This window comes from Neolamprologus brichardi, chromosome 18 (genome assembly GCF_056152115.1).
Source record: "Neolamprologus brichardi isolate AB-2024 chromosome 18, ASM5615211v1, whole genome shotgun sequence".
NCBI classification, from domain to species: Eukaryota; Metazoa; Chordata; class Actinopteri; order Cichliformes; family Cichlidae; genus Neolamprologus; species Neolamprologus brichardi.
Genome location: NC_142121.1, coordinates 10471926 through 10616104, shown reverse-complemented (window position 1 = coordinate 10616104; position 144179 = coordinate 10471926). Strand labels below are relative to the sequence as shown.

General features: G+C 40.5%; 4 protein-coding genes across 11 annotated transcripts; 1 reads left to right on the top strand and 3 right to left on the bottom strand.

Moving 5' to 3' along the window:
- Positions 1 to 11675: 11675 nt before the first annotated feature.
- Positions 11676 to 36456, bottom strand: LOC148097670 (uncharacterized). The gene is made up of 14 exons (XM_087831780.1): positions 36258 to 36456; positions 34454 to 34512; positions 30166 to 30305; positions 28453 to 28631; positions 26151 to 26375; positions 24466 to 24588; positions 24154 to 24244; positions 20190 to 20260; positions 17849 to 18653; positions 17523 to 17685; positions 16930 to 17291; positions 15060 to 15133; positions 14748 to 14794; positions 11676 to 14380 (listed from the first exon to the last, which is right to left on the bottom strand). Exons 1-13 carry the CDS (start codon positions 36360 to 36362, stop codon positions 14759 to 14761), a joined length of 2433 nt encoding a protein of 810 aa, XP_087687906.1. The 5' UTR covers positions 36363 to 36456; the 3' UTR covers positions 11676 to 14380; positions 14748 to 14758.
- A 4783-nt stretch (positions 36457 to 41239) lies between these two features.
- On the top strand, positions 41240 to 59809 carry LOC102798311 (arylsulfatase I-like). 3 transcript variants are annotated; one of them, XM_035915120.2, is made up of 11 exons: positions 41240 to 41444; positions 44256 to 44448; positions 46909 to 47048; positions 48900 to 49049; positions 51488 to 51562; positions 51660 to 51834; positions 52179 to 52415; positions 53624 to 53770; positions 54558 to 54696; positions 56709 to 57334; positions 57422 to 59809. In XM_035915120.2, exons 2-11 carry the CDS (start codon positions 44272 to 44274, stop codon positions 57839 to 57841), a joined length of 2286 nt encoding a protein of 761 aa, XP_035771013.2. In that variant the 5' UTR covers positions 41240 to 41444; positions 44256 to 44271; the 3' UTR covers positions 57842 to 59809. The 3 variants fall into 3 exon arrangements, with proteins under 3 accessions (XP_035771013.2, XP_006807419.2, XP_087688157.1); XM_006807356.3 differs by having other exon boundaries at positions 41240 to 41483; XM_087832031.1 differs by lacking the exon at positions 41240 to 41444 and having other exon boundaries at positions 44224 to 44448.
- Positions 59810 to 75458: 15649 nt separating this feature from the next.
- LOC102799491 (enhancer of polycomb homolog 1-like) lies at positions 75459 to 110140 on the bottom strand. Of its 4 annotated transcripts, XM_087831278.1 has the most exons (15): positions 109821 to 110140; positions 102845 to 102940; positions 89909 to 90068; positions 87227 to 87372; positions 86822 to 87028; positions 86544 to 86692; positions 86244 to 86391; positions 85764 to 85928; positions 84149 to 84238; positions 83731 to 83879; positions 83138 to 83580; positions 80120 to 80238; positions 79859 to 79994; positions 78550 to 78925; positions 75459 to 77708 (listed from the first exon to the last, which is right to left on the bottom strand). In XM_087831278.1, the coding sequence occupies exons 3-15, from the start codon at positions 90006 to 90008 to the stop codon at positions 77636 to 77638; spliced, it is 2301 nt and encodes a 766-aa protein (XP_087687404.1). In that variant the 5' UTR covers positions 90009 to 90068; positions 102845 to 102940; positions 109821 to 110140; the 3' UTR covers positions 75459 to 77635. The 4 variants fall into 4 exon arrangements, with proteins under 4 accessions (XP_087687404.1, XP_087687402.1, XP_087687403.1 ...); XM_087831276.1 differs by lacking the exons at positions 102845 to 102940; positions 109821 to 110140 and adding an exon at positions 100938 to 101379; XM_087831277.1 differs by lacking the exons at positions 102845 to 102940; positions 109821 to 110140 and adding an exon at positions 100938 to 101379 and having other exon boundaries at positions 79859 to 79991.
- Positions 110141 to 111211: 1071 nt separating this feature from the next.
- On the bottom strand, positions 111212 to 138599 carry LOC102799768 (integrin beta-1-like). Of its 3 annotated transcripts, none has more exons than XM_087832658.1 (17): positions 138259 to 138599; positions 127111 to 127177; positions 125382 to 125467; positions 121990 to 122206; positions 120823 to 120993; positions 120464 to 120702; positions 120181 to 120336; positions 119925 to 120020; positions 119394 to 119483; positions 118839 to 118979; positions 118413 to 118615; positions 117594 to 117832; positions 117287 to 117509; positions 115031 to 115266; positions 114463 to 114629; positions 113262 to 113345; positions 111212 to 112381 (listed from the first exon to the last, which is right to left on the bottom strand). In XM_087832658.1, the coding sequence occupies exons 2-16, from the start codon at positions 127175 to 127177 to the stop codon at positions 113268 to 113270; spliced, it is 2409 nt and encodes an 802-aa protein (XP_087688784.1). In that variant the 5' UTR covers positions 138259 to 138599; the 3' UTR covers positions 111212 to 112381; positions 113262 to 113267. The 3 variants fall into 3 exon arrangements, with proteins under 3 accessions (XP_087688784.1, XP_087688786.1, XP_087688787.1); XM_087832660.1 differs by having other exon boundaries at positions 113268 to 113345; XM_087832661.1 differs by lacking the exon at positions 113262 to 113345 and having other exon boundaries at positions 138259 to 138598.
- Between the last annotated feature and the right edge of the window lie 5580 nt (positions 138600 to 144179).

Sequence of the window (144179 nt, the reverse complement as noted above, 5' to 3'; positions counted from 1 at the left end):
ACATGTTTCTCCTGAGACGTGTGGTAACGTCTCATCTACACCTACTGCATCTCAGTTTATCCTGACAGTAAAATCAATCTTATACCTCGATGAATATTAGTAGGTACCTCCACCAGAACATACACTCACCAGCTACTTTATTAGGTATACATTTCTATTCAATTCAACTTTATTTATATAGCACCAAATCACAAGAGCAGTCCCTCCGTCTAAGGCACTTTATATTGTAAGGTAGAGCCTACAATAATACATACGGAGGAAAACCCAACAATCATATGACCCCCTATGAGCAAGTACTTTGGCGACATGGGGAAGGAAAAACTTTCTTTTAACAGGAAGAACCCTCAGGTAGAACCAGGCTCAGGGAGGGGCAGCCATCTGCCACGACCGGTTGGGGTAAAAGGAGGCACCAGGTTGGACCACTTTTTGTCTACAGAAGTGTTTTAATTCTTTAAGATGCTGAAATATTATTATAATATTTTGGTTGATGTCACGGGGTGGAAAGGGACAAGTTTCTAGGGTTTTTTACTATGCATGTTTTGCCGTGTTTTACCTTTTTTAATATTTTAATATTGTACATTGGTTTATTTTTATGAGTTTTACTGCATGTTTTTATGGTATTTATTTGGTGACTTGTCCTGGAAAGACTCCGCCCCTACCTGATTACAAACCTGATCACACCTGGGAGGTCCCACAGGCCAATAAGAGGGCCTGGCTTTCCACAGAGAAGCAGGCTTGGAAAGGAGGCTTGAGAGACGGGCAGGAGCGAGTGGTGTCAGGCGGCGGCGCCTGCAAGCCCGGAGGGCTGGTGAAGGTTGGCGTCAGCAGAGAGAGGAGGATACAGCGCCGGCAACCAGAGACGCGGAGTGAGCGGTCCGACTGCTGCAACAACAGGAGGCCAGAGTACGCGTCTGCAGGGAATTGGAGGCGACGAGACGGGCCGGTGCCGATTGGCAGTTACAAAGAAGCGGCGGGCAGCGTTAAGAGCTCTGCCCACCCGGGGTAAGTCTCTTGACTTTCCCCTTTTAATGAATGAAAGCTGCCTAAAAGAGTAGTAACTGCCGCTGCCTCCCTTCCTTTAGCGCACCGGGGCGCAGAACGTGGAGAGGAAGGCGAGGACGCCGCCGGGTTCCCCTCCTGCACCGCTCCGCTGGATTTTTAATTCTTAGTGACTCTTATACTGTGGCGGACGCCACTGGACTTTTAACGTTGTGTTTTATTGATTTTTATTGTGTTGTCCCCTGGCCAGGGTTGTTTTAATTCATTTTACATTTTTAACTATTTAAATATAATAAATTATACTTTAATTATACAGTTTAATTCGTGTGCTTTCCCTTGGCGGCTCCACTGCTCTGTCCGTTTTGGAGGAAGGTTTCCCTCCTTTAAACAAACACTGAAAAACATCACCTTCGCTCCATTACATTGATAACATCACAAAGTTGCTGCAAATTTCCTGTTCTAGCACTTCCCAGACCACAAGCTGCTCTACTAGACTGAGACTGTTGTGACTGTGGAGGAGTTTGAGTACAGTTACTTATTGTCGTGCTACAAAAAAGGACAGTTTGAGATTATTTGACATGGTGTGATTAAAAGATGAATACACTGTGGTTATAAAAGGATCAGTCATGGTCAGTGATGATACTTTGGTAGGCTGTGGTGTTTAAAAGACGCTATAGATGATTGTAGAGGAAAATTCCAGTAGATCAGCTGGTTTGTAAAATACTGCCTGTATGGCACCAACAATCATATCACTTTCAGAACTCTTTTAGAGGTCTTTCTTCTTCCTGATTGTAACCAGTGTTTTGCACCTTGTTGTAAACCCTTTGATCTTGACAATGATACACCTTCATTCTTACAATCTCAACTAGACTGGATGTTGTGAGGCTGTTTTTCCCAATCATGGAAAGAATTCTGTGATCATACACTTTAAATGTGTTCTGTGGTCTTTCAGGCTCTTTGGTGTTGCTGGTAAATTCATTCATTGTGTGGATGCCCTCAAAGGCATTTCAGTTTTCAGCCAATTTTCATCGTTCAAACTTTTAAAAATTCTGCTTTTTCTGCTAATGGGTGCTATGACTTTTGGTGCTCATAACTTCTATACTTTTTGAGATATTGAATTTTTTTTGCAATATTTATTTGCCCATTTCTTCCACATTATCAGTGGGGTCACTGATTTTCCTCGCTGGGTTGACCTGTGTTTTAGCTCAGTGAGATGAGCTGCCGTTCTCAGACTGGGAGGCCCGGGTTCAAATCCCGCTTATGGCAACATTTCTTTCAGTTAACAGTTAAACTTTTTTTTTTTTTTTTTTTTTTTAAACTCTTTTCAACACAAATTTCAGCTTTTTCACCCTTTTTCAGCGAAATTTTCAGGTGTTTTTTTTCTTCTGTTTTCAGAAAAAAACTCTTTTGAGCAGAAATTCTGCTGATTCATCTCTTTTCAGCGCAACTTTCTGCTTCTTTACCTCTTTTCAGTAGAAATTCTGCTGATTCACCTCTTTTCTGCAAAGTTTTCCGTCTTTTCACCTCTTTTTCAGCTTTTTCAGCAGGCAACTTCAGCGTTAAGGCATCCACACAGCATTTTTGCAGGAAATGCAAATTTTTCTAGTTCTTTTTATGATTGTAACAGGTTGCAGATTTAGCCACTAAACTTTTTACCAACTCTCTGATTGGTTTGGGTTTTTTGTTGTTTTTTTTCCACCCTAGTAATCGCCTCCCTCACTTGCATCTTATTGAGCCTCATATTGAGAATTACAGTGAATTGGCTCCCAAGTACAAATCCAACTCTTTAAATCAAATCCAGATCGTTTATCTGATAGTTTGTCATGGATTAATGAGGGAGCGGGCCTTACATGGCCAAGAAACTACTTGCCAATTAATTCTAAGCCTCTGAAAACGAAGGACTGTGCATGAAAATAGCAGTAATACCAAAACAATTAATAGACACTTTTGTTAAACCCCTTGAATTAAAGCTGAAAATCTGCATTTCAATCACATCTTGATTGGTGGATTTAAAATCCACTGTGGTGATGTGGAGTTTTAATGTCTTAATCAAAGCAAAACTCAAATGTCTTTAATGAAATGTTGTGGTTATAACCTCTTATTGGGATTCACTGCCGGAGCTTCACTCTTGTTTGGCTATGATCAGCCCATTGTGCTGTCAGATGCTGTTATACTCGTCTCTATTTAGGTCTTAAAGCACTGAATCCATTCAGCATTCAAACTTATGTGTTTTCTTCCAACAAAGCTCATCAGCAGAGTGGTGCATTTTATATATCTACAATAACTGCAGAAAACTGCTGTAAGACTAATTTGCACAAAAACCACCCACACTACATATTTCTAATTTCATTGTGTTGTAGTTTGCTTCGGGTAAAAGGTTCAGAGAGCACATTTTCATTACCTGGACATTACAGTAGGAATCTCCTGCTCTCTAAAAAGCAACTTCACCTCAGGCTGTAGTACTTAAACAAATGAAAAAATAACTTTCTTAATGTATTTGTCCTTTAGCACTGTTTTTAGCTGAGTGTGTTCTCCACGGTAAAGCTCTCCTGACTGTCATACAGCAGGTTATTTTTCTCTGCTTCTCCCTCTCCCATTTCCCAATCTCATCATAGATTTGTTCTGTAATTACACATAATTGGTTTCCCGCACCAAAAATCATTCACGCAGATAATTTCTCATTTGTCTCAGTGAGAAAAATGAATGTTAGACTACAAAGAGTTGCATTTTAAATGCTATGTAGAGGCGGCTGTATGCACTTCTGCAAAATGTTTTAATGTTTTCAAATGACTGAAAACTAATCGCATATCCAATCAATCACAATGAGAGTGACAACATAAGAGGAGTATTTTTTCATTCTTTTAGGAATGTCAGAGGGATCCAAGAACTCAATTGTGTGGAAAATATTATATTCAGTCACTTCAAAACTACAAAGAGAGGCTATTACAATTCACATAGAAAGATGCAGCAAAACTGAGGAGCAAATTTAATTTGAGGCTTTTTAATTCGTTAAACAAAGTTTGTTTTTGTGGGTTATTTTTTTCAAACATGATCAGATTGACAGTACATGTGTCAAATTAAATTACAGGAGAATATGGTATAAAAGTCACATGCCTGCAAAAGAAAAATGACACTTTATTTGATTTTGTTTGTCAGGATTGCTTAAAAGGTTCTGGATGGATTTTCTTTAGTTTTAGAGACTAAACAGTATATTTTACCTGTGTTTACCACCCCTGTGGATTTTAAATCAAATGATCAATATGCAAGTAAAATGCACATTTTCAGGGTTTTGACAAAAACAAATAGATCAATGGGAAGTGAATCACAAAATTGACTGGAGAAACTACCATAATAAATGTAAGGACTGTAGTTGAGAACCCATGGATAACACCAAATGCTTTCTTTGCTCCCTTGAGATGCTCAGTTTGGCCTTTACTGCAGCACCTTCAGTTGCTGCTCGTTTGTGGGTCTTTCTGCAATCGGTTTTGTCTTCGGACACTGAAAAGCATACTCTACTGGAGTCAGGTCAGGTCAGGTCAGGTGGCTGCGACTGTGCCATTTCTTTGCTTTAAGAAACTATTAGGTTGCTTTTGCAGTATGCTTTGGGTCCATTTGCGCTTTGAAGTACCGAAGTGCAGTTTTGCAGCTTTTGTATACAGTACAGCCCTGCACACCATCATCAATAAACAATAATTATCTGTACGTCTACCAGAATGTTGCCATCATCATGTCTCTCCTCCTCCATATTTTTGTCTTCAGAACTCTGTAGATCGGTTTTCTGCCAAGGTCTAATCTGACTTTCTTGTTTTTGACTAGTTTGCACCTTATTGTAAAGTAAGTAAAGCTCTTTTCGCAGACTTAGTGCCAGATTTACTAACGCACCAAGTCTGCGAAAAGAGGGTTTTGGCTTAGAAAAAAAAAAGTACTGTTGATTGAATGTCAACGCGCAAAGTATAAGCAGGAGAACATTAAGCACACAAATTTGTGACATGCATTTTAGCCTACTGCTAATTGCATCTAAATAAGTATCTGTTTGTAAAATTAATAAATTAATCCTTTTAGGAGGTTTGTCTGTGATGGTGGGTGCCTGAGGAATTCATGACGCTGTGACGACAATCACAATGACATAAAGGTTGGCGCTTGTAGTAAAATAAATACTGATACAATATTTAATTTTTAAGGTCTCAAATTTTTTGTAGTTTCAGAGTAACTAAATCCTTTAAGATTTAGTTAAATCTAAATAAATAAAATACATTACTGATACAATACGGAATACTTGTATAGAAAATTTAATTAAAACTCCCTCCACTCGTGGATGTGCTTAATCTTACCCCCCACACACAGAGTTAGAGGCGGGTACACCCCAAACAGGTCACTACTCCATCACCGGGGTAACAGAAAGAGGCACCCAACCACACACTCTCACTGATTAAACTTAAAAAACCTCTAAATCACAGGTGTCGAACTCCAGGCCTCGAGGGCTGGTGTCTTGTATGTTTTTGATTGTGTCCTTGGTTTACCAGACAAAGCTGAAAAATTATCCTACCGGTAGGATGGTTTACCAGACATCGCTGCCGCTAGGATAATTTTTCAGCGATATCTGACAAAACGTTCTGTTAAACCGTCCTTTGTTTATGCACTTTTCTGCTGTCACACAATAATTCCAGCATAAATTTAAATAGGGTAAATGCCTCTAGCTCCTCTTCATAAAGGTAGAATGGTTTGCCACTGTCTGTAGAAGCAGTCTGCATGCCAAGGTGCTTAAAGTTATACCGCTGTCACCATGGATGGTTTACCAGACAAAGCTGAAAAATTATCCTCCCTGTTACCTAAAATGTACAGTGCTTAACAAATTTATCACGCCACTAGCCATAAAAACCAAGCACAGATCTTAACTCTGTCACATTTATCAGGCAGAAAGAAAATTCCACTGTGCCAGTCTGAGGTAATCAAACCTAATATTTAACCACTGAAACCTTTCCGTTCAGAAATTCAAGTGAATGACTGACATTTGTCATTTTAACAGTATAGCTCTTTTTTTCTTATTAAAAAATTATTCTTAGGCAACAAGTGCAACTTAAAGATGTCACTGACATACAGGATGAAACTGATTACATATACTACCGGTAGGATGGTTTACCAGACAAAGCTGAAAAATTATCCTACCGGTAGAATGGTTTACCAGACATCCATCCATCCATTCGCTTCCGCTTATCCTTTTCAGGGTCGCGGGGGGCACTGGAGCCTATCCCAGCTGTCATAGGGCGAGAGGCGGGGTACACCCTGGACAGGTCGCCAGTCTGTTGCAGGGCCAACACACAGGGACAGACAACCATTCGCACTCACATTCACACCTAGTGGCAATTTGGATTATCCAATTAACCTGTCCCCACAAGCTGCATGTCTTTGGACGGTGGGAGGAAGCTGGAGTACCCGGAGGGAACCCACGAAAACACGGGGAGAACATGCAAACTCCACACAGAAAGACCTGATGGTGGAATTGATGGAATTGAACTCAGGACTTTCTTGCTGTGCAGCAACAGTGCTAACCACCGTGCCACCGTGCTGCCCGGTTTACCAGACAAAGCTGAAAAATGATCCTACAGGTAGGATGGTTTACCAGACATCCATCCATCCATTCGCTTACGCTTATCCTTTTCAGGGTCGCGGGGGGCACTGGAGCCTATCCCAGCTGAAAAATTATCCTACCGGTAGGATGGTTTACCAGACAAAGCTGAAAAATTATCCTACCGGTAGGATGGTTTACCAGACAAAGCTGAAAAATTATCCTACCGGTAGGATGGTTTACCAGACAAAGCTGAAAAATTATCCTACCGGTAGGATGGTTTACCGGTAGGATGGTTTACCAGACAAAGCTGAAAAATTATCCTACCGGTAGGATGGTTTACCAGACAAAGCTGAAAAATTATCCTACCGGTAGGATGGTTTACCGGTAGGATAGTTTACCAGACAAAGCTGAAAAATTATACTACCGGTAGGATGGTTTACCAGACAAAGCTGCCGCTAGGATAATTTTTCAGCGATATCTGACAAAACGTTCTGTTAAACCGTCCTTTGTTTATGCACTTTTCTGCTGTCACACAATAATTCCAGCATAAATTTAAATAGGGTAAATGTTTGCCACTTATCTTGACCCATCAGAGTATGCCTCTAGCTCCTCTTCATGAAGGTAGAATGGTTTGCCACTGTCTGTAGAAGCATTCTGCATGCCAAGGTGCTTAAAGTTATACCGCTGTCACCATGGATGGTTTACCAGACAAAGCTGAAAAATTACCGGTAGGATGGTTTACCAGACAAAGCTGAAAAATTATCCTACCGGTAGGATGGTTTACCGGTAGGATGGTTTACCAGACAAAGCTGAAAAATTATCCTACCGGTAGGATGGTTTACCGGTAGGATGGTTTACCAGACAAAGCTGAAAAATTATCCTACAGGTAGGATGGTTTACCGGTAGGATGGTTTACCAGACAAAGCTGAAAAATTATTCTACCGGTAGGATGGTTTACCGGTAGGATGGTTTACCAGACAAAGCTGAAAAATTATCCTACGGGTAGGATGGTTTACCAGACATCGCTGCCGCTAGGATAATTTTTCAGCGATATGTGACAAAACGTTCTGTTAAACCGTCCTTTGTTTATGCACTTTTCTGCTGTCACACAATAATTCCAGCATAAATTTAAATTGGGTAAATGCCTCTAGCTCTTCTTCATGAAGGTAGAATGGTTTGCCACTGTCTGTAGAAGCAGTCTGCATGCCAAGGTGCTTAAAGTTATAACGCTGTCACCATGGATGGTTTACCAGACAAAGCTGAAAAATTACCAGTAGGATGGTTTACCAGACAAAGCTGAAAAATTATCCTACCGGTAGGATGGTTTACCAGACAAAGCTGAAAAATTACCAGTAGGATGGTTTACCAGACAAAGCTGAAAAATTATCCTACCAGTAGGATGGTTTACCAGACAAAGCTGAAAAATTATCCTACCGGTAGGATACCAGACAAAGCTGAAAAATTACCGGTAGGATGGTTTACCAGACAAAGCTGAAAAATTATCCTACCGGTAGGATGGTTTACCGGTAGGATGGTTTACCAGACAAAGCTGATGGATGTGTGTGGTGTTCCAGTCACCATGGAAGTGACTGGAACACCTGACTATATAAACTTCGACAATGAACTCACTCCATTGGACTTACAGCATATATTTACTGAATATATTTACAGATACATATACAGTGGTCCCTCGGTATAATGCAGTTCACCTTTCGCAGCCTCACTGTTTCACAGATTTTTTTAATGCAATTTTGCATGCTTTTTTTTAACAGTGCATTGTGTTCTGCGTCCTGATTGGCTATAGACCACAGGTGTCTAACTCCAGGCCACAGCTGAATCAAGGACACAGATGTGTCCTTGATCCAACACAGCTGATTTAAATGGCTAAATTACCTCCTCAACATGTCTTGAAGTTCTGCAGAAGCCTGGTAATGATCTATTCATTTGATTTAGGTGTGTTGAAACAGGGTGATATCTAAAACCTGCAGGACACGGGCCCTCGAGGCCTGGTTAAGTCACACAATAATTCCAGCGTATCTGTAACCGGAGGGTCGCCGGTTCGATCCCTGGGCTCTCTGTCCTGGTCGTTGTGTCCTTGGGTAGGGTTCAAGGACACAACGACCAGGACAGAGAGCCCAGGGATCGAACCGGCGACCTTCCGGTTACAGATACGCTTCCCAACCCCCTGAGCCACGGTCGGTAGGATACAGTATTTAACTGTATCCTTTACTTTTCTAGTTTGTCACTTTGAAAATGTAGAAACTTTTTGAGGCGTTTGATAGATTTAAAGTTACCGTTGCTTCCTGTTGGATATTTCCCTAAATAAGTTAATCTGCCTGCGACTCAGCACCTCATTAGGTTTGTTTTTTCAAATGATGCAACAGCTGCCTTGAAGGAAAGAAACGATTAGGAAAAAAAGGGGGGGGGGTGGGAATTATTTGCTGGAGGATTTCTCAAGCAGTTACTGAAGCATGGTAAAGTCCTGCTGATGTGCAGCTTTTAAAAAAGTTGGGCAGGATATTCGTTGCTGTGCAAATGATCAAAATCTTTGTACTTTCCATCTGTCAGACTTTCTTGCGACCTTGAATAGAAAGGAAAAACATCTCTTGCGTTTTAGTGCAGCAGTGGAAATGTAAAATATATCATCAGAAAATATCTACAGGTTTTCCTTTATGGGTTTTTTTTGTGTTGCATTGTTGGAAGTGAACGAGAGGCTGATGAATTCTGCTTCCTAATCCTGTTGCACAGAAAATTGGCTGCAGTTCAGCCGGGAGAGCAGCAGTGGCGACTCTCAAGCTGTTTCTCAATGAACAGGAATGGAACTAATCGGCTAAAATAATTATAATTATTTAAATAATTATTTATACAGCCTAAGCAGAGAAGTCCACACTTCCCTCTCCCCGGACTCCACTCGACATGTTTTCCTGAGGCTTTCCCAAACCAGCCAAGAGTCTCCAGTCATCTCTCCAGTGTGCCCTACTGCCCCGGGGCCTCCTGCCTGAAACGCCTAAAACCAAGGAGACCACTCCATGAATTGCCAGAAAATCGTCCTGGAGGCCTTTGTGTGTCCTAGTTATCCCAGGAGCTATGTTGTCAGGGATCATTTTTGGGGTCTCCCAAGAGCGAACCAAAAGACGGAAGAAAATTAAAATGTGGACCAAGTTAGCTCCCCGAGACTGGGGTTACCCAGGCCCCACTTCTGAGACCTGGAAGGTACATCCATCTTTTATAGAGTCTGTGACAGGAAATTGCTGCTTGCTTCATGCCTGAAATCAAAATGTGGCCCTAAACTGGCTCACGGTGCTGTGGCATACTCACAAAAAAGTATTTTACTACAATTGAAACCCTTAAACTAATAATTGTTAAAGCTCCTCTTTTTTAAAATATAAATAAAATAACAATAAATAAAATATGAGTTTGAGATTTACAAATTGCATTTGCAGGCTGTCCTTTTTTGGAATCGGGGTTGTATTAAATAATCTGTCCTGTTCACAACTGCCTTTATTATTATTTACAGTGAGCAACAAAAGTGTTTACAAGTAGTCATAAGAGAATACAGCTCAGAGGTCCAGAGAGAAGAGGCAGTAGTTCAACACTCATACCTTAAAGAAAATGTCCTCCTCCAGATCGTGAATATGGTTATTTAAAAACAATATACTATGCCACAAATGTCATTACGGCCACTTTAAAGCAGCCGGCCATGCACAGCTGCATCAGCTCTGTAATTATGTATAATCACACTCAAGAACATCCTGTCTGCTGTTAGCATTCCTATATCAAATCCAGACACTGTCACTGAGTAATGGTGTCACTCTCTGTGTGGGTGTCTCATGCAGGGAGAAGACAGAAAGGCAAAAGTATGTGAAAAGCTGTTGAGAAAGTCGTGATGAAACTTTTGGTTTAAATTCATTGGAAAACACACAAAACCTTCAGGACACAATGTGTTTACAGAGTTGGTGATTGTTTGCCATTTATCGATCGATGCCTCGTTTGTTCACAGGAGAAACCGCACCAGTGCACCCAGCAGGGAAATGGCTCCGGGAGTACATATTACACGGGAGAGAAGCAGGAAATCCACTCGGGAGTCAAGCAGACTGAAGGTACTTTTATTCATTTTAGAGATTTTGCTTTGTTAACTCTTTTAAAACACATCTGTTGCTCAAAATGATTTAGTGAGAACTGGCGTCCTCATCATTCTCTGCGCTCCCAGATTCTCGCCCTTTCGACCGTAAAACCATTGTGTCCATTTAGACTGCAAACAACCTAAATGTTTCAGACTTTTAGAATTCTATGAAATACAATTTCTTCCAACTTAAGCATCTTTATTTGTTCTGAATAAAACTCCGGGTGGGGAGCTGTTGCTTTCCTTGCTGCCATATTTGTTTGGGTCAATGAGTCTCGTTTAAGAGATGAATAAATGTGCTTCATGAATACTTGCGAGTATTTACTTTGATCAGCAGCAGAGTTGCTCAATAAAAAGGGAAGCTTTCTTTATCGCAGTGGACACGGTTCCCTGTTTGTGCCCCACATCCCAAATAAAAAATATTTGTACTAAGAATATTTGAATTTCTGTTTAAATCAACTTTTGTCCCTAAAAAGTAAAAATCTTTTTGAGGAAAACTCTTATGCAGGATTCTTCAGACTTAAACAAGCAAAACATGAAGTCATTTAACAAATATTAGAAAAAGACAGCACGTGGTAAATAATTTTGCTTTACTTGTTATAAATAAATAATACTGGTTAAACATAGTGCAAATAATCTTACTGCTCAGGTCGATTTGACTGCATTTAATGTGTCAGAAATATGAACCTTTCATTTCTGTGAGCTGGGATAGGCTAGAGCATCGTCATGACCACGAATTCAAGAAGTGGTTTTAAAATGAATGAATAACTGTAATATAAGTGGACCTGAAAATGAGTTTCAGCTGCACGCAGCCAGACAACACATCACCTGAATGTTCCTCATGTTCATGTATGTTTTATTAAAGCAGTCAGAGGGCACGCCCCCGCGTAAAGTCATGTTTCTGACTATATTCAGGTCAACGATCAGTGTTACATGCTGAACCAGCTGCTGATATTGAAAAAACAAAAAGAACAAAAGAAGTCATTTTAAGGGAGAAAACGTTTTATTGACAGATGCTACAGGACAAAACGCAAACAGAACTGTAAACTGATAATCTGAGAACTGTCGACACTCGTGAGACACTGGCTCGCTCATCATGCTGCTGTCAACTTCTTTTTTTTAAATGCATCCTTTATTTTTACCCTTCTAGGAAACTTTTCTCTTAATTTCCTTAGTCTTCACAGCTGATATTTAGCTAAAAAACCAAGTGCGCAATTTGGCATTCCTTTATTCTTTCCTTGCTGTGAGGGGCAGCCAATCAGAAGAGTGTAAGAGGAACTAAAACGACCCGGTTCAGACAGAGGATGACTCGACAGACTGCACAATCACTGTTAACAATGTATCGAGTCCAGAGCGCACACTGTAGGAGCCACTTTTTAATCTTTTGAACTCATAGATTTGCACCAAATTCAGATGGATGTTCTTGGCAGTTCATAAGTCATTTTACTATACTGGACCTTAGTTTAAGATTTGTCGTCATCTCATAGGGAATAAAGAACTTTTTTTTTTTTCTTTAAAACAGCAACAATGTTTAGGAAATTATGAGAAAATTTTCCAAGGAATAATCCATAAATCACAACAGGATTTTGAAAAATTGACGTCACTTTGTTTAAATTCAGGACAAATTAGATTTGAACTCTGGTTTCTTGATCGTCACCATGTGGCGTTTGCAAACTGCCCCGCATATTGACTTGATGGATTTCTGTTTCAGAGGGAAAAAAGCGGCGAGTAAACACAGACACCGAGGGTGGAAAACCTAATTTCTCCTCATAGTTCTCCGAATCGATATCGGCTCCAAGCTGCGTCTCTCACAAGTTCAGACACCAAATAAAGCAAAGTTTCAGAGCGCTTTAGGTAACGAGACAGAGGAAGTTAACAGCATGTAGGCAGACTTCAGTTAGTGACTAATCGTTCAGTTTAACAGCATCAGATTAGTTATTTCTAATTATGAGAAACTGTTAGCTGGGTTAATGAGCCGTTTGGCTGCAATTTTTTACAAAAACACATCACAGCACTACTTTTTTTTAAAAGGTATATCAAATCACCACTTATGTGCTTACAGATTCAAATTTGACTGTTTTTTTAAGGGGATAAAATATAATTTTACCTTATAAAATGCATTTCATGTAAACTTTCCCTGAGCTTTTAATCTGCTTGCATATTTCAACAATGAGGATTTCTATTCAAAAGTTCTGAAGTGGAAAAAAGTGACCGTGCGAGGTCCGAGTGACTCCAACCCTAAATATAACCAATCAGAATATGTATAATTTGTTCTTATTTTAACTATATTTAGACTGAATTTAGTTTTAATAAAATAAATTGTAATCAGAAACAAAATAACTGAATCACAACCAAAACATTTCTTCCAAAAATTAAGTTTTTAGGGTTGGATTACAGCGATCGACTGTGAAACAGACGTGAGAAGCACTTCAACAGTGTTCATGTCACGAGGGATGGATGCAGAGGTGAAATGAGCTTCGACAGCACAAACCTTACAAACAGCATCACATCTGGGTTTAATCGCCTAAGAAACAAACACTGCTTTGTTGATGCCATTTGCTTTATAATTTCATGCCCAAGTTAGATCAGTTTCCCAGTTTGACTTTCACCGTGAAACACAGCACGTGTAACAGTGTGGGAAGGAAAACAAAGAAAATTACTGCCGCTGCAGAATTAAAGCTATTAACGACCGGCGTCCTCGAAACGTGCTCGTTAGAAACGGCAAATTTAAGCAGTTAAAGCTGCACAAAGATTCCTCAAACAACAGCAGCGGGATTTATTTGCATAGCTGATGGCTGACAAAGTTTGCATCATATGCACATCAGAACAAAACTACATATTCTACCTCAAACAAACACAAATGCTGGTTTATCAATCAGTTCACATGAAAAGAAAAGAACAGACAAAAAAAAGAAAATCAAGCCACCTTAGCTTATTAGCTTATTTCTAACTCAAACTCAAAGATGTGGAGGTTTGTGAGCCCCTCTGACTGTAAGAAGACGCATGACTGAAAGTTCCCCCTTCATAAGTTTTTATCAGTTCTGAGGAGAGATGCAGATTGCAGCTTTGAAACTTAAAGACAGAGCTGCTCTGCAGCAGAAATGCGTCTCGCGCTCTCATCTTTCACAGCCTCCAAACATCCTCAGATCCCATCTTCTCTCAGTTTTAAACTAACTGCCAGCTGACTAACTCGAGGGCCATTTTACGCCAAATGATAAACTGTGATTTAAGAAAATTAATAGCAATCCTGTTAATAATCCAATTCTTTGATTTAAATAGAAATTTATGTTTCACTTGCGTGAATTCTTTCAAACGATAGGCAGCTCATTTAAATCATTTCTTTAATGAGACTTTAATGGGAAAAGCTTCCAGTTAAAAAGGCTGCGCTGAATGAAATGCATAATAAAGTCATAATTTGACTAATTACTATGCTTCTTTTTTTTCCTGGCAGAGCAGGTCTGCCTCCAACAAAGCTTTAAAGCCGAATCTGCTAAATAAAGGGGGATTCAGGGTGTGTATTGTGCTAAATTCACAGTTTAGGAACAAAGGATAGTGCGAAGTTACTCCCAGCACCTCTCAGAAATCTGTTTCTCGTGGAAAAATGAACCTCAGACAGAATAATCGGGAGAAAAGACGCTGACATTTTTAGGCTTTCAGGTCCAAGTTGCAGTCATCCTCCTGAGTACGGCCTGGGAAGAAAAGGGAACGTCATAATTAATCCTCGTCTGCTGTAGAGAGAAACCAGACTTATGCGTTAAGTTTTAGCTACGATCACTAAACAATTTTCTGATTCTGTTTGTTTGACGTTTTCTGAAAACGCAGCGCTGAGGCTGCAGTGGCGTTCTGAAATGAAAAAATAAAAGCACATGATTTTTTTAATCACAGGTGAGATGACCCATGAACACGGCCTCTGAAGAGCCTGTGAAAGCACGAGCGACGCTTCTGAACGGTGACTCGGAGACGGCCGTATAGGAGTTAAGCTGAACCTCTGAAAGCAGCGTTTTAAATTCACAAATTAGTTTCAATAAAGTTAAAGTGGAAAGCTCGAGCACTCACCCAAATTTAAATCAGTTTGTCTTCTTCTTGGAAGATTTCTTCTTTTTCTGGAATAAGAAAAAAAATAATAATATTGCTTAACTGCTTCTGCATGCAAATTATTTGGAGAGGAAACTTTGAGTTTACTTTAAAATGCCTCGCAGCCAGATGAGTGCCAACACTTCTTCACAGACCTATAAAACAACTTAAGCAAAGACCGAAGATTTCTTTTTCTTGTCTCTTCAAACTGTCAGTCTCATTAACGAGGGGAAACGTAAACGGCGGCGTACTATAACTCTGAATATTTTAAAAGGAAGGATGAGAGTTTCTTACCCCAGAAACAGCGGGAGGAGTGTGTGTGTCTGCAGCAGGCTCGGCCTCTAGTTCCTCCTGTAGTCTGCTCTTCTCTGTGAATATCAGCACATTATGAAGTCATTTAAAGGAACTGCTGCACTTTGTGGTAGTGTGGTGTGTGGAACCCCTGCACCGTCATTTTTTTCACCTCTCTGGATGATTGCAAGCGTTTTCCCCTCTTAATCCACAGGCAGAGTTGTACTTAAGATAAACCGGGGTAAGCCAAAAGACATCCGGGCCACGGTTTCATTTTGGAAATATGTGTTTTTAGCTCTCCACATGGGTGCAACTAGTCACTAGAACTCTGATTACAAAGAGAAACCAAAATTAATCTTGTCTCTTCCCCTTCTGTATATGAATACACCAGTTTCTCTTCAGAGGTTATAAATATGATTCAATATCATGTAACAGACTACAGAGAGAGTGTACTCTCAGCTGTGGCTGCAACAGCACAAATGTGCAGCTCTGAGCCGAGAGAGAAAACTACAGCAGCTACGTCTTTGTTTTAGACGGTGTATGAACCGAGGGGCGACATTAATGCACAATTTGTTACAAATAAGGATCATTTTGAACCTTGAATCTACTCAAGTAGAATCCAGCAACAAAAATGTGAGGTGATGTGGAAGATTACAGAGGGTAGCAGGTTGTCCTTCTCAGACATTAATGCATCAAAAACTAAAGACGTGGTGATGTCGCTCCATCTCTCCTGTGGTGAGGTTGTGTAGCCTTGCACTGTGACTGTTAACAAGCTGACCTTTGAACTTCAGGTGGACGCGCTGTAGAGCTTTTCTCTGTCGGTAAGCTCACCAGCCCGTTTACTTTGATAGGAAGCTTTGTGGATTTTATGTAGACAGCATCTTTATGATAATGCTTTATTACAGTTTTATGGAGTCTGTCCTGACATGTCCTTTTCTCAGCCTGTGCTGAACCTCAAAATCAGGCTGTGAGATATAGTTAAAGCCTAAAGCACTGCACACTGTTGTGACGTAGTGTCCTGAAAAACTATGCACATTCTTACTGTTTGCATAGGAATTACAAGGCTAAATAGCAGCTAGGTGTTGCTAATAAAATTGACTTAACTGATCAAAAGCAGTCGGTCTGGATCATTCAACGCAATGCCACAATGTTCTCATGAGTGAACATATCCCAGCAAGTTACTTATAAGTTCCATCGGTGCAATGCTCGGAGAAACTGCAAGAGCTACAGCTCAGACTCTACAGGCCTCAGTTAGCATGTTAAAATTGATGACAGAAAGCCTCTTCACTCTAAAGAGAACATGGCAGCACGGCTCAGGTCTGCAGCGCTGCATCTGCATAAACCGCATGACTCCTGGAATAATGTCCTCTGGATAGAAAAGACCGACCATCATGTGTAACACCACGTAACACACAAACGCCTCATACCAGCTGTCAGTTACGGTGATGATTTATGCTTGCTTTGCATTCACAGGGTCTGAGCTCCTTGCACCTTCATTTGACTGAGTATACCAAAGTGTGGGCCAAAACTGCAACAATGTGAGAGACTGATAAAGTCAACAGAAGACAATTACTTCAAGTTATTGCTGCTAAAGGTGGATCTACAAGCATCGTGTTTATCCCAGCAGTGGTGTAACGATGGTTCAGTTCATATGTCACAGTCTGGGTCATGGTTTCTTCTTCCTCCAGTATAATGACGAACAATAATACTCTGATGTATAACTTGTTACCGCAGCAGTCTTTAAACATTATAGATTTCACCACGCTGGTTGCCGATGGTCGATGTTGCAGATGTTTGTGTCAAGACTTCATGAACTGTCGCACCCTTAATATAGCGCAACATGAATGCTAACTTAATAAGAAGAAAGTCTTACTTGTTTTCTTAGCAGGTACATCTTGGCTCACATTTTCGGCAGCTTCCTCGCATTTAACCGCCTTCTTTTTCTTTTTCTTCTTCCCTCCGTTTGAAAGCGCCGACGTATCGGCATCATCAAGAATCGCAGCACTCTGGTCATCTGCCACACCGCTCTGATCCTCAGCCTGCAGCTCCCTCGTCTTCTCCTTCTTTGCCTTGGGAGGTTGGTTTTCCTTTGACGAATTTTCTTCTAGGTCAGCATGTTTCTGCATCTTTTTCTTCTTCTTTGGTGTTTCGTCCTCCCGAATGGGCTCAACTTTGGGTCTTTTGCCTGGCTTTGGGTGAAGCACTTCCTCTGTTTCTTCTTGTATGTGTTTCTGTCTGAAAAATGGAAGTAATCCTTTAACTTTTACTGTGATTTTGTAAGAACCTTCTGCACATACTCTTTGTAAGAAGTACCACTGGTAGCACGAACCTCTACAGCATCAAAATTCTGCAAGGTGACATTGAAACAATGATAGCAGCGCCAAGTTCTACAATCGTTTGGCTTCGCTTTTGTTTCACTTGTAGTTTTATGAAGAAATATGCCAAAGATAAGCAGAAACTACTCACTTCTTCCTTCTCACATGGTTCTGATCTGCAGATAACTTGTTGCTCTTCATCAACCTCATCGCCATCTTCTCCTTCTTATGAAGTTTTAATCTCCTCTTCAGGCTGAGCTTCTTCCTGAGACGCTTTTTCTTTTTGGCCGAGGAGTCCAAAGAAGACTTTCCCTCTGCAGGAGCAGGCCAAAAAGAAAAAATGCACAATTAAAGTTACCTAAAAATCATACTAGATTTATCACCACTAATGGTTAAGAGTAAAGGCCACATGAAATACAAGTCCATGTCTTATTACAGGGAGCTTTCAGGAAAGGCTTTTCCTCTCTCTCTCTCTACCTGTGGCTTCCATTTTCTCCTCTGTGCCATTACTGCCCCCTGCTGGTTGTTCTTCAGATTGCACCGCCTCGTTCTCCTGACCTCCTTCCTTTCTCCTCTTTTTCTTCTTCTTCTTTTTCTCCTCCGTTGTCTCTGCCAGACTCACGGGATTCTCAGCCTTCTCCTCTACTGCTCTTCCTGCCTCACGCTCCTCCTCTTCCACATCTTTAGCCTTCTTCTTCTTCTTCTTTTTAATTTTGTTTTCAGTGACAGTGTGAGTTTCCTCTTCCTTCTCTTCTTCTTCGTCTCTTTCCCTTTTCCTCTTCTTAGCCTTCTTTTTCCTGTCTGGTGGAGCTAACTGAGACGCCTCATCCTCCTGATCTCCGCCATCCTCTGTCACCTCCTCTTCTTGTCTCTTTTTGTCTCTCTTTTTCTTTTTGGTAGATTTCCTAGGAAGAGGAGTGTCACTGAGTGGATCTGGGGTAGATGCATCAGTGCTGCTGGGTGTGTCCGTGATCGATGTGTCTGCTGTTGACGTCTCAAAATCCTGTTTGCTCTTCCTTTTCTTTTTCCTGGGAGTGCTGCGGTCTTTACAGGACTCGGCAGTCTCCTCAGGGGACAGCTGGCCGGTCTCTCGCTCAGCTGCTTCGTCATCTTTGACTGTGATGTTGATGATGATGGAGGCCTCTGGGTCCGATCGCTCTTCTGAAACCGACGTGACTTTGATACCAGTTGGAGTGGCTGAGAGGTCACTGTGGATCCCGGTGATTTTCAACATCTCCGTGTCTCCCTCCAGCTCCGAGGAAAGATCTGCGACCTCTGACGTCTGAGTGCAGAGATACATACAGGAATTAAAACATGCTGCATATACACAAAGTCATTACAGATTAGAGATGGACCGATCCGATATTACGTATCGGTCTGATACTGACCTAAATTACTGGATCGGATATCGGAGAGAAATAAAAAATGTAATCCGATCCATTAAATATCAAAAAAGCACCTTAAAAAAACTTGCGACACGGCGTAACTCGGCTCATAACCGTAGCACGTCAGAGCAGTGTGCTCACGTGATAGAGCCGCTGTGTGTATTTGTAGCCTGCTAGCAAACATTTCATCTCCGAGGAAGTTATCTCAGAGAGAAGTAAAGCAAGTGTGTAAGTTCATCTCTGAATGTTTGTAAAGCATTCCCATGTTAAGCTTAACAACCGATATATGGAGCGACTGCCTCTCTCCCCCTCTCTCTCCTGTTGCTACTTCAAACGTGAAACTGCTTAATGATCAGCTGATCGGCTTTTCTGTCAGGAGTCCGTCTCTCTTCTTTGTTTTTGGCCCACTTTGCACCAGAAAGAGGAAACCAGCGGCTGAACAACAGCAGCACTATTAAGCTTGATAAGCTGTTGTTAGAATTTATTTAATATTACTTTCTACACCAGGATCTTTTTCTACGTAGCTGACGGTTGGTAACTGTGCAGGGGCGGATCTAGCAAAGTTTAGCCAGGGGGGCAGATAGGGCATGAACAGGGAAAAGGGGGCACAAAGACATACTTTTCTTTCTTATTCTCATTTAAAATATCTAGCTTTTAATTATTTAATAATTATCTGAATCTTACACCCAAAGTTTTAATCTGATGTAAAATATATAGAAGTCCATTACTGTATATAGTAACTGTTAAGTCTAATAGACCCTAGTAAGCTATAGTACTTTTTCCTTTGGGAAGATACCATCTGTGAATTCTGCAATTCTGTTGAAGAAAGATGTTGAATCTATTTAATTATTCTTGAAAAATAATTTGTTTCTGTGAATTTTTTTCACCCTGCATCAAATTAAAGTTGATTACGTTGATTAAGCATCATGAGGAAGAGGGTGGTTCCCTATTTTCTTTTGCTGGGAGTTTGCAACCCTATTAGTTAGGTTGCTTAATATTTCTGCTAAGTACTCTTTAAAATACCAGAATAGGGAGGATGGAGTAGGTTTAAGTTTATTAGATCGATCAGTGTTGCTGATCTATGAAATATTTTGGGTGCAGTGTTTTTTTTTTTTGTTTTGTTTTGTTTTTTTTTCCTCCATACAGGTATAACAGAATAGCTTTAGTGTTGTTGTTGTTTTTTAACTTGAGTATGAACTTATACAAAAAGCAGCAAGATATTAAAAAAAAACATTTTTGTTAAAAAACACTATATCGGATTCATATCGGTATCGGCAGATATCCAAATTTATGATATCGGTATCGGTATCGGACACAAAAAAGTGGTATCGTGCCATCTCTATTACAGATAGTGCAAATGTACTCATTATTATTCCCCATCTGCTTCTGGCAAAGACTTATCTTCACCGTAAATAGTTAAGTAGTTGTATCACCTCAGATTTCCTTGTCTCCTCCACGTCATCCTCCTCCTCCTGTTTTGGATTTTGAGATTCACCGTCAGGGTCTGAAAAATATTATAAAATGCCTACATTAGATTACATTTGTAGTCTTTTATACCTGATCAGAGCTTTAAGATTTAGGTACATGACGTGAGACTCAATAAACATCTTTTTAAAATCAGTCGACAGTCTATTACAGTGGCAACTCTGGGAAAAACAGCGAGAGACATAAGTCATAAAGCAGGGGGTTTTTTTTGTTTGGTGTTTGGTCATAACACAAAAGTAAATGGCATGTATTTATAGCGCTTCACTAGTCCCTAAGGACCCCAAAGCACTTCACACAACCAGTCACACACCCATTCACACACTGGTGATGGCAAGCTACATTGTAGCCACATTGTAGCCAAAGCCACCCTGGGGCGCACTGACAGAGGCGAGGCTGCCGGACACTGGCGCCACCGGGCCCTCTAACCACCACCAGAAAAATAAGATAACGAGACATTTTAAATTGTCCTCAGGCTGGGTTCTGTCTGATGTATTGAGGATTAAAGTGGAGAGCAGAGCACACACTACGACATGTTTGTGATATCTCTAACACTTTTATTTGACGAGCATCTCCAGGTGTATTTTTTTCTTGACGGCAGCATCAGAACACTCTCCTCACACAGGAATCCAACTCTGAAGCCTTTCTGCAGCAGATGTTTGGACTTGTCATAGCAGGAAGTTCAGGTCGATAATAATATTATTAACAAAAGGCTCCTTTCCAGGAATTTGTTCAGTTCAGTGTTTGACAGGTCAGCGAAAAACCTTCGTTTCTATTCAAACGTCATCTATCATTTTCAAATTTTTGGGTGAAAGATGCGATTGTTTTCCAGATGATTGCAACTCTCAGAGTAGTCACTCCGGCTTACTTAACAAGCTGCGACAAGCTTTACAAAGTCCTCTGAGAAGTTACACAAGTGAAAAACAACTGCCGTTTCTCCGGCTTTGGCAGAAATCTGTCAAACTCTTTTACAAGTTTTGGCACCGAATCCAGCTGCCTCGGGGTAAAAATATTCAAACTTTGTCTAAAACCTCTGTGCTTAAACAGCCGGAGACGACGTGCTGTCGATAAAAGGAAAAATGAAAAAACAGTTACTCTTGTAAATAAATGGAAAAAAAGTAAATCCAGAGTACAGCGACGAAGCTGTGCTTTGTTGGAAACCGCTCCAACAACAACTCCCTTTTTGGAACTGCTTTTTAATATCAGTGAATAACTTTTAGGTCGGTTCGTCCAAATCAGCAGCCATTAAACGAAAAGAGAGCCGAGCCTCACAGCTGTACGCCTCCACCACAACAAGTCGAGATAAAGCCAACATCCACCTCCCCTTCTGTTCCCGAGGTGTGTCGTCACATCACCACAAGAAACGTGTTGAGAGGCGGCTGGATTCTCACTAGATTTGCAAGATCACAACAACCTGGTGTGCTTCATGCTAGACGAACCACAGTTGATGTAATAAAACGAGTGTCGTGCGAGGAAATGGCGAACACCAAGGTCACAGCTACAGATGGGCTTCAGGTGTGACAATATTTAGTTTTTTGCCTGGTTAATTAAACTTTCGGGGGGGAAAGAAAACTGCTCAGCAAAGCAACTGGTTGAAATGTGTCTTTCTTCTTGATGCTATGAAATATCAGTTTATACACAACTATGAGTCCTGAAATCTTTTTTATTTTTGAGTTTTTTGAGGGTGCATGGGAGTTTGCCCAACCAGTCTACATGTGTTTTGTGGACTTGGAGAAGGCATTCGACCGTGTCCCTCGGGGTGTCCCGTGGGAGGTGTTGCGGGAGTATGGGGTGTCTGGCCCATTGCTACGGGCCATTCGATCCCTATACAACCGTTGCAAGAGCTTGGTTCGCATTGCCGGCAATAAGTCGGACTCGTTCCCGGTGGGTGATGGGCTCCGCCAGGGCTGCCCTTTGTCACCGGTTCTGTTCATAATTTTTATGGACAGGATTTCTAGGCGCAGCCAAGTGGCGGAGGGCTTTCGCTTTGGTGGCCTCAGAATCTCATCTCTGATCTTTGCGGATGATGTGGTTCTGTTGGCTTCATCGGGTGAGGGCCTCCAGATCGCACTGGAGCAGTTCGCAGCCGAGTGTGAAGCAGCGGGAATGAGGATCAGCACCTCCAAATCTGAGGCCATGGTTCTCAGCCGGAAAAGGGTGGAGTGCCCACTCCGGGTCAGGGATGAGTTCCTGCCCCAAGTGGAGGAGTTCAAGTACCTCGGGGTCTTGTTCGCGAGTGATGGGAGAAGGGAGCCGGAGATCGACAGACGGATTGGTGCTGCGGCTGCAGTGATGCGGATGCTGCACCGGTCCGTCGTGGTGAAGAGGGAGCTGAGTGTAAAAGCGAAGCTCTCAATTTACCGGTCGATCTACGTCCCTACCCTCACCTATGGCCACGAGCTGTGGGTAGTGACCGAAAGAACGAGATCGCGGATACAAGCGGCAGAAATGAGCTTCCTCTGAAGGGTGGCTGGCCTCTAGAGATGGGGTGAGAAGTTCGGCCATCCAGGAGGGGCTCAGAGTAGAGCCGCTGCTGCTCCACATCGAAAGGAGCCAGCTGAGGTGGTTTGGGCATCTGACAAGGATGCCCCCTGGGCGCCTCCTGGGTGAGGTGTTCCAGGCAGTCCCACTGGGAGGAGGCCCCGGGGCAGACCCAGGACACGCTGGAGAGATTATATCTCTCGGCTGGCCTGGGAACGCCTTGGTGTTCCCCCGGATAAGCTGGAGGAGGTGGCTGGGGAGAGGGAGGTCTGGGCTTCTCTGCTTAGGCTGCTGCCCCCGCGACCCGGCCTCGGATAAAGCGGAAGAAGATGGATGGAGTTTTTAGACCGTTTAGTCTTCTTCAGTTGAGAACGTCTGGTCTTTTCATTTGCCTTGACTTGAGCTCTTCATGCATCACAGTTTTCAGATCCTTCAGCGGTGTAGCTCAATGAAAAACTGAAGACCTCGGCCCATATGTCCGGAAGCGCATCCTACTTAACCTCAACTCTTTGTCATTGTGGCACAACAGCTTACGAAATGAGCATCGAGCTGCCTGAGCTCACACAAGTGAGAAGTAATGTTATACTTTTTTCTCTATTGTTGACTTATGACGAAAAAGATGTCCAAGTAATCATAAATACATATTCAATTCACTTTTATTTATACAGCACCAAATCACAACAACAGCCGCCTCAAGGCCCTTTATATTGTAAGGTAGATCCTACAATAATACACACAGAGAAAACCCAACAATCATATGACCACCTATGAGCAAGCACTTTGGCAACAGTGGGAAGGAAAAACTCCCTTTTAACAGGAAGAAACCTCCAGCAGAACCAGGCTCAGGGAGGGGCGGGGCCATCCACAACAATGTACAATAATAACAATACAACAATAATATTCACATATAAAGATAAGAAGCTATAAAGATAAACCAATTTTAGAGATTATATGAATGTGTGTAATATATTCTTATAATCAGTCATTTAATTATGTCGGTCATGAGCACGTGCATCTTCTCTTTGTCTTATGTAATCGTATATACGGAAAGATGAATGTGTGGGTGCTCATAACTACGAATTTAGCGATAAGTTTAAATCAATCAGGAGAAACATTCTGATTACAGATACAACCCTAAGACAGATCTCACTTTCTTTCTTAAATCAATCTTGCAGTGATTTTCATTCCCGAGCAGAAATGTGTAATTTTGAAACTCTTGTAACTGTGGAAACAAACCTGGACAGCAGATGTTGCCAGACTGATTTTCGTAATACATAAAAGAAACCTGCTGCCTCTGCAGCCGCACTGAAGCCTCGGTTTCTTAACAACAGCTTGTGACTCTTGTCAGAGCAGTGAGAAAGAGACGGAAAAGATGCCATGCATTTAGGGGGAAAAGAACAAACCGGTAATTAAAAATCTATTGGCTGTTAATACCTGCAGAGAGCGGGGCTTGACCGTCTGCTAGCTGGTCACTGGTTTCCAGAGCTGTCAGGTCAGAGGTGGTGGGTTCAACCAGGATGGGCATCTGCAAGAGGTCAAAGGTCTTTCACCACCAGACAAGTTTTTACTTTTAAGATCTTTTGATCTTTTTACAGATTTAGTCCTTAGTTTAACTGAATTATTTAAATACTTTGTAATTGTAGTGGAAACATCAAAATATGCAGGCACTTCAGGGATGCATAATTAAAGCAATCACAGGTTCTGTACTCGTATCAATTAATATATGAATATGAAGCAGTACTGCACCTCTCCTGCTGTGGCTTCTTCACCTTCTGGAGACTCAGCTTCGCTGACTTCCTGAGTGGGAACATCTGTCTGCTGTGACGCCGAAGCTTCTTCTAGGTCTTCTGAGGTGTTTGTGGTTGCTTCCTGGAGAAAAACCGAGCAGAGCGATCAATTTAATCCTACAAGAAAACAAAGGTGAATTAATACAGCTCATTTTTGTCAATAAAAGCTAAAATTGCACTCGAAGCCACAGTTAAGTCTTGGAAACATGGCTGCATCACTAAAGAGAAGTCAGATGGATAATGGTTTAAACACTTCCAGCCTGGAGGCGCTGGTGCGAGCGCCGGCCAGTATCTGCTTTAAAACTCAGCCGGCACCATTTTCTGAAGGTTGCCAAGCGTGGCGGCATTCGCTGAAGAGGACAGCTGGGACAAAACTGAATGCAGTTTCATTTGTGTGTTGCTTTTCTCGTGCACCAAATTAGATACCAGTGCAGGTGATAATCTTTAGTTTTAGGTCTATGTTGATGTGTGCATGCGGGCATATAACAACAAGAGGACTGATATTTGTTTCCCAAGTTGCATTTCTGTCGATTTATTGTTTTTCCAGCTGCTCTGGATTTTGTGGAAGATGACAATTAAATTTAGATTTTTTTTTTAACTAAAAAAATAGTCTAAGACTTGATATAAACTAAGCATCTACGGATATGAGCATAAGAGGAACGAGCATAATGATCTTTGATGCATAGCACACCAGCATGCTGCACTAGTCTGTAAACAGAGCCAGATGTTTACAACAGTTTGGGCGACAATTAATTAATATTTGGCTGATCAGGGTTTTTGTTTACAGCTTTTTGATTGCTCATGTCCGACTTATTATTACTGGCGCTTCCATCTTTCCACATGTGAGCAATAAATCTTGCAAATACAACGCTATTTAACTGATCAAATAAGATGAATTATTCATTTTAACAGTCCTGTTTTGACACTTGGAGAGATGAATGATGCAGAATTATTATTATGGTAAAAAGTTGGCACCACAAATTCTCATCTTTATGCAAAAAAAAAAAAAATCATACATTTAATTTCTGTATGTTTTTTTTTATTTGATCTTTTTCTTGTTGAAAACTGGCACCAAATTGCTTGTTTAAACAATGTAAATGCCAATTAAATCTGACGTTTCTGTTTCTGTTGGAGCTTCAGATGATTTAAACATGAATAGAGTTTTAAAGTGCAGACTTGTTGCACTAATTAAGAGCAACATCTAATACGGTGACATTTAATCGCAATCGTTTACGTTCCAGTAAAGTCTTAAAAAAAAAAAAATCACAATTCAGCAAAGAAAGGCTGGCTGCAGTGTTGACTACTGGAAGCGTAACAACACAAACAGTCCACTGCAAAATAAGTTTCAGCTGTGCAGAGGTGAGCTGAGGAGAAGGAGGCTCTGCTGAGCCAGGAATCAACAGCTACTCCCATTTTTTTACGAGTGTGGTTTAAGGTGATTAACATTTCTGCTCATTGCAGAGCGATCAGTGCACCATGAGGAAAATTAAACAGCACACTAAGCCTTTACAGACATCAAGGTAGAGCGAGTGATGCATACGTGCTCAAGTGTCAGTCGCGTGAACAAGTTTTGCGAGATATGATGAGATGAAAAGAAAAATAAATATCTGACAGAAAAGTTTAAAATGAAATTGATGACCTAACCTGCTTCAGATCATCACTGCCCTCTTGATGCTCCGCTTTAAGGTCGCCGCCTGAGACTGAGGCCTCGGCTGGATCGGGGGCCTGCGATTGGTCCTCAGCCTGATCAGGTAACACCAGGCTATTGTTACCCTGGCTGGGTACAGTTATTTCCTCAGCGTCTGAAGAGGCAGAGCTCAGGCTTTCTGCCTCATTGGACGCCTCAGCGCACACTTTAGTTGGAGCCGACTGGAAAATATGTACAGGCAGTTAGAAGAACTTGCATCCTGCTGTTTACTCAGAATATCTGCTAGTTTCAGGAAGACAAATCCAAGACACTCGAGGATCTTTTTACTGCTCTGTATACCCCGTTTATTGGAGACTATATTTCACTGCAAATGAGGTGCTATGCTGAGAACAGTGTACAGGCTTTTTACGTTTGGGGGAAACAATGCAACACAGCAATTTCAAATACTCGCGCACAGACTTTAAACTTGTTGTGTCAAATATATTTGGACTATATAGACAGAGACACCCTGTGTTTACGTCCCCTAGCATGCACAACAACAAACCCAGACATGCCAGAGAGCGATAGCTGCATGTGCCAGCCTCCAATGATATTTAGTACATAAAAAGGAGCTACTTCAACAACCCCCAACAAACCACACTCCTCTGCAAAGAATGCAAGACAATTGTTGCCACTAAATATGGAAAAAAAAACTTGTTTCACCACTTTAAGCAAAAAAACACCATCAAGTCCAAGCAGGCCAAGCAGGCACGTGAGGAGGAGATGCTAGCAGCTCTTTATATGCAATCCAAAAGTAAAAATATGACTCCACTGAGTGTCGCTGGAGCACTTGCTAGCTCCGCTCCACATCACAGGAAGTCCTTTTTAATCCACAGAGAGCAGATTTAATTCAACCAGCCGGAGGAAAAACTACAACTAAAAGAAACTAGAAATTCTGCTGAGTAGAAACATCTTTGCCGTTAAGAATGTGATGTGTTGTTGTTGTTGTACAGCAAAAAAAAAGCCGCAGTGCTTTTACCATTAGACACAAAGTAATCAGGGTTTCCAGCAGCTGTCGACAGAAACCACAACGAATAGTTCGCACAGAAACGAGCACGCGCACAATTTGTCTCTGAAGATTACCGTCGTCACACGCACACAATTCTGTGTCCACACGGCATTATCTGCTGCATCGCTGGGCCAACACAAAAGAACAGACAAGACACACACACACACACACACACACACACACAGCAGTAATAACAACAGAGGAAACTAATACAGGACAGATGAGACGAGTGGAAATGTGTCCGTGTGTTTCACAAGCGTATAACAACACTGCAGCTACTGTCCATCTATCAGCACATTATTACAGTGGCTGGACAACAGCTATGTGTGTTCATGGTGGCACTGCTTTCCTCCTGTAACAACGCTCAGCACTCCATACTTACTCGAACGCTTTTTACTTTTTGCTTTTAACTTTAATGAAAACCGTTAAAACATAAACCCCAAGTAAAAATATTCCTACATTAACGATCATTAACACGTCGCACCTTTATCTTTCCCTGCTCGTAGTTATTTCAAGAGTTGCTTTATGAGATAAGACTTAAACAACTCGTGTTCACTTCATGCTTAATCGTACAAATTTAGAGATTCATCTTTAATTAGATAAGGTCTGCTGGAGATTCCTCGCCTACTTTAATTCGTTTTAAGATGCTAATATTTGAAAATATGATTGTTATCTTCAGGGCATAGCTTATTTCAGATTATAAATGTACTGTTTGGGTGTCAGAATGTCAATATTATTACCTGTAAAAGATAATCTGCAGAAGCAGAACACATGGCGCCGCCTTTGTGTCTGTTTACGCAGCTCTTTGGTGACAGAGCGAAGGATTATTAGCAGACGTGCTGCAAAACTTTGCATAGGACCAACAACAACCACGCCTTCCTGCAGCTGCTGTTGTTGAGAAACCTCTTTTGAATTTAAGAAAACACATTTTTAAAGCTTAAGTCATGCCAGGAAATAAACCGTTAGCATCTTAGCTGAGAAAAATGATTCTCCTTCTTATCTTGTTATTTCCCCTGTGATTTTAATACCATTTGAAGGCTACAGTGTTCATCAACACATCCTAAATACCAAACATTTACGCTCAGCCTTCAGTTTGTCCTTATTGGCTCTCCCATATGAAGCACACTTTAGCAATGACACAACAGGGCTACGCTAACTGAAAGCGTTCTGTCTCCTCACTTTGAGAAAAAAGGGGCAAAGCTAGCACAGAAAAACTCAAACCCATTTTTCATGATATGTGAGATGTTCACCTCTTGCTCTGTTTTTGTTTCTTCCTCCTTTATCTTTTCTTCTTCCACTTCACTGTCAGAGGAGCCGGCGCTCTCGCTGTCAGAGTTTGTTGCTTGGGATTTATTATCAGCACCCAGCAGCTGCTCACAGACACTCTCAGAGATGCTCTCTGCCTTCAGTGGCTCAACAACATCAGGCTCTGAAAGAGAAAATCAAATATATTTTAGACTGGCTTCATAGTCACCAGTGCCAAGATTTGTAAAAGAAATAAACACAGAGTGAAAAAAAGGATAACAATGCAAAGTTCGACTCAGTTTTCTTTATATAGCGCCAATTTCACAACAACAGTTGCCCCAAAGAGCTTTACATTGTAAGGTAAGGACCCTACAATATTAGAGATAACAGCCCAACAATCAGATGATCCTGTATGAACAAGTTACGAGACGCAACTCAGCAGCCCAGCGTGTCAGGGTCAACTGATCTAGTAGTTATGTCTGTGAAGGTTCTCAGTCATCCAGGTCATCGTAGTCAAAGGAGTTTGCAAAGAAAAAGCATCTGGACTTCTTTAAGTTACTTGAAGACGTTTCACCTCTCATCCGAGAAGCTTCTTCAGTTCTAAGGTCAAATGGTGGAGAGTCCCAGATATAAACCTAGTGGGAGTGTCCCCCCACAGAGGAACAAAAGGACCCCCTGATGTTCCTCTAATCGCCTGAGCCAAGGTGGGAAACTGGGTGTGGGTCCCAATCAGCCAGAGTTTGAACTCACCCGAAACTCTGGCTGACTGGGACCCACACCCAGTTTCACACCTTGGCTCAGGCGATTAGAGGAACATCAGGGGGTCCTTTTGTTCCTCTGTGGGGGGAAAATTTTAATTGGATTCTGTAACAAATTCGAAGCCAGTGTAATTCTGCCAGGACTGGAGTAATGCGTCTCGAGTGTTTGTGACTAACCTCACTGCTGTAGTTACAATTAGGAGTTACATTCCCTAAAAAGTCCAGGTGATGTGGAGAAGTAACAAAAAGTGTCCAGTTTGAACAAAGAAAGCAAGAATCTAACAATAAACTTTATCAAAAAGTTTGAAGACTGATTTTAAAAGTAGAGAAACGTCTCCTACACTGTCAGCTAGCTGCGTAGGAGAGGAGCTTCTGACCATTTACAGCAGTGAGTTTAGTCACAAACACTCGACACACATTACTTCAGTCCTGGCAGAATTACACTGGCTTCCCATTTGCTACAGAATCCAATTAAAATTTTCACTGATTACTTTTAAATCACAGACAATCAATTACTGTTACAACTACTGCTGTGTGGGCTCAAAGCACAGAGGCCATAATTTTACCATTTTAGCTCCAGCGTTGTGGAACAAACGTCAGCGCACTGCTAAATTAGCTTTAATTTAGCATTAGATAAATAAATAAAAACATATTTTTACAGAGAGGCTTTTGTTTGTTTTACGTTTTCCTCATTTCTTGTATCTTCCAAAGATAAACTAATGAATCGGCTGTATGACTGACAGGTTGCTAAAATAATTAATTGCCAAGTTGTTGCTCTATGTATCTATAAAACATCAGAAAAAAGAAAAATGGAAATAATCATTCTCCAGAAATCGAGATCCACAAGATTTAAACAAGCATTAATTAGAAAATGTTTGACATTTAATTAATTAAATTCATTTCAGCTACAGATGTGCACATATTATTGTCTTAACTACTGCAATCAAACATAAAATTTACCGAGCGGAGGGTTGGAAGCCACATCATCTCCTCCTGTGACACTGGAGAGCCTGGTGTCTGCAGCCTCTGCTTTGATGCTTTTCTTTGAGTAACTGGACTCTTGTGTCTCCTGTTTGGCATGCTGGGCTAGGGAGTACAGTCTGTAACACACACACACAAATGAATTACACTTCTCATACTGGCTATGCTTATACATGAGGTAAAGCACCAACTGATGAGCTGAAAAACGCAGTCAATGCAAATCTCGATTCCTCCAGTGACCACTTGAGGCTGACTCTAAAAGTGAGTCTCAGACTCTCAGATTCCCGTGTTAAAATGTCCAACTTCAGGCATGAATTTAACACGTTTACATGCTAGTATGAGAAGTATTTTTGGCCTCATGTATGTTTCCTCCCTTCATCACAATCGTACGCAGGGCTAATCTTTATTATAAATCATTTAAATGGAATTTGCTGAAAGGGCTGTGCGATATGAACAAAATCTCATATCCCGATATAAGAATTCTATCGTCTGATAACGATATAAATCACAAAAATGTAACATTTTCTGTAAATTCTGTGAATCTCGGGCAGCTCGACTTGCCTGAAGTGTTTCCAGCTGCGCGTCATGTAGCTGGAGTCGAGTGTTTTAACCGATGCATGAAACTATACATTTTTAGACGTTTAGAAGTTGTAACGGCCGCCGTTTTCTTTGTGAGTATTTATTACATTACATACATTACATTTATTACATTATTACTCTTTAATTAGCAGATTTACAAACACAGATTGCTTAAGTTGATAGCAGCGAGCCAAGTTTCAGCCCAGAAAGTCTGAAATGAACTCTGGACCATTTTAGTGTTTAGAGCATTGTGGAACAGTTACATGGCTAATAATGTAACTTTTTTTCTCCAGTTTCCAAACTGTTATAACATAACATACATCTGTATATCTCTAGTAAAGTAGTAAAACTAGTAAAGCGCTATACAAATACAGGCCCTTTACCATTTACATCCAGTTTCACCAACACCAAAATGGCGAGCCTTAGTGTTCACTCACTAATACAGTGGTTCCCAAACTTTTTTTGCTGGGCCCCCCTTGTTTTACAAGAAAAATGTTCGCGCCCCCCTCGCGTGCACGCGCGCACGCACGCACGAACACATCCTCCAACCACACACACCCATATTTTGCTCCATTGCGGTTTATTTCACACCTCAAACATTTAGTAAACAATTAAGCAAATACAAGTAATCTGCAATAAATTACAGGTAGTAAGAAAATAAACTACTAACTCTTTTACGCTACGTCTGCACCTACACGGGTATTTTTGAACACGCAGTTGTTTCGTCCACGTAAACGGCGTTTCAAGATTTTTTTAAAACTCCTTTTTTGCGTTTATGTGTGGACGAGGAATATAGAGTTCTTCACGCAACGTCAAAGGTATGTGCCTTTTTTCACGTCACGCTGTGGCCACGTTATTGTTTACATGAGATGAATTGCAGAATGGCAGATAGAGACAAAATACTGTTAATCTGACTATCTGCAGGTTTTACACACAGTTACTGTCCCTCCATTTACAAAGGCAGAGGCGTCATGCTGTGATTATTTTACATGTAGTTGTTTTTTTTCCTGTGTAATAATATTCAACATTGCTATCAATACATTTTTCAAAAAATCCGTCTGCAAAATGGGTTCAAAAACATAAACAACTGTTGGATGCTGTTTGTCCGTGATTTGAACCGGGGGAACAAATCATGGCAGGATCAGCCTGATATTATTTGTATCCCACTGTAACTTTACTGTATAAAGAGCAAACATCTCCAAAATGTCAGGAGTAGTTAGTCATTACAACAAGTGTTTGTGAACTAAAAATCAAGAATGTGGGATCCTGTTTGTCCGTGATTTAAACAGCCCAGCGCTGCTCCCAACGAAGGGAAAACCAGTTCTGCAGGGAGACCTACCTCGGCACTTGTGCAGGTGAAACCAAAGGGAAGATTTGCTTCACCATATTTTCTAGTCTTTGGCTTAGAATGAAGTTGGTTGAAACATATTCAGCGATGCTTCATCTCCTGCTTTGCGTTTGTGTGGGCGCCCGTGCTAACAGTGTCCAAGCGTTGTTTTGGGTTTTTTTTCCCTTTTCATGCCGCGCCCCCCCTGCAATGGCTCTGCGCCCCCCCTAGGGGGCGGGCCCCACACTTTGGGAACGTCTGCACTAATACGTGATGCTGCAGTGGCAACATCCATCTTTTTATAAGCAGTCGGGCTCAAAACGTCTCAAACTGGTTTCTTGAACACGAGTTCGCTGTACTCAGACGGCCTCCACAGGCACCAGATCTGAATCTAAGAGAGTGCCTTTGGGATGCGACGGGAGACTCAAGCCATGGATAAATCTGCAGGAACTGTGTGATGCTATCCTACCAACATGGAAAATCTCTGAGGAATGTTTCCAGCACATTTTTCAATCTATGTCACAAAGAATTAAGGCAGCTCTCAAAGCAGAAAAGGAGGCTAACCCAGTACTGGGAAGGTGTGCCTAAATGGTCGTGAACGTAAACAAGCATTCGACTTGATTTAGCCAGGAAGCAAATAGCTAGCACGGCTGTTCTGTTTACATATCTTTACTCTTTATCAGTGCAGTGAAGTAATTCAATTCTGTGTCTTTCTCCCACAGTGTATCTTTTTCTCACTTTTTTTCCACCTTAACCCCCAACTAGCTGCCCGTCCCCGAGCCTGGTTCTGCCGGAGGTTTCTTCCTGTTCAAAGGGAGTTTTTCCTTCCCACGGTTGCCAAATGCTTGCTTACAAAGTGTCAGCTAACTTTGGAGAGGTTAAGTGTATTCTTATTTTTTTATATTGTAGGGCCTACATTATAAAGCACACTGAAGCAACAGGTGTTGTAAATTGATGCTATATAAATAATATTTAAATGGTAAATGGCCTGTATTTTATATAGCGCTTTTCTAGTCCCTACGGATCCCAAAGCGCTTTACATATCCAGTCATGCACCCATTCACACACACATTCACACACTGGTGATGGCAAGCTACATTGTAGCCACAGCCACCCTGGGGCGCACTGACAGAGGCGAGGCTGCCGGACACTGGCGCCACTGGGCCCTCTGACCACCACCAGTAGGCAACGGGTGAAGTGTCTTGCCCAAGGACACAACGACCGAGACTGTCCAAGCCGGGGCTCGAACCGGCAACCTTCCGATTACAAGGCGAACTCCCAACTCTTGAGCCCCATTTAATTGAATTCACCATCATTTAAAACAAAAAAAACATTTCTGTGAAACTTAGAAGTCTAAGAACTGCAGGTTTTTGATCATTTGCATTGTGGCATTAATTAGAATAGGGCTAAGTATCATTATGAGTACTTATCTCATCCCAACCGGTCGCAGCAGATGGCCCCGCCCCTCCCTGAGCCTGGTTCTGCTGGAGGTTTCTTCCTGTTAAAAGGGAGTTTTTCCTTCCCACTGTCGCCAAAGTGCTTGTTCATAGGGGGTCAAATGATTGTTGGGTTTTTCTCTGTATCTATGAAGCACCTTGAAGCGACTTTTGTTGTGATTTGGCGCTATATAAATAAAATTGAATTGAATCGAATCCCTAATGAGCAGCTGTTTGAAAAGAGTGTTTTTCTGATAATCAGAGGTGCCTTATATTCGGCACATAATTATGTATTTTCATTGACTTCTGCAGATTTCTGTTATTTTAGTGTTAGATTCACTTCGGCAAATGAGCTGATGTCATTCATTTAGCCATTTATCTGATGCCCATTTAATCCTCATTAGGGAGGCAGGGATTTGAAGGTGATCCCAGAATGCACTGGGCACAAGGCCAGGAAATCACTCACACAAGCTGTACCAGTCGCATCCTGCTCACACAGACAGTGTGGAGTCTACAAATCACCTCAGCTGAGTGTCTCTGAATCGCATTACCTGCTGAGCTGTGACTCCAAAAAGCATAAAATGTGGAGATAAAGAAAAACTGAGGATGATGAGAAACAAGCCACTATTTATGCACTTCATTGGGCTTAATCTCATTTTAGACCATTAAATGATTGTTTTAAGGTTCTTCGGGAGCCTAAGAGCCCCATCCTGTTTTCAGCTACTGACATTTTTAATCCACACATGCTCACCTGTACAGTTTGCTGTACACAGTCAGTTTTCACAGGATTTGCAGCACATATAACAATTACAGCACAAAGAATGTGACGTGTTAAATTTTACAATTTTCTTATAATTACTTTCTTTTTGGTAACTTGTGGCACTTTATATTTATGTATACAAGTGTGTAACTGGGTGTGACTTACTTCATCCAGCCTGTGTAGATATCATGTAGGGTGGAGGAGCTCTCCACTGGTGTCTCCACCTACAACAGAACACACAACAGCCTGAGAAATACTGTGCATCTAAAACTTGCTCAGTTTTAGACTCTTCAAGAGTGTTTTCAAAATACAATTTCTCCTTTTCACTGATACCCTGAACGTTCCATCTCTGCTTCAGCTAAACTTCCTGTGCGTCCCATAACTACATAGACAAAAGAAGAAAGGGAAAAAAACACAGATAGCAAAGGGAAATAGCAAATTTCCTGTGCTGCAGGAATGCTGCCACAAGCTTCCAGATGTGAATTTATGTAAAATATGCCAAAGAAGAGAGTATGATGAATACACAATGTTCACATAGAGGAGTGAAGGATACTCGTAAGTAAATTCTAATAAGACTGCTGCTGTAACTTCATTCAGACTTTAAGGTGTTGTATTATGTCCTTTCCAGCTCTCATTTTATGTTTGAACTCTACGACAGTATAATATTCCTTATTTGTATGTTTTGATGGAGCCCACAGCTCATCCAGTGTCTGAAAAACCCTTCCCCACTCTTTTTAATGGTTAGGAACCAGCCTATCCAGGGTTCACCCTGCCTCTGGCATTGTAACAGCTGGGACAGGCTCCAGCTACCCCGCTACACAACGCTGGATAAGTGGTTAATAAAATGAAAGAAAAGATAAATGATATCTTATAATGAACTCCAGCAGACTGCTCAGTTAATTCACTCTCCCTTTAAGCCAACTTTCTTCAGATTGGCCGTCCCTGTAAACAGAAGGTCTGAACTGCAGGTGGGCGGGGTTTATGTACTTGCATTCAAACCTGTGAAGCCAAACTAGAAAAGAACTGTTGCAAACAGAGAGCCCTTGTGATTCTCTGTACCTGTACCAACTCTGATCTCACTTTTTACATTTTCTTTTATCATGTTAAATATGAGCACCCGCCACTGTAAGTATGAGCAACTTTTGACAATGACATTTTTATCTCGTAAGCTCTGCAGGAAAAGCTTACATCACACCTAAGCGCATGTTTCCTAACAGACAGACTTAGGAAGAATAAGACAATATTATTTTTTTAGATTTCCCCTGTTAAAAAAAGAAAATACCAGAAAAGTTTATTTTACAGTGTCTGGTTGCATCATAAGATGTCATCGGCACAGCTACTGGATAATCAAGAGCTGCAGTGATTATGTGCAACAGTCCAAATACCCCAAATTCCAAAAACGAGTGAATTACAGCGAAATATAGATTAAAGCATCCAGGTCTCGTAATTGAAAAATATGTAAGTAGAAGTTCATCTCAGCTGACTATTTAATTTTAAAAAAAAGCTGCCGATTGTTTTTAAATTGATAAAATAATCAATTAATCAACTAATCCCAGCAGCTCCAGGAGCTTTAGATAAAAAGGTCAACTGTTATCACTAAACACAATGAAAAGGTGATGAGGTTTTGAATGGGGTGACAGCGTGCAGCAATAGGCCGCAGGAGCAGCGCTGCTTTGTGCAGCTCCTGTAACATAATGTTCTTTTCCTCCAGAAGGCCTGAACAAGGAGCCACACGCTTTGTCGCACACACACAGACTGAAGTGCATCTTACCGACAGCCACACTGAAGCAAACACACATCACATTTATATTTAAGTTGTTATATAACATGCAAGATGCGCATGTCAGCTGATGAAATCACATAAAAAAATAGTCTTTTTACTCACATTTAACTAACGTGTGCGAGCTAGAACCCAGTCTACCGACTGCACGCTAAATATTAGACTGTAAATTCAAGCCAAACTTCTTACCTGGGTAACGTGCTTCTCCAGCACATGGGCAGCTTTCTGGTAGCCGTTCACCTTCAGGTGCTGGTAGATTAGAAACAGCAGCACGTCGTCCTCCTCTGAGGCCATGCTGTCCGACGGGACCGACTGGCAAACCGGGAAAAAGTGCAAATAATATTGACGGGTTATTTACACTTCAGTACATGCTCGCTATTCGGCGTGCGCACATGTGCGCTGACGACGCCCCCCTCGAAAGGCAGCATGGGAAATTGAGTCTTTGGAAGACAACGACTCATAATTTGAAATTTACCAGTTTTATTAAAGAAAATGTAACCAAAACATTAAAACAAAGCTTAAATGCATATATGAAATAAAAATATAAAAAAAACCTGGATAATATTTCTGATTTCTTTATATTTTGCTAGTAAGATGGGATTAATTGTGGTGATTTATTGAATCGTGCGACTATAAGTCAAAAATAGAGTTTGTAAAATTCTAATGAGCTTGAAAGCTCATATTCTTATGGCCACCTTTATTCTTTCTCAACGCAGCCTGAACTCTGTTGGGAAAGCTTTCTCGTCATTTCTCTACGCTGTCTTCAGGACGTCTACACTCTTCTTGAAAGACATTCAAAGCTCTTCTTTAGATTTTGACTGTCTGTTGTTTTATTCTCTGTCAAGATGATTCCATCATGATTCCAGTAATGTTGTGGTCTGGACTCGAGGGGGTCTGTGTGTCTGGGATCATTGTTCTGCTGAAAAATGAATCATCCCCCACAGTCTGTTACAGATGGCTGACCTCCTCCATACATATTGACAATTATTTGAAACAACATATTAAAATTTGGTTTTGAAAGACCTGTTGCCACTGATTTTCAGTCCAGTTCTTGTATAATCTGGCAAACTTCAGCCTTTTCTCCTTGTTTCCCTTCCTTAGCATTGGCTTCTTGACAGCCACCTTTCCACTGAGACCTATTCTGAAGTTTCAGCAAACAGTATATAAATAAACTGAAGGGCTAAAGCATCTCTCAGCTCTGGTGTCAGTTCTTTAATGGTTTTTGTTCTCTTTCTTAAGAACATGATTTTCAGTGTACTGTGCCACTTTTACTTTTGTCCTCCACCTGTCCAGTTTCCTCCTTTTTTAAGGACACACTGACAGGTTTTCAGCTACTAGCTCTTTGTTAATCACCATTTTTGTTGGAGCAAAAATGCTGTTTTATACCAGTCGCACTGTTTTGTAGATTTAGCTCAGGAAAGCTGCTGGCAACAAAGTGCTTAAAGATATCATTTAAAATTGGTTGTTTGCTAAGTTAAGTCTTTTATGTGCTTTGATTATGGAGCTTTTTCACGGTCAAACAATTGAAAGATCAGTCCTTAGTGTCTTTACAAAGAAACAAACAAAAACATTCATCTAAAAATGGTACAAGGACTCGAGTAAAAATGAATGAAAAACATTGAAAAATCTCCAGAAAGCCTGCAAAGCTACTGCTCAAGATCACTTGTAAAAAATCTTGTTAAAAAATTACAAGTGTGGCTCCTTGGAAGCAAAATATAAAGAAATAAAATGGGTGATTCAAGACTTCTGCACAGCACTGTATATATAGTGGTACAGTGGTGGATACTGATATTAAACATTAGGAAACTTTTTATTTTATTTAGTTTTTATTCTTAAATAAAATTTCAAAAAAGTTAAAATAAAATAATAATAGTAATTAATAAAAATTAAATATACATTTTAAAAAGGGGGGTAGTTTAATGATGTAAGAAGTGTACATCTGATCCCTGTGAGACAATAACAGGCTTCAAACTTGTTTTAGATATTTTTTCTACTCTTGGCTCTGTATGATGTCACAGAGGGCACATCCCTAATAAATGTGACTTATTCAAAGCTACAGTAATACAGTCTAAGAAGAATAAAAGTTAGAAGTTGTAAATGAGCAGAATACAGCTGACAGGGAAAGGTCCTCAGTTAACGCTGAGCTGTTTAATTAGACAGAAAGGTTTCCACTCATCCATCTGCTCTTATTTGTTCAATAGGAAGGTTATTATCATATAAATAAAGTAATGCAGCATTTTACATTTTTAACAAAAAGGAACAAATTTAAAGTTAATCGGTAAAGATTAATTAATAGACTAATGAAATCCCTAAAACACTATTTAAACTGTTTTTACAAATAAATACATGGATGCTGATTTTGCTCAAGAAATCAAAATACAAAGTGAGTCAAAATCAGAATTTAAAATCCGGACACATGACTAGTATTAGCTTTTCAGTCAGCTGAGTCAAAACTACAATATGTTTTTAGAGTCTGGAAGTGGAATTTCATTAATAATCCTGACCCAACACATTTCTTTGTCAATAAATGGACTGCTTATAGCAGGTGTGTGAAACATAAGGCCCGGGGACTATGAACTGGCCAGGGGAAGACTCCAATCTGGCCCACTGTACATGAACTTTGAATTTTTAACTGTTTCTTGACTAGTTAATGACCTCCTACACCAAAGTAATTAAGTTATTATATTACTTTACACATTTACTTCTTACATGTGGACAGATTTCTTTAATTTACTACAGCAGCATTTCTTTATTAAGTAGAAAACATGAACTGCACAGTTGTAATTGTGCTTCTTTTTCTTATATTAAAAAATCTTATTGATTAAATGTAAGTTTCTGTAAAGAAACAGAAAGAGGAGTTTCACTGTGCTGACCCACTTAAGATCAAAGAGGCTGTGGATGTCAGAGAAAGTCAATATTTTAGCTTAGCTCAATGTTGGCTTGATTATTTGTTTACTATGATACAGCGTCTATTTTAAAAAATAAAAGTCAACACTGACTTAATGAAAATAATAAAAATGATGACAATTTCTATGATTTTTCATTTAACTTCTCCCATTTTTTTAATATCAGAAATGGACTTCAATAGCTGCGATGGATAAATTCCATTATAGGCACATTATAATCTCCATGAATTCCCAGATTGGGTGTTGATATTGTTTTATTAGAAACATTAGGGACAGAAATTCTGTGGCTTACTGGGTGAGCAACTGAGGGAGCAGCAACAATGTCTGGTAGTATTCCTGCATGTACTGCTCACTGCCAGTGAATCAGGCCTTAATAAATCACGCACAGCCTCTTTCAACGCTGTGTTTGTTGGAAACTTGGCACAGGACGCAGCACAGGCAGAGGGTCCCACTGTAGTCGGGACTATTTGGACAGAGACAGAAAAAACTGTATCATTTAAAGAGGGATTTCAGAAAGGCTCCTTCCACCAAGATAAAAGAGTCTCACTAGATTTTGCTAAGATATTCTGAATAACCAGTCAGTCATCCATCCATCCATCCATCCATCCATCCATGGACAAAAGTGGCACAGCTTGGAAAAACATGATTTCTCTTTTAACTTTCAAAATAAATTAAGGGGCCAAATGAAACAGCTCCAGCATGTCTTGAGTAACACAGCCTCTGTGGCGCCTTTGTTTTGTGCTTATTGTCTCTATGGATGAGTGTAAAGTCTAATATCTAAAGACATCACAGCAAAACATCTGAACAACCTTCTCTACAAAACTTTGCCAGGTTTGAATTCAAATCAAACAAACGTCTCAGTTTTATAATAAAGTAACTGAGCGTTTTAAATGAAAACCGTTTCCAAATGTAACAATCCAAAGCTGGAAACAAAGATTAAAACGAGCAACTCAGCACTATGAAGACCTCATACTGATGACATGTGTTCTTGTTTTGTAAGACCCACCGTCTACAATGTAGGTACATTTAGAAATAACAGACTCCATCTAGGAGTCTAGACTTCTAAATGCCACCTTTCTCATATTTGTCTGCACATGTGGTCTTTAGATTTTTGGTATTATCCTTTTTTTTCTGATTTTTAATAAGGGTTGAATGGATTGAATTTTTTTTTTTTTTTAGTCTGGCATATTTTCCTGCCTCATCCTGAATATTTTGGGATCACTTGATCCTTATTTTGCATTTCCACAGCATGTTGCCCTAAAAGAAATTCCAGGCTTCCTGCGAGTGCCAGCGGACTCCTTTTGCCAGTCCGGTCTGCAGGCAGGCTGCTCGGCTGAAGTCCTGCCTTTATTCCCGGAGACACGAACAAAGTGACGGTGTCAGTATTGACACTACGAGAAACACATTAAAGAGACTTAACGCCGTTGAAAGAAACGGCATTTATTGCGGCTTTATTACCGGTTTCCATAAGCGTTAAGTTACAGAAATAAAGTCAAGAGGAGCGGATGTTAAACTGGGAAATTTCCAAATTAATACAGAACTTAACGAGAGCTCTTAACGAAGACTGTTTTTGTTTGTTTGTTTGTTTGTTTGTTTTTAGTAAATATTTCATCTGGAGCAGTCCTTGAAGTCCTGTTATTCTGCAGCTGGACAGCCTTTAGGCGGTTTTTTATTATTATTATTATTATTATTATCCAAATAAAATAAAATGAAATTCAATTCGTCTCTGGGACATAAAAATGCCATACATCAACAAACAGCTCCGATAACACTCCTTTATAACGTCTACCGACTAAATAGGGTTTTTTTTTTTTAAGATTTGAATTCAGAATATGTGGTATTTATCTAAATTTAGGTCAAAATACACCTCACCAAATGACTTAATTATTATATACTGCCTACAAGAGGCAAAAGAGTCCCGAACGAAAATGCTGGTTGCAGGACAGGAAGTTAATTCACTGTTTATCAGGAACATTTGTTTAAGTGATGTCAGAGTTGTATTTCATTAATAATGCTTTATTGTGACAGTTTACACGTTCAGCCTGTTGACGTTATCACAGTTCATTTACGGCCCTGCAGTGGTCACTATGGTAACTGGAGGAGGTTTCATTTCATTCACAGCAGCAGTTTAAAATGACTTGGTCACGGACTCGAACGGTGTCGAACGGCGAGTCGAGCGCATTTTATTTTGGCGAGTCATGCCGGAAGTGGGAGCGCGTTTGTGTGCGGCTGTCCTTCGCTCGTATTTCATCTGCGGGGAGAGAAGGCACTCTTCAGACTGGAGGAAGGAGGCTCTGGTGGAAACTCAAAGGACATGCGGCGTCTTTTGCAAACTTTTCTGCAAACCGGGCTTTCTCCGAGCTGAAGAAGAAGAAGCCGAAGGGTGAGGAATGAACTGAAGAGGAAGAAGAAGGAGAGAGAAGAGGAGGGGGGAGAAGAGCCGTTCACTCCCATTGATCCTTGTATCGAGGTATTGATTCAGGCCTGGCTTTGAAATAACACAGCAGAGGTGAGGATAAGATGAACGATGCTGACTTGAGTTTTCTCGACCTGGATATACTCTGATACCAGACTTAATATAGTATTATTACAGTTTTATTATTATTATCATTTCTGATAAATACTGCATTTAAATATATACTAACTCCATCAAAGCAAAACTAGGCTATATAAGGTTAGTCAGAGCTTCTTAACTAAGACACTCAAGGCAGGAAAGGAGTCACTCAGACTACTCTGCTTCTTTCCCATGAGTACCTGTATCTCACCAGTAGTTGGAAACCAGTACTCTACAATCAAGCTGAGACAGCTGCTTTTCGTCAGCTTACATATAAAATCAACATTACATGGTCTTCTTGGCTTTCAAGTTAATAAACATGTCGTAGATGATACAGATAAAACAGTCTGAGGTTACCCTTCCTCTTAAAGAGCGCTCGGTTACAGTTTGCTTTGAGAAAATAAAGATTAGGGAGTTTAAAAAGATCCTTTTTTAACCTTGTTACCATTTAATGTCATGGATAATTTAATATTGTTTAAACACTGGCAATTCGAGGAAGTATCAACGAGCATTCGGGCCTTGTAAAGGTGATTTTACACATCTATTAACAAGTGACTCACTCATCAGATCAGTCAAGACTGACAGCAGTCCTCAGAGTGAGCCAGCAGAGAGACGCACTCACCAAGATAAAGTAAACAATGGGCTACACATCGGACAGTTGAAGAGAAACATGGCACACATAGTTCTAAAATATGTTTGAAACTCCATGAATGTGGTCGAGTATTTCACAATAAGCCATTTTCCAGCCAAGGAGGCGGGCTTGTTTAAAAAAAAGAAATTATTGTTAAAAGATGTTGGTCAGTTAGAATTTTTACAGCTTTATCAGCTCTGATGCGCTCAGAGTTTATAATTAAATTGTCACCAGGTTACAAAATAACATTTTACCCACTGGTTCCCCCGTCTGCAGCTCAGACCTTCACTGACCCGCGTAAACAAGCTAGTTTTCGCGTCTGTATCATGTTTTTTCTGGCTCTGGTGGGAAGTTGAGGGTGTAAATATGCACGCAAACATGATTGGTCTGCATTTATTTAACAAAGTGAGTCTATTTCACCTTACTTAAAACCAGTATGTGCATTTTCTTGCTGTGTTTCAGCATTCGGTGAGCAAAAATGTTTATGTTTATTAGCGGAAGGCTAAAATATTGTTTAGGTGAGCACCAAAAAGTTTTATATGCAGGGAAATCCTGTGTACTTTATATACCTTACAATCAATAATAGCATCACATACGTTATTACTCAATTTAGATTTAAATCTGAAAATTCAACTTTATTTATACAGCACCAAATCACAACAACAGTCACCTCAAGGCGCTTTGTATTGTAAGGTAGAGCCTGCAATAATACATACAGAGAAAACCCCAACAATCATATGACCCCCTATGAGCAAGCACTTTGGCGACAGTGGGAAGGAAAAACTCCCTTTTAACAGGAAGAAACCTCCAGCAGAACCAGGCTCAGGGAGGGGCGGAGCCATCTGCTGTGACCGGTTGGGGTGAGAGAAGGAAAACAGGATAAGTTTTTGATCAAATGTAGTGGAGTACTGTCTGCAGTTATTCATGCTGCGAGCATGGAGCAACATTTACATGAAATCTGCCGCATTTTAAGATCGTTCCAAACGAAACGAGCATCAGCTTTTCTGTCACGATGTAAAAGGTGGAAAGATGGCTTGTCTTAGTGGTGGGATAAAACGAATCAAGGTTTAGATTGTGATTAAAGTACAGAGAGACTCACTCATTTGCTTCCCTTTTTGGCTGTAAATCTGACTCCTGATGCACATGCTGCGTTTCCCACGCTACAGAGAAATCTGTCTTTCTTCACTAACATCACACCGTATAATGTGAAAACACTGACAGCAACAAAAGTTAGAAGTCAGTGAGGGTTCACTTTATTCAGATTGTTTTACGAGTGAAGGCGTGGGTGCGGTTTTGGAAACACCGTCAGCTGCTGACCAATCAACTCGCCATACATACTCTCTGTTGTCTCTGGACCATCGGGGCATCAGTTAGGTTACTTCCTGAAAAAGCGGTTTAAACTGAAAGAGAGGACGTTTACATGAACATGAAAATCTGGCTGCAAACACAGGACTGTGATAGCCATGCATTTCAAGTATTAGAATTAATTCAGGCAGTTTTTATTTGTGACCATCTGGGAAACACTAACCGGAGTTTGCTGGAAAGGTCTGATACGTGACATTAGAAAGCGTGTAACGTGCTCCAAGCATCGGTGCATTCCTAAGCGCGACCGTGATCATCCAGCTGCTATAACACCATATCCCCAGTGACAGAGGAGTTTATCCCCGTTTGACACTCCTAGGGTGTGAAATGTGAAATAAATCAGCAAATGATCAAATAAAAGTAAGTAAAACCCTCTTCCAACACTCCCAAACGCCCTTTTTCTGCTCTCTCTTGGTTCCTGGTAATATTCTAATAGTTTTTCTTTATTGTTTTTATTCATGCTACTCAGTTCCAGAGATTGTAAATAGCTGAAAGCCCTCCTCGGAGTTTCAGCTCTCTGTCCACCAGATGGAAGTGTTTCAGATCACATTTGCAGCCAAGTTGGCAAGTCTGTCTCAAATGTGGTTTCGTGATCTACAGTCAGTCACCCCACTGATGGCAGGCTTGTGTGAATTTGTGCTGAGTCTAACATTTTTGAGCTACTCTTCCCTGGTGTTTTGTTTGTAGAAGTTGTCGCCGTATTGTTATATTCTTGTTGTCGTTCTTTTCCGCAGAGCTCCTGCTGTAAGGATGCAGGCTGCCCCTGCCGCTGCAGCTGCGGCTCTGACTGCGCTGAGTGTTTTGCTCACCCTCGACTGCCTGTCGGCTCATCGGCCCCCGAACAACCAGATACAGCAGCAGACTGACGACACGGCGCAGAAGAAGAAGAACCAGCCGCACATCGTATTCATCCTCACCGACGATCAGGTGTGTGTGAGAGTCGTGCGAGTGCGTTTTCTTGAATCTAAATGCTTGGACGGTGCCACTGAAACGAGGAAACACACCATAGTACTTGCATAAATATATATTATTGAGGATATAAATCAAATCATTCCCAAAACATTTACAACCATATGTGTGAAAGTAGCTGAAAAATCTGGTTTATAAGCAGTGAAATGAATTAAACAGCACGCATGAGAGCAGCATAGGAGGACTTAACGCCTCTCTGAGTATAACCTCTCTGATTTAAACCTGAATTTCAATTTGGTAAGTCCGCCTCACATGTGGTTTCGCGTATCCACCGCATGCAAACAGATGTTACAGACAAGATATTCACAACTTTGGAATCAAGGCCAGAACCCTGGATTTCAGGTTAGTTGGTCATAAGTTGTTGTTTTGAACTGGGGATTATTTTTAGTCGTGGACGCCGATAGCTGCAGGTACCACAGAGACACACTCCTGTTGTGCTTGTTTAAACTCAGTATGTTGCACCGCAGTGTCACTGAAGACTGTGTGTGGCTAGGTGCTCGCGTGAAGTCCTCCCAAAAAACCAACAAACAGTGAGGACACTATGCATAAGTCAGATCGATTGAAAGTTTATACACGCATTAGAAGCGCGCACAGTGGTCAGTTTTGATCGTTTCTACGTACTTGGTATGGTTCGACTTCTTCGTTTTCGCCACGCAGCAGCTCAGCTTAAGGATCAAGATTACCCTACACACAGAAGAAAGAGTAACCCACAGACCCGGTGACAGCTGCAGCCTTTTGGCAGTGACACATGAATCCACAGGTCCCGTCACGCTTACTTAAAACCAAGCAGATCCTCTCATAGAAACTGTAAGACATACACGGGTCCAGCCTAAAAGTTACACAGCTTGACCTTCTACTTCCTACATAAAATACTACTCTTGACGAGCAGCTGATTTTGAGATGTCTCTGGAAAGGAGGTCTTTCCACTGTTTTTTATTAGTTTGTTTTGTTTTCAGTTTTTGTTTGCTGAGTGAAGGACCTCCATATCAGAGTAACTGTTTGTTCACTTCCTGTGATTTCTTGTTTAGATCACATTTAGACTGCTTAGCAACCAAATGTTTTGCTGCTGTCTGTACACCTCTGTTAATTTTCTCATTACACTGCTGGTGAAATTGACTTTTTGTTAGCTTAGCTTTGATTTTGCATAATTGCTGCAAATCAGAAATGCTACATTGCAAAGACAGCGCAGGCTGCTAGGAAGCAAGCATCATGTCATCGGTGAGGCCAGGTGAAGTTAAGTCCTTACTAAGACCAACTTAACAGCTAGATCGAGTTTATTACAAACCATTTTATGTGCAGAGCTGTGCATAAGTCTTGAGCCGCACAAAAGTTCTTTAAATGTTGGTACGAAAATGGGAAATAAATGCAGCAATTTATTGAAAGGTGCAAACATGGAAATGCAGCCTCAAATACAGTCTGTAAGGCAAACACAGAGTTTCTACAAATCTGATGAGCTTGAAGTCAATATTTGACATCACCATCTTCATTCTTCAACACAGCCTGAGCTCTCTTAGGCGAGTAGTCTTCAGGAAAAGTTCTCCAGCCTTCTTCTTTGGATGTTGGCTGCCTTTGGCTCTGCAATCTGTCAAGATTATCCCACACTGGTTCATTAAAGTTGAGGTCTGGACTCTGGGGAGGCCAATCCGTCACCGATAGTGTTGCATTGTGTATTGTGTAGACATCTGCTGTTCACATCTCTCCTGACCTGCTTCATACTGATGAAAATTTGAAACTAAATTTTTAAATTCTGAATTCACTTCTTATTTTGTTCGCCACTTCTCATGTTACCTCGTTTTTTTAAGGACACATTGCACACCATGGCGCGATGTGCAAAGTTTTTGGCTAATGGCGCTGTGAGAATGTCCTTCGCTGGTCCAAAAATGTTTTCAAAGATTCGGCTAACGAAATGGGAACAAATGATGTATTTTGGGACAGGCTATTAGAAAGAAAGTGCCTAAAGCTAGGATTTAAAACAGGTTGTTTTCTAAAGTGGTCAGTTATGTGCGGACACAACACTGGTTCATCCCTTGAGTTATGTGCTGTTTTTGATGGTTAAACGATTTATAGGTCAGTGTTAAGTTTCTCAAGAAGCAGAAAGTATTGTTTCCTACAGTATTGTAACAGGTCCCAACATCTTAAAATGACTCACAAGCCTTAAGAACCAACCAGTGTGGGGCTGAGTAATGAAGCATGCTTCTGATAGAGCTTCTCTGGAACTGTTGCAACACTGTTTCCAGCTCACAAACAAAACTGTACCATAGAAAATACAGACAAAACAAACACAAGGAAAGGCAGGCTGCACACACCTGGACCCATTACTTCCTTACAGTATAGTATAGGAACCACCGAGTATGTATTTGGCAAATTAAAGTGACACTAAAACACAAAGTCTTTGATGCAATCATGAATCTGTTGCAGGGTTTCAATGATATCGGTTACCACAACCCGACCATCAAGACTCCCACTCTGGACAAACTGGCAGCAGAGGGCGTGAAATTGGAAAACTACTACGTTCAGCCGATCTGCACGCCGTCGCGCAGTCAGCTCATCACCGGCAGGTACAAACACATCTTTACCGACCTCCTACAGTAAATATCGGAAGTCTTTATATTAAATTTTGACAACATTTAGCCCAGTCTCTTAATAAACTGTCTCATGTACACCAATCCATATTGTTTTCTCTTTGTTTCAGTATTTAAAAGAAAACACTTAAAAAGATCTTAAATCCCTAGGCCATATGTTCTTTCTGTGCCCAAGACTCCATGGCTTCTGGAGTCAGTATTCAGTTATTCTTTCCAAGGCTCTTGGGACCCAAATCTGCATGGACCCTTTTCTAGCTGTTTTTGGGCTTCCAGTCAACACTGGTCTAACCGACCCTACACACTTCAAAATATTAGCCTTTACATCACTTTTGGCTAGACGTTGCATCTTACTCCTTTGGAAATCTTCAAAGCCACCTTCAGTTTCTTTTTGGTTTAGAGATGTGATGTCATTTCTTAAATTGCAAAAGACAGGCCTTGTGGCGAAGGGCAAATACAGAGAATTTTATCGTATCTGGGGCCCCTTCGTAAACTATTGCAAGTCATTAAACGCTCTACCAGCTGATTAATATCATATCCCCCCCCCCCCCCTTTTTTTTGTGTGTGTTTTGGGGTTTGTTGTTTGTGTTTGTTTTGGGTTTCTTCTTAGGTTTTGTTTTGTTTGTTTGTTTGTATTATCGTATCTGTTCATGTAAGAAAAACTAAAAAATATGTGAGGGGAACAGATTGTATTGTCATTGTAAACTAATGTACACTTGTCTCTCAATAAAAATATGAAAAAAGAAAAAAAACAAAAGATCTTAAATCATTATCTTATTATCAAAGCCGTCCGAATATTGACTCATTAATTCATTTATAGCATGTAACTGCTATAATTCATATCCTCTGCTCTTATTTGTCTGGATGTGCTGTCAGATTGTTCCATTTTAATGGTAAGAGATTTACAACATTAAGCCATTACCACATTAAAAGCATTTGAAGTGCATCCACATTCTTTCCAGAACTTAAACTACCCTGTTGATGGGTTCATTTGAAGCTTTGCTCTCGCGTCAGCGCTTTGAGTCTTGGCATTTTTTCCATTTTTCTTCCAGCTGTGCTTGTTGTGTCAGGTTTTCCTTTAGGATTTGTGCTCAGCAGTTATTACCCAGCTGTTGTTATTTGTTGTGAGCCCCGTTTACACATTGTACTAATTGCATTTTCACCACATCTGTAGCTTGACATTTCATTTCAAGTATATCACAGCTCACAGGGGGCATTACAGATGAAATGTTCTTTGTACAGCACCAAATCACAACAAGAGCTGCCTTAAAATAAAACAGAGAAAATACCAACCTTGCTGACCCCTTTTCAACAAGCGCTTTGGCGACAGTGGGAAGGAAAAACTCCCTTTTAACGGGAAGAAACGTCTAGTAGAACCAATAATAATCTCTTTCTTGAAGGCATCTGTTTTCTGTTGGATTTTGAAACTCCAACAAGCGGTTTTTCATTCACTGCCAATTGTTTACACTCATATTAAGCCAGTTTTAAATCAACACATTAAATTGTGGGTCATTTATTTAGAAGAATCTCATTTTTTAGGATATTATTCACTCTAAGCAGTTAAATTCACATGTTAGAGAAGCACAAGAATCACGTTAAAGGATTAGAGAGGGCTTTAAATGTGTGAAATGAGGAAGAAATGGCTGCATGTGACGCTCCTGTTTCAAATGAGGTAGCTGCTTTGAATAATGAGTTTATTGATTAGGCCCTGAGCTGCAGCCAGGATTAATAATGAGCTCCCCGCGTCTTCTCTGAGACCAAACGGAAGCTCCTGCCTGAGCGGCTTGCCTGTTACAAACCCACTAACAGCTCCCTTTTTCTTTCTTCCAGATATCAGATCCACACGGGATTACAGCACTCCATTATCAGACCCAGACAGCCCAGCTGTCTGCCCTCACACATGGACACTCTGCCTGAGAGGCTTCGCGAGGCCGGCTACGCCACACATATGGTTGGCAAGTGGCACCTGGGTTTCTACAGGTGAGAGGGCGCCTTCGGTATAACTTGGAGAAATATTGTTTGGTGAAAAGTCTGCTGACACAAAGATGGTGGAGAAACAGTGATGCAGTCATGATTCAGTAGCTGGACTACTTAACTTGAAGTAATCTTTTTCCGTATGACTTTATCAGTTTCTCATATCATCGTGGAGGAATCTTGGCCCACTCGTCTTTTATCCTGTCTTCCTTCTCTCACCCCAACCGGTCGCAGCAGATGGCCCCGCCCCTCCCTGAGCCTGGTTCTGCTGGAGGTTTCTTCCTGTTAAAAGGGAGTTTTTCCTTCCCACTGTCGCCAAAGTGCTTGCTCATAGGGGGTCATATGATTGTTGGGTTTTTCTCTGTATCTATGAAGCGCCTTGAGGCGACTTTTGTTGTGATTTGGCACTATATAAATAAAATTGAATTGAATTGAATTGAATTGAAATTGAATTGAATACAGGAGTGCTTCAGTCCGTTGGGGTTTGCTGGCATTTGTTTATGTACCGCTGCCATGACAATGCCTTGGCATTTCTATTAGATTGGGGTCTGGACTTTGACTGGACCATGGCAGCATCTTTTTTAGCTATTCTGTTGTAGACTTGCTGCCGTGCTTTTGATCGCTGTCATTTTGTGTGACACAATTTGGGCCAAGCTTTAGCTGTCGAAGAATCTGACTCCACAGTACTTTGGTATACAGAGGGGTTCGTGGTCAACTCAATGACTGCAGCTGCTTAGGTCCTCTGAGCAACCCAAATCATCACCCCTCAGCCACTATGGTTGACAGCTGATATGAGATGTTTGTGCTGATGTGCTGTGTTTGGTTTTACCAAATGTGATGCTCTGCAAAACGACCAAACATCTACACTTTGGTCTTGTCTGTCTAAACAACATTGTTCCAAAAGTCTTGTGATTTGTTCAGATGCAGCTTTGCAAACCTTTTAGAGAGAAGAGGCCTTATCCTTGCACCCCTTCCAAACAAGCCATACTTTTTCAGTCTTTTTCTAATTGTACTCTCATTTACTTTGACATTTAACATGCTAACTGAGGCCTGTAGAGTCTGAGATGTAACTGTTGGGGTTTCTGCACCTTAAAGCGAATTTGCTAGGACTTATGGACCAATGGATTCTTATGGAAGCAGTAAGGGTTCACTTAGTTTTTCACACACTACTTCTGCAATTTGACTTTGTTTCTTGTAAGTAAATAATAACATGGTGTAGTATGTTATGTGGTGTCGTTCAGCTGACTTTGAATTTACCGGATTTTAAAAAGTGATGAGGACAAGATGATTTTTTAATTATGTCCACGTTATTAAAAACGTAAAAAGATGCTTTGCTTTTTTTCATGACATAAAATATGATATGACGCAGGACGGTCTTTCTGTTTATCTCAGCTGTGACATACTGTGTTTTTAAAAAACAGACCAGTCCCTGCCTACCTTTCTGTCTCCACACATCTGGCTAAAGGTTTCAGGGCTTTGGTATGATGCATGCTGGCTCACAATTATGGTTTACTTGGACTCATCATAATAGAGTCGTTTATGTAACTGTTGACTGCACCTGTGCTTTTCCTGCTATGACAAGCAGAAGTATGTAGTATTATAAGTTATGCAAATTTACAGGAGTTGGACCAAATTTGGTGTTTAAATCAAAGGTTTCACAGCTGGACCCCACAGTGGTCATAAGCAGTGGGGGTTTATTTTTATTAGTCAGAACCTAAAACGGTTTAGTTAACCAATATATATTAATAGCTAACTATTGCTGTTAGCCATTTTACATGTATAAAGACCGCTCAGTAAAACTAATAATTTTTTAAAATTAAAAGTGTGTATGGTGATGCATTTTTTGAGTGACGCATTTTAAGATATGATCAGTGTAGCGCAGAAACAGTACAAATCAATCAATCACATACGTCTACATATAACACAGTGAGGCGCCTACAAGAAATGACCTGAGACCTGAAATGATCTGAGGGCGTGTCCAATAAAAATGTTCTACTGTTTAAAATGTTATCTGTGATATGTTTTTATAATCAGCCGGAAGAAGGCCACAGGCTGAAACTTGCCAGACAACACAATCGGTCTTTACTCTACAGTTCGCTGGAGCTTTAAACTCTCCTACGGTTGAACTGAGTTGGCATAGTGCTGAACACTCCCTACTGTGCTTATTCTGTACAACAGACAGCATGAAGAGAAAGAAACATGGCTATTCAAGCTGGAGAGCACTGAATGATCTAACTTACTGGAGTTAGTGGACGGATATCAAGTAAAGGGGAAGAGCAGTTATCAGGTTCTTGACATTTTTCAAGACGTTTAAAGTCATCGGCCATCATTTGTGATCATTTCTTCTATGAAATGGTCCACATTGCTCAGCTGGTTGTTGGGGTGTCAGGCTTGTATTACAAACCCTCCAAACATCTGTAATCAGTAATCATTTTTTCCTTTAGGAAAGCGTGTCTGCCCACCAGAAAAGGTTTTGACACTTTCTTTGGTTCGTTAACTGGAAGTGTGGACTACTACAGGTAAATCACAACTACTATTATCACCTGTTTTCATGATTGCTCTCTGTCTTTTTACTGTGTTTACTCCAGTAACTCACATTTCTCCATCTGCGTCTAGTTATGAATCGTGTGACGGCAAGGACTTGTGTGGCTACGATCTCCATGACGATGAGGGCGTAGCGTGGGGCCACGAGGGGAAATACTCGACCACGCTCTTCACACAGAGAGCTCGCAAGATCCTGGAGAGTCACGACCCTGCAGAGAGGCCGCTCTTCCTGCTGCTGTCCTTCCAGGTACGGCGCTGAGGTCGTTACATTAAACATCTTTGGAAGATGGGTTACGTTAAAGCCAATCAAAAGTTTTAAAAAAGGGGTGGAGGGGGGATCAGAGGGGCCAGTGTTCACAACAGGATGTGTTTGCATGTCATGTTTGTTTATGTCTGAATGTGAGCGCTCAGAGAGTGCACAGTCCACATTGAAGTGTTTGTTTGTTTGGCTTTTTTGAGACAGTTTGTTCAAACAGACTCAAAGGTTTTAATTCAAAACACGCCGCCCAGATGTTTGTTGTTTACGGCTGATTTTGGATGATTGATAGAATTTAAAAACACGTAATAATATCCTGTAACGTTTCCCTTCAGGCGGTCCACACTCCTCTAAATCCTCCAGAGTCCTACATCTACCCCTTCCGGGACATGGTCAACGTCCCCAGGAGAAACTTCGCCGGCATGGTTTCCACGGTGGACGAAGCGGTCCGAAACGTGACCTACGCCCTCAGAAAGTACGGATACTACCGAAACAGCGTCATCATCTACTCCACCGACAACGGCGCTCAGCCTTTCACAGGCGGGAACAACTGGCCGCTGCGGGGTCGTAAGGTAAAATAACTGCACGGCGTCTAAGCATAGGCTTCATAAAAAGTCCACATAGTCAAAATAACATCTCTCACTGCTCTGTGAACTGCTGTTCTGAATGTGAGAGTGACAGAAAGAAGACACCCCCTGGTGGCCATTAAAAACAGTGCAAGGTTAAGGTTATGGACAATCAGGATCTTGCAGTCATCTTTTATATACAGTCTGTGACCAATTAGGAAATTGCCCTCATAATTTTTATTTCAAGATGAGTCTGACAAGCTTAATATGGGATGTAATGAAAGAGCTACAGTCCAGAAGATTGGTTTTAAATGAGGACACACAATAAATGTCCTTTTATCGGCTTTGTGATATTATTACGGCTGTAGTCTGGTTAAATCATTTAATTTAATACCTACATTATAAATGTATCCTTACTCTGCGGTGTCCTGCAGGGACACACTGACTTATGCCATTCGTGTGGATTGACATGCAGCAGCGTCCTAAGCAGACTAGGGTTGGATGATCTGCTCCAACTGTCCACTTGTCCCCTTGTGTGAGCGCCAGTAACAAATGCCATCATCGCTGCTGCAAAGCTTTACATGCGCCCATTAATGACTCACAATCCACCCTTGGTAATGCACACCATGTGGTTCCACATGACTGTCTAAAATGTATCTACAGTAGGCACATTTGGCAAATCCAGGTTGGAAAATCACCAGGACTGATTTTTAAGGAATGTTTTATAAGTGGGGTTTATTTCACTCAACCTTAAAATAAATATTTTGTTTAATAAATGGGTAAAAATATCAATAACATACACAAACTTCTTTTAAATCAGGGAGCAGACTCCTTTTCTTAACTGTATGAGGATCAGCGTGACCTATTTTGAGCCAGCTGAAACCCCAAAACACGTGCCTGGCTCTACTTTGACATTTCTTTAGTCCTGTTGTTCTGCTAACCCATTCAGTCTTTTTCATATATGTAAAAATGGTGCTAAAGAAAGCTGTGCAGGGGTGGGTTGAGGAACACAACAAAGAGCTGAACTCTTTACTCTGCCCTTAAAATTCTGCAGATGCCAAATGTGAACTGTAGGATGTGCAGACGACTCACAACCGAAGTATCCAGAGGCCTTTCACACGTCTGCAGTAGTTTTACAGATAACATATAAAAAATCTCAGCTAACCAAAATGGAAGAGAGCAGAATGTAATTAAATGTGCTGGCTGTGTTTCAGGGCACATATTGGGAGGGTGGAGTCCGCGGCGTGGGGTTCGTGCACAGCCCTCTGCTCAGGCGCAGGAGACGAGTCTCTAAAGCTCTCATGCACATCACAGACTGGTTCCCTACACTGGTGGGCCTGGCCGGAGGAAACATCAGCCAGGTCAGTGGGCCTGTGTCAGAACAATAACCTGTGGGAGCCGTTTGCTTGTACTTTCTCGCACTTGTCTCTGATGTTTCTTCTTAGACAGTAAGTATGAGAGGATAAAAGTTAAGCAGCATGGAAAAACGACTCTCCCAGTGTGTTACTGACCATTTTATTGTGCTATAAAACAGAGAGAGATACCGATACGAACTCTTCTGTTACTGTAAACTCACCCCGTTCAGGATCTGTATGCTTTTCCAGTCGTCTTGTCAAAGAGCTCAATCTCTGGTCCCTCAGCTCGCTTACCGTCTCCCCCTAACTTCAGATTAAGTTTATTTGTTGTCATTATTAGAGATGAATGTGGAGCTCTGCCTATTCTCATCTCTGTGTTGGCCTCAGACTGAACAGTGCTACTGTAAAGCCGTCCCTACTGTTACTGTCATCTGGATAAATCAGCCGGACCTATTATGATAAGTGCAGCATTTCCAAACACTGGCCTCAAACATGCTTTGTGTTTTTGTTCGGATATAAATTACTGTCATTTCTAAGTCCGTGCAGTCTGTGTATAGTGTCCAAAAAGCTTTGTTGGCTTGATCTGTGGATAGATTTGCATTGCTGCCAGCAGATACGCAATGCTTTCTTGGGTACAGGAAACGTAATTCAAAAAGTCAGTGGCGTCTTTTACAAGGAAATTACTTTGTGTCCAGTAAATGTATGAGTCTTGCTTCTGGTATTTTTCAGCATACCCGTCATTACCCTGCTCTGTAATCTCTTACTGTAAATGAAGTGTTTGCCTTCCGTTCAGAGCCAGGGCCTGGATGGTTTTGATGTTTGGCCCGCCATCAGTGAGGGGAGGGAGTCGCCCCGTAAGGAGATCCTTCACAACATCGACCCTCTGCACAAATCTCCAATTGAAAAGAAGAACCAGGACAAGGAAAACTCGGGTAACTACAGGGGCGAAAAAAGTCCATAAAGGACTTCTTTTAATGAGGTGTGAACAAAAAGGTCCAGGAATGGGCACGTAGGAATCGCAAGTCTTCCTCATATAAATTTGGCTGGTTTCCAGTTCGAGGTCGTCTTCTCAGGAATTTCCTGACAGCTTTTTTCACAACTGCTAATTTTAGATAACTCTCTGAAAGTCTGACTACTTCAACTGGGATTTTACCTCAAACTCAACTGAAAAAAAGACCAAACATTCATTTCTGTTTCAAACTAATCAAGTTGATGAGATCTGGATCTGCAGCTACAGCTGAGCAGTTTTCAGCTGAAACCTCTAAAGTTTCCAATCCGGAAACATCCCAAAGTAATGTCAGGTGAAGAGTAAGGCCAGGATCAGGCTCTTCTTTTTTCAAGAATCCATTTCCCAGTGTGGACTTCTGCTGTAACGCCCTGATTCATTTAAGGGAAACTGCCTGAACTGTGGCCATCACATATCGTCGCAAAGCGTGTTGAAAACACTTTAGTTTTTTAGCCACGTCAACACAGTCCTGGTTCACCAGCTGGACTTACGCCCTAGCCAGATGGGCAATCCCACAGATTTATTCCACCTTCTGTAACATTGAAAATAAAGTTGAAGAATTGCTGTTTTGACACTCTGGAGAAAATCCAGCACATCGCACGAGTGCAAGCAAGCATAACAGGACTTCTGTGGAGTGATTTAAAATTAGCAGACATGCTGACAAATCAATTAAATTCAGTTTTATTTATATAGCACCAAGTGACTACAACGGTCACCTCAAGGTGGGTTTTTTTAGGTTTTGTATATTTTGAGGTAAAGACCATAAAGAAAGAAAGGAAAAGAAAGGAAAAACTCCCTTTTAACAGGAAGAAACATCCGTCAGAATCAGGCTCAAAGAGGGCGGCCATCCCTCTCGACTCCCCCCCCAGCAGTCGTAGACTTACGCCCTAGCCAGATGGGCAATCCCACAGATTTATTCCACCTCCTGTAACATTGAAAATAAAGTTGAAGAATTGCTGTTTTGACACACTGGAAAAAAATCCAGCAGTAGCTCAAATGTGCTGATGCTCTGCAAGGTAAAATGCTGATAGGTTGAAAGGTTGGCTCGAACAACTGAAGAGGGCACTGAAGAGCTTGCTACGAAGACAAAGAAGGACAAAAATAATAAGGTATTAAGAAAAAACAGCCTGCGAAGGCTTCATTATCGCACTTCACTACAAAGAAGCTCTTTGGGCTCTGTGACAGGAGCTCTGCTAAAATAACAACAAACAGTTAAGCACAAACCAGTCATGCCACATATTCTGCCCCCTAGTGGAAGAGCTGCAGAACAACAGTCTGCAGAGCTCGACGTAGCCTCTGAATCAGACCAACGCACCACCGCGCCTGTTCCTTATCTCATGCCCTGCCCACTTTGCACGTCTCTTCCCCAAGCAGCTGCTTTTAATTAACATTGACTGGTTTCAGCTTGCTGCTAGTGTGGACGCCTCTTTAGTCTACATTAATGTATAAAAACAGTTTGAGGATAATAGTTGTTATTGGTGTTTAAAGCTGGTGTTGAAAATGCTGGAAAAACAAATGTTTCATTTTCTGTCATTTTTGTTCTGTTCTTAAATATTTTGAACTGATGCTCTTGAGTTCATACATGGAAGGACTATATTTTTACTTTATTTAAAAAGGCTTAAATTGAACTTGCTTATACTTTGGGACGCTCAGCTTTATAAGTTACACTGATGCTGTTGCGCAAAATCTAAAAAATTTTAACAGTGCTACGCCCATTTTACCAAGTACTTCTAGGAAATACTCTCAACTGAATGTACTGAACTCAGTGACCTTGTCAAACTGGTAGGAGATGATCTCATGTCACTAAATTTACCACCATGGTGGAAAATGTTTGTTTACTGTAGGAAATACAGAGAGAAGAGAAAGACAGAAATATGAGCACAAAAGAGGTAATTTATCTTTAATATATCTTGATCGCTGTTTTCTTTGATTTGGCAGTGAAAACTTCAAAAACCAAAGTTTTAAAGAAGGTGAAGAAGAAGAAGAAGGTTCCGAAGAAGCCACCAAAACAAAAGTTAGCCTTCAAAACAAAGACCACCAAGAAACCTCAAACATTTTCCCATCATGCCTCTAAGCCTAAATCTAAGCCTCTCTTCAAAAAGAAGCTCAAGCCTCGCCTAAAATCAAAACCCCCACCTAAAGCTAAGAAGACCAAAGCCCACACTTGGGACCGGCCTCTGCCCAATCACAGACCGCATCCAAAGATCGGTGGCACTTCGTCAGGGTCTGGAACATCCCGTCCTAAATCTCAGCCTCCGATCCAAACCCGTTTGAAAACAAAATTCAGGAGGACCACGTCCCAGAACCAGAACTTGTCACAGTCAAGCCGGCCGAAATCCAAGATGCTCAAACTACATTCAAAGTCAAAGTCCAAGCGGACATTATTCCCATACCAGAACAGATCCCAACCTGGAATCCCACTGACCAAATCCAAACCAGCCCTCCAGTTCGGGCTGGAGTCACTACAGCCGGTGTGGGACACTTCAGTCCAGGCTGCCATCAGAGTTGGAGATTGGAAGCTGCTGACAGGTGATCCAGGCCACGGAGATTGGGTCCCCCCACAGGTACTGCTGCATGCTTCAGAGAGCTTCATTCTACTTTTCTGTTTCACATTGATTGTTATAACAAATATTTGAAACATTGATCCTCAGATGCTTCCCACCTCTCTAACCGGTCGCTGGTGGAACCTCGAACGCTCGATACTTTACCAGAAATCCTCCGTCCACAAAAACATCTGGCTGTTCAACATCACAGGCGACCCGTACGAGCGGCACGACCTGGCAGACCAGAGGCCAGATGTAGTCCAGCAGCTGCTGGCCCGGCTCGCCTACTACAACCAAACAGCCGTACCGGTTTACTTTCCACCCGACGACCCCCGAGCCAACCCGAGCCAGCACAGGGGTGCGTGGGTGCCATGGGTGGAGGAGGAGGAGGACGAAGAGGGAAAATATCAGGGAGTTTACAAGAAAAGTAACAACAAGATGAAGAAGAAGAAGAAGAAGTGCATGCTGTGCAATCTGCAGTCGTTCTTTTCGAAGATGAGCGAGGGGACCGTGTCCAGTCGCATCTGAGGTGTCAGCTGGAATTTGCATCAAAGACTTGAAAATTAATAAATCTTATTTTTTACTTTCATGTTTTCACAACTTTAAAATATTCAAGTTCTGTTATTGTGAATAACTTCTCTTTCAGAGATACGTGACCTTTATTTGTTCGTACATGCAGCTTATTCACCGCCAAACGTGATCTGATGTTTCCAGCCGGACCGTCCAGACACATGAGGCTCTTTTCACCGAGATTTAAAGGGTCAGTCCACTCAAATCACAAAAAGATGTTACTTATGTTGCCTGCAGACATCTGAAATCATACCACTAAGATCATGAAATCTTTGTCGTGATTTGGGTGAACTGGCCATTCATCGGGTGGTTCTAACCCCTGATCTCTGAGTCGGTGAACGCTGGTTTGTTGTTTTACAGATTTGTCAACCGAAAACTGACAGAGGTCCTCATACAAGGCCTGACAACGAGTGACAGTGAGATTTGTTTTGACACTGTAAATGTAGCAGATCAATTACAATAAGAGACTTGAGTAAATATATAGATTTACAGGTTTCAGTGTACGTTTACACCCTTAATTCACTCCACACAGCCAAATCAGGGTTTTAAAGGGACACTTCACCCAAAAGTCAAATTCATACATTCAGTGGGTAAAATTTTGCATAACTCGCCTGTCTGGGTGTTTACAGTTGGCGTGGCTGTTTGGACTGACAGACGTGCCAACATGTGCAGCTGTCTGCGAGGCCTCACCTCGGCTAACTGGAGTCGCTGAACTGGACTTCGAGACTATATTTGTGCTTTTAGAGCGTTTTTAAAGCAATTGTCTGATAATAATCTAAGTGGTATCGGCCGTCCAACAAAAGTTTGTGCTTCAGTTTTTGTTTGTAAAACTTTTTATTTGCCTTTTACTCAAATCTGCATCGTTGAGTTGGAGCCACGCTGTTTATTGATGCAGCGGCTCTTCTTCACACTGCACAGAGCAGAAGAGGAGGGGCAGGATGTTAGATAGAAGAGCGTTAATTTCCCCACCCCAAAAAATCCCGTACAGACTAGACACTGCCTCTGAAATGCTCCTGTATTCAAACCCGTACAAAGAATAACACATGAAACTCACCCGGTGTTTGTCTGGAGTAATGATACTGTAGCTAGCTGCATGCTTGCTTTGCTTGGTACATAAGTTCATGTGATTTGGGGTGAATTGTTCCTTTAAACAAATGTTTACATATTACAGTGAAAGTGTGTAATCATGACATAATGTCAGAAAGTTTTATTGTGTAATTTTAATATACTTTCACCTTTTTTGTGACACATTCTCGTGACTTTGATGGTTTTGTCTCACTTTGTGTTGCTGTGGCTGAAACTGGCCTCTGACAAGCTTTTCACTATGAATTTTAAGCATTTCACAGCACCTTTAAGTTACTACTGTGAATATCAGAAACCTCTTACTTCACACACACAGCACCAACGCATGTCACTGACAATATCAGTAAAACCAAACTGTCTGATTTTAATTTTCTTTAAGGAACAATTCCACTTCCACTAATGTGAAACTTCAGATTTTTATTCGTCTTTTTTGAAAGCACAGCAGAGGAAGTAAAAAAAGTCTTACAGCGGCCCGTTTTGAAGTTGGATGCTGGTTACTTGAGAGAGAGAAAGACACCTAACCTCGAAATATTTCTGTGTATTTGCTCAAAAACGAACAAACCACGGCTGCGGCTGATCTGCAACAGTGCGCATCAGTGTGAGCGAGGAGCAGAGCGTTCCCGAGAAACATTTTAAATGCACGTTGGATTTCTCCACCCTGGGTAAATAAAGGTGAAGTCAAATGAACCTTTGTCCTTCTATGTTTACTGGAAACAACGGCGAGGGTATGTATGTTCTCATAAAATGTTGTTGTTGTTGTTACAGATGGGTGTTTTGTGGTTTTTTTTTGTTCTTTAGGGCAAGTAAGCCACCCGTGTGCATCAGGAAAACTCTTCATTTGAAATGCAGACTATTAAAATCATTCAAATTTGATACACTGTTCACTTAAAGTGTTTATATTTTAAGTAATTAAATACATATAAAATGCTTTTGTTGCATAAGATGAAAAGACGTGTACATGCATACATATTTTTCAATATTTCTCTGGGATTCTTATCTAGTCTGCACATCTTTGCCCTCCAAATCAAGTCAAACCCAAATGATTTTGAGACTCGAGCCTTCTGTTACTGTGCAAATGCTGATTGTTTAAATTAGTAAACAAATATTCAAATCTTCAAGAAGCAGAAATATGCCTTGCATTTGGTCATTCACAAGAAAGTCGTTGCGCAAAATCTGCATAACCGCTAGGTGGCGCCAAACATTAATAATCCTGCAGATGCAGCACAGACCCCTTTCTCTCGCTCTCTCCCGCTCTCTCCACACACTCACACACACACTTGGGGTAAAATAGGATTTTCCACGCTGCCTTCCTACTTCACACTGTTTCCGCTGAGAAATAATTTAATTTGGGGCTCCTTTGATCCCTGAACACAGCTGGATTGATGTAATCCTCTGGGATTAAATCTGACTCTGAATCATGAAGCCGTTTAGGCTGTGATGATGCTGAAAAGCTGCAAGGTTGACGTCCACAGTCACTTTTAGTACTTTAAGCACTCAAAACACAGAAATTGCTCCAGTTCATTTACAGATTTATGATTCATTCAGTAAGCTAAACCTCACCCCCATAAAAAATTAGAAATAGCTCAACCATAGCTTCAGTCCAGACCTTTGTGTTGACTTAACTAAACATAAATTGGCCTGCATCTGAATTTCTGTGTATATGAAACAAGCTGCACGACACCCAAGTCTGTAACAGAAATATGGGTCTCAAAATTATCAACCACTTATGGCTGCAAATATGTGAATTTTGTTCAAAGCTTTTTCTTAAAGTTTGTTCAGTTTTCAAGAGTTTTCTCCATCAGTATAAACTAAAAATATATTTAAATAATAATCTAAAGCCCTTGTTTTTCTGTTATAGGTCTCTCACTGTAGCTGGTGGTAGTGAAATTAAAGAATACGAGGGGAAAATGTGTTAAAATTCGAGTGTTTTTCAGTTTGGGCCTGAATGGATGTTTATAACAGGGATGGAGTTTCGAGAGCGTCCTCTGCTGCTACATCACTATCTGGTACGGGAACTGCAAAAGAAGTCTCTGCAGCGGATAGTGGGGACAGCACAGAGGATCATTGGAGGCCCTCTCCCACCCATCTCCCAACTCTACAACAAACACATCATCCGACATGCGAACAGCGTAGTGAAGGACACTTTCCACCCCTCACGTGTAATGTTCTCCCTCCTTCCATTTGGCAGACAGTTTCGCAGCATCAAAACCATAACGGCCAGACACTGCAAGAGCTTCCCCTAAGCAGTCAGAGCCCTCAGCTCACTCCCACCAAAGGAATGATACACACATACACCTTTACAAACACCTTAAAAACTCACCAAAAGACTCAAAAACAACAAAAACTTCACAAATCCACTACAAACTGGACCTGGGAACAATATGCTTACTTGCACACTCAGTCACATAGTTACTGAGCACACATCTAAACTATACTATATTTGCACATTTTGCATCTTGCACATGTCTTCGTCCTCTCTCGTCTACAATATCCTGGTAAAGACTTGAACCTGGTATTAAATACCTACTGCACAATCCACTTTGTATAGTCTCTGTCCTGTCTTTGTTTATTGTACAGTTAGTACTGTATAGTTATCATTATAGTACTGTATATGGTAAATGGCCTGTATTTATATAGAGCTTTTCTAGTCCCTAAGGACCCCAAAGCGCTTTACACAACCAGTCATCCACCCATTCACACACTGGTGATGGCAAGCTACATTGTAGCCACAGCCACCCTGGGGCGCACTGACAGAGGCGAGGCTGCCGGACACTGGCACCACCGGGCCCTCTGACCACCACCAGTAGGCAACGGGTGAAGTGTCTCGCCCAAGGACACAACGACCGAGACTGTCCAAGCCGGGGCTCGAACCGGCAATCTTCCGATTACAAGGCGAACTCCCAACTCTTGAGCCACGATCGCCCCTGGCGATCTGTATAGTACGGTATAGTTAGTAATTAGTACCTTTTTATCCCTTAATTCTACTGAAATTTAGCATGTTAATTATTTGTAATTCCTAGTTTTATATATCTCTTGGAGATATATCTTTTATACACTTATAAATATAAACAGCATTTCGGTACGCTGTATACTGTGTATACTGCTGCCTTGGCAATAAAGCTCTTGAATCTTGAATTTTAACTATTGCTGCTTTTGATAGTTGCCACCAGAAACACCAGTCAGTCAAATGAACTGCTCTTATTTTATAAAGGTCTAAAAACCAGTTGGCAAGCGGCTGGCGACCACTGGTCACTAAAAAGTGTATTCCCTGATACTGGCAGCTGCTGTGAAACTGGTTGAGGGTTTGTTTGGTTGTGGTGGGGGGGTTGACCCAATGATAACTAGTCCTCCTGACACAGGCCAGTCAGAACACCAAAGTTGGCATAAAGGGGGCGGAGCTAAAGCAGCTTGTTTCACACAGACGTCAAACTAAAAGACTGAAGCAAGGCTCAGAGTAAACTGAATCATACAAAGCTACTGTAGTGGAGTCCAACAACAGAAATAAAGAGCTGGAAATGAGTAGGCTAAGTGACGTATATTATGTTTACCAGCATTAACAGACGCTTCTCTCTCAGCTTGAATAAGCGCACTCACACATAAATAATGCACTCGCTCCTCTCACACCTTGACTTAACAAGTTTACATTAAAAATATCTCCTCCTTCTCGCCCTGCCTGTCACGCTCTCGCCGACATCCTGCATCATCGTGAACGTAATAATCCGGTATTCATCCCGCGCCCCCCTGCTGGGAGCCAGAGGAGTGTGAGCTCCACAGAACTGGAGCATGTGGGCGGCTGTGAAATCAGGATTCCCTCAGCACGGAGCAGCTTTTTAGACGCTTTCTGCTGACACAATGAAAAACTCATAATTGAGTTTTGTTCCGTGGTCGCACTGACATGAGCCTCGCTTTCTACTTCTTTACAAGATTAAAAAAGAAGAAAAAACACAGAAAAAGGAAAAGACGGCGCACAATCGAGATGATTTCAAATGGTACAAAGTGGCATTTCAGCGCATTCATGAGTCAGATTTGTGATTTTTTCAACATGACATGTATTGCAGTATCAGTCTGACATTAACATTAATACTGATGCCACACCACCTCCTCCCCCATCTCTTTGCAAAGCTCCCTTTTCATCTTTTCCTGCTTTACTCTCAGTGTCAACCCCCTTTTTTGCCCCGCTGTGGCAATACTTGCATCACCCACTTATAAGAACTGAAAAGCATCTTGAGTCTTTAAAAGGAGCTGCTCGTTATAAATCCCTCGTACTCTTACCTCAACTTATGAAATTATTATAACACAAATGGTGCAGCGTTTAAACCCATTATCATTTAAATTACATTCCCTTTTTTGCGGTTTGTTTAATTTGCTGCTGAATGGGCTCAGTTTGCCCACGAGGATTGTTTAAGTTTTCTCTTATTATTTGAAGATTTCATTGTCTTTGCTCAGACACAGAACACCGTGTACTCCTTCTAACATGGTTTTTCAGACTGAATCTGTCCTTGAAAGGCCTCGGTGCACTCCGAGAGAAGAAGACCGTGCGCTAAACCTGTGCTGCTGCATTTCACACTTCCCGAAAATAAAAGTCAATGAGTCACATCGTGATTGGTCTCACAGAAAGTAAGCCTGGTTTCAGGATCGCCTTCACCTGTGGGAGGATGAAGCCACATTTAATGATTGATCCCAAGTGAAGGTTGCACAAGTCAGTTGCCTAGGAAACCCCATAATGTATTTACCGCCCCCTCGTGTGTCAGTCGGTAGCAGTCACTCCAGTCACCCATCTCAAAGGTCAGAAAGGTTTAACTTGGGATCGCTGACATTCATGATTGCTGATCATTACGTTACTGATAATCTCATGGAGAAAACTGGACTTAGCTCCACAGTTCAGCCGAGCTGCCAATACAAAAGATAGCCACCGTACCATCACTCATTAGTTAGAGAAGTCTAGTGTTGAACTGACTTTGCCATTTTTGCTGTCACCATCTTGCTTTTTTGAAACCAAACTGTGAAACTAGGTGGGCAGTGATGGTCATGTGAGAGCCTGACTTAAAGCATCCCGTTGATCCTTTTTGACTGATAGCTGTTATAATTAGGAGGTTATGTTGTGCTGAACACAGCCTGAAACTGGCAGCCGAGACCATAAACTTATCAGGTTTAGTGATGTCACAGAAAGCAGCAGGAAAGAGTTGTTTTGTGAGATCCAAGCACCTTGGGTCAACAGTTTTTGTGATTTGGTGCAATTTAAATAAAATGTAACTGAGTTGAATTGAAGAGATCCAGCAACATATATATTTTCTTCAAATGTGTCTCCCAGAGAACTTTTATGGGAGGTTTTCTGTGAGATCATCTAATTTATTAAGGGTTGGAAACTCACAGAGGGGAGAAAGACGTGTAGCAGACTGAGAAACACGAAGCTATTAGACTTTGGCTAATAGGTAGAGCAGTTTTCACTAAAGTGGATGCCGTCCATGAGTTTCAATATTCGGTTCTGCTCCGTTCTGATCTGCAGAACACCGAACACCTGCTGCTGCTTTAACTTTAACGTTGAACGAGAGGTTTTTGTTAATTTGAAATAGCGGCTCATATTTATAAGACTAAAGCAGCGTCTTCTTTTAGAGAAATGATCCCTGAGTTAAGGGTTCATTAAAAAGTCATACCTTTCAGCTAGGTCCCTGATAAAGATAATGTGCAGGTTTTGATTCTTAGTCCACTAAAATGATGAAATTTAAACATTTACTTATTATTCCATGAATTTCAGAAAGAAAAACTGCTGAAGATTTTATCTGACTTGTCTCACTTGTCACAGCAGCGTGTAAGCGTCTCTTGTCAAGGATGAATGAACATGTTTGGCCTTCTAAACAGTTATAATGCAAAAAGACAAACATTTACCACATGATCACTGCTAAACACAAAGGAAGGACAACAGCGGGACTAAAATATCTGCAGGGCTTTGTAGCAGTGCTGCTGACACTTTCAACTAGTCATCACAGTGGATTTGCATGTTTGATCTGGCACAGGTTTGACCCTGGATGCCTTTCCTAAAGGAATACTATCTTGTGACCCCCCCTGAGGCTCAGTTTGTGCCTCCTCCCAGTCTTAAAATGGGAATCTTTTACATATAAGGCAAATGTGTTAACCCCTGCACCATAACACCACAAAAGAGCTCACATTATGTTCGATTTCTTCTAGCTGTATCCAAACATATTGACATGTCATAGTTACTTTCTGTTGGGTTACAACACATCACAAAAATGCTCCATAGATCTACTAATTAAATTATAAAAGTCACGAGAACTTGTAAGAAAGGAGGGCGATAAAAAACAGCTTAATTTATAAATTCACCATCCAAAACACGCGAGCTGCAATGCGGCATTATTGGAGGTACCGGTGGATACTCCACGGTCAAATCAAAGAACAAAGACTGAGACAGTCCCACACTTTGAAGTCAGACTCGAACGAGGTGATCCGACTCTGCAGACAACCTTGATCATCATTATTTGCCCTCTGACTCATCAGCCTTAATGAGCTGGCCTGTCCACAATGTCTCCACTGAGGGTGTCTGCTGTTCATTAGGGCTCCCCGGTAATTGAAAGGCACGACTCTAAATGAAGATATGATGGAAGCTGTGAAAGATAAAGACAGAATATGTGCGAGCCAAGAGCAGTGATAATGAGGCCGGGGTGTGAAAGCGTCTTTGTGCTCGGCTCTCCTTGGAAGCCATAGAAAATAACCTTGATGATGGACGACACAAAGCAATGCCATCCTACTCTTGTTTACTATAGCAACGCTTACACCGAGAGACAAAAGCGCTGTCGATGAAATCTGACAAGTTTTTCATTGTATCAAAACAGCCAATTGTGACTTTCATTAGCTGAGTGTCTTTTCAACTGGTTTACCATGAAAACACTTTGGTTAGAGACCAAGTGGGTTTTTATGGTGATGTTTTAATTGTCGGTCTTGTGAAAAGGTCAAATACACCTGAAGGATAAAAGTTCAAAAAGCTCAAAAAGACAAGATTTTTAAATGAGGCTGTGGATTTCCTAAAATAGTCGGTCTTAGCACATACTGTATATGTCTGGGTCTATTTCCAGCAGTGGATTCACACACATTCGGTGCTCTAATGAGTGGAAGACTGTCACTGCAAACATGTGCCTCACTGCTATGTTAGAGGATATCACCTCTATGAATCCCAACATATTCATATACCAACCTTATTTAAGAATACATCTTTTCACAGTTTTGTTCCAATATTCTGTCTTGAAGTTCAATCAGCAACTCAGCAACAGTAATTAATAGACTGTATTTAAAAAATGGATGTGGCCACTGTGACATTATTTACTAGTTTTAGATTCAGCAGTTTTAAGCGTCAGCGTTTTCCAAGCTACCGCGTTGCTGTTTTGGAGCCAGAGGCAGTGTTGGGAAGGTTACTTTTAAAATGTATTCCATTACAGAATACATGTCCCAAAATGTATTCTGTAACGTATTCCGTTACATTACTCAATGAGAGTAACGTATTCTGAATACTTTGGATTATTTATCATGCTGTTTACAACTACATGAATGTACTATTGCTGTGATTTATTACTGTTACTGAAGGTCCAAACCGTAGTAAAGGGACCTCTGGCTAATACGTTGGTTCAGTGTCGGGCTCGTAGCCGAAAAATAGCTTTACTTTGTTGTCTGGGTCAAGTTTGAGACAGAGAGAGGCGTTGAAAGGCTGCTCCAACAGAACTTATTGTTTCGGAGGAAAACACGAACACAGTCGAGTCTTAATAGCTTACTTACAACTGGGCTCGTCAGGCACTCTTCTTGGCTGCAGTGGTTATTATTATATTTACATGCTTCCAGCTCCCGTTTCTGCTGAATGACAACTGTACTTTTCCACTCTCCTTTTTCTCCCTCCTCGCGCTCACAGACACATAACGGGTATGGCAGTCCATTCTCCCTGCAGCATGGACTACACTGCCCATGATGCTACATTATTTAGGGCTATTCCTGTAGCATTCTGCCTATTAGCTTAGCACAACAACAACAACAAAAAGGCCTCTCTCACCCAGGAAACACACAGTTGCAGAGAGAGCGTCACCCTGTAACCATGGCAACCGTAACGCTGCCGCCTGGAACAACAGAACGTAGCTGTCAAACAAAACCCAAACAGGCCTGACCCGCCACAATATGAAACAGGGAAGTACCGCCGTGTAATCCATTTATTTCAACAAAGTAACTGTATTCTAAATACCACCTTTTTAAACGGTAACTGTAACGGAATACAGTTACTCATATTTTGTATTTTAAATACGTAACGGCGGAACATGTATTCCGTTACTCCCCAACACTGACCACTCACCAGGCTTTATCAATTGTTCCTTTATGCCAATAAAGCTGCTCTAAATGGCATTGAACAAGGTCAGGATGCAAATAATCCACAGTAAGAGTTATTAAAACAACTGACTCAAAACCCCTCTTTGTACCAGGCTCTAAGCAGGCTTTCTATTGCTCTAAATTTTAACATGGGAGTCAATGTGGACTAACTAACTTCCTGAGTCAGCCTAAAGTGACAACTACAAGGAAACTGCATTCTTTACTAATTCAATGTTAGCTTAATGTTTCATTTTGTTGGTTAATATTATAGATTTAATCACAGAATGTGGCAACTTTGGTTCAACGAGCCAAAACTGAACAGTTTTTGTTTGTTTTCTTTCAGTTGTAATTTTATTTTTTGCCCCTATGCCAAACCTTGAAGTAAACCTCATTCGAAGCATACAGAGTCGGTGTTCACGTCCATCTGTGTTACGCTGCTACTGTCTAATAAGTGACCATTTGTGCAAGATTTATGAGGGGAAATTCGTGGCTTTATTAAGAATTAGTAAATCATTGACTGAATGACTTGTACTGACGCGTCCACATGATTACACAGCAGAGCTCACACTGTATAACAAACACAGAGCTATAATTTGTCTTTAGAAGCATTAAGGCGCCAGCCACTGACAAAAGTTATGTGAACCCCTCTGTGGGAGAAATACTGCAGTTTGTAAAGTTAACGCTCCAGAAACAGTTTCACGAGGATTCACCTGATAGTTGCTGAGTGTCTTTATGTGTGGTGCAGAGAGTTTACTGCTAGTTTAGACTTTCACTGACTAAACAAAAGTCAAACACTGACTCGGAGGTGTAACTGAAACGTGACTTACACGAAGGTGACAAAACTACTGAGCTGTAACAGAAGCCTGCACACAGCTCCCACAGTGGTGCTGCCATAGTAACAGAAATCCAGAGCTGGTGAGCTGCTTTGTGTTTGCTGTTTCACACCCAGTGAGACTTTACAAGGTCGTGTGGGATTTTTCTTTGAAATTCTTAAGAAATTTGAGCTGTGAGTTACTCCCACTGTGACCTCAGGTCAGAGGATTTGATGGAAAAAACACTGATTTGGTCGTTTACCTCTAAATCAAGCACAACTGTGGGTTTGGATCTTCAGAATTTTTTTTCAAGGTGTGTTGCCATACCTTTTATTATTTCATATATAGATACTTCTACCTGCGTCAGTATATGTGTGAGTACTCGCTGTGAGCCAAAAGCTCAGACTTCAAACTGCTCTAAAACCTCTAATGCAGTATTTTTATGGCTCTGTATGATGTCACTGAGGGACTAAAATGCCTAATATGGCCATCTCAGGTATACAACTGCCTCTTGACAGCTTAAAGGGAGGGTAAAGGAGCTTAAAACAGCTTCTTACAGACAGAAGTGCTGCACTGAGGCCCAGTATGAGATAAATCAGGACTATTTTGAACTGCGTCTCATGCAAAGCTCCTCTAACCAGGTTCACAATAATAAAAATAGCTGCAAAATAGCTAAATAAGTTCCCTTTAAGTGTTTTATTTCAGACAAAGTGGCTATTAACACTGCAATTAAAAACATCTTATGCATGGGCATGAACTATGCTTGATTGCCTAAAAGTTTCTCGGTGAAGAATTTGATCAAAAAGCATATCCACCAATTTCATTCTTTTGTTTATCAAGCTACTTTCATGCAGGGAGCTGTTTTCTGGGAGTTCTGATAAAGCCGCTCACCTGCACAGCACCAAACAGGAGACAGAGATAATTAGAGAGTAGCTCATAATGCAGAGGAGAAATTAGCAATTAGCTACAGGATGCATTTCCCTCAACAGTCAACTGAGGTAAAAAACAAACAAACGAAAGAGCTGAAAGAAAAATGAATGAAGATGGCTTTAATAATCCCAGCAGGGGACATGATTAATAGTTCTGATGCTACGTAATGAAAGCATGACACCAAATCAATTAAAAAGACACAGAAGATATATAAATTAGCAACTTAATGTAATTTCAAGAACATGTTGATCAAATATTTACTGAGTTCAGCTCAAGAAGTCAGTTTAATTCCACTCTTATTAAATTGACTCTTTGAAACTTCAGATTTTCTGTGAAGTTTGAGTGAGTTATTTTTTTTTTTTTTTTGCATGTTTTTTGCCTCAAATTGAAATCACGGCTGATTCTTTCAGTAGAAAAAATTCTACATTTTACTGAAAAACATTCTGACCAGACCTGTAGCAAAACTGAATTTCTTTCAATAACTGGCAGGAATCAGCACTTCTTCAGTAAAGCTCTTTAAAGAAATGAAAATTGCTCAAATTTCCAGCAGGTTGCTGTGGTCTCTAAAAAATATTTTGTCCTTTTTATCACAGCTACTCAACATTGTTAGAAAATCACAAATTACAAACTGTGCTTTGTGCTTTTTCTTTGACGGACTTTCGTTACCAGCATTTGTTGACTGGAACTGGAAACAAAACAAAAAAAGTAGAAACATCCTCAGAGTGATGTTGAGAAAGGAATCAATGGATTTGTTTCTTGCAAATTAGCTTTAAAAGCTCACTAAAAAATGTTCAGTTGATCCAAAACACTAGGGGTGCAACGATACACAAAATTCAGGGTTCGGTTTGATACTTTGGTGTCACGGTTTGATATTTTTTCAATACAAAATGTTCATGCTTTTTTAATTTGTCATTTATTAAAATTATAAATATATATTTTAACTCAAAAGTACAGTTTTTAAATGTAATGTTGATGAAACAACAAAATAAAAATAAATCTATCTGATGGAGAAATCACTCATCTTTGGAAAAGAGAGTTTATTACAGAGAAATGGCTCTTTCCAAAATAAAAGCTATACTATACGCTTCTTCTGGGCTATATTCTCAGCAGCATATTAAACATATCAAGTCCCCATAAGGAGAATCATGTGCTAACGGCTGTCTAAATGACTCGGGTAAAGTTTGTAGCATGGTGCTTGTTGTTTTTGTCTGCTTCCACTTGTCTTTGCACTAGGATGATGTCAGAGTAAACGTGCAGTCATATTCGTTGTGTTCCCACTAGTGCTGTCAGCGTTAATCTTGTTGAAATGACGTTAACGCCACAACACGGCAAATCTCCGTTAACAAGCTACCGCGGATCGCCCCGTGCGTGGGGCTGGACAGCATCAGACCGTTAACAAGCTAACTGCGCTAACGCACTAGTTCCCACCCTGGCACATCCGGCATACTGTTTTACTTTTGTCCATGACGCGCTTACCTTCAGGGTCATACTTCACATGAAAACCAAGATAGTTCCAAACGCCAGATCTGAATGAGGGTGGGGGAGGTTCAATTTCAGGTAGCATTGAGGTAGTTGCGATGTTGCAACGAGCTTAGCTTCTGTCTTGCTAGCTTGTGCTGCGCTCAGTGGATCTGCACTCGACAGTGCAGCCTAGGCGGAGTAGTCGAACTCAGATCCACTGAGCGCTCAACACAGACAGCATCTTCAGAAGAAAAGTTGATAAAATCAATTAAAAAAAATGTATTGTTCGATACATATGTGTACCGAACCGAAAGCACTGTATCGAACGGTTCAATATCTATACCAGTATTGTTGCACCCCTACAAAACACCACAGCGAGAGTACAAATAGAGACTCGAAAGGAGGATTGTCTTCTTTTCCTTCTCTTCATTTTGGACCCTTCAAATCTTGAAGCACTTCACTGTCAAACTACAACCTCACGTGTGGTTCCTCCAGTTTCTTAATTGGAGGCAGACGCTGTCTCTAGTTTTAAGAATAGGCTTAAAAACGTTCCTGTTTATAAAGCTTATATTTAGAGCTGGATCAAATGAGAATGAACGACCAACCTGGTTTGATCCGAGCTTTCTAGCTTCCTACTGTCGCCACTCACAGTCTGAACATTCAGGTTGTCTCTTTACTGTATGATCAAATTTTTACCAACTGAAAAGAAACAAGAAATAAGGAGGAAGTTGGATCTGAAACTAGCCTGCATTAGCCCAGGAGTGTTAAACTACATTGTTGGCCCACTTTGATCTCAAGTGGGTCAGATTGGTGAAATTCCCCCTTCTGAAAAAGAAAGGCAATTTCAAAAATGCTGCACTGGCAAAGAGAAAAAGTCTGTCAGCACAAATTACAGAAAAGTACTGAGACTGTCCTGTAATTAGGAAACAACAAGTTTGTTATAAGTCACAGAAAATATCCATTTGCTTTTATTGTTGTAAAAAGCTGATAGTGAAAAAACAGGAAACTTTACGTTATTTAATTGTTTATCTGTTACTTAATTGCTTTGGTGTAGTAAGAATGGCAGTGGGAGAAGTCTCTATCAGCAGGAAGAATTTATTTCCTCCTTTACTTCTTCCAAAGCCGTCCAGTGGGTCAAATTAGACTCTTCTGGGTCCAATTCTGGCCCCTTGGCCTTATGTTTGACACCCCTGCAGTAGACTATTCTTAGAATAAAATTAGGACTGGCTTCACACAATGGACCAATCTGAGTACGTCCTGTGCCTTTATCCTCAAGCTGAAATGAATCTTTTTGTGCAAACTTGCACTAACCTCTTCTCACAGATAAAGCCAGCCTCCCACTAACATCCCGACTCTTTGCCTTTCCATTCTTTCACTTTTATTTCTCTGCATTTTGCTGAACCTGCGCATTAAAACTTCGATTTCAGCCACATTAACCACTTTCAGCGCATTTACTTTGAACTAAAAGCGAAATCGCCCAGCACTTTGCTGCCTCGGTAGGCACACTTTTCCGAGACCCAGTATCAGGTCACGTCCTTAAAACTGTCTTGCATTTGCACTTCATCACTTTCTATCTTTTTGAAACAAGCAATTACAGGAGAAAGATCTAAATATGATCAAGTCAGTCGCACAGCAAAGGCAATCTCTCTCTGGGAGTTAGACTCCGCTGTGCTCATTTACTTTGCAGCTCTTATCGACTTTGCTTTTCCCTCTCTAAGAAGTAGAATTTACATTTAAATGTCATCGCTTATCCTGCCCAAATTACTGCAGTGAATAGAAGCCACGAGTAAACAGCAACACTATGTCTGGACGGCCTTTTTTTCTTTTTTTTTGCAGGGGAAAATAAATGTATGTTTGCCCAAACTTTGATTTAAAAACTGTGTGCGCGCTGCAGTATTTTTCCGTGCGTTTTAGTTGTGAGCCACCTTGATGTGGAAAAAACCCGGTGAAAAACACTTCATGACCTACGCTCACTACACCCACACACGCTGCTTTATTTTCAGCTTTAAACACGGCTCAGCGTCCTCTGCCTGTTATTCAGTCAATGAATAAAAGGGACACACGTGGGCACGAGACACAAAGGGGACTAAACCGGTTCATCAGGGTACAGTCACCTTACAGTAAATACAGCGGTTTGGGGAGGGTGGATACCTGTAACGCTGGCTGTTATTTTTAGAGGAACTGAAGACTTGAACCACAGTTTGCGTGATCAGAAGAAAAGTGGAATTAAAAGCTGTTATAATTATAACATCGGGGCTCTGCTGCACAGGTAGGGTGAGGTTTTAGGTGATTATGAGGGGGCTCAGAGAAAAGCTCAACACAGACACAAGTCAGCTGATATGGTCTGGATATCTGAGCAGGATTCATGCTGGAAGGCTCTAAGGTGAGGTGTTTTGGGTAGCAGTTATCTCTCTCAGCTGGGTCTGTATTTCACTAGAAGGGGAGGCTGAAAGGAGGGCGATCTGGGCATCTCTGCTCAGATAATTTTGCTTGGGTTTATGTCAGCTGAAGCCAGTTCTTTAAGACAGGCCTGACAGACCCTGGTGGTGTGTCAAATCATAAACCCTAAACCAGATGGAAGAGAGGGTTAGGGTCAGTCACTACTGGGTGCTGTGGTGCTTGTCTTGAAATCTGAGGAAATCTCCACCATCTGAAAACCTCTGTGACTCACAGACGCCATGTTTGGAACTCAAACCTCCCCCGTTTTGTTGGTAATATTTGCCCTGAGGGACGATGTTATGGCATCATTGAGAGAGATCTGGATGTTTGTTAAAAAGCAGGATTACTCTGAGGGTGCATGTTTTTACCCAAAACTAATCAGGTCATCTTTAGTGGCTAAAACTAACCAGTGAGTAAAAGTGAAAGAGAAAATAATTCAGCAAGTGGGGGGGAAAAAGCCAAACAAACTGTAAAACGGTCTCACAGGGGCAGGAATCAGCATCTCCTGGCTGACGAACCTGCGCTGCCACGCTTCCAGCCTCCTGCTGCAGGCTTTGCAGGTCTTCGATAGAGGACCATAGAGGACTGCAGCGGCTGCTGCGTCAGAGCATCGCTGCCAAAGGACGATGCAGGAGACGGTAAACTGAACAGCAACACATAGTGTCCCAGGATGATAACATGGTGCAGCTTCAGCTTGAAGAAAAGGGAAAGGTGGCTTCACGTTCTGCAGTCGCAACATTAAAACTATGGATTATAGCTCAATAATATATAAGGGAACAGAATGACACTCCTCTTATTCTGCTACACAACAGATAATTAATATATATATATGTAGACATTTTACAGGTTGGATTATTTTTGAGTATTTTTACTCTGTAGCATCTAAACCTAAAGTTCATTTTGAAGCCACAATAATCGTCCCTTCACTTTTTCCTCTTGTACAAACCAAAACGGATAAATGTCACCAGTGACTTCTTAGAGGAAGAGGAGTTGATCTTTTTTTTAAATTTAATATTAATTTCTGAGTGAATCTTTTGGAAAAGTGTTTAATGAAAAATATATCAAGGCTCCTGCCACTGCAGGCTGCTACTGTGCAAGCATTTTGAAAACTATCTTTATGTGTTTTAAAGTTTTATCACTTAAACACTTTAATGAAAGTGCTGAGTCAGCAGCTTCATAAACCACTGGCTATAAAATGTGTGGAAGGAGCAGCTGCCAGCCTTCTTCCAGCTGCAGCAGGGGTGTCAAACAAAGTCTGTGGGCCAGAATGGGCCAGGCCAAGACTCCAATCCGGCCCAGTGGAGATCTTTAGAAAATGTAAAATGAGTTTGACATCCATGATCAAAGGGATACATATAGCAGGACACTTTATTAATCCTTCTCATGAAACTGGATCAAGTAGCTGAAGCGGGAGCATTCAATGTTTCCATTTTTATATCATAATGTCATAACAATATGTAATAATGATCATTTAAACCCAATTCTGCAGAAGTCATTGGTTAAAGCAAGTTAACCACCTCTCATGATGTAGCTGAATGAAACGATTTTTAATGGAAAAAAAAACAAGAATATCACCTTAAGAACTCATTTTTAGTCCAAATTCCTTTTAAAAACCAATCAGTTTCTGGTGTCAAAGTAATAAAAGTATAAAGTTTAAAGATTATATCCTTATGACAGGATATGATTGAGGACAGTCACAAACTTCAGTTTTCCAACTCTTTCCAGTCCTTCGATAGCTCCAACACCACCGTGCTGGTGCTACTTAATCATCCCACATTTCACCAGTTTACGAACATACGTAGTGTTTTCAGCTACACAAAAATCAGTGGGAAGAAATTCACAGTAGACTGCATCTGTGGGCTGCCAGTAACAAGCCCCTCAGAGATGCTTTCTGTAAGGCCAAACGAGAAGTTTGCATCGCCCTGGATCACTAAAAACATCAGCAGAATTCATCCCCAGTCTTTGATTATCACATAAAATTAGCTGTTGGTTAGGATTCGTTTACTGCCAGCAGTAAAACACTAAAAACCACAGCAGTAGAAAGACTACAAAGTGGTCATAACTTTAACTTCACCACTACCACGCGGTGCATTTAGGGATGATGAATGCCCCCAGCAACTTCTGCAGTCTGTTGGCAAACATAAGAGTTTAAGTAAAACATCTATCAGTTATAAAAACTTGTTTCAAAGTAAATAATACAAATCAGTTCTTGCAGCCCACCTGCAGCAGCTTCACAGCCCACACTTTGGAGCTCACTGACTCTACACTACTTTAAACAAAGGAAAAAGTCAGGTTGCTCTTTAGTTCTTTCTCTCAGGGTGTTCATCTAGTTTGCATGAGGAATTGGACGGTTCATTAAATGTTCACACGTAGGAGGATTACACAGTTTGTCTTGTCCGGCCCACCTGAGATCAAATTTGGCTCCTAAACTGAAGCTTCTTCACACAAAGACGCAACGAAACCATTAAAGTAACAAAAACAAAGGAGACATGTTGGTCGAAACACATAATGCCCTGGATTTTTATTTCATTTTGTGACAATTCAAGAGGATTCTTAAGTCTTTCCCATGTGTGTGAGTGTGTGTGGTGGAAGGGTTTACAAAAACAAAAAGGGAAACAAAAAAATCATGAATCAACTGGGCCATTGGAATGGGCATTGGGATTGTGGTACAGACAAAGAAAAACTACACGTAGCCTTGTTCAGTACCAAACTCTTCACAGAAGAGAGTGATTTTTTTTTGTTTTATTGATTTTTTTAAAAGTTTTTTTTTTTCTTTTTTCCCAAATGAAGGCACCCGATAACTTGTGGTTCATGGCCTTTCAGCCTTCTGGAGTTTTTAAAAGTAGAGAAAACTGTTTCATTTCTTTTTTTCTTCTCTCAATTGATACATGTTCCTTATTATACAGAAGCTGGAATGATAATAAATGTCAGTTACTGCATTTTTTTTTTAATTACTCCCTTATAGTTTCTTTTTTTTTTTCAGAACAAGTAACAAAAGAATGAAGTCTTTCATGGGAAAATAAAGGAGAAGGGAGATACAAAAATATTTGTTTAAAAAAAAAAAAAAAAAAAAATGGTAAAGGGAGGGGGATTATCCTTTAGAGAAAACTAAACGTTACTAAGGCCATCTGGTAGAAACCAGAGGCCAAAAATCATACAAAAGCAGCATCAATTAAAAAACGAAAAAGAAAAAAAATTATAATATATAGTGCTTAGATAAGTCAGAAGCAGCAAAGTCTTCTGGGAAAGTCTTCATCCCCATTGTTTTGTTACTTGTCTCAGGAATAACATATGTATGGAAGAGCTTTGTGGAGACTGATTTACCCACTGACAAACTGATGCCTACAAACAAACAAAAGCCCCTTTCAGACATTTCAATTAATCTGACGGCATCTGAACGTGTTGGCGTCTCAGTGACATTCATTGGCCACTTTAGCTCGTCTGATTGCGTCAAGTCACGTTGACGAATGAGCTCGCACTAGATCGCATCTGTGCGCAATTCCCCTGCATCTCTGTGAGCTGCGTTACACAACGATAACATTTCATCTTTGATTTAGATTTGAAATGAGACTAAAACATTTATCTACGATGCATTTTAGCTGCTCCTGATTCAGAAAAGCCCTCGGCTTGTGTGCAAGGGGCAGGTGGGTACGGCACAGTCAGCAGCACCCGCAGATGTTGGTCAAAGAAACATTCAGAAGCGCGGGCTGCACCTCGCACAATACTAATCACCACAAATGTAATAAGTTCTTGGTACGCGTGGCAACCGCAGCAGCCCCCCCCCCGGATGTGTGTGAGTGAATTCTGAACGACAGTGCCGTCAATTTAAGAGACTGAGCCGAATGCTTCACATCACGTCTGAAAAGGGCTAAATACACATCTTCTACTGCCCTGCGCCTGAATCTTTAACAAACACACCTCTGCGTGGATTTAAACAGACACATGGGAACACCCAACAAAAACGGGTGAGCCCCCGGCCATGTTCACAACATCCAAAAAGGAAAAGAAAAAAAAAAAAAAATAGTGGGGACTTCTTTTTTTGTATAAATCTACCTAAACACTTACTACAGCACAGGGAACTGATGAAGGATACAGTGTATTTAAAAAAAACAACAAAAAAATAATAATTTTTTAATGAATGTGGGGGGAAAACCTCTGTAAACACGGCACAATAAATAGATCAAACAGCAGGTTCCGCACCATGCATGTGATGACATACATTTTTCTGTGGTATAACTTTCACACCCCATACTCGCACCAGTTGCAGTTTGTCGTTTTCTCTTTTTAATTTTCATTTTGATTTTTTTTTTTTAATATCGAGTGCAAAACATCACAAATGAACAATTCTGTATTCAAGTAATGTTATATACAAGAACAAGGGTGGGGAGAGGGGTATTACAAATATGCAGTACTGTACATATAATTGCCATATTAAGAATTTACAGAGATTTCCTATTAACAGTAACAAATGGGGGGGGGGAATTGTACGAGACGAGCATTGCAATTAAGTCCCAAACTGTTGCTATGGAAACCCAGCCTTGCCGTGCTCAGTCCGCCACCACTTGCATTCATGACTAACGAATGATGCATAGCACCTTAAAAAAAAACAACACAAAAACAAAAAATAAACCCAATGGAGTCACGTTTCCTCAGAGCGGTGTATGAGAGGCTACGTAACCTCCATGGCCACTGTGTTGTCCGTTAGACTGTTCAGTGCTGGCTTGTCTTGTTCATGATTCTCCCTGAGGGCAAAAATTGAAACTGTTAGCACAAACAGGCTAGCATAAACTTGTTACTTCAGTTGTCTTAAACAACAGCACAACAGGCCTGCTTTAAGGCCAAACAATATCTTTACTCATGTTTCTACAAACTAGAAAAGCAACAGATGAAATCTGAATGTGCCACATTTCAAAATAAAAGCCCAGAAGTAAGTGTTTTATAGTGATTAGACACGTTATTCTTGAGTAAGATGTAGGTGAAAGGTACCGCAAATGACATTTTCAGGTTGGATCCATAAGGTAAACATTGACAGGGAAGTAATGTCCTGAGCTCAGTCATAAACATCTCAGTACGCATCCAATCTATGTTTTTTATCTTTACTACGCACATCCATAAATTTTGTGACAACATCTTGCACGGCTGCTCTCACATTGGTTTTGGACAGATTTTCATCAGACACATGAAAAGATGGCACAGGTGGCAAACCTTTTAGCAAGCAGTCCTATGCCTCATATACAAAAGTAAAGTCTCTTCTTTTTTGGTCTAACATGTCATCCCTGGAATATATCTCAAGCAGACAAACCGTCTGTCACAGAGCAGAATGACTAGAAAATGTGTTAGCTGGACAGCTAAACTACAAACTGAGCTCACAAGAACAAGTAAACTTTGAGAGCTGCCAACTCTGCTGGTAACTCAGTAGGTTCATAACAAACACATTCAAGAGTGTTCCACGTTGGACATGGCTGCTTTGAGTAAAAGGTAATAAATTAAAAGGAGTAATGTTGACGTTTTCCTGTGTGCTATTCAGCTAGGTACGGCCTTAGAAAATCACTTCCCCCCTCGAGTGTTTTCAGTTTTCCTTACCTGGGCACTATGTCCAGCGGCGAGGCCGAGGCTGTAGTGACCTTGGGTTTCTGACAGTTGGCGGCGGCTGCGTGGGCGAGCTTTAAGGCGGATGTAGACATGGTGGTGCTCAGTGTCCGGGGTGTGGGGATGCGCTTGGTGGCGGGAACACTCAGCCGTAGGTTGTTGTTATTTCCCAGCAGGACCTGAGTGGTGGTGTTAGTGGTAGTTGTGTTGGCAGGGTGAGTGGTGCCATTGTTGTTACTGGTAGCAGACGTGGAGCTGGTGGTGGTGGTACAGGGGTGGAGCGAAGCAGGTGTCGTGGTAGCAGTGGGAGGAGCTGGGGTGGCAGGGGACGGGGACGCTGTGCTCGAGAGGTGCAAGCCCTTGTAGACACCTGAAGTGGGTGGGGTGGGGTGTTTGGTGGTGTTGGAATAAACAGGATTTGGAGAAGAAGTTTTAATTATCACCTGATTTTTTTTTATTTGATTTTTTTTAAAACCTGCTCCTGTTATGAATTTGAAGCACTGAATTTGCACAGCAATTTGGAGTTGAGTACAAAGTTTCAAAGCAGCTTTTTTCCTCCCTTCAAAGTGTGAATCAAATCCTTAAAACATGAGGTAGTGTAGATGTGCACACAGGTTTCAAAGCCCCTCGTTCACCTAACTTAACAGAAACTTTAATTTAAAAAACTTTGACAATGAAAAGTTTTTAATCTGCTGCGTGGCAGAAGAAAATGTACAAGCAGGAGGTTTTATTTCCCTTTTCACCAAATCAGTATTCAAAGAAAAAGTCACTGATTATCAGACTTCAGGTTGCAGGAGTTTGATCGGTGAAGGACACCTTGGTGCCCCGCTTCCATCTCCAGATTAATGAAAATCTAAATTCCCTTTTGTCACTTTTCTTGGTTATCTAGCAAACACTCCTCCGTGAAGCGGCATCAGTCGTTGGGGTGCTGCTGGTGCAGGTTTTGTTGAACTTTCATTGTGCTGCCATCTGCTCTTTTCTGTTGATGAGTATTGAGGGCGTTAGTACTATGATTACTTTTGTCCCTTCGTTTGCTTTGTCTTGACTTCATTGTCACTGTACTTTAACAATTTGGTAAAGTGGACTTTTCATTTTAATAGTGCTGTTGTAAAATAAATGAAAAAAAAAAATCAATTTGTTTTAATTTCAACATATAACTAGAATTAGAAGCAATAAGTAAACAATTTTGGGAACGTCAATACCAATATACCTTTGTTAAATTCAACAATAGTGATTACAACATGAGCCTTTAAAGCTAAGAGGCTATTGGGCAAACCAGTGGTTGTGTGGGAAGCCGTTATACCTGAGGGGGAGAGGACGCCATTGACTCCTGGTCCTAGCTCCTCCTTGGTTTTCAGAGCCAGCAGTTGGTCGGCGGTCACGAGGGCCGAGGCGGCAAACTGAGCACTGGCCTGGTCCAATGTATTTGCCAGGGTCTGCTAGAAGACCAAGAGTAACAGGTTTACATGATTTGAAGATTACGGGGGGATCAAACAAAAAGTATATATTATATAAATATATAAATTCAGATCACTGCTGCTGGACAGTTGATCTGCACACTGACCTGTGTGCTGTTGGCAGTGGTGGCGCTGTTGGCTTGCTGTTGCTGGACTTGCTCCAGCTGCTGTTTGTGCATCAGGGACAGCTGCTCCTGATGCTGCTGGTACTGTTCAACTGTGAAAGCTAAGAGAAACAAAAACAGTGTTACAAATTCACAATCATAAAACAAACAGATCTTTTGACACAAAGAATATTTGAGCCAAGTGGTGGCAGGTTGGCATTAAACCTTAAACCCAGGTCAAGACACGTACCACATGATGCATACGGAGCCTTTCAGATACACTGGTCATGACACATTGTGCCTAATGTATTGCCACCAACTTTCTATCTTCCCAAGAAGATAGAAAGTTGGTCAAATATTTGTTTTCAACAACTTTTGGATGAATAAAAACCATATTTGGGAAAGAAAAGTAAGCTGCTCCAACAGTCTGAATCAAACAGCAACACACAGACACCAACTCTGTCAACTCACACCCACTCAGTATGCCTCGTTTGATAAGTCAGCAGGGAAGCAAACAACAGTGAGTACAACAAAGGCCAAAGACTTCAGTCACGAAGGAGCATCTTCAGTCTTGGATTTTACTGTTATGCTGCAGACCTTACTGCAAACTGTGCTCATGATTAACTGAATGACCGAACCAGAAACCAATTCACTATGAACAAAGCAAAACCACTACATGGTTTCCTGAATTACTTTTAACACCTTTTGGGCACCAGTGAGTTTTTAGTGATGCAATGCATTCTAATGAAAAGTCAGACCAATGTTTGGTAATGAGTACATCCATTTACTCTCCAGGTTATTTCTGGTGGCTTTTGTACTACAATAAAACATTCCAGCTTTGATTCATTCAGTTTTGAGTATATGTGGTAGGAAAAGAAATCGTTTTGGCCATATTCAGGTAAACCCAGAGTACTCCAGAAAATATATTCTCAGATTTCCTGCCTGACAACTGAGGTTTACTACAAAGCAAGATTATACAGTTAACAAGTTTAGACACTGAGTTTTTAATGTCACAGGTGGCTCTCTCAACCGGGCTAAATCCCTACAGAAACAAAAGTATCAGTTAAGCCATATGTCATGCCAGCAAATAAAGCCCTGCCAGGCACAGCAGCATAAAATGTGCACCCAAATAATGAATGAATACGTTTTCATACTTGGTCCTAATTAGCTGCCAAGCCCATTTGCATTGGATCAAATTAGTCTATTTATAGGATGTTATTAGTGGCAAAACTCAAGTCAGTATTTAATCTGAAGTGATATCCATATCTACGGCTACGGGACAGCTGATTAATAGATTTAAACTGATTAAGTTAGATTTTAATGGCATCAATAGGATTGGCATTGCAAATTAAATACACCAGGTGGAAATTGTTCCGTTTTAAGGTGAAGAGTAAAATGTGCCTCTGAGCAAACGTGCAGTTTCTGAAGTAGAAAGCCTGAGTCAATGTCAAACTCCTTCATGAAACCAGTCATATGTGACGTTTTAGGTGTTGTAGAGCCAAAGAAAACCTGAACATGTTTTTGTGGATGTTTCATCCACCCTAGTATTTGAATCAAAGCTGTTTACCTGTAGATAACATGGCCGTAAGTTTTTCTTCATTAGTGTTTGAACTGAAAAGTCCTCATCTCATGTTTTAAAGGCATTATGTGCATCAGTGCATTATTGATGTATCCATTCCCTGTGTGCTTTTCACTTCTCAGTTTCATAAGATCCACAATCTGAGTACATCTCCAAGTCACAGCTCGTCCTGTGGCATTACCTCCATCTGGAGCACATGTCATTTTTATGTCTTGAAATCTAACACCGTCTAATTTAATCAAAAATCAACTACTTAAACAACAAGTGCAGCTGTCACACTTGCTCATACACAATACATATTAGTAGAGTTTCTTGAAAGATCTGTGTTAATCATATCAGTCTTTCAGGTTCTCACTGAACCTTTTCTGGAAAAATCAATAAGCAGCTTGTTTTTTCATGCACATCAAAACAAGTTGCAGCGATATTAAGACACCCGCCGCCTGACTGCCCTCACAGTAAAACCACCAGGGACCTGTGGCATTTCGTCTCTTCGTCAAATCCATGCATGTCATGAATTCATTTATGAAATCCTGCTTTAACTGACACCTTAAGGAATGAAAGGTAGATTGTATTCATACAGTGTTACCCCCAAAGCAACAGCTGTTCTAGATAAACAAACAAATAAAATAAAAGATATAGAAATTCTTGCTATTGAAGCAGAGCCACAAAACAAGGAAATAAAAAGGTGCAAACATTCGGTTAAAAATCAACCACACTTGGACATGTGTCCGGAACAAGCCACTCATTTCCAGCTAGCGACTCACTTTATCACCGTTACTTTTTCGAACTCTCCAAGCGAACGGCATCCATGGCTGTCATACCACTGAATGTGCTCTTACTTTAAATGTTTATAGTCATTAGTAATGAGAACCTTCCTGCTGGCCTACTCCCATTGGAAGACAGTCTTTGTTCCCCTCTTAACTTGAGGACCATGCTATCCTGAATATGCAATAGGATGACAGCTAGTTCAAGCACTGACATGCCAAAACTACTGAGGACTACCATTTAGTTTGTGCAGACCTTATGAATTAAGTCTGGCTTTGCTTCCTTTTCGCCCTGACATATACCTAGCCCAGCCCTGACATATACCTAGCCCAGCCCTGACAGCAAAACCTGCCACAATAAATAAAAATATGGGAGAAAAATTGCATCCTGAGCTCGAGCAGCTGAGGGCTGTTTTCCAACGGAGTTTTATTTTTTTTAAGTGGAATTCTTTGAAACCACAGAGGAATTAAAAGGACATTTTACCTTTGCTTTACTTTTCAGCTATCTTTATACTGGCTGATGAAAAACTGCCAATTACAAACAAACCACTATATAGCTAACAATATCTAACACCAACTAGCTGGTATCTTACCGTCTCAATGGGTATAAAGTTATGAAACCAACACAGCCCAAAGAGAACACAACACTGTCTGTCTACAGTCAGATAAGCCACCTACCAGCGACGGGTGTGGGTGCAGGGACAACCCTCCCTGGACGTTGGGAGCCAAAGGGTTGCCCTCCGGTGGTGGAGGCCGAGAGTGGGCGCTTCAGGCTTCGGCTCAGCCTCCTGAATAGAGGGTGGGCATTGTCCAGCTCATGTAGTGGTAGTGTCCGTGGTCTAAAGTGCCTCCATCGGCACGACTTTATATTCAACAGTATCTGACTGAGGTCCGTGGAAGTGGGGGAGGATGGGGAAAGAGAGGAACTGAAGGAGGAACTTCTTTCCGAGGTATTTGTTTCTGAGGTACTGGCAAACTTGTCGGTGGCCGGTGCGCGTGAAGTAGTTGCAGGAGTAGGAGAAGGAGGAGGAGGAGATTGAGGAACAGGCAAGTCAAGCATGTCTGGATCCAGTCCATGGAAAATGTTGTCAAAGTCTGTGTATGCTCTGTCCAGCAACACCCTGAGAGAAAAAGAGGGAGAAAAGGGTTTAACAACTAAAAGTGATAAATTTAGCTGATTTTGCTTTGTAGACATCTACACAGATGAGACAGAGGAGCATAGAATGTAAAGCTGGATTCAAATGCCAGCACTTTGCAGTAAGTGAACTCACCTGCCGCCTCGTCCCACGCGCCGTCGAGCCATGCCCAGGCATCGCCGTGGCATGGTGACTGTGGTGAGACTGTAGCGAAAGCGAGCTTCTGCCAAACCACCCTCCCATTGTCCACACCACGGCCAGCTACCCACCCGATCTTGACGAGCCTACGAAGACAGACAGGACACTTAAGTTCACCTTTTCCACTCTTTCTTGCAGTTCTCTGGGTTCAATACATCTGACCTGTGCAGTTTAGAATCAATCCGCATCTCATCAGTGAACTACAGGCACCAATATATTGACTTCAGTACCGGATGGCATTGTTCAAGTTATGTTTACAACATAGTAAGGGTTTCCTTAAACATGTAATACTAATTTTCATTATTCATTACAGAAAACTAAGGTATTCTAAGGAACAAAAGGTAATGCTCCTTACAGCATAGTACTGGCAGCCTGCCTTCCTGCGAAAGGCATAGGCACCATCTGGGTCGTTCTCCTCCTCTGCTTCTGATGAGCCTGAGTGCAGCTGTGGATGAGAGACGTCAGAGGTCAGTGTAAGGTCAGCTGAAGAGCAGAAGTTATAGTACTGAAGCCAGAAGCCTTTGTTATTTTTTTATTTTAAAAAATAAAACATGGTTTGGCAATTTTGAGAAGATTCATGAAGACAAAGGGCTGAGGTTTAGCAGCGGTAGCACTCCTCGTCTCCACAAGTGGAGAGACAAGAAGAGGCCGTAGTGCACAGCCAAGTGGCTGCAGAGACGAGAGGGAACAGAGTTTCCAGTATGTGTTGTACTTCATAATTAAGCAACAGAAGACAGATGTTGTCTTTTTACACTATTCAAAAAAAACCAAACCAAAACAACAACAACAAAACAGTGAATAAATCAATTTTCTGAGAGTGGAGGATTATTTCTGTAATCTCATTTTGCCCCAAACTCAATAGTTTGGGGCAAAATGTAACATCTTTTCACCGAGTACTTCCTCAAACTTTAAAATGAAAAACAAACGGAAAAAATAAAGGTAGAGGAGAACGAGGTCATCTAGTACAAAGCAAGGACCCAACTTGGAGGAGTTTGACTTTCTCTGTCACAGCATGTCTGCGAGTGCAGACGTGTATGATGAGGGCCCAGGCGGCAGCACACCTCCACTCCTCAGGAGGCCTACACAGTAGCCAAAGGGCAAGCAAAAAGACAAAACTGGCTGCAAACTGTCACACACTACCCAAAATGGACCAGGTGAGAGACACTGATCTGGAAACAGAGGGAACTGCAGGCAGCCAATGAGAATCCTTTTGAAAACCTATCGAGCTTTATTCCCTAAGGACTTCTGTTTTTTAAATTAAAGCCCAGATTCACTCAAGCTGAACTGAGTACTGAAACAGCTTTTATGCAGGTTTACCCTGATATTTTTTCCTCCCCTTTCAATGATTATAAAATGAGTCTGGCTGTGCCTATGACAGCAGCAATAGGCTCCAGCCCCCGGTGACCCTGCAGGTTCTACAGTGAAGCAATTGCCTGGCAGTGATTCAAATCTTTCAGTTTAGATCCTAAAAATAATTTCCAAGTATATAAATCTTTGATTTAAATCATAGCCCTCTTTAGCATCCTTTGGATTCTGTACCTACACAACTCCCCATCTATGTTTTCTATTAAGCACCAAACAATATGCAGCCAGAAAAACATATTTTCTGGTATCTGATCAGTTTTCAGGTAGAGGAAGAAAAAGAAAAAAAGAAAAGAAAACGCCTAATACAGACAGGTGGCCTCCCCCCAATTCTTCCTGTTGTGTAAAAATCTTACCTGTTCTTTTGGCTTTGTAGCTAATGAACCTTATCGCAGCATAACAGCTGCTGCCACTTTGTTAAAAAAAATAAAAATACCATTTCAAAACCATGCAAACTGGAAATAACCCAGTGGCACCATGCAAAAAGTCAAACTACAGGAAAAAAAATGCTGTGCAAAGAATTCCTCTGAGGAAAAAGTCCCAAGCTTGACCTGCGTAACATGCTTGGCTTTACATGAATGAGCGCATTTGCTTAAGCGTGCAGGTACCTGGGAAAAGGGCTCATCATCCGAGCTGGGGAAGTCGTACTGGTTTAGGTCCTTGGCGTTGAAGACAACCGGACCTGTATGGTGGGGTGTGCCTGATGATGGTGGCAGCACCTTCGGCTTCTTCTCATACTTCCTTTTCTGCCGGGGAACTTCTGTCTTCTCAGGCTACAAGAGGGAGAGCGGCCAAACTCAATGACACTGCAGAGGCACTTTAAAGTACACCTTTAGAGACCGCAGCTCAAGGGCAGCCTTTTATCTTGCGCAGTTTTCCTCTTAAAATATTCATTATATTAACTTTTCATACCACCATTTTCACTTTTCCTTCTTGGTTGCATTTTAAGCAGGTCAGTGGTTTAAAAACACGACCTGCAACAATGCCACTGAGCCTTCAATTCTGGATATAAGCAACTTTAACTTATTCATCGGATGGTTTTTTCCCCTTTGTTTTTTTTGTACGACTAATTTTTTCCTACGGCTCACCTTGGACTTGTAGTCCTTGAGGTCCATATGGTCCTGGTGTCGGTACTGGTTGGTAAGTGGGACCAGGGGGATGATTTGTGGCCTCACCAGTGCCCTTTCAGCCAGAACTTCTGCCATAACCTCACCACCAAAGTCTGACATGACATTTCTGGATGAAAAGGAGAGGATAACTTCACATTTTAACCCCAAAGTACACCAATGGATGGGTGAAAAAAAAGTAGTAACAAGTAAATATCTGCTATCAAGGTGCTTTAACTTATGTAGCAACATCCTCTGGGTGCAACCTGGAGGCTGGCTCACCTCTTCTCAAAAATCTCCAGTGTGAGGTGCAGCAGCTCTCGCTTGCTCTTCTCCCTCCTCTTGATCATTTCCAGGATTGTGACGGCTCGGCTGAGATCTCTGCGGAGCTTCAACATCTTCTCGTACGAGGCCTCGTCGTTTTTACGGTTCTAAGATGTAAAGCGAAATTTACAAAAACAGGGATAAGTAATAAAAACAATCCCCAAAAGCAACACTGATTGTATAGGACTGCGGAAATGCAGAACTAAAAATTAGCAACAGTAATTGAGAGCACAGACCTTCCTAGTTTGCATCTTCTCAGTGCGTCGTCGGAAGGCCACGTAAGGGTCACTGGTGCTTGAGCCGTCCCGTTTCTCCTGCTTGACGGTGGGGATGAGGGAGTTGGCTTTGCTGTTTTTCCTCTTGCGGCTCCAGTAGTCAAAGACCTCTTTGATGAGCTCATCATCCTCTTTCAGCAGCAGTTTGGCCTCAGGAAGACTCACAGCCTGCGAGGGCAACAAAGGAGATAAATACAATCACGTTAGAGAGCAGTGAGGGTGAAAAATCTGACACTGCCTACCATCAGTGGTTTCAAGTTAGTGATAGTAACTAATGCAGTCTTAAAAACTTCTTTAACCAGTGAATCTCACTTTGGAACAAACCTGATATGAATTTGTCTGCAAAATATTTTTTACACTTCTAACCTGCTGTCCACTGCCTTTCTCCAGCCGGTCAATCATTTCCTCAAACTGCAGGTAGCTGATCTCCATCTTCTTTTTCAGCTTGTTGACAAAGGCCTCATCATCTGAGTCCAGGTCGTAATCTGGCTGCTCTGTGTCCAAGCTGAAAGCTGCATGAGGGAGGCAACAAATAAATACGTTTATTTTTATTTAACTACAAGGAACGATACAAAGCATTTAGATTGTTTCTGTACAAGTTCACACAAGTTTGCTTTGGTCTCACTAAAACATACAGACAAGATGCAGGTAACATGGACTCATTCCACTCATTTGGTCCAGCATCTGTTTGGATTCCAAACAGTTCTTACTGTTTATTCTAATGCTGAAATAAAAGTGTTTTGTACAGGGGAATATAACCAATTATTATTATGGACCAAGCAGCAACAAAACACCTGCTGCATAAAATATATAATCCAAAATTAAAGCGTTAACTAGAATAAATGAGTGTTCAGCAGCTGTTGGACATGAAGGCTGGGGATGCACTGGATGATTATCAGGCTTAATTACACCAGATTTGCCATTTCAGACAACTGGAAAGAAGGGCTGTCTGGAGACCGAGTGGAACCAATGAACAGTAAAGATTATCTGGGTGTTTGTTGTAGAGTGTTGACACAGTGCATTACGCCTACTGCTCCCTTTTCCCACCTCAAATTTTTAGGCCAATCTGTTATATGCCAATTTAAACATCAGTATCACCGAAGCAGTTTCCATTCAGAAAGCACTACCAGGATGCAACCCTAAAGCCACGTGGCATCTGAAACGCCCTGATGCGCAGGAGGCAGGCATCAACCAATGACCTTAAGTAACCATAAACATTGCTTTTGTCCAAAATGTACGTTTATGACTGTAAACCATCTTTAATCCGAGGCGGCCATAAAACTGCTTCGAAAACCTGCATCGAAGCAACGCCCTGACCAATTGAGAGCCAAAGCAGAAAGATGCCCGTGTACCACTTAGAGTGGACATGAAACACTGCATGTATAAAGTCTAAGTTACACCATGGATCCCTGCTCCTAAAAACAGACACTGATTTAACATTGTCTGTAAAGCTTTTAAGAAATGCTTAAAGGTTTTTAAACATGTTAAGCACAATCTTGTGCCATTACATAACAGCAGTAAGTGGTTCTTCCTTGTTTGGCTAGCTGCATTGAAACATGAAAGTCTGTTTATTGTTAGCCTGTTTGAGTCACCAGACTGACACACACACACAAAAAAAGTAACTTCCCAGGTAAGTATGTAGCAATTCAAACATCATCTTACCAGGGATGTTACTGGAAAAATGATTATTGATGTTACTGGTAAGCCTTGAAGTGGTCTGGACAGGCTAAGCCACATGGTTGACACCCTAGCTTGATCTTACTGATCTAATTCTAGGCTTCTCAGGAAGGCCACAAATGCACCAGAGCTTCACAAAGAAAATGAATACAAAAAAAGGAGTCATTTTGAGTTCATTAACAACAGAATCTGAAACAAATTTGCATTCTTGTAGTTTGTTTAAAGCCAAGGAGTCTCATCTCAACATTCAAATAACCACATTTATTTGGCCTGAAACCTCACAGCCAGCTGCATTGATGCAGGCGCATCTGCCAAAATCAAATTAAAACATCTATGCTAACTGAACTTATACCCGCAGAACAAAATGTGTAGATCAAAGTATTCGCAGTTTCAGCTTTAAAATGAAACCCTCACTTCAGATTTAATTACACCAATTCACTTTCACCTTGAGATGCCAATTAAGCACAATAGATGGGCCAGATGGTTATTGAAGAGTAAAAAGGCAAATTCACTTTCACCAGCCAGGGCCATTAATTTGAATTTTTTTAACATTCAGCATCTTTTCACACCACTGACTTAAAATATAAAAGGTTTTTAATATGCATGGAAAATGGCAGGTCTGCTTTTGTAGAATTTTAAATACTTTTGTAAAAACACTAAACTTTCAAGACCAAGACGCAAACTGGGTTTTCTACTTGTTTCAAGCCTCAGACTAATTTCAAGGTTTTCTCTAACTAGACAAAACATGTCATTTAATAACATTGTATGTTTCAGGTACAGCAAATTGCTTTTCTTTTGAGAAACAATCACAGCAAACCACTTGTGACGCAGCCATGGTTACTAAATGAAGCCGTGTAGCAAAATAATTTCACTACTGGAACAGGCAATCTCGAGTTATATAGAAAAACATGACAACTTCAAGCTAACAAAGCTTAATGCCAATAAAAATGATAAAAGATCTCAATCACCTAAACTGTCTGGGATCATTTTACACTCTAAGTAGCAGCCAACTTTCCACTTTATTAAGTGGTTTGCTTTCAATACAGGATATATTTAAATGTCAGGTCACCTTTCCCCCCTTGCTTCTTGGAAAAACTCTCCGGCTACAGAGCTGAGGGGAAAGTAAATCTAATAACATGAGTGACAATTTTCAAATTACAAAAGCAAGTAACACTGATGTGAAGTGTTCAACGCATTGCAGCGTATAATCTTTGCTCGGCAAGCCCCCACGTGTCATTTAACACATTTGAAATAAATGAAGGGAACGCCATTATAGGCTAATGAAAACAACTGGGGCCCCTAATCTGCTACATCACACTCATTTTCTCTGCTTTCTGCATCACAAACTTTCCATTAGAGAAGCCTACTTACGCTGTATGTGAATTAGCTGCTTTGGCATCTTGAAGTCTCCAGGGTAGAGGGAGTCGTAATAGGTGATGTTGCTCTCCGCCTCCGGTACTGGGATGACCATGTTGTCCCGCTTCTCGCCGTAGACCTGCTGTGCCGAGATGGCCCGCTGGAGATGGTGTTCCTAAAAGAAACACGGAGACGAGGTGAGGATGATGTCCTCTTCAAAACAAAACTTAGCAAAGTACTTTTCTTGAAATCAGCAGGCTGATAAGAAGGCAAGAGACAGAATATCAATGCTGATGCTTTGTAAACATTGTTAAAAACAACTATCAACCGATATGATCGCCAAGCTGAAGGACAGACGTGTCGAGTTAGGTTTAAGGCCATTTTAAAGGTTTGTTTTAACTGTAAAATGTCATTCTTAGAATGCTTTGACAATGATAAAATAAAATATTAGGTTAATTTAAAAAACAAAACTCATGACGTCAGCAGAAAGAATGCTTTGTGCCAGCTTTGGCAACGAGTTAATTTGCTTGTACCTTGCTAGGCAAACACACAGTATTAAATTAACTATCGAATAGAAATCCATACCCAGTGGATTGCGTCTAATCAGACTTCAGCTTCTGTGATACTTAACCTATAAAACTTCTGATATAGCCAGCAGATATTCAGGCAAGAATTTCTGCTTCTGTTTGCAAACTCCTAATGTGATTGGCCAGTACCAGACTCAAATGGAAAGAACTAAACATCTCATCTAATGCCTACAGAATTTACATGCAGAAGTTGTTCATAGAAATGAGACTATTTACATTTTAAAAATATCAACATTGGTATGGGTCAAGCGATAGTATGGTCACGTAATACTCTCATATGCATAATTATAACCTGACCTTGCTTGTCCAGGGATTGTCAAATACAAGGGAAACAGCTTCAGTCGATCATCTCATTCAAGCATATTTTAACCAACAGATCCCTCCATAAATACTCTTAAATACTTATTTGTATACCTCATTCAAAGCTAAGCACGAAAGGGCTACAACAAAACAATATTGAACAACAAACTTGCAACCAGTGCGTGTATTACTTAGAAAAGAAAATGGGCTTAAATGAAATGTGATATCCTTTACACACAGAGCTGTGCAATCAAATTTTAATTGAAATTACATTTCGTCTTCACGGGAATAGTAAAAACAAGATAATCAAAACTATCACTGTGCCATAACACTTGCAATAATTGTCTTGTTTTTCCTTTAAACACGTCCTTTTACTTTTGCCTCAAGTCCAAAACAAACTTTCCAGACTTGGAGATTCTGTTCATTTTAATTCACCCTTATGATTCAAATGGAGGGGAAAGTAAGGCCAAGGAAATCTGCTTAAATAAAAGTATCCAGACCAAAATAATTGCAATTTTTTCTGTAATCAAGACACCCCAAGACCACATTAAAAATACACATGCATTTGGACAACTGCAGTAATATTCTCTTGCATGCAGGCATTACTGGAAATTCTCAGTGTGGTATGGTTTTGGCTAGCAGGTTATGCACTAGAGTAAGCCAACCCCAGCTACTGGCACAGTCTTTGTACTTGGGAACTGACAGGTTAAAGTTTGACCAACATCCAAATGAACTGGTTTAATTCTAAAACGCACTTCTATCAGGCGATATCTAGAAAAGCTGAAAGCTGGGGTGACTGTAAAGAACTTGTAACCCTGCAAACTGAGTTCCAGGAGGAAACCAGACATGCACAAGCTCCAAAACAAACACACTTCTTGTACACAGCTAAGTGTCAGTCTTGTACACAGCTCAGTATCAACATAACCATCAGTGCCTGCTCATGCTTACTTTGTTGGAAAAGTTGATCAAAGACTAAAGACGTTTCCTGTTTATTTTTAGTTTGATGTCAGCTCCACTGAATGAGTACAGCTTATTCAGTGATGAATATGTTTTACATACATTCAAAAGAAAGGCAAGCCAGTTTAAAAACATTGGCAACAGTTAGTAGTGAAGTGAAATGCATCAGGAAAAAAACAGGTCACCAAATAAGTTTAAATAATTATTATTACCTGTGTGTCTTTAAATCACTAGCCAAACATTATGTGAAAACCACTGAAGACATCTCCTCACAAAGGATTTGTTTTGGTGCTTTTGTTTTCTCAAACTTGACTGCTAGTACAAGCCTTTATTTAAATATAGACTTAGAGAAATACGCTCTGCACAAATTAAAATGAAAATCAACAATGAAACTCACACTGGAAACTAATTCAAACTACATTTAACCAAAAACAAAAATTCAAACATATAAAACACATATGTAGTTTGGATCCTAATAAAAACAAGAAATAACAATTTGGCTCTAGAAGTACAAGTTTTAGCTAAACGATCCAATCATTATCTTGATAGAGCAGAAATGGAGGCTAACAACATTTTTTGCCTCATGGTAGGTAAATAAGAGATGGAAGCCTACTGCTGCCAAGATTGCAAGCTTGCTGAGGGAATAAGGCAGAAAGCAGGAAGGCAGGCAGACAGGCTGCAGGACTGACTAACTGGTTTGTTGGCGGGCTGTTTGTCTGAAGAGTCGGAGCTGCAGAGCCTTTGGCCCAGAGCCGGGCACCAAGCCACTGGCAGGCATTTTGTCAACAAGGCAACGTGCTGCTGGCCTCGTACAACAGCTCTCCGGAGAGAGGGTGTGTTTATCGTTTTCCCCACGGCTGTCAGACATACAAGAGTAGTTTGGGGGGGAGGGGGAGTATTAATGCCCAGAGAAGGTTGATAAAGTAAGTGAATGAGTCAGTAACTGGTCCGTTATTCAAAGCAACTGAACTTTGTCTGTTGCCAAAAAAAAAATCCCTAATAAGTCCGTTACCGTTGTATAATCACATTTATTCTAGCTTAGATGGGCTTTGAGAGGGTGACCAGTTTGTCAGGAATAAATGCACCAAATCTGTGATAACATGCTACCACAAGTGCATTTGTTTTTATGTGACTGCACAAAAAAATGTTCATAACTGGGCTATGAAGACAATGAAGAGCTGGGCTACTTTAAACGATGCTTTGGTATTTGTTTGTAATTCTGGTCATTTACATAATAGTTAATTTATTTGAGTAAATGAACCCGGCTTAAAAAGGTTTTTATTTTATCTGTTTTTATGCATTTTAACACCTTGTTTTTGGTTCTGATCATTTGAGAAGAAAGATGCTCATACTTGAATAACTCAAACTCCAATGCTGACAACTGTCCTTTAGCTCTGGTTCAAGCCTCTTGGGGGAAAAAGGCAAAACTTCCTCTCTGCAGGAAAAACCCAGATAATCCATAAACAAATTCTGAGGAGGAAGTACTGAATGGCTACATTCAGACTCAGCCAATTGGACACCTAGTGCCCCCCCTCAAAAAACATCAGCTGTGCAGATAACGCTGGAGCCACTGCTGCTTCTTTAGTCACCGGATGTGTTTGCATTTTACATGCTTCCATTTGCCCAACATGTACCAGGTCATATTAGTGCCTCACAACTTGTCTGATAGACTGAAGCAGATGAGTAGAAAATACTGCACATATGCTGAGTGCATTACTTGAAAGATTAGCTTAATATATTTAATAATATAATATATGAGCATCCACCATTCAAAAGCATAACAAATCCCATTTTTCCAGCATAACACATTTCCCAGTGTTAAAAAGCATCAGTGTGATGCACTACCAAGCTTGGCACACAGAAGCAGAGACCCTGCAACATGTGCACTAGTTAAGTGATCGAAACATTAACATGAGAAATGTAACTTGGTCTTCTGAAAGAGGCCAAACAAGCAAAAAAAGATCAATTTGCTCTTTATAACACCAAGCTGCCATTTCAGTGCACCAGAGATTTTGCTGTTATTCAGACTCTTACAGAGACCTTGAAACATTGCTGCTCTACCACATTGAGAGCAATCTATACAATCTCATATGGTCTGCAGTCATTTATTATATATAACAAATGCAATCAGATGAGGATCTACGAGACAAGACTGCAAAATGTGGACTAACCAACAAAACAAAACTAATTATTTTAGAGATGCTTTTCAGAACTATCCAGCAGGAAACTACCAGTGGAAATAAACAGAGATTAAGGTGATTTTATTTTATGAAAAACATAATTTTGGTGAATTTTCAAGGTAGTATCCACGGTGGCTGCTTTTTCACAGATTTTAATCAACATCTGTTTTTACCAATTAAACAAACAAATTTGTATTCCAAATAAATATAATTATAATGAATGATTACTCATACCTGTCACAAGAAAGAGCAAGTCACAAGAAAAACAATATAAAAACTGTTAGGAAAGCAAATTTGACAAAGTCTGACCTTCAATTTATAAGTTTGTGCTGTCATCCGCAAAACTTTCAGTCTACAGCCCTAAATCTGCTTTATGGTGTCCCAGAGCAGTGTTCCTCACCACCATTTGCACTTTTTGGGCCTGACAATATCCAGCACAGTCTGTTTAGTACACCCGAGGCGAACGGTTGTCTTTTACATTTATCGTTGCCATGTGGTGCTGCGATCTGTTCTGAGGATGCAGATTCAGCCAGGGACTTCCCCCCCCCTTTCCTAATAGCCTCTCCATGGTGCCCTGCAAACATAACCCAACCTGACTGGAGTATACTTGAAAGACATTATTTACTTTGTGCATTTCAATATTAAGTTTCATTCCATTTTAGTTTTTAAAAATGATCAAAACTGTAACATTTCTATTAAATAACCTCTAATGTACTCATAAATAGTGTGTAATATTGTCTGCTAGCAAGCTTTTCCTGTCCAATCTTGTTATGCATTTGACTGGAGAGCCGCCACAAACATAGTTTGCCTTATAAGTTATCTTTAATTTAAAGATCACGAAGAGCTCTTTCAAACTATTATGTCCAAATAACATTTTCATCATGTCTTTGTTACATCTTTCTTCTACTTTATTTCCACCTTTTCCTTCTCACCTCAAGCCACATCTCCTGAACTGGTTCTAATAAAAAAATTTAAAAGTCCACAACTTGATGTTTATTCCTCATATTGTAGCAAGCTAGTTATAAGCTAACGTCACACCAGCTAGTATTAGCCTTGTGTATCCTAAAAACCACACTCTGAGAAACCGTTTAATTAACATTCTCAAATCATTTAAGAGTTAAGTGCTCCATGTCCAACAGTGTTAGAACCACTTCAAAATTTCCCTAACAGCAGCGCTGGCAGACAGAAAAGACCAGGATATCCTCATCTCACCCCAGTATTGTTGTTCATTGGCTCTTTAACTGATGACTCCTTTCACAAAGTTTTACAGCCTCCTCAAGAGTAAATAGATGTGGAAACAAAGAATAGCTGATAGCTGAGGTAAACCCACTGCAGATGAACAGCAGCCAGAGTTTGTCTTAGAGCAGCCACTGTAGTGAAAACTGGGCAGGATAACAAAATAGAATTTGTGGTACTGTAATCTACCAAAATCTAGTGGTCAGGTTTTACACACTGTACCTTTAGGTTTTTCAGTTTTATCATCTAGCATTGCATCATTCTAATTATACCGACCAATTAGAGCTCAACTGCTGGACTTATTCTATTTTGTGACATACCTGCCTTACTTTACTGTCCATGTTCTAATGGTTCTGGGTTTATTTTTTCTTATTTCTCTGTTCCACCTTTTTAAATTTAGTTTAATCACAAATTAATTTGTGCATTTCCTTTGTATTACTCTTACAGGCCAGTCATTCATCTGATCTGCACTAACCTGCATGAATGAAACCATACAAATACATTTTAAACATGCAACATATGCCACCACACCCCGGTGCACTTCTACACTTATATGTTCCCATCTTATTCCAACTCTGCTTCCAGGTCCCTCTGCTAAAACTTTATTGACTAAACAGCCTTGAGCAAAAACACATCGCCTGCCAAACCTAATCAAGTAACGTGGTTGTTTACTTTCCTGGCTATGGTCATTTGCCTGACAATAAATAAAGTCAGATTGAGATGAACAGTCAGAATACAGAGCATTGGCCGATGCCCTCGTACACACACACTTGCACTTACACACTCGTTTCCTCAAATACACAGAGGAGTCCAGAAATAGCCCTCTAAAATGACCACATCGATCACTGTCAAGTCTGCTGAGCCAGCCGCGGCCTCCTCCACCTTCTCCAGTCTCGCCCCTGACAGCTACTGTCCCCGACACTGTAAATGCCACTTAACATGATGGACAGCCGCAAGGGACAGTCTGGTAAGAGGCTGTTGAGGGATGCTTAGCCACAGTACAAAAGCAGTTTTATGCAGCGTGTGTGGGAGAGAACGATATTCAACACCAAGAGTAAAAGAGGTGGGAAAGTAATGGCAGCTACGAGCCTGGGTTTATCTCCACAGTTGGTCAATTCAAACTCTGTGGGGCAGTTTGTAAAGTAACAAGCAATTAACTGAGCAACTTTCCATCCCGCTTCACACATTAAAAGAAATGGGGAGAGAATTTGCCTCGGTCCAGACCTTTGATTCACTCCAATTCAGCCTGCTTTATAAGACGATCCAAGTCTTTGCAACTTGAATGCAGCCTCATAAGTTAATAAGGCTGTGATAATTTACCAACCCCCAGCCCAGTCTAAAATGTGCATAGTCACCTTCCGGGGATTACTATTGACGTCATTAGCCATTCGCAGATCCAAATGCTCTACAATGAGTCCCCAACGAAAGTAACAGATCATCCAAATTCTTTCTATTCAAATAAAACGATCAGTGTGGCTGTGCCCAGATGTTATTATGAAGTTTGGTTTTCAGGAATCCGTAAAGAGAGGTTACAAGGTTTAGTTAGAAGAGAATTAGCTAGTTAGTTTAAATCTAATGATGACAGACCATTTTCTAACTTAGTTAGACTTAGTAAACGTATAGCTCGGCTTTGGAAGTATATTAATAAAGAAAAGTAGAGATGCGAGGAGGGTTTGTGAATGTGGGCTAGTTGATGTAAATGACTGGTACCTCCTGGCTCGTGTTACCCGAGGTACAGAGCTCGGGTTAGGTTGACAAACAGTAAAAAACAGGGAAGATACAGACTTAAGATGTTGACTGTCCCCAACGGACAAGAAAGCTTGTAGAAGCTGACAAACAAGTTATGTGCAGGGTTAAAATAAAGCCGTTAGCTACTGTTAGCCATGCTCTGAAAATTGTCACACCAATGTTATGCACAGCACTACACATTTTAGCAACATCTAAACCATGTTTTGGTTCATTCACAATGTGATTAGTGTTAAAATCCCTTAAATTCAGCTGGAGAGGGAAGAAAACCAAACAGAAAAAGGCAGAACTAACAGGAAACTGCAAAGATTTCTGTCAACCAGACTCATTGCCACTGTACATGGCAACTGAGCAGCCCTGGTTTACATGTATAGTTTACACACTCATTCTTTAATTAATGGGTCACAGAGTGAGCAATTCCACAGGAGTTGTTACCCATCTGGCAAACTTGCCAACTCACTGGCCTGAAAACCCCTCCTGGAACCTGGTGCACAAACGCGTCCAGAACCAATCTGTCAACAGTCAAACGGAAAGTGAAACAGCTGACGCAGGAAGCTATCTAGTTGACATTGTGTAGCCAGCAGAGACTTTGGACAGGTGACATGCCCCACTTTCCCACCCAGCAAGGTCACAAGCAACAAAAAAGAAAAAAACCTGGTGCCCCGCCAGAGCATGTGGCTGTGTGTATGTACAAGAAGCGTGTCTGGAAAAGAGGCAAAAACAGATGCCTGTGGGTTCCCAGCAGGGCTGCAGACACTGACCTCACTTTCACCCAAACGTAAACACGAGACAAAGTGTCTGGCTCCAAAACAAACACGCTACATGTGCTGAGGGAATTTCAGCAGTGACAGCTCTTTAGTAGATCTACGCTACAAGAAATACACAAACACGCAGAGACCGGCCTGTTGGACAGAGATACGACGGTTGAAAGCGTTGACTATTCGTGTGCCAAGCAGGGTTACAAGCGTTACGAGGTGTCCTGTTGCCCAAGCTGAGCAGAAAGATGGACATGGAAGCGCAACGTTGTGAGTTCTCAATGCCATGAGTTCAGCTCTCTCTTTTGCTGAAGTTACGAGCTGGTGCAAAGGAAAGTAAAGTTCAAGTTGCAAAGTTCAATTCAGTTTAAAACCTTCCTGATGTGCCAGATTTCACTAAGCGTATACCAATTCATTTTCAGTATACTCTTAGTGAGGTACAGTCTCTGCTCAGAATTGTATAAATTTAAACTGCTGAGCCATACATTGAACAGCATCACTGAAGGAAGCAGCGCAGGAAAAATGTTTTTAATGCTTGATCCTATCTGCTACCTGGTATGTTTTCCTGCTGGAAATGCAGCTAATAAAAAACAAAGACAAATGCTTCGTCTATTTCACGGTCATTTATCACCAAGAATATTGAATCTGTGGAAATAATTTCACTGGCTACAACCTAGAGTGATTTCCACACCACTTCCACTGAGCTATGAGACCGAGTCAATCCCGATGCACTCATGTTTAAATGTACAAAGTCTCAAAGCTCAAATGTACAAGAGAGGGAGAAGGTGCAATAAATGGGAAGCTGTAGCTTGATAAATTTACAATATCAATCATTTTCTGCAACTCTGCTTTGATGTTATTTATCTTATAGACTGATCTTTATAACCTCCACAACCTGTTCACTTGACAGTGCCCGACTGTGCAGAAGCAGCAGCAAATGATGCATCAACCACTCGCTTTTATGAGTGTGTGCAAAGAGCCTGGAGCAGACCGCCTGGGTTAACAGAGAAAGTTGATATCAGTTACTGCTGTGATGCCCGTCACCTCCGACTGGGCTTTAAGGCTTTGTTGAGTCAGGATAATTAACAGAGTTGGTTTTTTTCACCCTCACAGCTGAATAATTTTGGTGCTGTCCAAAGGAAAAATAACAATGACTGAATTTTTAAACAACTTGTTTGTATTGAGCATTGAATTTACTCAAGCTTAAAATTAAGTTTTGTGCATCCGACGGTGATTTCGGGTAACAAATTGTCCTAACGTGCGTGCATCGCTACCCTCCAAGAGGCCCACGTGGAGCCAGAGAAAATCTGAACACACTATGCAGCGTCTCCCTGCTCGTTTCAGAAATCTTTCTATTAGCAGAACGTCAGACTACCCAGCACTGCATAGTCTGGCTTAAATGGTCCTAAGTGAAACATGCAAAGCTGATGCTTTCTCTGAACACTTTCAGACTGCAGAAAATAAATGCAGTTTTTGCTTTCACTGGGTCAAGCACATCGCTAAGGGACAAAAAAAAGAAAACAGGGACCACGTATTCCTGTGCAAATTAATGAGAGTGGAGGTAAAACAAATAATATGTGCTCCCACAAAAGCTAAAAATACACACCAGCAGCAGCAACTACAACTCAAAATACATTTCCATCTAAAGACTGACGCAGAATTCATAACAGACAGCTCCCAACACAGAGCGGCTGGCACGCAGCAGGCCTTGGCCTACCTCTTATGATAATATGACTGTTACATAACCAAGCACTCCAGCTGAGCAGAGCACAGACTTTGAAGTGACAGCAACCCCCACCTCCTCTCTCCTCCTTCCTGCCACCCTGATCTCCTCTGGAGCGCCACGTGCGCTGGTCTGCCAGCCCGCTGTGCCATCTGACACACTGAACCCCTGACACCGAGCCTCCACAACACTGGCTGCAACACACTTTGCTTGAATAATTTAGGAAAAAAAGTATCCAACACAGATCCCTGTAGCGATATCCCCCTCGTGTACTCAACCTTATATTTAAACATCAGACTGCTGGGTAAGCTGTGCAGCAGACTCCTCAGAGAAGCAGATATATTGTTTAATACTCCCGGGATGAGAGCACTGCTGTGTCAGACTACTGCATAGTAAATTACATAAAAAGCGAAGAACAGGAAAAAGAAATCCCACAGGGTGCATGTGCTTTACAACCCCCCCTATTTTTGTTTTGTTACTTGCAGGGAGATCAAACTAGAAATATACATTTCTCTAACAATTATCTGCAAGCTTTCATGAGTTTTGAAATGTAACAATGTTCTTATATAGATAGTCAACTATCAATGCACATAACCATTTAGATGCTCATCCCACAGTGGCTTAACTGTGGAGTAACAGGAAACACAAAAATAAAGTTGCACAACAAAGTCCCAATCTTATTTTGCAACATTTACTTAAAAATTATAACATATGAACCACAGCACTTTTAGGTAATTTAAACGATCTTTTCTGGTTTATTTTGATGTTTAAATATTCATTCTATGCACAACATAATATCACCACATTGCAATGAGAGATGCCGGTGACAGCACCTCTGGAAAATCGACATCATTAACATATTACAGAGAAGTATCTTCTTGGTTAGAGTGACAATAAGTTATTTACCTGTGTGACTGCTGCACATGCAATAACTTAATTGCAACAACATATAACAACAAGCCCACAGCGTCCATACTAATAACGAGTCAGGCTCGCCGTATGGAGAAATCATCGTAAACATGTGGCACCAGCAGCTGCATTCATGACACACAAGGCTCTGTGCAGGAAAACAGCAAGCACACATTTACATCAAGTCGATGCAAAACGAACACCGCTGTGTTTTCTCCAATGCATGGCCGCCTTGTTGACATTTCTGACTGCTGGTAGCAAAGATGCCACATAATCTGAAATCACTAGCTCCCCCTTGCCCTGGTCCGCTGCAATTACGCCAACACAAGGCCCCGTCCTGACAGACGAGACAAAATGTCGGAATCGCTCAGGTCACATGACTCCTTTGTACTCAGAAAATCACCTCACGCACAAATATGCCGGTCAAACCGGACAATTTTATCCAATAACGACACAAAGCATCCCCGCTTTGCCCAAAAATCCGTCCGAGCCCCGTATATGAGTCGTTTGCGGCACAAAACCGTCGTGTTTCTCCTGAGAAAATTGGCGGCCATTTTGTGAAAGCTTGCGCAGAAAAAAGAGGGACGCCTGTGATCACGTAAAAATGAAACAAAACGTATAAATTCATATTTTCAAACGGTTAAAGCATACCGATTCCTCTTCTTTCTCCATCCCCGTCGGCATCTGCGGCACTGCCCGGTTAATTGATGCATATTCGTGTAGGTCGGGTAAATCCTCACAACGGAAGACGGGTAGTGGCTTGGAAGCGTCCAGCGCCCGTGCCCGAAACGACAATTTACTCATTTTTCACAATTCGAGGTGCAATATAAATCTATCCGATCTCCTAATATTCACAACGGTACCGAGTGGAGCTTTCATGGATGTTTCTGTGCGGTTAGTCTCTATTCTAACGTTCGAATGGTTGTAGCTTGTATTTAGGGCGTCGCCAACGGAGCCGGGGGAAGGCCCGGATCTTGGTCGCTCTCTCTCGGACTGTTTTTTTCCGACGCTCCGCTCCCTACCGTTGGTTCAGTGCGCCATGGACAACATGGCGGACATTTAAAACTCGTTTGCTCTGTTTCGCTCGGAGCGGTCCAACCCCCAGTTCGTGGACCGACCATTCCCACACGGTCCCGAGCGCTTGCGCGTTGCGGGGGTAGGGGGAAGGGGGTATTTCTTGCAAACTAACTCCGTTTCCACACATACACATAAATTATTGAAATAAGCACCGGGAATGGCCGAAATGTATATCGTAAACTAAAACGAAATAAATTTTCAAATAAATTAATTAAATGACAAAAGTAAAGTTGTTCTATACCCCCTTTAAAAATAGTAAATGAAAGAAAATAAAAATGCGATTTTAAAAACATAAATAAAAAGTGGGACTACTGGAATAACAGGACTACGGTTAAAAAAAATAATAATAAATTAAAAAAAAAAAAAAAACACTGCCAACTGTATTTAGCACAACAAATAAAAAAGACACCCCTATTTAAAAATGTATTTAATATATAATGAATAATTTCTACTTTTGAAAAAGAAAAAACACTTAAAACTTTGTAAACAAATTGTAAACAAATAAAATTAATTTGAAAAAGGTATTTAATATTGCATGGTGTACATTTTCTCCATTGTGTAGTATTATTGTCATGGGTTACTTTATTGCTGCTTCTATATTTTTTTTCCTTTTAATTTTGCTGTTGTAATAAAGTGAATTTCCCAACTGTGGGACATACAAGCTATCTTACTGCAGTGTATTTTACGTTTTGGTTAACAAAATTAGAGACAGACTAGCTGCAGGCCAATGCAGCTAACAGATAACTGTTAACTGAGCTGAAACAACTACAGTGATTCATTACAGCTCATCAATCTGACCTGATCAACAGCCCTGCATTTAATGGCAAGGAATGACAAACAATGTCATTTAATTGTATTTTTTCCACCCAAACCTTTGTCATATATGAAAACGAATAAAAATACTACTAATTACTACTATACATTGGAAGTTTTCACTATAGTGTATTTTATGCCTTGATAAACAATACAGGAGGCACAAAAATCTTAAAAATAACTACAGCCAATGCCTTTAACACCACATGGTAGAGACAGCCGTCCCTTTGAACCACACAGAAAGAACAAACTTATCACTCTGATCTGACCACAGCCCATCATTAAAAAAAACAGAAACGTTTATTCCCGGTGATACGCCTCACCATGTGAGCACAACGCTGCCCTCTTCTGGTCTGACAGGCAAAGGATCAAATCACCAGCATGCATGTTGGCACTCGCTGCCATTTCTCTGAGTGCATCACAAACTGTGTGCATCGTTTTGAGTGCATGTATTATTATGTGTATAGGTTAAAAGTGACCATGCTTATCCCAGCAGGCTGAAGTTGTGGTGCTTTCAGGGTAAGACTAGCACAAAGGTATGGTTTAAGTATGCTACCCAAGTGAACCCCCCACCCACCCCACCAAAAAAAAATAATACACAAAACAAAAAAAACAGAAAAACCCCACACCAATCCCAAACACTTACAACATTAATTTAACATTGTTACCTGTTGATGGTGGTGACATGTTGCTTAGCCAGGATCCACCCAGGGGAACTGAGGTTTTCTTTTCATCAATAAATCCATAGATGGTGCCACGAAGACCTGCAAGCAAATTGACAACAGCGCAGGAACATTTAGTCAAAAAGCTCTCGCTGGATGAGTTTTTCACATGTAGTTTAAAAGGAGATTTAGATCCTGTTGGTCTGGGTGGAGCAAAAACAAAATCCACCACCTGTTTGTAATTGTCAGAAGGGCCTCCTGGTCTGGCCATCCAACAACTACACCTGGCTGTGTTGGTGGGTAACACACAAAAGCACTCAAATGGACCAAAAGGAGTTTATTTGTGTGCAACAAGGGGTTTTAAACTGAAATGGCACTTCTATTGAACGTTTTCCAACAGGAAGATCTGCTTCATATTTGTACATTACTCTCACATTCTTGCCCAACAGCACACAAAATGCAGCATCTGCAGCTCCGTAATCATCATCCTTAGTCTGATATATCTACTATCCTTTCTCTGTACACGTCTAAACCCCCTCAGACATGCCTCTCTAATCCTGGTCCCCCTAAACAAGAACTTCAACTCTGCAATTTCCCGCTCGGCCTCCTCTCTTTTTTGTCAGTGCCACCGTCTCCAAACCACAGATCACAGTAGGTCATGCTACCATGTTGTAAACCTTCCCTTTCACTCTTACTGCCATCCTTCTTCATCCAAATCCACTCCATTGTGCCTGCACTCTCTTCTTCACCTCTCTTGTGCACCGTCTCTTGCTTTGGATGGTCGATCCCAAGTATTTCAATTCATCTACCTTCAAGTACCTCTGCTCCTTGCATCGTCACTGTTACACCCATCTCCCTCTCATTCACACATGTATTCTGTCATGTTCCAACTAGGGCTGCCACGTTTAGTCGACCCGTCACGATTACGTCGACTATCAAAACCGTCGACGACTAATTTAATAGTCGACGCGTCGTTTGAAGCTTCGTAAGATCCTGAAAGACGCAGAAACAAGTAGTAGGATTCAAGAGTGCAATAACGGACTGAAACAGAAGATGGCAGCAATGCATGTACAAGGATGCCAGCTGCCGTTAAACGCTAAAGAAGAAGACGCAGTTTCCAGTATCGTAGCTGAGTCGAAATTCAGTGGCCGCATCCTCTGGAGGCCGCATTTGTAGGCCGATTACGTGACAGGCTGTCCAAATTTGAAGACTCCGACAAATGCAGCTGACAAATGCAGCCTCCTTTTCCCCAGATTTGAAGCATGGGTTGGGCGTGTCCTTCATTGCCCAACCTATCCCAGAATTCATAGCGCGGCCCATCCAATTCCAGTTTCCAACAATGGCGGCAGCTACTTAGTTTTAATATTACACTTTCTGGGTTACAAAATAAACTTTTAAGATATTTTCAGGCACGAATGTAGCTGTGTAAACTTCAAATAACTGCTAGGTTTATCAAGACAACACATATTCCCAAAAGTGCTCCGACGTTTTCAGAGATGAGCTGATTGGGAGATCAAGGCTCACTAGAGCCGGCGAGAACACCGAACTCCCGGCACATCGTTTTCAGACCCCCACGGTCTTTCGCTACTCAAGTTAAACATGATATATAAGTCACTTAGATAACTTAAAAATGTTATTGTTTGGCTTTGCTCAGTATTTTATTTGTTCCTGAGTAAATCAGTTTGGCTGAGATTAAAGTTATAGTTTTCACAGCTGAATAAACGTCAAACAGAAAACTGATTATCAGAAGTGTGAGGTGGTCGAGAATTTACTCCAGTGTCCTGTTATATGTTAGATAGCGAGGAGCAGACGGCTGAGTTTATTAAACTTCACTGAAACAATCTGCAAATTTCATTAAAAGTTTAACAAACTATCATCTTGTCTTTATTTTTAGTTAGCACATACCTTAAACACTTAAAGCTGTAAGTAGGGCTGGGCGATATATCGAATTTTTAAAAAACATCGATATATTTTTATTCGAGATATAAGATGTGACAATATCCTTTATATCGATATAGTCTATGTTACGTTATAACTATACTTGTAGAGCCGCAAGTTTGCCTCTCTTTCGTCCACTTTTGTCTTTACGCAACATTACTCGGCCTCGCCTCTCCTTCACTGAACACAACCCCCCCGCCTCCCCCATCGCTTCACCTGCAGGAAGCGACAAGATGGACACGGCAAATCTCCGTTAACGAGTTACTGCGCATCGCCCCGTGCGTGGGGCTGGACGCCCTCAACGTGTTAGCTAGCTAACCACGCTAACGAGCTAACCACGCTAACGCCATGCACGGCCTAGAATCCTTTCATTTTCTCAAAAGTTGACAGCGCGCCTTATGTATGAATTCTGGTTGTGCTTGATGGCCGCGAACTGATTTTATGTGGTACACAGCGCTCAGCAATCTGTCAAAAAATGTTTTAGTACGACTTTGGTAAGCTACGGAGCTGCACGCTTGATGGATTGTTGAAGCATTACGGCTACCGAGGAGCCTCGCGGAGTGATACGTACTGTTCTTCAACGTAATATTACCCTACTGTGTATAAGGACCATAAATGGCACCTGTTAAGAGACGTGGTTACGAAGAGGATTTCAAACTCAATGCTGTCAGTCACACAGTAGAAGTTGGGAACAGAGCAGCTGTGAAATCTGTCTTTGTTACTATGCTCTGCGTCTTTTAGTTTACATTTTGACTGCACAATTGTGAGCTTTTTGTTATGCACAAAAACAACATTGTTTTCTTTTATTTATGGAGCATTATTATTTAATAAATGCTCATAATTTATTTTTGAGTAAATTTTATGTACATCTATGCTCTATGTTAATAAAAGTGCCTGTGTGACATCTGGGACACAGCTTTGACTAAGAAGTCTCTTTTTGTTCTTACTTTATGGCTTTAAAAAAAGATATCGAGATATATATCTTATATCGCCGTCCAGGTAAAAAATATCGAGATATGAATTTTGGGTCATATCGCCCAGCCCTAGCTGTAAGCTAATGATATTTATATAAGAGCAGATGCATGCTGGTGCAATAAACTGTATGTTTTACTTACAATGGATGATGATCTGATTAGTCAACTAATAGCAAAAATAATCGGTGACTTGTCGACTATCAAAAAATTCGTTTGTGGCAGTAATAGTTCCAACTGACTTTCATTCCTCTTCTCTCCAGAGCATACCTCCACCTCTTACAGACTCTCTTCCACCTCCTCTCACCACAGATCACAATGCTGTCTGTAAACATTGTTCACAGAGACTTCTGACCTCATCTGTCCATCAGCAGTTCAAGACAGAAGAGGTTTAGAGGAAATCCCTGACCCCACCCATCACTCCTACTGCACACGTTCCCACCTCTCTTCAACAAGTCTTTCCCATACCTCCATGTCATGGCTCATCAACTCTATCCCTGTGTAGCGACTGCAGTTCTGCATTTCACCTTTGTTCTCAAAAGTTGGCATTCTCACGTTCTCCAAGATTGTTTAACACAATCTGATTAAAAAGTCCACTTGGAGACTGAGTCCCACAAAGGGGGTTATTGTCTCGATAAGTTAAACCAGGGTTTCACAACATAGCTGTGAGCGTGTTCATGTGAAAGAGTCAGTGTTGGGAGCATTTGATTTATCAAACATTGACGGGTTTGCTGGCAGCAGTGTGCTTGATTTTATAAAGTTAGATAAAACTATCGTATTAGAATAAATATAAAGATGTTAAAACACAAAATACAGGCTGGAAGTAACACAGCTGAAGGTGAGTCCACTACATGTTTGGGTACGTGTGTGAGGAAAAGCATGAATGTCAAAGTACTTTAACCACTTTGGCCAGTAAGACTGGAAAAAAATCTAGTATATTAATGAAGTTTAGCCTATTAGAAATCAGGATGTAAAGCTGACAAACAGACTGTCATTAGGGGAGGTTAATTTTTTAAATACGACAGCCTATGTGCAAATTTGATATAAGTTCAACAAGTATAAACATGTGATTTACGATCATATAGATGGTATATACAACAATAAAACTGTTATAAAAAGGGTTTTTAGCCAAAAGGAAAAACCAGGAAATGCTCATCAGGAAAAGAAAAAACCTTAAGACACCTTAGAACCTCTTATTATTCACACACAGATGTTCAAGGGATTTCCAGGAATAATTCTGTTTTCTGGAGAACTAACTGATCAGTAGCTGGTGAATTAAAACCTGTTAATCTCTAATCTCAAACTGCTTCGGCGCTGGTTACGTCTGCAGTATATGTTACCATGGTGATCTACACCGTTAAGCAATTAATCACCTTTGTAACTCTTAAAACACCGTTAACCCCAAAGCCTGCTTTGTAAACAAAAGGCCTCAGGCGTGTCACGGCATCCTCCACCTTTGGATCTAAGCCTCCTGTTTATCCAGTGAAACATTTCAATGTCTACTACATGCAGCACCATCCAGTGTCCGCAGCAGGCTGACATTTTATGAAGGTAACTAGGTAAGGTACTTACCTTTAATTCGCAGTAAAGTGTCAGCAGACAGACAATAGGTGTTTTAATATAAGTGTTTGTTTAGATCAAGAAGGATCCCTAACCAGTGATGAATCTACATGTTGGACTTGCAGGTCTCTCCATCTCGCCTAAGAGGAGGAAATCTTTCTGCAAACAGTTGCAGTCTGACTTGGACTGGCTGCAACCACTCTCAGAGACATTGTCAAAGGTTTGCAAATCATTCCTATGCCATCTATAAATGTAGACAAATTCATCATGTTGTCATCGGTCTGAGTCACAATTTCGAGGGAACTTGACTCTTATAGAAGAGGAAGGTTGCTTAGCACAAAGTTAATAGTTAAATGTGATTTTTTTGTTGTCTAGATGGACAGCAACACTACGCGATTTTCGATGATTTATACCTGGAAATTGCTGTATTATCAGTAACCGATTGCGGTGACCCCATTCCATATGGTAACATTTATGGTAGGTTTTGGTTACAGTGTTGGCATGCTTGACAATTTCATTTGGAGCAAAGAAAATACATAAATAATTGAAGTGAGATAACTTTATCTTTGGATAGAACAATAACTTTGAGGACATAGTTTGCACTTAGAAAAAAGGTGATAAATCATAATACATGTCAGTGCAATACTCTGCACATCATACAACGTTAATTAATATAACATGAATAGTATTGTGATAATATGATATTGTGGGGTGTCTGGTGAATCCCATCTTTACTAGCGAAGGTTTAAGAAGCGATTTTAGAGAGAAAAACTCTGACATTTATGTCTAAAACAAGAGTAATGGGGAATAGATCGTATAAAATAGTATATTTTGGTGCCGACCTAAAAGGAAATTCAGTTTTATTTATCAAATGGTAACTATCTGGGATTCAAAGTAAAGCTTTGTACCGTGATGAAGTGTGTTATCTACTGTTTTGACTGTAACCGAGCTCCATGCTGTACGCAAACACACACGAGCCCAATTCATTTATATTAAGAGGCACAGCATTACTGTGGTCATTGACTCCTGCTGTGACACATGAAAACCTATATCTATAAGATTTTACTTGAAAATAAATTGGCAGGCTACATTTAAGATAAAAATCTGTAAAAGGTACTTGCATTTGTCAGTACGTTTATACCTTATTTAATGATTTCTTAACGTTTCTTAAAAGCAGTTTATTTGGTATAAGTGTAAATGCAGTGTCAGTAACATTACAATGCTCGATAGTTTCCTTCACTTAGAGATTTCACCTTTTATGCTGCCTGCCACTGTCATGAGGTTATGACTAAAACATGGCTAGTGGGACATTCTGCACGTTTCTAGGTTTTGAAACGAATAAACTCTGTGTAATGCAGTTATTATAACAGCTGCTTTCCAAATTAGCCAAGCCCATATTAAGCTGTATTGAAGAATAAAGCCTTGAAATCTGTTTTAATTTCCAGAAACTTTGAGTAAAGGCGTTCTGAGGACAAGGCCTCAAGTGCACTGTGGTTATGCAAAAATGACAAGAGCTTGAGTGACATATTTTTAGTAAGTTAAGCTTGTGACCTTGAGATTTATACTTCTAAAAACATCTAAAAAAAAATACAAAAGAGACGACCTCAAGCTAAATACATTACTTTCATACCTCACATACTTTGGGTCAGCACACAACACAAAAGTGCCATGTGGGTGGGGTTTGTCCCACAAAAAGTTCACATAATCACAGGAAAACACGAGAAACATTGTCCTCGTCTGATTTACATCCTGTCTAATGCAGAAGATGAGGCAACCCCAACACAGTTTTTATCCCAAGCAGGCCTTTATTACTAATTATTAACTAATAATGACAGCACAACTAGTCACCATGAGGCAGTTCCCATTTGAGCTTCATCCAGCCGAGCAAGCCAGGACGGTCAGAGGTCTTCCTCTGGCTGGGTGTTTTATGAAAAGAGCTACTGTAGGTTAGATAATACAGTGGAGTGGGGCATAAGGCTATGATCCAGACCCATATAGGCCAGGGCCAAGCAGTTCCCTAGCAGACCACAGGAGCTGCCTGGCACTGTTCAGCCACACACCCTAAAGCCTATGATCCCCCAGTGCTACATTTCCAACGATGATGATGGAAATTCCAGAGAAGAAATCATATTTAAAAAATTACCTGCAGCCTTTCAATGAGGAAGCCACCTTTTGCTCATGTTCTCTTACCCCCCCTCAAATAACCCCGATCAGATTTCCGACATCTTATTTTTCCACCTAACTGTAACAACTAGAGTATTAGATTTTTTTGTTTTATAAAAACAATAAACGTTTCATCCGAACATATCGATCCATATCACGGTCTCCTAGCTTCGGGAGGTGGCAAAGTGATTAGAAACTTGTGGTTTTAGTGCTGAATCGCATCCAGCTGACCAGCCAGGAATTTGATTGCGTGTATGAAATCATCTGATGCCAGAAAACACTAATCACGATGGGCCTTTTTTCCAGGCGACCATCGATTCAAGTTAAAAACATTGCAGAAAAATACTCACCAAGTCGACCATCGGTCACACGTCGGGGATTTATAAATAGATGGGCAATATTTCTGCAAGTCAGAAGTTTAAAAAAAAAACGACAGGCAACACGACGCAGCTAGCCACAGAGGCACCCAACTACCACTGACGTTAGCCACAGCTACTTCTTCTAGTTGGCTTCATAATAAAAGCCGGTCGGTCCGCCGGTGTCCGGGCAGGCAGAGCCATTGTCCGGTGTACATCTACCAAAAAACGGCTTATTTTGGCTGCTGAAAAGTCCATGTCGATGTAAAGCTGGCTGAAACTAGAGAGGTGGAAACCAAAGTGCTACTGTTGGGGGTTAACAACTTTGCTGTAAACGACGCGATCTGATTGGCCCGACGAAGCCACCAATCACCTGTGGAGAGCACTCGACTCAAGGCGTCACGCTCCACGGGGATGGAGTGCAACGTGATTGGCTGGCGACGTCACGACGAGCGTTAGCTTGTAGCTAATTTACATGCTAAAATAAATAAATAAAAGTATAAAATGAAAGCAAATAAAAGCTATATACAAAAAAAGAAAAATCTACTAAACGTAGAATAGTAAAAAAAATATTTCTATTCTGTATGACTGAGGTTTTTAGATTATTACATTTTAAATTGATTTGATCAGTGATTTTTTTTTTTCTCACTGAACTCCTTTTATTCGAATCCATTTTTCCTACTTTTATTATTGAACTATTTTGCTAATGCATTAATATATTTTGAGCTATGCTATTCTTACGATTTTTTTTTTTAATTTTTGTAAAGGAACGTCTGTAATACATAATACATAAACAATGACTTCAACAGGTCTCTTGAGTTTCTTTTTAAGAGTTGTTTTTCATACATTCAGAAGATCTTTGAATACAGAGAACAAAAACAAAAAAAACAAGGGATTTTTCTCCCTTTTCTTCTTTGATACCAGACACCTTTTCAGAGACAGATATGGTATTTAAAAAAAAATCATGAAATGAAGCAACAGCAACTCTCCTGCTGCAGAAAAAAAATGGTCAAACATGTTTATCTCTCTTATTTTCTGTCCCCCCCCCCCATTTTTCTCTTACATTACTGTAAAAGTAGGACTGTTTAATCACGCATACTGCATACATTTTAATTGTATTACTTTAACTTATAAAACTATATAGTACTTCGATTATTTTAGTATTAAACAGGATAAAACATTTAAATGCTTGATAATTTCATAATGTAAAACAAATAAAATAAGAACACTACCCGCTACTATACCTACGGTCTTGTTGTTATGCCTGTAAACAAAACCATCCACACTTCTCATTGGAGCGTCATCTTATCATTTTTAACGTCATGATGTAAGTTTCCACTGCATCAAATCTTCAGCAAATACACAATGACACTTAACAATATGGGTACATTTTTTTAGGGGTTTATTCAATAAATAATTCCAGAAAACAGAATCGCAATTGTGAATGTGATGGAGAAATCAACAAAGGCACTTAAACGTTGATGACAGGCGTAGCCTTCCAAAAGTTCTCTTATCAATCCTCTTTTTTTCATCATCCCCATTTCTTTTTAATTAAGCACGTTTGATCGAGGCACCTCTGAAAGAGTTAGGTGTAGTAACTCAGATGTAAAACAGAACACTTGCCCCCCATTCACATTGTACAAATAAAAACAATATAAGCAAATTTAGTCAGCAAATAAGGCAGAATTGTGTGTATTTGGCATTGCTGAGAAGAATAAAAGGACCTGAGTTGGCTTTAAATTAAGCAAGTAAAACCTGGAGCTGAACAGTAAGACTACTGTACACCGCTGCCCTTCATCAGGTAAGGCAACCCAAGAAAATCTTTTCTCCACAAAGACACATTTAATAAAAATGATTGTTCAGATGGATTATGTCACTTTGAAAACAAACATACCATCACCTCCAGCTCTGTTCTGTGAATACATGTATGGCTTTACACAGAACACAGGAAAACAAAAAGAAAGTAAAAAAAAACCCTAAACAAAAAACCCACTTCCTGTACACACCCCGTTGCTGCCAAACCCGGCACTACATCTGAAGGGCTCGATCCAAAGAGACGCCCACTCATTGAAAATGATTAAAGACACAGTAAAACTTTTGTATGCCTGTTTCTGAAACACTGATTGCCTCCTATTCTGCACTGTATGCATGCACGCTAATTTGGAAAGAAACCCTTCCTTTACTGTCCATTATCAACATTCATTTCGACCGCTCATCGAAACACTGATGGCTTCTATTTAACAAAAAAAAAAAAAAAAAAAAATTCTCTCAACAAACCCAAAACGTAAAAACCACACGTTTATACATACTGTACAAATTACAGATGATGCATAGAAGATCAAAAGTTAATAGAACAGAGCCGCAAAATGCAATGCTATTATTTGGTGGCTACAACAACAAACAGACAAACAAAAACAGTGAGCATTATAAAACCCGCCCCTCCCGTTTTCTTTTCCATACAGTGTTGTCACGAAGTAGGCAAAGCTCCATCATTTGCCCTCGTACTTTGGATTGATGACAGTTGTTACGGCACTTTTGTAGATCGGATTCTCACCCTGAGAAATGCAAAGAAAGGAGAAAGAAAAGTGAGTAAACCGTTGCAAATACAGTAAATGCATCACCGAGACACAGCACTCAAAAGAACAGGGAAAACATGCGTAGAACCTTTTCATGTTTGTGTGCCAGCTGCTTACAAATTCATACTTGAACCTTTCTTTTCCCTAGCAAGCGGGTCCACACACTCAAAATACTGACAGTATCCTTTATCTAGGTTTAATTTAATTGAAGAAAACGTCCTCCTTTTTTAATTAAACTGCGCTTTCCCTCCTGTTTGAACTCTGAGCTAGTTCCTGACAGCTTTATGTTTATTTTTTCATCTGTCCTAAAAGCAGCTGACAATGCAAACTCCATTTTCCCTGGAGGTTTTTTTTGGGTCGGGCAGCATAGGGCGGTGGTTAGTACCGTCACATCACAGCAAGAAGATCGTGGGTTCAAATCTGCTCTGGGGTTCTCTGTGTGGGGTACTCCAGCTTCATCCCACAACACAAAGGCATGCATGAAGTTAGGTTAATTGACAGTATATGTAAAAAGTGAGCATGAATGGTTCTGCCTCTCATGTTAGCTCTGCCACAAAGTGGCAATCTGTCCAGGGTGTTGTAGCAGGGGAGAAGTTCTGGTTTTTGTTTTCACATGTGAAAACATGTGCTGTGCTGTTTTAAGCTTTGCCTGTTTGTAGATGATGCAGCTGCTTTTTTATACGTTCATAGGAGAATGTTTTCCCACAGAGAAACACGTTAATCACCAAATGTGAAAATAAATCTGCTTTCCAATGTTTCCAGGATATAAATTTATGGTTAGACATGCATATAAATTCACAACACACAGTCATTAAACTTATTTCATTGCTGCACTCATGCAAGAAGGAGCGATACAAACTTTGACCTAAAGGGCAGCGGCTTTATTCCCATAGCTGGGATTGTGGAACTGGTTAATAGGACTCTTGTATATGGGGTTCCCTTGCTAACAAGAAGAAAAAGAAGGAAGATGAATGGAAAAAACTGAAGAAAGAAATGGAGAGAATCAGGAAAAGCACTGGAAAGGATAGAAAACAGTCTAAGAAGGCAATACATTATAGTAACTAATTAGCGTTATAATTATTACTACCAGTCATTAGTGCTGCACAGTTTCTGTTTAGTAGTTTATGTTTCCTACTTTCTTTAAAACTGTTTTTATATTTATTCTTCTTCCTTATAGGTTCCATTTGTGTTGCCGAAACATTTGATAGTAAAATAAAATCTTAAAACTCATTTTCTTTAAAAAGGTTTGCTGAAACTAGGAAGAACAGATCTGAATACCATTTAAAAAAAAAAAAAAAACCCCAACTGACTGTAACATAGTCCACTTCATGACATGTTTATCAGAAGAAATTCAAAGCCATCTACTGCGTGTCTGTAATATGGTAAATAATAGTATTTAAAGTCCTCTGGCTGTGATTTGTGTTCTGCTTTTTCCCTTCAAATCGTAAACACTGCTGCTGTAACTGCCTCACACTGAGCAGCAGCTGCTGCTGAGCTTTCCATCAGTGGTCATTCTGCAGGCTTCCTCGCTCTGCTCCGTTGCCTTTTATGGTCATGCAGTTGTGGCATGTGGACGGCGAGTGGCAGCACCAGCAGCAGAGAAAAGGCCACTCCCTGCCCTCAGTGAATAGAGAACTAACACAACTGCATAGAGCTGGGGTTCATGGAGGACTGAGTACAGGCCACACAGTGAGAGGCATATCCTCATGATTACTTCACATATTTGCCTAGAGAGCTTTGTCACATGCAGAAAAATCTGTAAAGTTTACACTCATCTTTTTGTTTAACACTTACAGTTTAAAGTGGACTCATTTTACTCAAGCTTCTAGCTCTACTGGAGTAGCTCTACATAAGTCCCAGTCTAAAATGACCCGTATCTTATAACACTCTCACCATCTAAAACAAGCAGCCTCCTTCTATACCAAATTTAACCTGCAGACTGTGACACAATGGCTTAAATAACTCTAGCTCTTTCAGCATGGTAAATTTTTTTAAAGCCTAAACCCGAGTGAACGGCTCTGTCATTTACTGCTGTGGATGATGCGGTTCTACTAACTCACCGTGTCCCATTTGGCGTTCATCTTCTCCTTCTCGAACTTGGCGAACTCTCGGCGGTCATGGATGATCATGAGCAGTTTCCAGATGAGCAGCAGTGCGAGGCCGATGAGCACAATGCCCGCTACCACACCTGCCACGATGGGGATGATGTCAGGTCCTGACGGGCAGTCTAACGGAAAAGGAAAGCAAAGACACCCAATGAAAACAGTTGCTCATATAAAGAACAAAAATGTAATTATCATAAACAGAAAATAAGTAATCATTGATATTAATGGCTATTTTCTTGATTTCTTAAAAGTAGGGAAGATTTGCCATCTCATTTTCTTTCCCTTGGGTATGATATTTTAGGACATTGCTGGAGATTATTTTCGAAGTCTAAAAGCAAGCTTCTGTGCTTATATATAGCACAGAAGTGATAACCTACAAGCATATTATGAATAATCCAGTCTCAATTACATCTAAGAGAGCCAAGAGTAGAAATATTAAACTGTCTAAGCATCTGCTTTTGTAACAATAAACAGAAAGCAAGTAAAAGGATAATCAGACAAAATCAGCTCAGTGTGACCGTACCCAGTTTCTCTACCACAAAGACTTCCTTGGTGGAATTCTTGGTGATGGCGTAGGTGTAGTAGAACCAGCAGTCGTTGGCATCCTTCTCTTTGCAGTGGGTCAGGGGGAAGCTCTGGTCTGTGGGCTGAGGTAGATCTTTTCGGTCCTTCACCTTTATTAGGTTGAAGTAGCTGCACTCCTTTTGGCAGATCTCCTTCTTCTCGCCATCCCCAAACGCTCTGCACTGCACACAATCTCTGTGGAAGCACAGCGTGGTTTACTCACCACAGTGTTTTATATTCAAGACGCCAGACATTATAACCGCCATGCTGGAAAACAGTCGTCTGGTCTGAACTGCCACACATGAAAAAAAGAGTGAAAATCTAACTGTTTAGATAAAGGATGATGTGATCATTTTAATAGAGATTGAAAATGTGACGTCATTCAAGGGTAAAACCGCAAAGAATTCTGGGAACTCGTGGCAAGAGGTACTAGCGCACGCAGGCTTTCAATTGAAATCAGTTACACAGTGATAAAAAGAAACACAAAAAACTGTCAAGAAGCTGTTGTATTATTAACTGCAATAGCCGGTCGCATGACAGCCACGGGAAGCCGACGGGTAAAGAGATCGTTTTTTTATCGGATTACGTCGTCGAAGAGAAATTGTTCGAGCCATGTTTCCGAAGTAAAAAGAGGCGACAGATGGCCTGGATTACAGCCATTCAAAGACCAAATATAACGTCCCAGAACACTCCAGCTCACAGGTTAGTTTGCTCCAAGCATTTCCACAAAGGTCAGTGTTTTGTAGTAGTTAATACATCATTTTTCATAACATAATTGGTGATATAGGTTACAAGCAAGTCTGGTGCTGAACAGAAATTGTGGCGCTATGCTCATTTGTTTATTGTGCATAAATAGTGAATTGTCCTGACACAATATTGCGTTTCGCTTCATTTATTACCATGGTACATTGACAAAAACATATACTTTTATTCACAGGATAAAACAGGTTTTTTTGTATCACTAATTGCCCAGTACGATTACAGCACACAGTATTATTGTCACTGCTACATTTCTGTAATGCGAACCAGAAATTATTTCCACTACTAATTAATTACCGTTGAGCTTAAAGGTCCTATTAATAAACGGTTAACGAATGTGTATTTATGAAGACGATTTGTGAGACTGGTAAACTTATGATACATACGATGGTCTTTCGTTCTACACGGTGCATTTCATGGTCCTGTACCCATCCGTCGGTAAACTGTACCTGGGCTTGTTGCAGTGACCTGAAGTTACTAAACTTCATGAGTGTATGCACTCACTCCAAGAACCGTATAATTATAAATATGAGCGTGGTGAAAGTTGGGCAGCACGCTAACGTATTTTGTCCACTCTGTGTGCTCGTAAGGGTATAAACCTTTCACTCCTTTGATTTTTTCCTCGTATCTTTTCTTTTCCTTTTCATCAAGTCTGTCTTTGTACGGTCCGGCATTGTTATCCTTCGTTTTGTACATAACTTTTTTGGGGGGCAAAGAAAAAGCAAGAAGGTATTGGAACCGGAGAATGAACGTTTTGCGGTGCTGCAAATGCTTGCATTTGATGCGGTACTTGGATTGTTTTGCCACGAGTTACCGGCATGCGATGCGCGAAAGTCACGTGGTCTGTCAATCTCTATACAGTGAGAACTCTTAATTTTACATTTTGTTTTTGATTTATTGTACTTTGGGTTAATTTCCACAGTGAGTTTGTTCATTTTAGTTTTTACTGTTGAAAATATTTAGTGTCAGTTCAGAACAAGAATTAAAAGGCATTTATTTTGTGAGAGGCTTAGGCTAAGGCTTATTCTATGCACTGCAAGCACATCATCTAATTTAGAATCACAAGCACGTCTCTGGGAGGAAACGCAGGTACCTGGAAGATTTCATGAAATTACTGGGAAAACACCCAAAGGCTCCCAGTGACAAGGACCCAGGCAGAACCTTGTTGGCGTCCTGTAAACTGCCTGATGTGTTTTTTTAAGTGTTCCCTGAATTGTTTTGTAATGTGTATCAAATAAGTTTTATTATAATTCATAGTCATTAGTCTCTGAGATGATTTGTTATGAAACTCTAGTTAAAAATCAAAGATAAATCTTTTGGCTTTTAACTAGAATTTAATCATAAATCACATGACTCAGTTTGGCATACAACTTCTAAGCTTCCATGTTAAAACAGACTTTACATTTTTAGATTTCTATATGTTGTTTCTCCAACCGAAGATGAACGCTTCACTCACTTGTGCTCAGTGCAGACGCCGGGGCAGGTCGGACAGACCTCGCATGTCGGACCCTGGAATTTGGGGTCTTCGCATTTGCAGATTCCACACTCGCATTTACCGCGGCCATTACAGAGCTGCCCGTTCTTGGCAAGGCAGGTGGATTCATCCAGGGAACATTCGCAGGCATTGCCTGTGTAGTTGGTGTCACAGATGCACTTCCTGCATTCGCAGCGTCCGTGTCCTAATGGAGCACAGGCATCAAACGCATTCAGTGTGGAGTTAAATCAATCATACTTTCAAATGCGTTTACTTCAGTAACCCTTACCTCCGCAGAGCAAGTTGCCAGAGCGGTCGCAGTTGAAGTTGTCGCACTCACAGTACTTGCCACTGTAGACTTCTGCAGGATTCTCCCGCTTCTTACATTCGCAGGTGCCACAGAGGCACTCGCCATTGTTGCTACAGATATCTGTACTGTTGGGTTTTCTGCAGTTAGCATCCAGGTCGTCTGACCGGACTTCGTCTTTGCTGCACTCACATTCGCGCCCAATACGTCCTTCGTTACATCTGCAACAGAACAACAAAAGTTTAATTATTCAAGTTTTAGTGTCACATTACAAGCAACAACAAGTCTCTTGACTATTTAGGTGGATGGTAAATGGCCTGTATTTGTATAGCGCTTTACTAGTCCCTAAGGACCCCAAAGCGCTTTACACAACCAGTCATCCACCCATTCATTCACACACTGGTGATGGTAAGCTACATTGTACAGCCACCCTGGGGCGCACTGACAGAGGCGAGGCTGCCGTACACTGGCGCCACCGGGCCCTCTGACCACCACCAGTAGGTAACGGGTGAAGTGTCTTGCCCCAGGACACAACGACCAAGACTGTCAGAGCTGGGGCTGAAACCGGCAACCTTCCGATTACGAGGCGAACTCCCAACTCTTGAGCCACGATCGCCCATACTTTAATCATCGCCCAGGATGATTAAAGTATGCCACTGAGATCATAAATCCAGCTTTTAATCAAATTACTTAAATATGTTGAGGAATATTTTGAAATTACAGACCCACACATCCTTATGCTCCATCATACATGGCTCAGCAGCTCTACATCTCTCTGCATCAATGCACATCAATACTTACTTGCAGGCTCCACATTCAAAAATCCCGTTTCCCTCGTGGCACTTCGGACTGTTGGGCTCTCCCTTTTTGGCACATTCACAGTCACAGATGAAATTGAGCTCTATCGCCACCTCCTCATTGAAGCCCAGCGGTTTCACTGTAATGACCTCAGGCTTGCCACCTGAAGGACACTTCTGAGATTCAATAGAAATCTTAAAAGACACCTGGAAAGCAGAGAGAATCACACCGTATGAGGAGGATGCCATCAAGGTAACTGTTTTTTTTGTATGATTGTCACATTTAAATGTTTCAGATCATCAAATAAATGTATTTGACTCAATACATTCTTCCCAGAGTATCTAAACTCTTTCTTTTTCCTAGATATAATTTTTGGTTTGCTTGTTTTACACTCGTCAGCAAATGGAAACCAAGCCTGGATCCTATTACCTCGTCGCCAATGGAGATGTTAGTGCACTTCCTGCCGTTGTCCTCTGTTCCTCGCACACCGTTTTTACAGAAGGCTTTGTACGAGATAGAAACGCCCTCGGGCAGCTTGCTGTTCTCCAGAATCACCTCAGATGACAAAGACTGCAAAAAAGAAAAAGATAAGAATCAAACATTTATTAAACTTTGTCTCTCTACAGATGAGTAGCAGCTTATAACTAACTTAAGTAATAATTAATTCCTTATAATTAATATGTATTTTTGGGAGTTGCACAGCTGTCACTTGGGTTTGTTTATGATGGAAGAGGGAAAGTATTCATACACACAGGTGAAGAGGAAAGCACCGGTTCCTCAAATTTGGCTGATTATTTGCGTTGAATTTCTCTGTATGTGACCTCTTACGTTTATGTTACATTTTGTTACCTGTAATCTTTACGTGCTCAGATGAAGATGACAAATACCTGGCTATGTATACATGAGAAATAACTCAATGCTAAATCAATCCCCGATCATCAGGGAGAGTCGAAGATCACGTGATGATTGTGCAGTTCAACTTACATTGTAGGCATCAATGATGAGTTTGATGACATTACTGGAGTTGGAGGAAAGCGTGCCGACAGCTGATTTGGGAATAAGATTTTTCAACTCCTGTAAGAGAAACCAGAGTCAAAAGAAAGAATTAATGTACATGAATTACATAAAAAAATTGGAGCTGATCTATCGGTTGGATGATATTCCTAACTAAATTGTGAAATACAGTGTTGGAAAGTTAATACATTTTCCTGCATTGAGAAATTCTTTGAGAGCAGAAAGGAAAATCACCAGCGTTGTGATTGGTTTTTTGACCATGTTTTGTTAACTGAAATATAAATGTACATTTTAAAAAAATAAGATAATAGATTTCATGTCTAATGGACCGATCAACCACCCAACACCCATTCTGAGCCAAAAACATTATATAATAAAACAATAAATATTGATAGACATATATACATAACAATACAGGGTTTTTTTTAACCTTCCCAGTGTGGGTTCTGCTTGTATAAAAAATAAAAAGAATCATCTTCAAACACAATGTACAAAAGTTACCTGGTAAACAGGCTGAAATTCCTCAGTTACAGCAAAGATGGTCTGAATGTTGTGATCGCTCAACTTCTGGACCAGGTGAGCAATAGAGGGATAATCCTGTTAAACATACAAACAAACTATTAACAAAGAATATGGGTTATGTGAAGATACAATAAAACTGAGACCATTATTAAAAAAGGTGAACATATAACAGCTCTCATTCTCAGTCAGCTCTCCCTGGATTTACTGTTAGTGTTAAAGACATGATGGTACATACGTAGTAGTGGCTCATACTGTACACGTTGTTTTCCAGGTGACACTTCCCATCGTTGGGGAGGACAATGCCGCCCAGCTTGCCGTCTCCAGCGAAGTGGAAACCAGCATCAGTGGAAAACACCAGCAGACGAGTCACGTTCCTCCAGCCAATTTGCTCCTGGGATCAAAACAAGAAGATATCCTTATTTATCTTATTTATACTTATTTGTATTCTATGCATTTTGCAGGCACAGAAGAATGAAAAAAAACAAAAAAAAAACAAGCTTAATTAATTAAACGCTCACCTCACAGACTGCCACCTGCATGATGGCATCAAACCCCCCCTCTGGAGAGTCCAGGTTTCCTGAGATCTGCTGCTGACTGACCAGCTGGTTAAACCTGTCTCCGTTGCTGGTGAGCTTCAGGACGTTCTTGTAGCTGAAGGGGCTTGTACAGTTCTCGTTGTTGGAACAGGGGTTGATTAGCCTGGCGGGTGTGGTGCTGATGTAAGGCATGACCGTTTTCTCCACAAAGGAGCCAAAACCTTAATGCCAAACCAAAAAGGAGAGCATTTCTTAACTTGGGATTATAAACTCATTTGGAAGGCTGAGGGTTTTCTGCTGTTTTGAAGGACATTTATTGGGTTTCATGTTTTTAACCGTACCTATCCTGAAGTCTGACGTGATCTCCCGCATTTCCCTCATGAGGTCAGTGCCAAGGTTCTTCACATTTTCCAAATCATCTTTCATGGAGAACGAGAGGTCCATAAGGTAATACAAGTCGATGGGGTAATCCTCAGCACGCTTGAATTTCAGGTCAAAAGTCTGTGGCTCACCTTAAAGGCAAAAGCAGAGCATTGTTAGTTATTAGACTAACGACAAGATTCCTGTTTTTACTGGAAAACCAGATTTACACTTAAATACAAAAAGGTTGGAAACTAAAGATAATTTAAGGGGGATGGTCTCAAAATCTTTTTACCATCTTTGGAAATTTAAGTTTGCGTCATGCCAGCTTCTTCAAACTGATAAAACTATTAAAATTATTCTTGTAAATTTCTGATCTTTTCCAGTCCACCGGCTTTAAAGTGGCTAAAGGTGAGACTGACACAAATATAACGGCTTCTAAATCTAAACTGCTTTGACATTACACCACACTATACCAACTATGAACCATCAACATATTTACTCCAAATAAAAATTTGCTTTTGTTTTGACCTGACAACAGTTTCAGCAAACTGCCAAAGCATCAAAAGTTCAGGCTATATTGAAAGCCTTTTTAACATAACACAATCTCTAATTATGTTACGGTATTTACACAGCTGTTTTAACTGTGACAAGTAAAAGAAATCCAACCAGGATATCAGAATCAGAATACTTTACTGATCTCTAGGGAAAATTATGTATATTTACACCTATATTCCTCTGGTTAAAAAAGACTTAGTTTCTAGATCTGAGCCTTCATAATACAGTGGTTTATGCATTTGCCTAAGAAGCAAAAGATCTAAAGTTTGATCCCAGAAGCACACAAATCCCCTGACGATGCATTAGGAAGGGCATCTGGCATAAAATGTTGCCACATTAATCATGCAGTAGCTTATGGTCACTACTATCATCCAGGGAACGTTCACTGGCTATTGACTTGCTAATCACAAATGTTAGCCCATGAGTTTGCTGTGTCCTTGGTTTCACAATCAGACCCGCCATCATTCATCACATCTGGTTTCAAAATACCAAGATGGCGTCGGTGAAAACACTGAAATCGATGCTCTGTAACAGCTAGCTAATAAATGTAAATATAGTCAGGAACATAGCATCAGCATACGCCTGCTTACCAGATCTGAGCGTCACTTTGAGTTTCTGAGGCTGTATCTGTGTGATCTCCTCAGGCTTGAGTTTTACGTTCCCATCCTTGTTGCGAACGGTGACATCTTTGTTCTGGGTAATTTCAGTGCTGCCGCGGGGGTCCTCAATATTTCCGCATTTTTTCTTCTTCAGGTAGGTCACATCATCACAGCGGGCTGATTTGGACTCGCCTTCTGTGAGGAAATTCTGCAAAAAGAAGAAAAGACCATTAGAGAATTACTCCAAATGATTTTCCCACCACAGACCGGGATAATTTTCTTCAAATTGCTTGTGTTTTCCTTTTGGGTTGTATTGTGAAAGGAAAACCACGCTGCTGCAATAACCTAATCAGTGAAAGAATGAATAACAATACATCCTTGTATGTGGCAGAAGACCAGGATTTTGAATTCAAAAATCCTGGTCCTCACAAAGAAGGTCGTGAATAGTCAGATCCCATCTTATATTAATGACCTTATAGTACCATATCACCCCATTAGAGAATTTCGCTCTCAGACTGCAGGCCTACTTGTTGTTCCTAGAGTATTTAAAAGTAGAATGGGAGGGAGAGCCTTCAGTTTCCAGGCCCCACTTCTGTGGAACCAGCTTCCAGTTTGGATTCGGGAGACAGACACTATCTCTACTTTTAAGATTAGGTTTAAAACTTTACTATTTGCTAAAGCATATAGTTAGGGCTGGATCAGGTGAATCTGAATGCTCCCTTAGTTATGCTGCAATAGGTGTAGGCTGCTGGGGGATTCCTATGGCTACATGTACACTGATGCGGGTAAATTTGAAAACGGTGTTTTCGTCTAAAAACACTCCACGTTCACATTAGCGTTTTATTTATATAGTTTTGAGGCTACATGTCACACCCTTGCTCACAGCTTTTACCATTTCAGACCCTTCAAATTAAGGATTTTTTTCCCCTTTCACTGAATTTGTTTAATTTCTTTACTTTTTTTTTCTCGGCAAAGCTACTTCCTTAATTTATGCATCTTATTAGCCTAACAAAATTAAGTAATTTGATCTTTGAAGACAAACAATGTATTTTCAAGTTTAAAATCTAATTTTCCAAAATTAAGCTTAGTGGCTTTCATTTTTCTACCAGGCTTCAATCCACCATGGAGCACCTTATATTCTGGAGCCTCAATGTCAGTGTTTTTAATGACACTGATTTAAATGTGTCACTTTACAAGTATAAAAGGTTAAAGACTCATTCAGTGAAACAAAATTGTTTTGTTATTTTAACTAATAAACAGACTAATCTTTGGAGCACGAGTGCTGCAGATACAAATCTCATGAACGTTGAAATGACAAAGTATGCAACGAAACATAAGATAAGGCTAATCTGTTACTCGTGGAAAGGAGAGAAAAGGAGAAACAGATGATTGACAGGCTTAACAGAGAATATAGATTGGATGCACATGAGACAACACAAGGAGCAGTCGAGGAGAAGCCGAGACAATGAACCCAGTCAAAACGAAAACAGTGCTTTGACTCAGTTATTTCCAAAACCTCATGAAATAAAAAACACCTCTTTTTCTTTTTGCCTGCATCTAGCTGCACATAATCTGATGAGTTCTAAAGCAGAGCTACTTTGTGAGAGAGCGTTTCTTCTAGAGAGAGATCACTTTAGGTGCTTCAAACGACTTCACTCAACTACAAACTGAAGTCGAGGCCTGATTTCATAAGCTCAGGGGTGGATATCAGCAGGCTGATAGAGAGCAGCAGACATGATTTAACAGGAATGCAGTTGTCTTGGCACATGACAAGAACAAAAGCATTTAACCCTGACATGGTTTCAACAGTTTAGTAAAAGGCTCACCTTAACTATAAACCCGTTTTCCTATAGTTGGCCCACCACCATCCTCTCCAATAAAACTCAGCCTTTCCATCTAATCAATTAAATTTTTTTCCGTTTCAGTGTTTTTATTCTGTGCAGAACAAAACTGGACAGTTTAAGGGTTGTTCTCCTGTTGTTTGAAATGTGGTGCAGGTTAAAGCCTGTCTGTGTTTCCTGGGCGGTTAAGCTGTAACACAGCTCAATCTAGCTCTTTTTGCCTTTAGTTTCTCTAGTTTCTCTCTTTTTGCAACGAACATGTACAGAAATGTAAAATGTTTCATATACATATGTATACATCCGAGGCTAACCAGGTGTAGGAATTTGTTGATCTGTGTTCCCATAACCTTGCTTAAAGTGAACATGAGACCTTAAACACATACATGTGAATCTTGCCTCACAGGTATCAGTCAGTGTTTCCCCCCCTGTTTCATTTCAGATAAATTCCCTTATTTCAAGAGTCTCTCACCTAAACATGGTTATAACCGTACACTGAAGTCTGGTGACAGTAGAAGTGGAATCTACAGTCATGTTCATACATAAATGTGATTCGGTTTTAAGAGAATCGGGTCAGTAGGTTTTCCACGGTTATCCTTTCTCACAAGTAGTGCAAAGCAGGAAGTAGTCTGCTTCAAAAGTATTTGGAATAATGGAAATGCTCTGTATCCTCTGATAAGGCGAGGGAGCTACTTGGACAGAGCATGCAGAAGACAGGAAATGTCCACCCACTCTAATACCACTGAGACTTTATACTAGGGAACTAGCAGGTTAAAGATTGGCCCGTGTCAAATGGGACCTCTGTGCCATTGAGGGGCAGAGAGAACAGCTCCTGATGCCCCACTCTGTGTCTAGTGTACTAACTTAAATATACGCTGGATTATAAATCCATTTTTAGTTGCAATCGAAGTATAAATGTAAACAAAAATTCTACTTGCTTGTGTTAACTTCACTGACACAGCATAAAAAGAACTTCATTTACATTTGTTTGTTACTGTGCATGAATGTTTAATTCCAACTGCATGTTTTTGGTCTTTTCCTCATACTGTGGTCTGTTTGCATTTCAACCACAGCAAGAAAATCCGCCTTAGGTACACTAAACATCTAATTAAGCAGCTTCATCCTGACCAAGCAGCAGCAGGAGCAGCACTGCTGTTTACAATTAATGGACCAACTGTGGTTTACTTGCCATTGGGTAAAAAACAAAAAGTCTCTATTCTCTTAACTCCTGAGTACTTATACTGCTTACAGGGTGAGTACAGATTACATGCACGTATTCATATAAACAACAAAGGTGAAAGTTAATTTAATTAAATTGAGTTTATTGCATTTTGTCACTTAAACCATTTTATTTGTTTTGAATTGCAGAATGACTCCAGTCTTGTACTCCTATTTAATAATGGTGACAATGACAGATATTACAGTTTTCATCATTTTTTGTGCAGCTCAAGGAAACTGAAACTTTCCTCACTGATAAAGAGCTCTCTGATATTCTTCACTCATGTGATAAAACAGCTTTGACACAGCTTTGCTGATCCAACTCACTTCATCTGTGCACCATCCACAGATCTCAGAGACCTGGATGCATTCCCCACATGACTGCGCGTTTGCCTTGATGCATATGCTTCCATCTGAAAGAGACGACACAAGTTCCTTTTAGCCAAGATGATACAGTCTTTTCCATTAGCTCACTAACTCAAAGCAGCTTTTGGCTGGAAAGCATCCCCCCTCCCTCCTCCTCCCTCCCTCCTCCTCCCAGACCAGAAAACTGAGTCATGCTGGGAAAAGCTCCAGACAACTCACCAAGTAATGACCTAACTCCATAAAACAAAAAACTCCAACTGTTGGCCAAAAGGACTAACAGTCATAAAACCATGAATGAAGATTTGAAAGGGGAAAAAGCATGACAACAAGCCAGTGTGACAACTTTTCTATCACTATCATTCATAATGTGTGTCAAGAGCAAAAGAAAAGAAAGAAAAAGAAAGTGTAACAATAAATCATTTCTACTTCACTATTTGGTGGTTCTTGGGTGGTCTGTGTACTTTACTGACCTCTGTGAGACTTCTTACAGGGCAGTTTTCATGGAAAAAAGAAATACATACTCATAGGCTAGTACTTCTGTGCTTGAAGCTAATTGTTTAAGAAAGGACGACTATTTTTTTAAAACCCAGTCAGATGTCAGATCAAGAATAGCAGAAACAAAGGAAAAGAGTCAAAAATAAAAATCAGATATAGATCAATGAGGCAGTGATCAAGTGGAAAGAGATTCTGTGCCAGTGGGATTGGTTTAGCAGTAGTTAAACTCTACACACCTAATACAGAGATGCTCCATGAGGAGGACAGGAAGTCAGTTATAATACAGAAGATTTTTATGAAAAAAAGACCACATATACACTTAACACCTTCCTTATGTGCACACTACCAAGCCAGGAAATTCTGCCTTCTACCAAATATGTATATTTTGATACTCAGTTACTTAACTAACCAACTGGAATAAATCATCAACAGTACACCGTGAGGAAGGCTAAACCAATGCATACGTCCCAGCAGGGGTGACTTTTGTGGCTTCCAAAAAATACCTTATCCTACGCAAATCTATTAAGTCAAAAACATCAAATCCATTTTGCGTATTTTATGTCATTCTAAATGTCAGAAACAAAGACTATTCGGGGTCTTGGCGGTGGTGTGCATGCCAGGTCAGACTCGCCTCCTACTCGTCACCTTTAGGTTCAAAACATGGGACATCAGAAACTGATGGGTGACATCTCTGTGGCTAGGCCCATCTTTTATATTGTCAATGCATGTGACGATAACGTCTCTGAAGAGGAGTCTGCAAACAGTGCCTCATGTTCACACTTTGTAATTATGAAATTTATATCACGCAGGCCTAAGGAAACCCTCACATACTCGTGGAAAATATAACAGGCTTCACTCTGCTTGTTATATTGTGTGAGTGCTTGTGTTTTTTAAAAGATTGCAAAAGCCTACATGTGGCCTTGTAGCTCGGTTTTATTGCATGTAAAAAAAAAAAAAAAAAAAAAAAAAAAAAAAAAGGCTGTTGCTACATCAGCGGACTTTGACCCGTTTAGTTCCCTGAAACAGGTTCCTGAGAGAAACAGTTTTACATTCTTAGGATGAAAAAACAAATATTAGTAAATTAGTGCTCTCATGGCTGTACTGCAGAGGGATGAAAATACCTTGTGCAGTAGGTTAGATTATAATTAATAGTTAAGATAAGAAAAGGAACAAAACGGGAACTTTAACTTCCTACCTTGCTGTGCCAAGCTGCCACTGAGGGCTGCTGATAATGCTGCTATTAAAAGTAACCCCAGGTCCATCTGCAAAATAAAACAGAGAAAACAAAACAGGTCACTGATAGATGACATTAAAACATCTACATTGGACACATTTTTACAACAGCTGCACATGCTGAAACGGCTTTACAATCATACTACATTCTAAGAGAGCAAAGAGAAAGAGGAAGGTGCTGGCATATGTGCTGTTGTGGTTGTGGAGGTTGAATGTGGCACAGAAAAAAACTGTAAAGACATTCAAACACAGTGAGATCTGAAACTTGTGCGGCCTCCAATACAGGAAGATGGGTTTCTTTTTAAAAACATACCAGGTTTCAGATTTAATTTCATTACAGCTGCACATCATACGCTTCTATGGCACTACAGCATTGCACTCAGTTAAACCTAAATTAGTTAATTTAAGTTGACACTTTATTGTTTAATAAAATGTAATTTTTAGTTCAGCTTTATTAGTTTGAAAAATTTGGAGTAAATATTACAACACAAACTTGCAAATTCACGAACATCTGGGGGTCAAATGTCTAAAACACTTGCCAAAGAATTAACAGGCTTTAAGTCTTGATCATGACAGTCTTTTAATGTCTATCCCATCATATGTTGTCGAGCTTCTGTCTTTACCATGAGATGAAAGCAGCAGCAGGAAGGAGCCATTCCCATTTTGAAAATCCTAAATAAGGAGAGCTGATTCACCCACTCTTAGCTGGCCTCAGCTGCCAGCTCATCATCACTTCCATGGATCAACTTCCTGATTGTATCAGGCAGACTGTGTTTGGATGCTTTTAGGCCAACTCAGGCTTACTAATGAAATTCGACAAAAGTAGGAAGATAGAACAAGACTGAAGTGTTCTCTTAGGCTTTACTGTCTAAGTATCTCATAATGACTTAAACAGAAAACATGTAATGACTCTAGCAGGCATGACGGAATTTCAAGCTGCCCATAACAGAGAATGTAAACTAGGAAGGAATAACTTGTGGTTGATTAAACAGATGCCTTTCTACCACACTGTGTACTAACCACACAGCAAAAGTGTGTGTGTGTGTGTGTGTGGGGGGGGGGGGGGGGGGGGGGGGGGGGGGGGGGGGGGAAGCAGAACTGAGATGATCAAGATTTTCTTTAAGTTTAGTACCGCATACTCATACTGTGAACCCAGGCATCAGATTAGCAAACTATATCAGCTAGTGTGAAATATGTAACTCCTCCCAATTTAAATTAGACAACTATATATACAAGATATAGAAACTATAAGACACTAAATAAACATTAGTATTCATTTAGAAGTATTTAAAAAGAAAAAAAAAAGCTTGTAGTTAACATCGTGAGATCAAGAAAAGGTGTGAATGTGCATTTATAAAGATGAACAAAGAAACATGATGTGCAGAGAATCCTACTGCACTCTAACTAGTCTCCTTAACAATTTAGTGACAGATTTTAAGAATTCAACCCCTGGAGTAAAAGCAAACTGTTGCGCGCAACTTAGTTTTATTTCTTCTTGTCTGTTTATTAGTTTTGTCATTTTGGTTTAAAATAAATAAATAATATGTATATCAGAAAACCCCACCCATACCAGAAAACAAAGAGTTAAGGTTGTCCACATGCATGTACATTCCCATATTTGGTGAGGCTGTTTCATGCCGCCTCCTGAATCTGTGCCGTTATCAAATCTCCAGTGAGACACTCCTTGACTGTCTGCCCAATCCTCAAACTCACAAACCAATTTTCAGTGTTTTACTCACAGTAAGATAACACTAAGGAAATAGTCTGTTTAAAGGAAATCCAATCGTTGTGACTCAAAATAGTCTGTTTGGATAGTGTTAGGATAATAGGCAAGGGACAAATGTCCATTCATATGACCCAAGAAAAAGAAAGGTCATTTAACACTTATGTAAGACAAGTTTTGATATGAAAGGTGCATGTATGTATGTTTGCTGTTGTGCAGTGGGTCAGAGAGCACGGGAAACCACAAAATAACCACTTCCTATTATATCGGAAATAATATAAATAAAGAATAAAGAACATGTATTTATAAAGCATTTCTGATTCTGATTTCTGTAAAAAACAAACAAACAAACCAAAAACAAAATATGACATTAGCAGGAAAAAGTGCACTGCAGTGTGACTTTTTTATTTTAAAAAAATCTTTGCAGATTATAGCTCACTCTTTCAGTTAATCAGTAAACAATCTCTCTTCAGAGTTACAACCAACTAAAACTCAGACACAAACAAGACTGTGTGGCAAGACGGACAAAATGTTTCAACATGAAACACATCCAGCACGATGTGAAGACTTTGAGCTCCACCCTGACATTTCTGAAGGCCAACTCTGTCTGTCGACTACAAATTACAGAGAGATGACAGATTTGAAGGCACTCAATGCCTCCTTTTGTCAAAGGCATTGGTATTTGTGTTGCTAATCTTTGGGCATGACATGGCTTACACATCTCTCCTGAAGGAAATATTATTCTGAACTCTCGACTCATTTGGTCTTTCCTTAAATATACATTTATGTCTTAGTTATCTACATCTACATTAAAGCAAGAGCAAGCAGCAGAGAGCTACAACCAACACCCAACTGCTGAGCGACAGGTTCACCTACGAAAAGGAACAAAAGTTTCCTTCCACCTAGATCACTAGGAGACTTAAAGATCCTTTGAGCTAATGACAACAGTGTAGGATACATTAACTAATTTAACATAGCCTTTGCATTTATTAACAAGCTACTGGGTTTAAATATCCAGACAGACAACTTACTGCTTAGTTTGAATTATTTTGAAACACTTACTTAACAGTTTTATTTGAACCAGTGTCTGACTGTTGAATGGGAAGGGCTCTTACTTGTACAATAGTATTGATAGAACATTAACATGTGCAGCTGATAAGAACTGATAGCTTCAAGCTAAACAGTGTGATGGCTTAATTTGTAACGGACTGTGTGGCTAAGCAGCTTCTCACAACTGTAAAACATGATAGAACGCCAACTGGCATAGGAGCATGTCCTACATACAAGTTTGAACACCTATGACAATATTTGGGACTTCAAAGGATTTATGTTAGTGGTGACCTCAAAAAACATCTCATCTGCTACAGAAGATCCAGTTAAGGTGTAACATGCATGATGATTATGGAAAAAATCTGCAGATGAGTCTATCAAAAGATAAATGAGGGACCTTTCATATGCTATAACTTCTTTCGATCAGCCACTCATCGCACATGGTGATATGGTCCTTAAAGTTTACCCAAATGCACTTTTTGAAAGAGTAATTTAACCCAAAACAGCTTAAACCTTCAGGGTTCCAATGCTGGCTTCTGCTACTCTACATCACTGACATTCAACTAGTTTTACTACTGAAACTAAAATATATTCTAAGATAGTGATGCTCAGTGATTGTTTATAGAAAAACAAGATGGCTTGGCTTTAGACTGTGACATTTGAGGTGGGTGTACAACTGATTTCGTTGCTGGTTTCAACTTTACTGAATTTAACAATGTTCATTTTCTAAATTATGGTCCACATTAGAGTCAGAAATGAGGATGAAGCTGGATCAAAATCAACCAATTTCTTTATGTAGGAAAAACATTCAGTGAAAGGATATGTTTTGAGGTGGGTCTATATTGTGATTAGGAAGTTGCTCTCTCTTTGTTTCTCATTTATATCTATCCCATGGCTCGCCCTGATTTAAAAAAAAAACAAAAACAAAACAACACACCCCCTTAGGACCTCATTTAACCAATGAAAGCACAGTGTAGCAACTGTTATTGTGTCAAATTACAGTGGCTACACCCATAGAGATATATATATATATATATATATATATATATATATATATATCTGCAATTACACTCATCATCAGGGAATCTCCAGCATATTTCCCCCATTTACTTATCAGATTATCTGTATGATCTTAGAAAAAGTGGTAAAAGTGGTTTATTCAGTATTCATATTACTCTTGCACAATAACGTTCAGTGTATTAGCAGAAAGTTCTGAAATCACATTGTGACTACACAGATTAGTCTGTACCATATTTGAGTTAAAGGAGTTGGTCCTCTACATGCCATGCTGCTTCCTTGCCGCACACTGTTGGTAAGTACTGATTAAAAATGTCATAATTAATTTTTAAAAATAAACCTGCCAACAAATACAAGTGATAACACAACTGTGACAGTTATGTTCCCATTTAAAACCTGCTCTGAATCACCACACGGGAAGACGGGACAGACCTGCGAGCCTAATGTTTACAAGAACATGTGTAAACTGTGGCTATTCATGACTTTGTATGGTCACGCTGATGGAGACAGCACAAGTTCTCCATTGGTGCTGCATTGTAGTGTCACACTTTTTCATAACAATTCAGCTCCTGCTGATAATAACCAGCACAGCTCTTACCAGTACAACTGCAGTAACTGGGATGTTATATGGTCAGGCATTTCTTAAATAAATGCTCACATCCAAATGCTACCTTTCAATATCAATAGCCTTACACTGAATTTCAAAGTCTTTTACTAGGAAATGTCACCATGAGACTCAGCTTTGGCAGCCATTCCTCTGAAACACAGAGGCTATTATTTATTTACTGACAGGAAATTAACAGGGAACCATTGTACAAACACAGTTTTCTTAACATAAGTGGGTTACAGGAGAACTACCTACAACCATAAAAAGATCATAAAAAGTTGATTGTGTTCATCTGGGCGTAGCATTTTCAGGGAAAACGTTTCATCACTCTTCTTCTGAAGACTTCTTCAGATCACCTGGATGAGTCACCTGGACTGAAAACGCTACGGCTGGATGAACAGACTCAACTTTTTCAGATTTCCTCACCTGGATGACTGAGCATGCATCAAGATAGCTACAACTTCCATAACTGTCTAAGATTTTACAATGCCACGAGGCCCAATAGTCAGCACCGTCCGTCTTCCTCTGACAGGAAGCTTTAAACAAACAAGGTTTAAAGTAAAACAGACGACATCCTGCTAACCAGCACAGGCCTACAGTCTGATGAAGAAACTGGAGTGTCGCATGTAGCACTTGAACAATGCAATGTGTAACCACATTCAAAAATATCTCATGTTGTTAGCACATTTGGACCACATCTAATTAAGGCAAAAAGTCTGTGTTGTGTGACTTAACAGAAGTTTGTTCATTTTCTCTCATTTTTAGGTTAGGTACTTTATAACAAAAATACTGTAAACACACCCCACTTACAACAACCTGTTCAAAAACCACAGTGCTAGAGACTTTCCTTTGGTGTAAGACCAAAAACCTTTGTTCTGATTCTTTTTACTTGGCCCAAAAGTTACTACTCTGGTCCCAGAACCTGGAAATAAATATAGATTTTTTAAACTTGAGGTATTTTGTATAATTACCAGCAAGTAGCGTTGTGCAACATGTTACAATTTTCGAACTGTTAGTTCAACAACTGGCAGAAGTAAATATATTCGTCCAATCCTCCAAACGTACTGGCAAAACATAGCACGCTAACAGAAGTTGTGTCATTTTCCATGGATTACTTTGGATAGCCATAAAGAAAGAAAAAGAAAAGAAATGAAAAAAGTTTGCTGCCTGCTGCCTGCCATCAGCCCTGAGGCGTTTTGATTCAATTTGCAATCAGAAGGATGCCTTAGGGACCAGACCTCACGCTCTGTGATGAAAATTCTGCGGAAAATCGACTCCTCTCTTATTTTGACTTACATTACACACTATCATTCCAGTAACTACATTTCTGAAAGGAAAACAGAACATCATATATTGATTGATAATTTAAGATTCGCAGGCAGAACAGGACTGTATCGGTTAGCAAGACAAACAAGGGTTCGATTTCTGTCTCCATAGTCTCGCTTTTACTCAAAGTACTAAGACTTGTCAGGTTAACTGGTGATTCCACATTTGCTGTAAGTTTAAATGTGAATGTCACTAATTGTCCATCTCTTTGCATTAGTGTGAAATAAACTACCTGCCCAGAATGTACCCTACCTCTCACTCTATGATAGCTGGGACAGCCTCAAAGGCTCCCTCCAAACAAAATGGTTCAAATCTAAGACAGCAAGCTGTTAGGGGGAATAAAATGCTTAACTGAATGCAAACAAACCCCAAGTTTGGGGCAATACAATTACATCTGATATCTCTGACTTAAAACAATGCTGGGATTTTCTCAGGCAGGGTAAGTATGAGAAACACAAGAAGTAAACAAGGAAGTTTTGACTCAGACTCTGCAGATGTGTGTCATCATGTGTTACACAAAGTCTGAGGAGAGAAACCTCTTTTAAAATGGAATTTAAAGTTGATGCCTGACAACTCCTCTAGGAAAAAAAACATCCCATAAATTATTAGGCTGATGTGTGGAAATGAAAGAGTTGCTCTGATTTAAAGTAAAACACGTCAACAAGTGGAGCCTAAAAACCTGCTGTCCTGACTCCTCTGTGACTTGCCTGTCAATACAAATATGAACAGTTAAGCCCGGTGTGGTGAAAAGGAAGCACATCTGTTAGTATTTAGTATTCCATAATATATGTCTATGTTTTAAATTGTGGATGACCGCAGTCCAAAACAATATTGACTGGCTGTGTTTATGGTATTTTTTAGCTAAATCGTGTTTCTATACAAAGTGTTATGTGATAAACACAAAAAATAGAAGCATGACAAGATCTAAAAGCCTACGTCTACTTTGCACCTCCCCCCATGTCAATCTCAAATGTATTCATAACACCTGCAAAAAGTTTCCTGCCAAATAGGTTCTGCTGATGTGCAGCTTCCTCGACTTCCTCAGTCTGAAAATAAAAAATAAATAAATAAAAGAACAAAAGAAAACAAATGGTTGTCTAGACAACACGCTACCCACACGGGCTGAATAATCTTCGCAGTTCTTTAGCCCATGATTTAAACAAAAAGTCATACATATAAATGGAAATTATTGAAAAGAATAAGCACCAATTCTGAAGAAAAACATATCACTTTATGCCAACTATTTGCATTTGTGCATGCCAATATTTAACGTGGAAAATGTTTTGTGACTCTTGCTGGTTTCTCATTGGTTTCTGGTTTCATGTGAGCTGAGGTTAGCCACTTGGTTTCTTGTTGGCTTACATCATTTTAAATGTGCATCACACTATTAGACACTGAATACTGTGAACTTGTTGCTGTGACAATTTCTGATACTAATCTACTTTATTAAATTTATTTTTGCTCTTCATCTTTGTCCCTTTTACTGTTATTCTCTCTGAAGTCTGATCGTATGCAGTGTAGATACCTGTGGTCAGATGCACAGTATCCCTGCACAGTAAGACCTTGAACACTTTAATTTTTCCCATCATCATCAGACAATATTATAACCATTTCTTTTCCAATGCACAAACGATCCCCAATATCATATGTTACATTTAATAAATGGGCTCCTACCTGAAACCAGGGCTTTTACTAATGATTATTTAATTAATCTTTCAGTTATTTTCTCAATTAAATGTTATCAAAAATCTAAATTTTCACAAGAAGTTTCTAAATCCAAACATGGAAACAAACATCTATAAATTGCTTCTTTTGTACAACCACTGGTAAAAAACATTTAGTGTTTCTATAAATTAAGCAGAAAATCATCACAAAGGCTTTTCAGGATAGAGTTGGTGTTTATGTATGCAGCTATCTATGTGCACCTGAAAGGAGATGCAATTGTGTGTTCTTAAATTAAATGTGGACATACTTCAGCAGCACCATATTTGACTGCAACTGTGAGCTCAGCATGGCAGCACCAGCTTTCAAAAATCTAACCTAGTTTGATTTCTCTAGCTCACGCTGTTGCTTTAAACACCATCTTTAAAAGTTCCACATTTGCCCTAAAGATTGTTGACATGGTTTCCCGCCTTGTTTCAATGTACATTTATTTATTATGTAATGGATCATGTAATGCCACAATGTGGGCCTTAAAAAACTGACAGCTACTGTAGCAAGCGCACTGATGAAAGCGTGACTCTTCCAAATCTTCTCTGAGAAATATGCAAAAGGGAAAGATGGTTTACAACACAAGTCCCCATTGTTCTTACAGAGTGGGTCATCTGGGAGTTCAGAGAGCGAGTCGAGCACCCTTCCCCCACAACCAAGCTCCGTTTGCCACCCGGTCCACATCTGCTGCTGAAAGTCACAGTCTACTCTTGGTTCATTGGGCCCCCAAACAACTCAGCGTGACTTTTCATCAATTTCCTTAATCAAACCACACCCAGCCTCATCCAACAGGCCGTTGAAGGATCAGGATGGAAACGTCCATTGTCAGAGCACAGTTGAAGGAAATGACCCGCTTGCAATTTCAGTGATTCCCTTGTAGCACTTCCAAAAACATGTTCTACTTTCTAGCTGTTTTTCCTTTCATTGCGTGTGCATAATTTGTGTACTTTTTTCCTGTTACAGAATCAGAAACCATCATCTGGCAACCAGCTGACTAGAGAAAAAAAAAACAGTTGAAGGGAAGTTACTCTTTCCACCAACAAGTGTTCAGCTGATGCCTTAATTGTCAAGAATGCAGATCTTTATTTTATATTGACCCCTGTATCAACAAAGTCAAAGTATTCGTTTTACCTAAACTATCTGTTGCAAAAAAAAGAAGGAAAAAAAGTTTAAGGTGAGATTTGATTATTCTGACAAGCCTAAGCCTGTGAGCTCTTGCTTTTAAAATCTAAAAAAAAAAAAAAAAAAATGTGAGTAAATCCAACATATCCAGTGTCTGTTAGATATCCAGCAGTCATGAAATCTTACTCTGACAAAGATAAATCTATTGTTTTAGCTGAAAAGAGTTTGTTTGGAGTTTTTTCAGGTATGAAAAAGATCCCCATCTCTCAACATTCCTCAGAGGGATGAGATAATGCATTCCATTTTTAACAAACTCCAAATTTATGTTGTGGGAAACTGTAAATTTCTCTTTCCGTTTACCGAGTTTACTCAGTCTGATCCCAAGTGACTTTGAGGACATTTTAGCTGCCCAGCTGTCTTTTACATGCCAAAGCCAGAACAGTTTTCCCTAAATAAAAACTGCATTAAGAATTTACTAAGGCTGGATTTCATTAAACACTGTATAAATTAGTTAACTGACGTACTTCCAAAGGCTTTGAAATTTGAAATTGCTCATGCTAAATGTTTTGTAAAGTAATTTTTATCATTGTTTCCATCAATTACAGCAGGCCAGCAGTCTTTACATTTTTGGGGGAGGGGGGCTTTTCACCAAAACAGAGGTTATTCTGGGAGATTTCTTTTACTCTGACTTATAACAGATTTTAATAAGGCCTGTTGTAACCAACGAAAACCCTGATGATTCACAGGGTTGTGTCTTCACATGTCTTGTTTTTCCCAGCCCAAAGTTAATGAGGCAAACATTTTCACTTTAGTGAGAAACCAAGCAGCGAGTCCTTGTAGTTTAAAAAGCTGCAAATGGATTCATTTTGACCATAAAAGGATTACCCACCTGGTGATGTGCAGTTACATTTCTAGGGAGCTAAGTCAAGTTACAGCATATGGTTACAGAAGGGTCTGTGGTAACACTATACCTATGAGCATTGAGTTAACGCAGAAGTACAAATCCACTGTCAAAATGGCCTCGGGTCCATCTACCAACCTTTGTGTGTTTCTTTCTGCACATCTGAAGTGTTATGAAACTTTTCTCCTCTTAGATGTGAGAAATACCACATTTTACCACTGACTCAAGCCTCATAATATCCATGAAAGGATCATGATTATATCTCCTCAAACAAACACTCCCAGTTGCTTCGTCTTGCCGTCACTGGAGGTCCTGTAATCTGTGACTCACATCTGACCAGTCAGAAGCAGGCTAAGGCACTGAGTAAGGTTAAATGACCCTCCAAACCTCCCCCGGATACTTGCAGGGCCTTGCCTAAATAGCACAACAATGTAACTAAGGAAGTGACTCACTGGTGCACATTTGGCTACAGTCTGCAGGCATGTCTGGAATTAACATGCCTGGTGAACATTATCTGTGCTCTACTGCTGTATAAGATCAAATACATAAGTGTTTGTCACACCTCCATATGACACCATTACCATGTCATTATAATGCTGTCTACAAGCCAAGACTGGTCAGTAATTAACACGTGTCCCTTTATTAAAGCAACAACTAGGTGGCCACCAACTACTACTTCAACCAACTCAGCTTGCTCAGGGAAGACAAAACACAGCCCGAGGCTGCTATTCCTTTACAGGAAGATGCAAGCAAGACCAATCTTGTCCAACTGGAGTGCTGGCGTCAACATATCTGAATCACAGCTGTGGCCAAGGCTGAACAAGAGGTTCTTAAGAATCTGGTTAACCAAGCTGACCTAGATTTAAGACGTCCTGGTTCTTACTATATCCTCAACCACAGTTTACAGTCCATAATGCAGTCTAACTAAACCATAGTCCAGCTGTGGTCTCTTCGAGATATTCTTTACAAGTCTCCCAGGGTGGTGTGGGTCTACAAAAGGGAAGTTCTATTCTCAGGACATCAGACTAAACTAAAGGCTGTTTAGGACACAGTGGGGGTGGCTTTAAACTTTGAGCCAAATAACCACATTGTTTAGATAAACCAGGCAGTTTCTGATTGATAACTTGGGAATCAAAAGCAATTATTTTACAAATCTGATGACTTCACAACACCACAATAACTACTACAACTTTGTATAACAAGAAGCCAAGTAAAAAACTGGAAAACAATTTAAGCCTCTGCTAAATATCTGATTTGATTCAACAAGATTAAGCTTTGTTAGCAGCTCCCTTTGAGGGACAAATCCCACTGTCCACTCACAGTTTAGCCTCCCACACTGCCCTCTTTAGTAGTACAAAGCGGCTACTTTTTGGCCTACTTTCAGCACAAAGCTCAATTTGAGATTTTATCGAGGAGCCTACTTGAGGTGTAGCTTTAAACAAGCCAACATTTCACATGCTACAGAGCTGAACAAACAAAGAAACCAACACTGAACTAAAAACTAAACCGCTAGCTAGAGTTGCCGTTAATCCACACCCAAACTTTTTTTTAGCCTCAAGACACACATTCTTTGCTTCTCCCCCATCGTCATTGTGATTTCAGCCATGGCAGGCCGGTAAATATCACAAATGTCGGTTAAAATAAAACCACTCACCTTAAGCCGATACCTTTGTGATGTCTGTGTAGATTTACAGTAACATTTGCTTCCAAAAAGTGTCCTCGTCAAACGGAATATAACCGGTAACTGAAGCGAAGACTAGCTAGAACTGTTCTGAGGGTCCGCTTTGTTTTAGCTAACAAGCCGCACCGCTCGGACGTAACGTTAGCGATTAAAAACGGGTGGAGTTAACGTTTATTCATGTGAGCCTTCTCAAAAATAGATAAGGATCTTTGAGACCCCGCTCAACCAACACATTACCGCCGTGAATTTGGTGCTGCTGGGTTTTTTTCTATGCCCCTACTTCATAAACCTCTTCTTATCTAGCTCCGCCCACACAGGAACAACTGCGGCACGCAGAGGGAAAACGAACAACCACACCGGAGAGAGCAGTGAACCCTTTTTCACCCTCGATGCGGTAAAAAGTCACACGCACAATCTCGCAGGCTGTAGCCTTTGAAGTTAACACTCATACACACACATATGCACACTGTACAAGTAATTTACACTCAAAGAATTATATTCAAAAGCAAATATCGTTCTTAATTTTCACATAAGATACATTTTTTAGATTTTTGTTTGTTTGTTTTTCGCTTTTGATATGCCGATACCAGGGGCGTTTCGAGGAATTTTTCAATGGGGTGGCACTGGGTGGACTAAGAACAAAGCAGAGAAGCCCCACAGGAAATCTGAATATTTGAAAAATAAATTAATACATATGTAAAAAATTTTATGTATAGAACATTGTGTGCAATATTTAGGCATGAATCACAATGAAAAGTGACACAATGCAATAGTTTAAACAATGTTTTGTAATGATAGTGTATTCATTCAACAGAATTATATACACAGTATTTTTAAAATAATTGTTTTATAACTTCTATTTCAGGCTACTTAGTAGTTCTGCACTATACTGTAAAGGTAAATACTCAGTTATAGCGTTATTTTACAAAAAAGATTTAAAGAGCAAACACAGAATTTTATAGGCTCATGCAATATTTTTTATTTGAAATGTAATCTAAACAAATCGCAAGTGCTTGTATTAAGATACCTTCCACCAAACTATCTCAGTGGAACAACTAGGAAGGCAGAGGGTTTTTGTTTGTTTGTTTTTAGCTCTGCTGCGCTTAGTTTCCCACATTCTTCACTTCTTCTGTAAACAGTATATTGATTAAGTCATTTGTCACCTAGACCTATTTCCTGTAAAAAAAAAAAAAAAAAAAGAATGCTAACAGCTACTGTGCTTTAGTAGTTGTAGCAGTTCAACTCTTCAGCTTTGATGACCTCTCACTGACAGTTTTAGCAGTTACTTCTTAAATTAAACAAGTCTTACATTGGTGTATAGCAGCTAATACTGCCAGCTAGAAAACTGACTGATGAAGTCACCAGCTTTATTAACCCTCTGGCCCTGATCAAAATCACTACCCTTTCAGCTTGTTCGTGGCCAAAAATGGCCAGATAGGGACCAGAGGGTTAAACATCTTGTCACCACTGCACACTCATCTTGCTTCGTACCTTTGATAATCCATTCAGGAAGAGTTCACTTGGTGCTCTATTTCAGTCTCTGATTCATATTTGGTGGTGGTGGGGTGGGGGGGGGGTTAATGGAGCACCACAGAGGAATGCAAAGAAAATTGGCAATGTTTGCATTTGCTGAACCAGTCTGGAGGATTCATAGTAGCAGCATGAACACACTGACTTAATCCTTATATATATATATGAGAAATGAACACCAGAAGAAAACTACATTTTGAATCATTCATTATTTGCATTGTATGCATGACGGTTGGTTTGCATGATAAGATGATAAGGATAATGTTAAGGTTGAGTACCATCAATGTTAGATGTCTAGCATAGATTTAAAATGCACTTGCACAAATAGAGTTGAAGTATTACCGGCCAGTTAAAGCTCTTAAGACTAAAAGACACATTTTAACCATACGGCATAACCATATTCTATAATTTCAGCACTTTATTTGCATCACATCCATAGCCACTCTAGAATTACCCATTAACCTAACATAGATGTCATGTAGAATAACCAAGAGAAACTACACAGGCATGCAGCCTATACGGGTAAAGGCCACAGCAGGGGTTCAAACTCAGAATCTGTTTGTTGTGAGGTATCAGTGCAAACCACAGTATAGTGTTACTCCAGAAAATAAAACTGCGGATACAAAAAAAAGAGGGTGAGAAAGTGGTGAAGTGGGTCTGATTTGGGCAGGAAACCTAAGTTGAAACAAAGCCACAAACTCAAGTTCACACGAAATCAGACTTAGCTGGGGTGAGAAAGATGTTGTCATTTATGCAGGTCAGAAAACAAAAAACAGAAAAAGTAATTCATTTTCAAGATAAAAATATCAAACATGAATGGAGCAGTTGTATGAGAACAGAAATGGGGCAATCGTGGCTCAAGAGTTGGGAGTTTACCTTGTAATCGGAAGGTTGCCGGTTCGCCCTGGCTTGGACAGTCTCGTTCGTTGTGTCCTTGGGCAAGACACTTCACCCGTTGCCTACTGGTGGTGGTCAGAGGGCCCGGTGGCGCCAGTGTCCGGCAGCCTCGCCTCTGTCAGTGCGCGCCAGGGTGGCTGTGGCTACAATGTAGCTTACCATCAGCAGTGTGTGAATGAATGGGTGGATGACTGGTTGTGTAAAGCACTTTGGGGTCCTTAGGGACTAGTAAAGCGCTATACATCTCTTTCATTTGGCTCTCGGAGGAGGCGGACGCACTTTTTCTCCTCTCCCTTATCTTCCCTGCTTATGTCCTTGTCTAGTCTCGTGGTTTTTTTGTATTTTCCCTGGAACATTCTCTCACAGTCTGTTCTCTAAAACCTAAAAGAGGAATTATGGATTGAATCAACTGGTCTCTGAATGCAATTGACACCCCTTACCCCTTTCAACGAGAAGTTTGGGCTTGGGTGAGCCTGAGTGCTGAAGATATCTACCTATTTGGAACCATGGTAACAGGGTTCTGGCGGATCGGAGCTGGCTTGGCCCTGACTTATCGAAGAATTAAGAAAGCGGAACCGGCTGTTCAAACCCCCACAAGGCTGCCCGCTGGGATTGGAACGATGGGAGAGGCGTGAGTTTCTCAAAATGGGCTCATTGAGTCAGCACGGATAAGATCTTGGAGAGGCTACGGCTGCTGTGAATACTCAGAATAAGATCTCTGACTGCAGACTGGATACATCTCGGAAGGGCTAGCCCGGAATAACATCTCTGGGCGCAAAATTGGATGACATCTCGGGGAGGCACACTGCCGTGAGTTCTCTGAAATCGGCTCCTTGAGCACAAGAAATGACAACATCACAGAACGCAAGTATGGCGAAGCTCGCGGCTCTCCAACGGGAGATTAAGAGACCAGTGTTGGACTGTAGAACTGCTTTGAAATTCATATGAGCTGTTCGCACTAAAGTAAAAAATAACATCACTTCATGTGGATACCCTCTCGGCGCCAGCTACAAGGCCGGAGCTGAACAAAACACCCTGATAACGACTGTGTTTAGTCTGTTCCTGCCCATTCCATGCAAGGCCACCTGGGTTGGCTGGAAGACTGTTTACTTAGCCTGGCAGGGCGAAGGACACTGTCTCAGCTGAACTATGGAAACGCACACACATACATATACTGATACTGATAAGCACTCACCGACGCATCACCCTCCCTACCCCGGATCCAACGCCACCTCCAACGCTTACCTCCCCTCTGATGTGGACATTGGGTCAGTTGGAGGCGCAGTCGAAAGATTGCAGCGGTCCCAGATCAGATGTACACACTGGAACTCTTTCCCATGTTGCTTGTCTGTGTTTATTGTGCTATGGTGTGTTGATATCTGTGCATTCCTGTATTATCCTTCTGTGTTACACATTTCGATGTTTTTTTCCTCGCTACCTAGCCTGACCTGTCTCCCCAATGTGATGTTTGTGTATTGTATGTACAGTCGGCAAGGTCTGTCATCTCGGTTGTGGGCAAAAGACCTGCAACTGACAAATAAAGGCTATCTCATCTCATCATCTCATCTATACAAATACAGGCCATAGAAATGCATTTAGTTTTTGCATCTGGCATATGGTCATGTCACATATAATATTAATAGGGTCAATGCTGCCTCTTTGTGGGCAAAACACAACATAGCAAAGGGATGCTTGAAGTTACTGGGAAAAAACAAACATCCATCCATGAAATTTTTGTCTTTCCCAGTTCAGGGTTTTGGGTGGAGTAGACCAGAGGCTCTTGAATACTGGTACCTAAATCATTCTGAAAACAGATTAGTTGCACAACATGATATGAATGACATTATTTTATTTATAAGCTGAGGGTTGAAAAAAAACAAATTACAAATATTTAGCTAAAATTCACAAAGAGCAGGAGCACAGTTGTTGTGACTTATTTCTCTATATAAATGATTATAAGTTACTATTTTTCCCACGCTGCACCATTACAACCAATTTAACAGTTCACCCACCTGCTGAATCTCAATTTACAGATTTTTCTGTTTAGGTGTGAAGGCAACGTCATCCCTATAATGAAGGCAACAATAGATAATTCATTTTTTAGAATTCACATTGTTTTTCCTTCTTTTTTTCCACAAAAGCGGACGTTCAAGCCTACTACATTAATTGGAATTGAAATGAAAGTTAAAGTAAAGTTTCTATTTCCTTGTGTTAATATTTAATTATTATATTGAGATTTGCACCAAAGTTGTTGGCAGAAATGTCCTCCAAAGAGCTCTTCAGTTATATACTTTGAGTTAGGGCTGTGCAATATGACCAAAATCTCATATCCCGATATAAGAATTCTATCGTCCGATAACGATATAAATCACAAAAATGTAACATTTTCTGTAAATTCTGTGAATCTCGGGCAGCTTGACTTGCGTGAAGTGTTTCCAGCTGCGCGTCATGTAGCTGGGGTCGAGTGTTTTAACCGATGCATGAAACGATATATTTTTAGACATAAGTTGTAACAGCTGCGGTTTTCTTTGTGAGTATTTATTACACGGCGTGCTGCGGAGAAACGCCTGTTCTAACGTTTGAGTCTAAGGTCTATTTTTTAGCACCTGGCGGCTCTTTTTTACTGCTCATCAGTAAATAATCTGCTCTTTCACGTGATTCAGTTCAAAAGTCTCAACAGGATCTTGAGTTTTATTGTGAAAGGTTTATGTGAAACATAAACAAGCGGACACGCGATGGTGTTACCGTCGTTGTTGCTAACCACTAAGCATAAAAACAGGCGCTTGTCCGTCCATAGTGTGGTTATATAAAATTTAAGAGAAAGAGAGAACTTTAAGAAATTAATATAGCAACTGCAGTGTCCATCAAAACGATGAAAAAATATTGCTGTAAACAGTTTATTTTGCGACACCACGAAACAAACGATAGTGTAAAATGAAACAATAGACGTTTTTATATCGTCATCCGATATATATCGTTATATCGAACAGCCCTACTTTGAGTACATTTCACCGTCTGTACTTTTTCCACTTTCACTTGAGTAAAGAAGTGTGGCACTTCAACTTCTAATACAGTATTTTTGTAACACGAGTATTTGTACTTCTACTTGTGACAAATTTGTGTACTTTTGCCAAAAGATAGTGATACGTTGCCTTTTTTTATTGTTCATAGAAAATACAATATGACTAGATGTTTCTAAAATGAGATATCATTAAAGTCCCAGTTTGAAAATACACACCAAAAAGTCTGATTGGGAAACTTTTTTTCACTGTTTTATATTCTGCTACACTGTGTTCAAAAGGAACAACCTTTAGTTTGAAGGTGAACTTTCTTTGTTTCTAGTTTGCTTTGTGCTTTTTAAGATTTTCATTTTTTGTACAAGCCGGATAATTGACAATCTTGAGCTTCAGTGTGCCAAACCATATTACATGTCCTGAGCAATAATAAGACAGGCAAAGCAAAACTTA

Excerpts from the sequence above, each read along its gene's own strand:
- LOC148097670 (XM_087831780.1), bottom strand. The coding sequence starts at position 36,362 with ATGGCCTCAGAGGAGGACGACGTGCTGCTGTTTCTAATCTACCAGCAC. Across the intron at positions 24,245-24,465 it reads AAGAAGCCACAGCAGGAGAG|ATGCCCATCCTGGTTGAACC; the intron begins GTGCAGTACTGC and ends GACCTCTTGCAG. Across the intron at positions 17,292-17,522 it reads AACCATGTGAGAAGGAAGAA|ACAGAAACACATACAAGAAG; the intron begins GTGAGTAGTTTC and ends TCCATTTTTCAG.
- LOC102799768 (XM_087832658.1), bottom strand. The coding sequence starts at position 127,177 with ATGGACCTGGGGTTACTTTTAATAGCAGCATTATCAGCAGCCCTCAGT. Across the intron at positions 122,207-125,381 it reads GTGGATGGTGCACAGATGAA|AATTTCCTCACAGAAGGCGA; the intron begins GTGAGTTGGATC and ends TTCTTTTTGCAG. Across the intron at positions 120,994-121,989 it reads CAAAGTGACGCTCAGATCTG|GTGAGCCACAGACTTTTGAC; the intron begins GTAAGCAGGCGT and ends TTTGCCTTTAAG.
- LOC102798311 (XM_035915120.2), top strand. The coding sequence starts at position 44,272 with ATGCAGGCTGCCCCTGCCGCTGCAGCTGCGGCTCTGACTGCGCTGAGT. Across the intron at positions 47,049-48,899 it reads AGTCAGCTCATCACCGGCAG|ATATCAGATCCACACGGGAT; the intron begins GTACAAACACAT and ends TCTTTCTTCCAG. Across the intron at positions 51,835-52,178 it reads TCCTGCTGCTGTCCTTCCAG|GCGGTCCACACTCCTCTAAA; the intron begins GTACGGCGCTGA and ends GTTTCCCTTCAG.
- LOC102799491 (XM_087831276.1), bottom strand. The coding sequence starts at position 101,090 with ATGAGTAAATTGTCGTTTCGGGCACGGGCGCTGGACGCTTCCAAGCCA. Across the intron at positions 86,392-86,543 it reads CTGGAGATTTTTGAGAAGAG|AAATGTCATGTCAGACTTTG; the intron begins GTGAGCCAGCCT and ends CTTTTCATCCAG. Across the intron at positions 84,239-85,763 it reads ATGATGAGCCCTTTTCCCAG|CTGCACTCAGGCTCATCAGA; the intron begins GTACCTGCACGC and ends TCTCATCCACAG.